The following is a 133,798-nucleotide window of genomic DNA, read 5'->3' on the forward strand; positions in this document are numbered from 1 at the left end:
GCTATAGATATAGCTATATAGGTATAGATACAGATGATATAGATGATGATGATGATACAGACATAAATATAGCCACAAAGATAGCTATAGTTATAGATATAGATACAGATGATATAGATGATGATGATGATGATGATGATATAGACATAAATATAGCCACAAAGATAGCTATAGTTATAGATATAGATACAGATAATATATAGACAAAGATATGGATATAGACAGAGATGATACATAGATAGTGACACAGATACAAATTATATGTAGATGATGATACAGATGTAGCTACAGATATAGATATATCTAGCTATAGCTATAGATATAGATGATATATAGACACAGATACAGATATAGGCAGAGATGATACATATAGATACAGATACAGATGATATGTAGGTGATGATACAGATATAGCTACAGATACAGATATATCTAGATATAGCTATATAGATACAGATGATATATGTAGGCACAGATACAGATATAGACAGAGATGATACATAGATATAGATACAGATACAGATGATATGCAGGTGATGATACAGATATAGCTATAGATATAGCTGCAAATATAGATCTATAGATATAGCTACAGATGATATAGATGATGATGATAATGATATAAATATAGCTATAGATATAGTTATGTAGATACATATATAGATGATGATACAGCTACACAGATAGCTATACATATAGATACAGATGATATATAGACACATATATTGATATAGACAGAGATGATACATAGATATAGACACAGATACAGATGATATGTAGATGATGATACAGATATAGATATATCTAGATACAGATATAGATATAGATACAGATGATATATAGACACAGACACAGATATAGACACAGATGATACATAGATATGGACACAGATACAGATGATATGTAGATGATGATACAGATATAGCTATAGATACAGATATAGATATATCTAGATACAGCTATAGATATAGATACAGATGATATATGACACAGATATGGATATAGACAGAGATGAGACATAGCTATAGATACAGATACAGATGATATGTAGATGATGATACAGATATAGCTATAGATACAGATATAGATATATCTAGATATAGCTATAGATATAGATACAGATGATATATGACACAGATATGGATATAGACAGAGATGAGACATAGCTATAGATACAGATACAGATGATATGTAGATGATGATACAGATATAGCTATAGATACAGATATAGATATATCTAGATATAGCTATAGATATAGATACAGATGATATATGACACAGATATGGATATAGACAGAGATGACACATAGCTATAGATACAGATACAGATGAGCTATAGATACAGATACAGATGATATGTAGATGATGATACAGATATAGATATATCTAGATATAGCTATATAGATACAGATGATATATAGACACAGATATGGATATAGACAGAGATGAAACATAGATATGGACACAGAGATGATATGTAGATGATACAGACATAGATATAGATACAGTTATATGTAGATATAGCTATATAGATACAGATGATATATAGACACAGACACAGATATAGACACAGATGATACATAGATATAGACACAGATGATATGTAGATGATGATAACACAGATATAGCTACAGATATAGATATATATAGGTGTAGCTACAGATGATATAGATATAGATGTGGATACAGATGATATAGATAGCAATGATTATATAAATATAGCTATAGATATAGTTATAGCTTTATAGATGTAGATACAGGTGATACAGATACAGATGATATAGATGATGATGATATAGATCTAGATGTAAATATAGCTAGAGATAGATAGAGACATAGGCGTTGTAGCATTGCTGGGGCAGTACAGTTGGACTCTGGAGGGCTTATAATGTGTCCTGGTGCTGCTGGGACAGAATCCCAGGCCAGCCAGGGACTGCAGGCCACCAGCAGTCCTGAGTCAGCCATCCCAGCAGAGTCCAGCTGGCTACAGGTGCATCCCAGACCGCAAGCATCACTCCCCAGTATGCAGGGGAAGTCTACTGCACAGAGGGGAGCTTCCTGTTTGGGTTCTTACTCCTCCTGCTCCTCTTCCTTCTCCTGAGTGCTGCCCTGCTGGAAGTTGGGATCTAGGACTAGGGCTGTCATTTTGCCCTGTTCTGGCACTGGAGAGGCCTCACCTCGAGCACTGTGTGCAGCTCTGGGCCCTCATTTCAGGAAGGATACTGAGGTGCTGGAGCGGGGCCAGAGGAGAGCAATGAGACTGAGGAAGGGACTGGAGGGAAGGTCTGCTGAGGAGAGGCTGAGCGAGCTGGGGGTGTTCAGCCTGGAGAAGAGGAGGCTCAGGGGGGACCTTATCACACTCTACAGCTACCTGAAGAGAAGTTGCAGTCAAGTGGGGGTCAGGTTTTTCTGCCAGGCATCTTAAGCCAAGACAAGAGGGCATGGCCTGAAGCTGCACCTGGGGAGGTTTAGGTTGGATGTTAGGAAGCACTTCTTCAGGGTGATAGGTGATTAGAAACTGGAGTGGACTGCCCAGGGAGGTGGTAGAGCTGTTTAAGGAAAGCTTGGCTGTGGCACTTAGTGCCATGGTCTGGTCGATGTGGTGGTGCTGGGTCATAGGCTGGACCTGATGATCTCAGCCTCAGTGATTCTGTGACTTGACTGCTGCACCTTGGCTGTGAACTGTACAGCTCTTGCACTGACACTGGCACTAGTGTGGCTACTTCATTAACTCTGCTTTCATTTTGGCCTCTGGGTCTCCTCTCCTTTCCCTGGTTCCTCTTCCCTCATGGAGAGAGGGCAATGGGTCATAAAGCAGCTGTTGGAGTATAGCCCCAGGTGTGGGCTCCATGTAGACAACCTGAATGCAAATCAGTCTCAGCTCCTTGCTGGGCATGGGTTCAAACACATTTAATAGCAGCTGCTCCCTTCCTTTTCACAGGTTTTGTTCCTCTTTGCATAGTTATCTGTCCTGCCTGGCAGACCTGGTGGCCTTTATGAACAGGTCACAAGGTGAATAGATGAGGGGAGAGCAACTGATGGCATTTACCTGGACTTGAGCAAGGTTTGGCACTGTCCCGCACCACATCCTGGTCTCCAAGCTGGTGACACATGGGTCTGATGGGTGGAGCACTGATGGATAAAGAACTGGCTTGATGGCCACACCCAAAGAGTGGCTGTCAATGGCTCCATGGCCAAGTGCAGGCCAGAGAAGAGTGGAGTCCCTCAGGGGTCAGTCCTGGGACCAGTCTTGTTCAACATCTTTGTGGATGCCATGGACAGAGGCACTGAGTGCAGCCTCAGCAAGTTTGCTGCCCACACCAAGCTGTGTGGTGCAGCAGCCAGGCTGGAGGGCAGGATCCATCCAGAGGGACCTGGACAGGCTGCAGAGGTGGGCACAAGCCAAGCTCAGGAGGTTCAACCAGACCAAGTGCAAGGTCCTGCAGCTGGGCCAAGGCAATGCCAAGCACCAATGCAGGCTGGGCAGTGAGTGGCTGGAGAGCAGCCCTGAGGAGAGGGACCTGGGGGTGCTGCTGGAGGAGAAGCTCAACAGGAGCCAGCAGTGTGCACTTGCAGCCCAGAGAGCAAGCAGAGCCTGGGCTGCAGCAGCAGCAGTGTGGCCAGCAGGGCCAGGGAGGGGATTCTGCCCCTCTGCTCTGCTCTGCTGAGACCCCACCTGGAGTCCTGCATCCAGCTCTGGAGCCCCTGGGACAAGAGGGCTGTGGAGATGCTGGAGAGTGTCCAGAGCAGGGCCAGGAGGATGCTCAGAGGGCTGCAGCAGCTCTGCTGTGAGCACAGACTGAAAGAGTTGGGGCTGTGCAGGCTGGAGCAGAGAAGGCTCCCAAGGGACCTTCTTGTGGCCTTCCAGGACCTGAAAGGGGCCTACAGAAAAGCTGGGGAGGGACTTTAGAGGCTGTGAGGGAGTGGCAGGAGTGGGGGGAATGGAGCAAAGGTGGAGGTGGGGAGAGTGAGGCTGGAGGTGAGGAGGAAGTTGTTGAGCAGGAGAGTGGTGAGAGCCTGGAATGGGTTGCCCAGGGAGGTGGTTGAGGCTCCATGGCTGGAGGTGTTTGAGGCCAGGCTGGCTGAGGCTGTGTGCAGCCTGCTCTAGGGTAGGGTGTCCCTGGGCATGGCAGGGGGGGTTGGGAGGATGATCTCCTTGGGTCCCTTCCTACCCCTAATATCCTGTGATCCTGTCAGCCTGTGAAAATTGACCACCTCTTATAACTTCTGAAGGTGATGCCAAGGCTGTCCCAGCCTGGGCACGGGCACTGCCAGTGACCAATTATCCCCCAAGGAGCAGCTCTAGCCAGCAGCACCTCATCACCCACTTGACTGCAGCAGGAGGCTCAGGCTGTTGTGCTGTTCCCTGGCGCTTTGGACCAATTGTTCTCAATCACATCTTAAGTTATTGGCCAAATATTAATGGAGAAATGGCAAGATTAGGACCTCTCCTCCCCGTGCAGATCTCTTTCCTTGGCCCTGCTGTTTGTGCAAGTCACCAGGAGGACCTTGCCACACAGAAATAGATGCTTGGGAAGCACTCAGGAACTTAAGCCCACTTATCCTTAATCTACCTTGGCAGCTGCAGGCTGGAAACCTTTTTCCCCCCAGCCTCCCAAAGTTGCCTTTTGCACAGCTCTCATCTTTCTAACCAAAACTCTTCCCTAAAATTCCAATAGCTCCACAGTATTTAACACTAACAGGGTCCTCCTAAGCCCTGTCTGTGCTCTCTGGTACTCCTAGCTCTAGAAATGTCTGTGTGACCCTTGGTGCTTTGACTGTGAAGCGGAAAGCACCAGAGCAGGGAGCACAGGCTACAGCCCAGCAGGTTTCTTTCCCCTTAGGAAGGATCCAGAGCTGAAGTTTCAAATGTGGTGGACATTTTGGTTATCATTAGTCCTTTCTGCAGTTGATAACCACATTGCACATGCTACATGTGAGGTCCTCTTGCATCCTTCCAGCACACAGCACATGCTGTGGAAAGTGGGCCAGCAGTGTGCCAGCAATGTGCCCGGGTGGGCAGCAGAGCCAATGGCATGCTGGCCTGCATCAGGAGCAGTGTGGGCAGCAGGACAAGGGAGGTTCCTGTGCCCCTGTGCTCAGCACTGCTCAGGCCACACCTTAAGTACTGTGTCCAGTTCTGGGCTCCTCAGTTCAAGAGAGATGTTGAGGTGCTGGAAGGTGTTTGGAGAAGGGCAGCAAGGCTGGGGAGGGGCCTGGAGCAGAGCCCTGTGAGGAGAGGCTGAGGGAGCTGGGGGTGTGCAGCCTGCAGCAGAGGAGGCTCAGGGCAGAGCTCATTGCTGCCTGCAGCTGCCTGCAGGGAGGCTGTAGCCAGGTGGGGTTGGGCTCTGCTGCCAGGCAAGCAGCACCAGAAGAAGGGGACACAGCCTCAAGCTGTGCCAGGGCAGGTCTAGGCTGGATGTGAGGAGGAAGTTGCTGGCAGAGAGAGTGGTTGGCATTGGAATGGGCTGCCCATGGAGGTGGTGGAGTGGCCATGGCTGGAGGTGTTGAAGCCAAGCCTGGCTGGGGCACTTAGTGCCATGGTCTGGTTGGTTGGGCAGGGCTGGGTGCTAGGTTGGACTGGCTGAGCTTGCAGGTCTCTTCCCACCTGGTTGGTTCTATGATTCTGTGATTCTAAGTAAAACAACAACAAAAAGAAACAGTCTTTGATGCAGTTTGTCCCTTAATCCTGCTCCAGCCCAGTTGGACTTGACTAGGGGCTGTGATCAGGTGGTCAGTACCCACTGGAGGGCTGGCAGAGACTTGGGGTGGCACAGAGGCAGTGCAGCGATCATTGCCTGACAGTCTGCATCAGAAATGCCCAGGCTCACAGATTGCTTTTGCCAACTCATTCTCTGGCTCCACTGCTCTCATTGCAGCTCCTATGATGTAATAGCTTAGAGTTAAACCACTTGGTTTCAGCTTCTTTCTGTGCCTGCCACTTGCCTCAGTCTCTACAGACTCTGGGTGACAGGAGGAGCAGGTGCTGAAGCACTTGGCTGTGATAGCACAGCCCTTCTCCATGGGATCACCACCACGGATTATGGTGCTTCCAGACATGGGGCTCAGAGGTAGCAAGCAGGTCCCAAGGCAGTGCTTGGTTATTTCTGTGACCTACAGAGGCTGTTTATGTTCTCTTCTTTCCTCCTTACGTTCATTTCTATTTTCCCAAATCATCTGTCTGCTTTCCTGTCTTTACTCCTGCTCCTTCTAGTGCCAGTGCGTGTGCTTGGCTTCACGCTTGGCACCAGAGAATGTCCCTCCACACGTTTAAGGATGTCTGTAGGTATTTGGAGTTTTTGGAGGTCTTAGCCTCGATTCCTTCAGGGACACTGCCTACATGGCCAGCAGGACAAGGGGGATCATTCTGCCCTTGTGCTCAGCACTGCTCAGGCCACCCCTGCAGTGCTGTGTCCAGTTCTGGGCTCCTGAATTGAAGAGAGATGCTGAGGTGCTGGAAGGTGTCCAGAGAAGGGCAGCAAGGCTGGGGAGGGGCCTGGAGCAGAGCCCTGTGAGGAGAGGCTGAGGGAGCTGGGGGGGTGCAGCCTGCAGCAGAGGAGGCTCAGGGCAGAGCTCATTGCTGCCTGCAGCTGCCTGCAGGGAGGCTGTAGCCAGGTGGGGTTGGGCTCTGCTGCCAGGCAGCCAGGGCCAGAAGAAGGGGACACAGCCTGGAGCTGTGGCAGGGCAGGTCTAGGCTGGATGTGAGGAGGAAGTTGCTGGCAGAGAGAGTGATTGGCATTGGAATGGGCTGCCCAGGGAGGTGGTGGAGTGGCCGTGGCTGGAGGTGTTGAAGCCAAGCCTGGCTGGGGCACTTAGTGCCATGGTCTGGTTGGTTGGGCAGGGCTGGGTGCTAGGTTGGGCTGGCTGAGCTTGGAGCTCTCTTCCAACCTGGTTGATTCTATGATTCTATGAGAAGGCCATTAGCTGCTGTTACCCTTGCCTGAGGAAAGTCTTCCCTCTTTGCTGGTTGCAGATGGTATTTTGGGCTTTGACAGATTCCGCTGAGTGTCTAAACCCCTGCTAACTGTAGACTGCAACAGGAAAGAAAAGATGAGCTTGGTTTGCTTGTTAAAGATGGGCCTGAAAGGTCTGAACACTAAGCCCCACCCTGCTGTTGGAAGTCCCTAGACCCTTGCTGTCTGATAAGCCTGGGGATGCTCCTTGTATTCAGATGCTCTGTCTCCATGTTTGTGCTTTTTGTTATTTGTGTCTAATAGAGCATTTTGTTTGCCCACTGTTGAGGGTCCTGCCTGCAGAATCATAGAATCAACCAGGTTGGAAGAGACCTCCAAGCTCATCCAGTCCAACCTAGCACCCAGCCCTATCCAGTCAACCAGACCATGGCACCAAGTGCCTCATCCAGTCTTTTCTTGAACACCTCCAGGGATGGTGCCCCCATTACCTCCCTGGGCAGCCCATTCCAATGCCAATCACTCTCTCTGCCAACAACTTCCTCCTCACATCCAGCCTAGACCTGCCCTGGCACAACTTGCGACTGTGTCCCCTTGTTCTATTGCTGGTTGCCTGGGAGAAGAGGTATTTCTGGTTTCCCACCTTTCCCATCCCTGCAGACCACAAGATCCCATGCCTACCTGATGCCCAACTGCAGTTTTGCTTCACTGCCCCTCACTCACCCGCACCAAACAGCGCTGGAACTGCTGCTTGGTTCGAGTGCAATCCTGCTGCCTACTACAGAGCAGGATGCACAGAGCTGAGTCCTAAGGATCTGCAACATACTTCGACGGAGAAGGAGTACATTAAACAGTCTGTTTGACATGAGGCATATATTAAACAATCTGCGTGCGACACCCACGGGGAGCAGCCCTTTGAAAAGCTGCTAAGATTTCAGTGGGGGAAGGCAGAGTGAAACCCAACGAGACAGCATGTCCAGAAGGTGGGTCTAGAAATAGCAAGCGTGGTAACTGTTGGGAGGTATCACGTTCCTGGGACCGGGCTGTGTGAAGCCAGAGCACTCCAGGCACGGCCACCTACCCGCTCTGGGGACAAGGGTCCTGCCACTTCCCAGCACAGAGCCAGCTGCTGTTACACCCACACCGCACAGGGATCTCCCGGGATGCATGCTTGCCTGGGAGAGGCTGGGAAAGGGATGAGTGGGGGTGAGGGATTGCTTGTGCCAGATTAACTGTATTTTCTTACGCAGTATTCCTGTTTTGATAGGAAGGCAACCAGAGCCGGAACCAACGGCGGCTGGGATCTCAACAACACCCCAACACTACCAGAAGTGCTGCACAGGGCAAGCGAGGCTGAGGGCACAGAAAAACCTCCCTGAGCTCCTCTTTGCCCCTGGCTCCTCTTTGCCCCCGGCTCCTCTAGGAGGAACAGTCTTTTACGCTGGGGCTGCTGAAAGAGTTTTTGATGGCAAGTCTCAAATTGTGGTCAGAGATCTGGAGCTTAGGGACATGGTTTGCTGTTGAGCCTTCAGTGCTGGGTTGAAGGTTGGGCTGGATGATCTTTGAGGTCTTGTCTTGGGTTCAAATGCAGGTTCCCAGAGACTCTTATAAATTTGGTAGACCCAATGACAATTTATAGAGTTTATAGAGTGCCCTCCCCTCTTCCCCCTCTTTTTCCCCAAAAGACAGGGAGAGAGATAAAGGTAGGGACACCCAAATAAATCAATCTCACTCGATTTGGAAGTTAAAAAGGAAAAGTTTAACAATAACTTAGAAAAAGGGATTGGAGGTAGGGGAGTTTACAAAGGATAAGGAAGGGAAAACAGCAAAATACAAACAGGGATGGATACAACCCGAGCAGTGTGATGGTGTCTCTGCCTCGTGGCTGCCACGTGTTGTGCTGGTATGCAATATGGGTGTGTGGTCATGAGTGAACGCAGGTAAAGGAGAAAAAAGGGAAGAGACAGGGAGGTCCTGTCTCTTTTATACCACAGGAAGTGGGGGGAGTGGGCTAACCATCACCTGGAGTGTGGCCCACCCCTGGGGAGGGGCCAAGACCCTTAGGGTCAGGTTCAGGGTCACTCCCCCAGGAGTGTTAACCCTATACAGGTCTCTTCCAACTGGATGTTTTCTGTGATTCTGTGATTCTGTGATTTTTGCTAAACCAGAAGAGACCACGATGGTTCTTGTGACCATTTGACTCAGGCTATAAAATATCGCCCACGGCCTTCGGAATTAAGCCACAAGTGGTAGCTTGCAGGCAAGACTGATGCCTTTTGCTTTCCTGGTTATTAGGCCTTTCCCATGCCCAGTGACTGATGTAAGACAGGGACATCACAGTATCACAGTATCACAATATCACAGTATCATCAGGGTTGGAAGAAACCTCATAGATCAAGTCCAACCCTTTACCACAGAGCTCAAGGCCAGACCATGGCACCAAGTGCCATGTCCAACCTTGCCTTGAACTGCCCCAGGGACGGCGACTCCACCACCTCCCCGGGCAGCCCATTCCAGTGTCCAACATGTTCAGTGCTGGAAACACACTGGCATAGGCAACTGGCTCGGGCTGAGGCTCCCCAGCCCTGCAGTACCACCATCTTCCCCAGCTGAGAAACACCATGGACTAGACACAGCAAGACTTCTCGCTACGCTTCCCGGCTTCTGGATCTGCCAGTTCCTGCAGGATTTATGCCGAAGACACAGGTCCTGAATCCACGTAGCTGGGTGCAAAACGCAGCTGTCTCTTGCTTGCCACCTCCTCGCCCCTGCAAGTTTGTTTTGTTGACGGAGAAAAGTAGGAAGGCAAAAAAAAAATAGATCTCGGGGTAGAAAGCCCCGCAGGGGCCCGAAACTGAGACGGCATTTGCGGCTGCTCGGCACTGCCCGGGATTTCTAACCCCTCGGTCCCGTTTTTTCCGCGCAGGCAGGCGAAGCGGGGAGGCCGGCGCGGGCAGCGGAGCGATGCGCGGCAGCGGAGCGCTGAACACACGCGGCCGCGGCCAGATTTCCCCGGCAAGGACGCAGCCCCTCCACGGCCCCGCTCTTCTACCGGGCCGCTCCTGGCTCGCTCGGTCCGCGGCGCTGCTCGTGTTTTCCGCTGGGGGGGAGGACGAGAACGGGGTGGAGGAGGAGGAGAGGGGCTAAAGTTGCCTGAATTTGCGAGGGGCGAGAGCCGGCGGCGGCCGCGGCGCGCCGCCTCCTTCCACTGGCTGGGGGAGCTGCCAATCTGTGTTGTAATCCTGCAGGAATTTCTGCGGGGTTTAACTGGGAGCCGCGCCGCCGCCGCCACGCACTCGGGGCGGAGGGCGGGAGGGCGGCGGAGCCGGGCAGCGCGCAGCCTGCAGCCCCCGGGCGCCCGAGCGCCGCGCAGCATCGGGCCCGCCGGGCAACGGCGGAGCGGAGCGCGGAGAGGGGCAGAAGAAGCGCGGAGGGCCGGAGGGAGCCCGCGGGCCTGCCCCGCGCCCCCCTCCCCCCTCCCCTCCCGCCCCCGGGAGCTGCTGAACGCCGCCGACTCCCGGTTTCTCCTCTGTGCCCGGCCATCGGCGGCCGCTGCCGCCGCGCCGGCTCCGCGGGAAGAATGCGGGGCGTGTGGCTAGCGCTCACCGTCAGCTTCGTGGCCTGCGCCTCCGGGCAGCCGGTGAGTGCCGGGGCGGGGTGGGTGGCGCGGCAGCCCCGCGGGGCTCAGGGGGACGGGATGGGGGCGGCCGCTTTGACTCCGTCTAGCCCAGTGCGGGGCGCGCATCCCCGGCCCTGCCCCGCGGCATCGCCGCCCGCCGCGGCAGCGGAGCGATCCGCGGTGGAATCTGTTGATCTCTGAGCGCTCTGCAAGCAGACGACACCGCCCCTCCCCCTAAAAAAACCCACGGGCTCCTTAAAAGAACCCCACGAAGGGCAGCGGGGAGCCCTGCCGCTCTCCAGTGAGCCTCAGCCGAAGTTTGCCGCGGCGACCCAGCCGCCTGCCGGACCGGGAGCACCCTCCGCCCCGGTACCTCTCTGCCGCCCCGTAGAAGGGGCGGGGGGGGCGCTGCTCGGCCGCCGTGGGGCACCCGAGGGGCAGCGGCGGCGTGGGGTTGGGTCCAGGGGGTTTTGTTCCCGGCCCGGCCGAACGCTGGGTGCCAACCGGGCTGTCTCCGAGCGGCGGCCCGAGGAAACCGCCTCCCAGTCCCGGCTCCGCGGACGGGGAGGCAGGAGCATCTGCTTGCAAATGCAACCTTTCCCGTCCGGCCAAACAAAAGCAGTGGCTTTTATTCCTGGCTGCTGTGCTCAAGACACCCCTAAAACCCTCCGGTACGCCGCGCTGCTGCGCCTCTGCCGTGACCGAGTGCGCAGAGCTGCGCGCCTCCCGGCTAACCTCCTGTCCCGGCCGCGGTGCCCAGGCCGGCCCTTCCCATCGGTGCTTATTGCCAGGTGCTCGGGAGAACGGTGCCGTTTACACTTCTCCCGAGCCGCAAGAGCGTTTGCTAACAGGGGATCTGGTGAATGCCGTTACCTCGGGATCGGTACCTCGGGAAGAGCCACTCCGGCAATGCGCGGCCACCTTCCGCGGCAGCGAGCCCCCGGGGGAGGAAGCCGTCCGGAGGGTTTTGGGCTTTGCCATCGGTGGCGCTGAGATTGTTGCGAGGGAAAGGTGCCGCAGCTGACACCGTTGCAGCGTTTGGCCAAATATTAGGAAACAATAAGTGGAAGTTTTGGGTTGACATTAAAAAAAAAACCAACACGGTGACAATTTAATCCAATTAAAATGAACCGCTCCGCTGAGCTGAATAATGTCAAGAGGCTGCCTTAACTTTTGAAGTTGTCTAGCCATTAGCCCAGTCGCACAGCCTTCCTGAGGTCTGGCTCGTCGTTAGGGATTTTCTGAGGCTACACTTGCAGAACGCTCTCCTTAAGCGCTAAGAAGCCTAACAGCGCTGCACAAACACCCCTGGCTAATGAGGGGCAATAGGCTTTAATTTTATAGAGGTGCTCTGCTGGCGAACTTCTCTGATGGTGTAGGAGCTATTACACTGCCGCAGCAATTAGTAAAGTGTTATGGGCTTCTTTCGCCCTGGGATGAACACATTGTGGCAGCGTGTGATGAGTTCTTGGGGCGTAGCAGGGCGGTGAGGAGAGTGAGGAAGGGGGGAGCCTGCCCTGACTCTGGTGCAGCAGCCTCACTGCTGCCAGGAAGTGGTGGAGAGGCTGGAAAAGTAGAAGGAGCTTTCTTTCTTTCTTTCTTTCTTTCTTTCTTTCTTTCTTTCTTTCTTTCTTTCTTTCTTTCTTTCTTTCTTTCTTTCTTTCTTTCTTTCTTTCTCTCTTTCTCTCTTTCTCTCTTTCTCTCTTTCTCTCTTTCTCTCTTTCTCTCTTTCTCTCTTTCTCTCTTTCTCTCTTTCTCTCTTTCTCTCTTTCTCTCTTTCTCTCTTTCTCTCTTTCTCTCTTTCTCTCTTTCTCTCTTTCTCTCTTTCTCTCTTTCTCTCTTTCTCTCTTTCTCTCTTCCTTCCTTCCTCTCTTCCTTCCTTCCTCTCTTCCTTCCTTCCTCTCTTCCTTCCTTCCTCTCTTCCTTCCTTCCTCTCTTCCTTCCTTCCTCTCTTCCTTCCTTCCTCTCTTCCTTCCTTCCTCCCTTCCTTCCTTCCTCCCTTCCTTCCTTCCTCCCTTCCTTCCTTCCTCCCTTCCTTCCTTCCTCCCTTCCTTCCTCCCTTCCTTCCTCCCTTCCTCCCTTCCTTCCTCCCTTCCTTCCTCCCTTCCTTCCTCCCTTCCTTCCTCCCTTCCTTCCTCCCTTCCTTCCTTCCTTCCTTCCTCCCTTCCTTCCTTCCTTCCTTCCTTCCTTCCTTCCTTCCTTCCTTCCTTCCTTCCTTCCTTCCTTCCTTCCTTCCTTCCTTCCTTCCTTCCTTCCTTCCTTCCTTCCTTCCTTCCTTCCTTCCTTCCTTCCTTCCTTCCTTCCTTCCTTCCTTCCTTCCTTCCTTTCTTTCTTTCTTTCTTTCTTTCTTTCTTTCTTTCTTTCTTTCTTTCTTTCTTTCTTTCTTTCTTTCTTTCTTTCTTTCTTTCTTTCTTTCTTTCTTTCTTTCTTTCTTTCTTTCTTTCTTTCTTTCTTTCTTTCTTTCTTTCTTTCTTTCTTTCTTTCTCCCTTTCCTCCCTTTCCTTATTTTTTCTTTCCTTTTTTCTTTTTTTCTTTTCTTTTTTTTCCCCCTTCTCTTTTGCCCCCCTCTCTTTTTCTTTTTCTTCCATCTCTTTTTTCTTCTTCTCTGTCTTCCCCCCCCCCCCCCCCTTTCTTTCTCCTTTTCCCCTTGCTCTCTTTCAGTATGTCTGGCAGCAGCTACATTGTCCCTTACAGTAGGATTTTGTAGACCAGTCTCTGGGAAAAGACAGATGCCAAGTCTGCTGTCTCTCTAGAAGGCTGTCCTGGTTGTAAGAGGAATTTTATGTGGGTGCTTGAAAACCCTCTTAGCTCTCTAGAGCACTCTCGAGTGGTTTTTAGCTCTGAATTTCTTCCCTCTTTATTTTTTTTTTTGGGGGGGGGGGGGAGGTTGATTCTGCTATTTGTTATTCTTCTTGTTTAGACAAAGCTGCAGGGTGAGAAGCACACACACAAAAAAAGAGGTCCGTTATGCAGGAGATTTTGAACTCAGGGGAAGACAGCAGCTCCTAAAGCAAGAATTCCCGATGTTTATTTCATGTAGCCAGCAAACATCTTGCCTGGCGTGGGCCAAGCAGATGTCAGAGCCACGTTAAAAATGCAGTGGGAATGAGACCTGCCACTGAACCTGGGAGCGGTTTGTCTGTGCTGGATGCACACTTCATGTGCCCTGACCTGGGCTGTCGCGCCGCAGATGCGCTCCGCTGCGCTGTGCCAGCTCCCCTGGGGCAGCAGCCGTTTGGGGACGTGGTTGGGACGCAGAGGGTGAGGAGGAGCCTGACCTGTTCGTGCCAGCCTACGTGTGGTGACAAGCGTTGCCCACATCAAAGCTGGTGGATCGCCGCCAGGGCTTGAGGGGTGGTTTGCTGTCATCGGCGTAGCAAACCTGAGATGTCAGATGGGAGCAGGGAAATGCCAGTGGGCATGGGGGATTCACCCAGCCTTAGCTGGATGGCAAAAGCTCTGCTTTTTGGCTGCCTTACGAGTTCCCTGGTTTGATTTTGGGAGGAGGGGAAGAGAGTGGCACGACTCCACTGGAAAGAAAAGGCAAACTCTGTAAGTGGGAGGCTTGAAGTGCCTTTAAAAAGGTTGGGTCCAGGAGTTAGCTTCTTGCTGTCTGCAGTAGCAGCAGAAAGCAGCGCCAAGTATCCAGCTGTACTCATTCGGAAGAGACTGACAAACCTTTGCATTTCATCCTGTTTCTCAGAGGTGGGAGGAGCACAGCCCTACCAGGAGAGGCTGAGGGAGCTGGGATTGGTTAGCCTGGAGAAGAGGAGGCTCAGGGGAGACCTTATTGCTGTCTACAACTACCTGAGGGGAGGTTGTGGCCAGGAGGAGGTTGCTCTCTTCTCTCAGGTGGCCAGCACCAGAACGAGAGGACACAGCCTCAGGCTGTGCCAGGGGAGATTTAGGCTGGAGGTGAGGAGAAAGTTCTTCCCTGAGAGAGTCATTGGCCACTGGAATGGGCTGCCCGGGGAGGTGGTGGAGTCGCCGTCCCTGGAGCTGTTCAAGGCAGGACTGGACGTGGCACTTGGTGCCATGGTCTGGCCTTGAGCTCTGTGGTAAAGGGTTGGACTTGCTGATCTGTGAGGTCTCTTCCAACCTTGATGATACTCTGATACTGTGAGTGGTGAAGGTGCAAGCCCAGGTGCCAGTTGTGAGACTGGCTGGCTAGCAGGCCAGGCTGTGTACCCCCACTGCTGCTCTCCTGGCAGAAGGTCAATCGCAGCTCTCCTTGTGAGGTTTCTGGAGGGTTCGTCTCAGCAATGCAATGTGTGTGGGGCTGGGGTTTAGGCTTCTCAGTAAAGCAGAGCACGGCAGCATCAATGTCAACTGCTGGGTGGTCTTTCTGTTTCTCCTTAAGCATCTGAGCCCTGATTTGTTTGCATAAATGCACTTAGCCAAGGGTGATCCAAGAGCAATATTTGGTGTGTTTCTCAGATGTATTTGGTGTTGTGGAAGCACGACGCTGTAATTTCCCTGCAGTTGGGTGACTTTGCTTTTGGAATTGGGAAAATGAATAGTGTGCTGGAGAGGAGGAATGCTGGGGTTTGTGTTTATTTTGGTTTCATTTTTAAAAGGCAGCTAGGCTTTGGAGAGGGCAATTAGAGGAGAGCAGGAGGGCTGAAGAGATGGGTGGCGTTGCGCGTTTATATGCTGTGCCTGTCTCTCCTGAGCGTGTTAAATCTGCATTGCTGCCAAGTAAGCTCCAAAGAAAGGTTGGGTGCTATATTTTTGGTTAGTCTTAATTTATTTCCACCCTTCCCCAACTCACATGAGCTTTTTTTTCCCTCCTCACTGTGGAATTAATCAATATCTGTCCACTGGCTTGTGTGGTTTGGCAGCGTCTGGGACCAGCCAGCAGCAGACCAGCCAGCAGCGTCTGCTGGGGCTGCTTCCCCTTGCTTTGGCTGAACATCTGGGCTCTCCCATCCAAAAGCTGCTTGCACTGCCATGCACTGGAAATTCAGGGCAGCTCTGGGTTCTGCTGCCAGACTTGGGGATTTACAGTCCTGGTGCTGCAGCAAAGCTGCCCTTTAGGTGGATGCTCTCAGGAGCCACTTTTAGGGAACAGGGTTCCCTCCCAGGTTGGCTTATCTTTGAAAAAATAAAGAGCAGATAATTCTTGACCCGAGATCAAACACACTGAAGAGTTTGGGTTTTGGGTTTGTTTTTTTTTTGTTGTTGTTGTTTTTAATATCATAGCCCTGAGGTCTGCACTGGAATTGACTTAATATTGAGGCCTCCAGTGCAGAGATGTTTTCTCTGCATTTTTTTCCCCTAGATCCTTATCGAGGCAGTAGATGAGAGCCTCCATCTTCAGAGACAAGTCAGGACAAATAGCTCAGGGTTTGAAGTCAGGTACTGGGATTGTGGTTCTTGGGTAGATGATACCTCTGTGGTAGGTTTGAGGCAATTGCTGCAGTTAATGGGATAAAGATGGGGAGCTTTGGAGAGTGAGCTGTGAGCCTTGGGTTTGTTTGAAGTTTTGATGGATCTAAGTCTCTGTGGTCCTAATCTTAAGTGTAAATCTGGGGATGGCCAGATCAAGGCCAGATTCACTCTGTGCTGGATCAAGAACTGGCTGGATGGCAGAGCCCAGAGAGTGGTGGTGAATGGTGCCACATCCAGCTGGCAGCTGTCACCAGTGGTGTTCCCCAGGGATCAGTGCTGGGCCCAGTCCTGTTCAATATCTTTATTGATGACCTGGACGAGGGGATTGAGTCCAGCATCAGTAAGTTTGCAGATGACACCAAGCTAGGAGCAGCTGTGGAGCTGTTGGAAGGGTGGCCTCTTCTCCCAGGCAACCAGCAACAGAACAAGGGGACACAGTCTAAAGCTGTGCCAGGGTAGGTCTAGGCTGGATGTTAGGAGGAAGTTCTTCACAGAGAGAGTGATTGGCATTGGAATGGGCTGCCCAGGGAGGTGGTGGAGGCACGATCCCTGGAGGTGTTCAAGAAAAGCCTGGCTGAGGCACTTAGTGCCATGGTCTGGTTGACTGGATAGGGCTGGGTGCTAGGTTGATCTTGGAGGTCTCTTCCAACCTGCTTGATTCTATGATTCTATGATTCTAAGGCCTGATTTCTTGGCAAGCAGAGGGGCAACTTAGGCAAAGCCCCGTGTCAAAGGTGTAGCCATGATGTGGAGGGTTACCTGCCATCTCCAGTGGGGAACGTGGCAGCATGGCAGGGAGTCCTGAGCTGGGGAAGGAGCTCATTCCTCCCGCGGCGCCCGAGCTCCCCGCAGAGCGGCCGCTGCTTGGCAGAGCCCTGCTCTGCCTGCCCACTTGTCTTGACAGAGCATCAGGCAGAGGCATATGGATGGCATTTAGTAATTACATTATCTCACCAAATTGACTTTTGCCATTGACCAGTTTAAACATTTTCCTTATGGCAGAGAACTACAGGCCTTAGTGAGGCTCAGAGGCCGAACAAAGGGCTCTTGTCTGGAGACAGAAAAGTACTCTTTTGTCTCCTGAATAGATCTGACCCACAATGGTTTTTAACTGAAATGTTGTGTTTGAGGCTGGCAGGCTTATTGGAGGCCCCCTGTAAGACCCTGCTTGAATGTAAGTCATAAAGGTGCCCTCTGTGCTGCAGCGTTTGAAAGAGGATGCACGAGTCACGAGCAAGAGATTTTGGTCCACGCTCAAGCTGCTTTGCTCTCTCCATTGTAGCAGGCATGAGAGAATTACTGCAGGCAGTTCTGCCAGCAGCTCGTTGTTTGGTTACCTTTGGTTCAGGCTTCCAAGACAATAACAAACTGCTATCTGTAGTCTTTTCAGGGCTAGTAATTTATTCCTGGGTTACACAGCAGCGTTCAGCGATCTGGGTGCAAGATTCCCCACGCTCGCATTGAGGTGTAATTTACAACCTCTGTGTGTAAGGACTGCATTAGGGTTTGACCCTGTGGTATCGGGCAGGGCTCTGGATGTATGTTGCTGTCTTGATTAGCTGAGCCCTGGGGGATGCTTTCAAAAGCATGCCAGCTATTACAGTATCACAGTATCAGAGTATCGTCAGGGTTGGAAGAGACCTCACAGAGCATCAAGTCCAACCCTTTAGCACAGAGCTCAAGGCCAGACCATGGCACCAAGTGCCACGTCCAGTCCTGCCTTGAACAGCTCCAGGGACGGCGACTCCACCACCTCCCCGGGCAGCCCATTCCAGTGTCCAATGACTCTCTCAGGGAAGAACTTTCTCCTCACCTCCAGCCTAAATCTCCCCTGGCACAGCCTGAGGCTGTGTCCTCTCGTTCTGGTGCTGGCCACCTGAGAGAAGAGAGCAACCTCCTCCTGGCCACAACCACCCCTCAGGTAGTTGCAGACAGCAATAAGGTCTCCCCTGAGCCTCCTCTTCTCCAGGCTAACCAATCCCAGCTCCCTCAGCCTCTCCTCGTAGGGCTGTGCTCAAGGCCTCTCCCCAGCCTCGTCACCCTTCTCTGGACACGCTCAAGCATCTCAATGTCCCTCCTAAACTGGGGGCCCAGAACTGAACACAGCACTCAAGGTGTGGTCTAACCAGTGCAGAGTCCAGGGGCAGAATGACCTCCCTGCTCCTGCTGACCACACCATTCCTGATGCAGGCCAGGATGCCACTGGCTCTCTTGGCCACCTGGGCACACTGCTGGCTCATGTTCAGGTGGGTATCAATCAGCACCCCCAGATCCCTCTCTGTCTGGCTGCTCTCAGCCACTCCGACCCCAGCCTGTATCTCTGCATGGGGTTGCTGTGGCCAAAGTGCAGCACCCTGCACTTGGAGCTATTGAACACCATCCCCTTGGACTCTGCCCATCTGTCCAGGTGGTCAAGGTCCTGCTGCAGAGCCCTTCTGCCCTCCAACTCAGTCACATCTGCCCACAGCTTGGTGTCATCTGCACACTTGCTGATGACTGACTCCATGCCCTCATCCAGATCATCTATGAAGATGTTAAAGAGGATGAGGCAGAAATGCAGAAGGCACATCATCCTCAAAACTTGCAGGCAGCTGGTTGCGAGAGGAGCGAACGTCGTGTTGAACGAGGCTTGCAACAAGTGCTTCTGTGCTGAGCAAGGGATTTTTGTTGATACCTTAAGTAGGAGATGCTTTTACAGGGAAATTGTGACTAAATAGGGCTGTGATGAACCTGCAGGGCTCGGCCTTGTCTGGAGATAGGCTATTAGTATGTCACCTAGAAGGTGCTTAGCTAAAGCCTGAGCTGGACACTTACAGGATGCCAGGCTCACGGGATGTTACGGGTTGGAAGAGACCCAAGGAGATCATCCAGTCCAACCCAGAGCAGGACAATCCTATCTGACACAGATCACACAGGAACACATCCAGACAGGCCTGGAGAGCCTCCACAGAAGGAGACTCCACAGCCTCTCTGGGCAGCCTGTGCCAGGGCTCTGGGACCCTTCCAGGCAAGAAGTTGCCCGTTGTGCTGAGCTGGAACCTCTTTTGCTGAAACTTACACCCATTGCTGCTTGTCCTATCCCAGGGAGCAGTGAGCAGAGCCTGTCCCCCACTCCTGGCAGCCCTCAGATACTTATAAACATGGATCAAATCCCCTCTCAGTCTTCTCTTCTGCAGACTAAGCAGCCCCAGGGCCCTCAGCCTCTCCTCATCAGCCATACCCTCCAGTCCCCTCATCATCCTCACAGCCCTCTGCTGGACCCTCTGCAGCAGATCCCTGTCCCTCTGCAACTGGGGAGCCCAAAACTGAAGGCAGGATTCAAGATGAGGTCTTAGCAGGGCAGAGCAGAGGGGCAGGAGAACCTCCCTGGATCTGCTGCACACACTCCTGCTAATGCACCCCAGGCTGCCATTGGCCTTCCTGGCCAGCAGGGCACATTGCTGTGCCATGGGCAACTTGTTAGCCACCAGCACCCCCAGGGCCCTCTCCTTGGGGCTGCTCTCCAGCAGTCACCTCCCAGCCTGGACTGCTGCAGTTTGTTATTCCTCCCCAGATGCAGCACTGCACTTGTCCTTGTTGAACCTCATTTGGTTTCTCTGTGCCCAGCTCTCAGTCTGAACCAGTCTGGGTTTAGCTTTTCTGCAGTCCAGCTCCTTCAGAAATCCCTCCTCTAAGCTGAGTTGTTTTGTTCCAAAGGTGAATTGAGTTGGGAAAGTTCAAATAAAAACCTGTTTGGCCGTGTTTGAGTTGTGGGCATGAAGATAAATACATACTTTGTACTCTATTCGTGTTAAGGAGACAAAGGGACTTGCAGAAGGTCAAACAGCCTCTGGGACTGCAGCAAAGCATTCAGAAAGCAGCACTGCGGTGAAGGGTCGGGATGCATTGCCTGTGTTTAGACACTGTGCTGTCAGAATCTGTTTTGCTCCAGCCTGGTTAACCATCATAGAGGCTAATTTTCTCTAGAGGTGCTCCCACACTAATGGAGGTCATTTGTCACCTTTCAGATCATAGAATCATAGAATCATAGAATCACAGAATCAAGCAGGTTGGAAGAGAGCTCCAAGCTCAGACAGTCCAACCTAGCACCCAGCCCTGCCCAACCAACCAGACCATGGCACTAAGTGCCCCAGCCAGGCTTGGCTGCAACAACTCCAGCCACGGCCACTCCACCACCTCCCTGGGCAGCCCATTCCAGTGCCAATCACTCTCTCTGCCAGCAACTTCCTCCTCACATCCAGCCTAGACCTGCCCTGGCACAGCTTCAGGCTGTGTCCCCTTCTTCTGTTGCTGCTTGCCTGGCAGCAGAGCCCAACCTCACCTGGCTACAGCCTCCCTGCAGGCAGCTGCAGGCAGCAATGAGCTCTGCCCTGTGCCTCCTCTGCTGCAGGCTGCACCCTCCCAGCTCCCTCAGCCTCTCCTCATAGGGTTTGTGTTCCAGACCCCTCACCAGCTTTGTTGCCCTTCTCCAAACACCTTCCAGCACCTCAGCATCTCTCTTGAATTGAGAGGCCCAGAACTGGACACAGCACTGCAGGGGTGGCCTGAGCAGTGCTGAGCACAGGGGCAGAATAACCTCCCTTGTCCTGCTGCCCACACTGCTCCTGAGCCAGCCCAGGATGCCATTGGCTCTGCTGCCCACCTGGGCACACTGCTGGCTCATCTTCAGCCTACTATCTATCAGTACCCCCAGTGGCCCATCCTTGTTTTCCGAAGTGCATTGGAGAGTTCTGCCTGTAAGGGTGAGGCAGAGCTGCAGGGAGCAGGACTGCTGGAGGACTGCAGGCTGGCAGGTGAAGCACTCCGCAGCAGTTGGTGCATGACTGGTGCGGCCTCAAGACCAAGGAGGTTTTGAGAGAGGAGAAGTGATCTAACAGACTCCTTACCACGTGGAGGAAGAACCTAACTTGGTCTTCCATCACCTCCCCAGGATCCTTTCTGGTATGCCTGCTCCTGCCTCTGTGTTAGTTACTCAAATAGAAGCAAGCTTTCCTCTTCCAGTGTTGGAAGGGGGCTCCAAAAAAGGCTGGGGAGGGACTTTTGAGGCTGTGAGGGAGTGGCAGGAGTGGGGGGAATGGAGCAAAGCTGGAGGTGAGGAGAGTGAGGCTGGAGGTGAGGAGGAAGTTGTTGAGCAGGAGAGTGGTGAGAGGCTGGAATGGGTTGCCCAGGGAGGTGGTTGAGGCCCCATGGCTGGAGGTGTTTGAGGCCAGGCTGGCTGAGGCTGTGTGCAGCCTGCTCTAGGGTAGGGTGTCCCTGGGCATGGCAGGGGGGTTGGCACTGGCTGCTCCTTGAGGTCCCTTCCAACCCTGACTGATTCTGTGATCCTACGATTCTATGATTCTCTGGGCTGAGCTGCGTTAATTCCAGCTGTGGTGCTTCTGCAGGAACATCTGGCTGGACACAGCAATGGGAGGGCACAGCTGTGGCCAGCCAAGCCCCACGGATTTTATCTCGTTTGGCTCTAAGAGCTGAGCCTTGTTTGCTTTTTGGACTGGGAAGGCTGATAATGGGATTGCACACATGGCACAGCTTACAGGCTGTGGGAGGAAGAGCTGTCCAGAAGACAGATTCTTCCTCTGCTGGGTTGTTTATCCGTGCTGGCTCTTGATGTGCAGATCCTAGAATCAGTGTGTCGCTTAAATTGGTGCCCTAGGGAAAGCCTCCCCAGAGCCTCTCCTTTCGAATCCCTTTCAAGTGTTGTGCACTTCTGGGTTCAAATCTGCAGGTGTGGAGGTGTATTATGTAAAGTGAAAACCTGCAAGGGAAGCAAAGCAGCAAGGTGAAGGTAGGAGACATGCCACCGTGGGGACATCTGAAACCCAGCTCCACTGGAACATGCATTGGTGACAGTTCATAAATACATAGGAATGGATGTGGAGCAGCCCTGTATAAATCTCCATACTGGATAACAGCTGTGCCAAGGAGGAGGGTGAAACAGTGGTGCTGGGAAGCAAGGTTCTGAGCTGTCTGTGGAAGGAAGGTGTCAGAATATCCACAGGATGTTAGAGGTTAGACCTCTAGAGATCATCGAGTCCAACCATCCCCCCCTGCCAGAAGCAGCATAGTCTGCACAGGAGTGCACCCAGGAGGGGTTTGAAAGCCTCCAGAAGAGGAGACTCCACAGCTCTCTGGGCAGCCTCTTCCAGGGCTCTGCCACCCTCACTGTAAAGGGGTTTCTCCTGATGCTGAGGTGGAAAATTCTATGTTCAAGGTTGTATCCTTTGGTCTTTGTCTTATTACTGTGCATCGTTGAAAAGAGCTTGGCCCCCTCCACTGGACACCCACCCCTCAGATAGCTATAGACATTGGTCAGATCTCCTCTCAGCCTTCTCTTCTCCAGACTAAACAGCCTAAGGACTCTCAACCTTTCTTTGTAGGGGAGATGCTCAAGTCCCCAAATCATCTTTGTGGCCCTCTGTTGGACTTTGTGCAGCATGTCCCTGTCTCTCTTGAACTGAGGATGCAGTATTGAGGTCCTGTGCTGGCTGTAGAACTCTGCCTCCTCCCAGTTGGGAGCTGAGGGGCACTCAGCTGTCACCACTGGTGGCAGTGCAAGCACAGGGAGTGGAAGTGTTTGTGCATCAAGAAGGAGCATCCACGAACAGGGGATCTGAACATGGGAAATTTGTCTGTGTTAGAGTCAGAGAATGAGTCAGGGTTGGAAGGGAGCACAAGGAGCAGCCAGTGCCAACCCCCCTGCCATGCCCAGGGACACCCTACCCTAGAGCAGGCTGCACACAGCCTCAGCCAGCCTGGCCTCAAACACCTCCAGCCATGGGGCCTCAACCACCTCCTTGGGCAACCCATTCCAGCCTCTCACCACTCTCCTGCTCAACAACTTCCTCCTCACCTCCAGCCTCACTCTCCTCACCTCCACCTTTGCTCCATTCCCCCCACTCCTGCCATTCCCTCACAGCCTCAAAAGTCCCTCCCCAGCTTTTTTGTAGCCCACTTCAGATGCTGGAAGGCCACAAGAAGGTCCCCTGGGAGCCTCCTCTGCTCCAGCCTGCACAGCCCCAACTCTTTCAGTCTGTGCTCACAGCAGAGCTGCTGCAGCCTCTGAGCATCCTCCTGGTCCTGCTCTGGACACTCTCCAGCATCTCCACATCCCTCTTGTCCCAGGGGCTCCAGAGCTGGATGCAGTACTCCAGGTGGGGTCTCAGCAGAGCAGAGTAGAGGGGCAGAATCACCTCCTTCTCCCTGGCTTGCCTCAGTCTTACTGTAAAAGAGTGAAAAGTTCCCAAGAACAGTTTTAAGAGGTGAATGCTGGATGCTCATCAGTGACTTAAGCACCTGTAGCATGTGGACCATACAAGTCTCTTTCTCTGTGGTGGAGCAAGAAAGGTGTCTGGTCCTGGAGGGAGACAGAAGTCTCCTAAATTCTTGTCTTGGTTGGAGCTGCTTATAATTGCTTAGCCACATGCTCTCTGATGATTTCTTGTCTGTGCAGGCTGATTTCCTTTGACTGTGAGGTCTGAAATGGTGTGAAAGGAAACTTCTTGGACTACATTTGAAATTAAGTGCCCCTAGAGACTTGCCTTGCACTGAGTGTCCAGCACTGAGCTCTCTGCAGCTGTTGCAGTTGCGACTCCGAAGGTCTTTGATACCTTAGGTACCTGTGACTGTTCTGTGTAGGTCTTTACTCTACCTGGGTCTCTGTTTTACATCTTGGTTTACAATTCCCAGGATTAATCAGGTTGGAAAAGATGTCTGAGGTCTTTGAGTCCAACCTATCACCTAGCACCTTCTAATTAACTAACCCATGGCACTAAGTGCCTCATCCAACCTCCTCTTAAACACAGGCTGTCACAAACCCTCTGAGGCTCCCAAGCAAGTGCTTAATCATGTGGAGTAGAATCATTTTGGCTGGAAAAGGCCTTTAAGATCATTGAATCCAACCAAGAACTCAGCATGGCAAATTCCACCACTAAGCCATGTCCTCCAGAACCACATCTACAGGGATCTTCAATTTGCCCAGGGAAATTTACTCTCCTCCATTACTGCCCTGAGCAGCCTGTTCCAGGGCTGGACAATTCTTTTGGCAAAGAATTTTTTTCCCCTCATGTTCAACTTAAACACCCTCTGGCACAACTGCAAATCTTTTCATCCTGTCACTTGTTGATGGGAAAGAAAAAAGATCAATCTGTGCTTCACTCCAACCTCCTTGCAGGGAGTTGTAGAGGTCTCCCCTCAGCCTCATAGAATCAACCAGGTTGAGGTTGGAAGAGAGCTCCAAGCTCAGCCAGCCCAACCTAGCACCCAGCCCTGCCCAACCAACCAGACCATGGCACTAAGTGCCCCAGCCAGGCTTGGCTTCAACACCTCCAGCCACAGCCACTCCACCACCTCCCTGGGCAGCCCATTCCAATGCCAATCACTCTCTCTGCCAACAACTTCCTAACAACATCCAGCCTAGACCTGCCCTGGCACAGCTTCAGGCTGTGTCCCCTTCTTCTGGTGCTGGCTGCCTGGCAGCAGAGCCCAACCCCACCTGGCTACAGCCTCCCTGCAGGCAGCTGCAGGCAGCAATGAGCTCTGCCCTGAGCCTCCTCTGCTGCAGGCTGCACCCCCCCAGCTCCCTCAGCCTCTCCTCACAGGGCTGTGCTCCAGGCCCCTCCCCAGCCTTGCTGCCCTTCTCTGGACACCTTCCAGCACCTCAGCATCTCTCTGCAATGGAGGAGCCCAGAACTGGACACAGCACTGCAGGTGTGGCATAACCAGCTCTCAGTACAGGGGCAGAAGGACTTCTGTGGTCCTGCTTGCGGCACTAACCCTGATCCAGGCCAGGATGCCATTGGCAGTCTAGGCACACTGGTGACTCATGTGCAGCTGCCAACCAGCACCCCCAGGTCTCTCTCTGCCTGGCTGCTCTGCATCCACTCTGTCCCCAGCCTGTAACACTGCATGGGGTTGTTGTGGCCAAAGTGCAGAACCCTGCACTTGGACTTGTTAAAACTCTTGGGTTTATATAGTTCTCTGTGTGTGTCTTTCAGTTTGTCTTTCATCTGATCAGGAGAAGAAATACCCCTCAGAACATGAGATATTCTCCTGCTGTTAACCAGGAGAAGGACTTCTGCTTAAATAAAACGAACAGAATTGCTTTTGGTGTGAATCAGATTCAGAGTGCAGCTTCTCTGACCTCACCAGGGGCTGGAAAAAGCCTCCACAGCAATCCTTACAAAAAGGTTTTTCTTCACTTGTGATTCAACACATCAGCTTCATGTCTTATTTTCCTCCACAACTACAGTTTGATCCTCTGTAGCTCCCACAGGTGTCTTTGCTTCGATCCTCCAGCACAGCCTGGCAAGGGGACAGGCATGCTTGGAAGTGAGATGGAAAAAATACTGTTCCAAATAGGAAAACTGGGAACAGTGCTTAGCATAGGTCTGCACCTAACCTGGCAGGGCTTGGAAACCACACCTGTGGCCTGAAAGGACTCCTAGCAGAGCAGAAATTGCATGGCCATGTTGCAGCTTGAGCCAACTGAATTGTCTCTCCATCCCTTTTGACCAAGATGCTTTGCTGGGCACGTCTGTCTGCTGCATGGAAGTGTGGCAGAGGCCTCCAGAAGACCCCAGAGAGTTTGGCAGGGAGTGGGAGCTGGCAGTGGGAGGTAGGTGAGAAAGCCCTATGGCAAGTCAGGAAATGACTTCTGCTCTTCTGGTAGGAGCTGTGGCACAGCACAGAACATCTGCTGGCATGCAGAGGAATGACAAGAGGGTGGTGAAGAAGTGACAGCTCTGAAAGCTGATGCAAACTATGCTGCTGCCATTAAGCAGCCTTATCTCCAACCTGCTGAATCACATTTGGATACCTCAGTTGCTGTTTGGTGTCCTGACTTGCAGAATCAAGGAAGGTGGGCACCATGCACTGCTGCAGCGCTGTGGTGAGGACAGGCTACAAGAGTTGGGGCTCTGCAGCCTGGAGTGGAGAAGGCTTGGAGGAGACCTCAGAGTGGCCTTCCAGTGTCTGAAGGAGACCTACAGGAAGGCTGGGGAGGGACTATTGACAAGGTCTTGTAATGACAGGACAAGGAGGAATGGGTTTGAACTTGCAGAGGGGAGATACAATCCAGATGTTTGGAAAGTGTTCTTCTGGATGTTAGGAAAGGGTTCTTTGCAGGGAGGGTGGTGAGACACTGGCACAGGCTGAGGGTGCTGAGACACTGGCAACAGGTTGCCCAGGGAGGTTGTGGAGCACAGAGTCACCCAATGTGGTCTTTGATTCTGTGCCTCACAGCTTCCCTGGAGGTGTTCAAGGCCAGATTGGATGAGGCCTTGGGCAGCCTGTTCTAGTGGGAGGTGTCCCTGCCTATGGCAGGAGGTTGGAACTGCCTGAGCTTTGAGACCCCTTCCAACCTACACCATTCTATGGTTCCATAAGCTAGAGGAGACAGGGTGGTGAAGTTGACTGTGGCTGTCTCCAGTTGTGCTGCCTCTTGGAGATGCCCAGGCAGCCATGCCCTATGTTCTGCAAGAGAGGATCGATCTCTCTCTCTCTCTCTTACTGTGTCCAATTCTGGGCTCCTCAATCCAAGAGAGATGTTGAGGTGCTGGCAGGTGTCCAGAGAAGAGCAGCCAGGAGGAAAGGCACCTGGGGGTGCTGATAGATAGTAGCTAAAGATGAGCCAGCAGTGTGCCCAGGTGGGCAGCAGAGCCAATGGCATCCTGGGCTGGCTCAGGAGCAGTGTGGGCAGCAGGACAAGGGAGGTTCCTGTGCCCCTGTGCTCAGCACTGCTCAGGCCACCCCTGGAGTGCTGTGTCCAGTTCTGGGCTCCTCCATTGCAGAGAGATGTTGAGGTGCTGGAAGGTGTTTGGAGAAGGGCAGCAAGGCTGGGGAGGGGCCTGGAGCAGAGCCCTGTGAGGAGAGGCTGAGGGAGCTGGGGGGGTGCAGCCTGCAGCAGAGGAGGCTCAGGGCAGAGCTCATTGCTGCCTGCAGCTGCCTGCAGGGAGGCTGTAGCCAGGTGGGGTTGGGCTCTGCTGCCAGGCACCCAGCACCAGAAGAAGGGGACACAGCCTGGAGCTGTGCCAGGGCAGGTCTAGGCTGGCTGTGAGGAGGAAGTTTCTGGCAGAGAGAGTGATTGGCATTGGAATGGGCTGCCCAGGGAGGTGGTGGAGTGGCCGTGGCTGGAGGTGTTGCAGCCAAGCCTGGCTGGGGCACTTAGTGCCATGGTCTGGTTGGTTGGGCAGGGCTGGGTGCTAGGTTGGGCTGGCTGAGCTTGGAGCTCTCTTCCAGCCTGCCTGGTTATATGATTCTACGATTCTGTGTCCTTGGTGAGGCTCAGAGTCAGTCAGAAACAGCCTTTCTGCTGGGGCAGGGAGGCAGAGGTGTGCCCATGCCATGGTGCTGCGGTTACTGGGTGCAGGCACCGCTGAGTCTCGAATGGTTTGCGGCAGTGCTGCTAATAGCAGTGCTGTGCTGGAAACGCACTTCTCCTCCGCTGTGTAACTGCAGGGCATGGAAGAGGGGAAATGACCTTCCTTTCTGTTCCTATTCTTGCTGTGATTCACGACCTGAAAAGCTTATTCTGCCCATGGCTGCTTGGGGTTTTGTGCTTTCACTAATGCTGCATCTCTACCGCTCGACCAGGAGTTGGTGACTTGGCATCTTGATGTAGGTCTCCCTATTGGGCACCTCTAATTGGTCTTCTGCCTGGTGGCATAAATTGTCCTCTACCAAAAGCCAGGTAATGAAGGGTACCCAGTTTTCTTTTTTCCTCTGTTTTTTGTTTTGTTGTTGTTCTCTTTTTGAGGGCCATGAATCTTGCCTGTGGATGAAAGAAGTCTTCTGGGCTCGTTAATACTTAGCAGTGCTGCCAAAGTCATGTGCCAGGCATTTCAGTTTGTGTTTTCCTGACTACCTCTGCTTGCACTGGAAGAAGGAGGTAGCTTTGGGTTAGGATAGAAAAAGAATGGAGGGGGGGAGGGGGGAAGGGAGGTATGGGGTGGTTGGGTGGAAAAAAAGTGGTGCTTTGATAGGGGTGGGGGAAAATGTGATGCTTTGATAGGGGTGTGGAAAAATGTGGTGCTTTGATACTAGAGAGATCAAAGTCTCTGTGGTACTACATCTCGCTGGGTGCTTTCCTGCTATGGCACACGGATGCCTGAGGAGCTGGTTTAAATGGGTAAAGCTGTTTGGCTTGAGAGCCTGAGCAAGACTGAGGAGAAAACAACTCGTGGCAGGCGCTGTCAGTCTCCCAAGGAAGTAGGCAGGCTCCATGGCCGTGAAGGTAGCATCTGGTTAGACCACACCTTGAGTGCTGTGTTCAGTTCTGGGCCCCCCAGTTTAGGAGGGACATTGAGATGCTTGAGCGTGTCCAGAGAAAGGCAGCAAGGCTGGGGAGGGGCCTGGAGCAGAGCCCTGTGAGGAGAGGCTGAGGGAGCTGGGGGGGTGCAGCCTGCAGCAGAGGAGGCTCAGGGCAGAGCTCATTGCTGCCTGCAGCTGCCTGCAGGGAGGCTGTAGCCAGGTGGGGGTTGGGCTCTGCTGCCAGGCACCCAGCAACAGAAGAAGGGGACAGAGGCTCAAGCTGTGCCAGGGCAGGTCTAGGCTGGATGTGAGGAGGAAGTTGTTGGCAGAGAGAGTGATTGGCATTTAAAATGGGCTGCCCAGGGAGGTGGTGGAGTGGCTGTGGCTGGAGGTGTTGAAGCCAAGCCTGGCTGGGGCACTCAGTGCCATGGTCTGGTTGGTTGGGCAGGGCTGGGTGCTAGGTTGGGCTGGCTGAGCTTGGAGCTCTCTTCCAACCTGCTTGGTTCTATGATTCTATGATTTCATATTTTATATTTTACCTTTAATTCTAATTTCAAAAGGTAAAATTTTACTTTAGTTGTAATTTTAACTGTATTTTTAATTTTTATTTTCTATTTTACCTTTAATTCTGTTTTCAAAATGTAAAATTTTAGTTCAGTTGTATTTTTAGTTGTATCTTTTTTTCATTTTTATGTAATATTTTACTTTTAATTCCGTTTCCAAAAGGCAAAATTTTACTTTAGTTGCATTTTTAGCTGCATTTTTTATTTTATAGTTTATCATATTTTTAATCTTATTGCAATGATGCAAAATTTTAGTTGCATTTTTAGTTGTATTTTTTATTTTACAGTTTATCTCATTTCTATTTTTTAAAAGAAAAAAAGCTCAGCTGTATTTTTAGTTGCATTTTTTACCTTAGACTTTCTATTATTTTAAACTCTATTTTCTGAACTGCAAAATTTTACTTTAGTTGTATTTTTAGTTGTACTTTTTATTTCATAGTTTATGTTATTTTTAATTTTATTGCAATGATGTAAAATTTTAGTTGGATTTTTTGTTATATTTTTCATTTTATAGTTTAGCTTATTTTAAATTCCAATTTCAAAACATAAAATATTAGTTCAGCTGCATTGTTAGTTGTAATTTTTATTTCATAGTTGATATTGTCTTAAATTTTATAGCAATAATGTAAAATTTTAGTTGCATTTTTAGCTGTACTTTTCATTTTGTAGTTTATCTTGGTTTTAATTCTATTTTTAAAATGTCAAAATTTAGTTGGTTTTTTTTAGTTGTATTTTTTATTTAGATTTTATTTTTAATTCTATTTTTTAAATGTCAAATTTTAGTTGAATTTTTAGTTGTATTTTTTATTTTAGATTTTAATTCTATTTTTAAATTGCTAAATTTTAGTTGAATTTTTAGTTGCATTTTTTTAGTTGAATTTTTAGTTGTATTTTTTATTTTAGATTTTTATTTTTAATCCTATCTTTAAAATGTCAAATTTTAGTTGAATTTTTAGTTGCATTTTTTAGTTGAATTTTTAGTTGTATTTTTTATTTTAGATTTTTATTTTTAATCCTATCTTTAAAATGTCAAATTTTAGTTGAATTTTTAGTTGCATTTTTTAGTTGAATTTTTAGTTGTATTTTTTATTTTAGATTTTTATTTTTAATCCTATCTTTAAAATGTCAAATTTTAGTTGAATTTTTAGTTGTGTTTTTATTTTAGATTTTAATTCTATTTTTAAAGTGTCATCTTTTAGTTGAATTTTTAGTTGTATTTTTTATTTTAGATTTTAATTCTATTTTTAAAGTGTCAAATTTTAGTTGAATTTTTAGTTGTGTTTTTATTTTAGATTTTAATTCTATTTTTAAATTGTCAAATTTTAGTTGAATTTTTAGTTGTGTTTTTATTTTAGATTTTAATTCTATTTTTAAATTGTCAAATTTTAGTTGAATTTTTTGTTGTATTTTTATTTTAGATTTTAATTCTATTTTTAAAGTGTCAAATTTTAGTTGAATTTTTAGTTGTATTTTTATTTTAGATTTTAATTCTATTTTAAAATGTCAAATTTTAGTTGAATTTTTAGTTGCATTTTTCATTTTAGATTTTAATTCTGTCTTTAAAATGTCAAATTTTAGCTGAATTTTTAGTTGCATTTTTTATTTTAGATTATTATTTTTAATTCTGTCTTTAAAATGTCAAATTTTAGCTGAATTTTTAGTTGCATTTTTTATTTTAGATTTTTATTTTTAATTCTGTCTTTAAAATGTCAAATTTTAGTTGAATTTTTTAGTTGTATTTTTTATTTTAGATTTTAATTCTGTCTTTAAAATGTCAAATTTTAGCTGAATTTTTAGTTGCATTTTTTGCTTTAAATTTTTATTTTTAATTTTGTCTTTAAAATGTCAAATTTTAGTTGAATTCTTAGTTGCATTTTTTATTTTAGATTTTTATTTTTAATCCTATCTTTAAAATGTCAAACTTTAGTTGATTTTTTAGTTGTGTTTTTTATTTTAGATTTTAATTCTATCTTCAAAATGTCAAATTTTAGTTGCATTTTTAATTGTATTTTTTATTTTAGATTTTAATTCTATTTTTAAAGTGTCAAATTTTAGTTGAATTTTTAGTTGTATTTTTTATTTTAGATTTTTATTTTTAATCCTATCTTTAAAATGTCAAACTTCAGTTGATTTTTTAGTTGTGTTTTTTATTTTAGGTTTTAATTCTATCTTCCAAATGTCAAATTTTAGTTGCATTTTTAATTGTATTTTTTATTTTAGATTTTAATTCTATTTTTAAAGTGTCAAATTTTAGCTGAATTTTTAGTTGCATGTTTTATTTTAGATTTTTCTTTTTAATCTTATCTTTAAAATGTCAAATTTTAGTTGAATTTTTAGTTGTATTTTTATTTTAGATTTTAATTCTATTTTTAAAGTGTCAAATTTTAGTTGAATTTTTAGTTGTACTTTTTAATTCAGATTTTAGTTCTATTTTTAAAATGTCAAATTTCAGTTTAGTTATATTTTCAGTTGTATTTTTTAGTTTAATTTTAAATGTCAAATTTTATTTTAGTTGTATTTTAAGATCTGTTTTTTAATTTTTATTTTATTTTTAATTTTATGTTAACTTTTTAAACTTTTGTTTTAGCTGCATTTTTAGCTGTAATTAAAAAAAAATCTTTTAATTTTATTTAATTTAAAATTTCATTTTAGTTGTATTTTCTGTTGCAATTCATTTACCTTTCCATTCTATATTTTATTTTTACTTTTACAAAGAGTGGCATTTTTAGTTGCATTTTTCATTTTTTATGTGATGCTATTTTGAGTTTTATTTCCAAGTGTTAAAATTGTATATTCAGTTCTTTTATGGTTTCTTTTTCAATTTGCTGTTAATTTATTTTTATCTTTAATGTAGTTGGGTTTTTTTGTTCTACTTTTAGTTGTATTTTCATTTTATATTTTATTTTAATTTTTTATTTTATTTTTGTTATATTTTATTTTTAAAAATGTATAGAATCACAGAATCATAGAACCAGAGAACCAAGCAGGCTGGAAGAGAGCTCCAAGCTCAGCCAGCCCAACCTAGCACCCAGCCCTGCCCAACCAACCACACCATGGCACTAAGTGCCCCAGCCAAGCTTGGCTTCAACACCTCCAGCCACAGCCACTCCACCACCTCCCTGGGCAGCCCATTCCAGTGCCAATCACTCTCTCTGCCAACAACTTCCTCCTCACATCCAGCCTAGACCTGCCCTGCCACAGCTTGAGACTCTGTCCCCTTGTTCTGTTGGTGGTTGCCTGGCAGCAGAGCCCAACCCCACCTGGCTACAGCCTCCGTGCAGGCAGCTGCAGGCAGCAATGAGCTCTGCCCTGAGCCTCCTCTGCTGCAGGCTGCACACCCCCAGCTCCCTCAGCCTCTCCTCACAGGGCTGTGCTCCAGGCCCCTCCCCAGCCTCGCTGCCCTGCTCTGGGCACCTTCCAGCACCTCAACATCTCTGTTGGATTGAGGAGCCCAGAACTGGACACAGCACTCCAGGGGTGGCCTGAGCAGTGCTGAGCACAGGGGCACAAGAACCTCCCTTGTCCTGCTGCCCAGATGTGGCCTCAGCAGGGCAGAGTAAGAGGCAGGAGAACCTCACTCTTGTTCACCACAGGCCTTCTAATCCACCCCAGGATGCCCACAGGGAAAAAGTTTTCCCTCCTGTTCCCGTGGCACCTCCTGTGCTCCAGCTTGCCCCCAGTGCCCCTTGGCCTGCCTTTGGCCAGCCCTGAGCAGAGCCTGGCTCTGTGCTCCCTCAGAGCAGATATAAGGATGTGTCTTACAGGCTTTTGTCTCCAAAAGAAACCGAGAGAGAAATCATAGAACTGTAGAATCAAGCAGGCTGGCAGAGAGCTCCAAGCTCAGCCAGCCCAACCTAGCACCCAGCCCTGCCCAACCAACCACACCATGGCACTAAGTGCCCCAGCCAGGCTTTTCTTCAACACCTCCAGCCACGGCCACTCCACCACCTCCCTGGGCAGCCCATTCCAATGCCAATCACTCTCTCTGCCAGCAACTTCCTCCTCACATCCAGCCTAGACCTGCCCTGGCACAACTTGAGGCTGTGTCCCCTTCTTCTGGTGCTCTGTCCGTGGCCGTGCCGTAGCGCACACTGCTGCGCTGGGTTAGTTTCCCTTGTTATTGTCTGTGTAGGTGTAGACTATTTTTATCAGAAGATAAACCCAACCAAAGCAACCTGAACCAAGGCCTTTCAGCATCTAAGCTGCCAGCTGGAGCCTGTTCTTACGCCGTTATTGCTGCAGTGGTGGTGTAAAGCTCCCAGCTGCCTACCAGCGGTGCTGCTTTCTGCTGTGTGTTCTGTGGCTCAGGCTAATCACAGTATCATCAGGGTTGGAAGAGACCTCACAGATCATCAAGTCCAACCCTTTACCACAGAGCTCAAGGCCAGACCATGGCACCAAGTGCCACGTCCAACCTTGCCTTGAACTGCCCCAATGCTGCTGTCGAGCAGTGCTCTGCAGTACCTGGGATCTGTAGTGCACTTAGCTGTGTTTTGGGTCTTAACTTCTTTTGCTCTCTGTCATCTCTTCAGCTTCCAACCTCGTTAGACTTTCTATTTGTTCCCATTTCCTTTCTCCCTGCTGTTTTCGTGCTGGCAGGCCAAGCCAGGGAACTGTTAGCATTGGCACCGCTCCTCAGGCTCGTGTTGCAAGTACAGGATCCAAGAGCAGAAGAAAAAGGAGATGGAAAACTGGGCCTGCTCTGATCCTTTGCCCACCCTCAGGAATCCTGCTTGGAGCAGCAAGGAAGAGGCGATGGGAAAGGAGATGGTTGGGAGTGACTGAAGTACTGGCAGAGCTGTTGGTGGGGAGGGGATGCTGGGCTGCTGTCACAGCTTGGCCAGACCCCTAGCTCGAGGGAAAACCTGAAGGTGGCTGGTCTCGAGTGAGAAGAGCCACTGTATTAGGGATGTTAGCTTCATCTTTGAGCCAAGTGTTAAAGCAGGCGTGGATGATGTGAGCACCACGTCCCTCAGCCCCTTTGCTTTTGGGAAGGTGAGTGTGAGGAGCCAGATTTGAGCACCATATCCCTCATCCCCTTTGCTTTTGGGAAGGTGAGTGTGAGGAGCCAGATTTGAGCACCACATCTGTCATGCCCTTTGCTTTTGGGAAGAGGTGAGTGTGAGGAGCCAGATTTGAGCACCACATCTCTCATCCCCTTTGCTTTTGGGAAGGTGAGTGTGAGGAGCCAGATTTGAGCACCATATCCCTCATCCCCTTTGCTTTTGGGAAGTGGTGAGTGTGAGGAGCCAGATTTGAGCACCATGTCCCTCATGCCCTTTGCTTTTGGGAAGAGGTGAGTGTGAGGAGCCAGATTTGAGCACCACATCTCTCATCCCCTTTGCTTTTGGGAAGGTGAGTGTGAGGAGCCAGATTTGAGCACCATATCCCTCATCCCCTTTGCTTTTGGGAAGTGGTGAGTGTGAGGAGCCAGATTTGAGCACCATGTCCCTCAGCCCCTTTGCTTTTGGGAAGAGGTGAGTGTGAGGAGCCAGATTTGAGCACCATGTCCCTCATGCCCTTTGCTTTTGGGAAGAGGTGAGTGTGAGGAGCCAGATTTGGGCACCACATCTCTCATCCCCTTTGCTTTTGGGAAGGTGAGTGTGAGGAGCCAGATTTGAGCACCACATCTCTCAGCCCCTTTGCTTTTGGGAAGAGGTGAGTGTGAGGAGCCAGATTTGAGCACCATGTCCCTCAGCCCCTTTGCTTTTGGGAAGAGGTGAGTGTGAGGAGCCAGATTTGAGCACCACATCTCTCATCCCCTTTGCTTTTGGGAAGAGGTGAGTGTGAGGAGCCAGATTTGAGCACAACATCCCTCAGCCCCTTTGCTTTTGGGAAGAGGTGAGTGTGAGGAGCCAGATTTGAGCACAACATCCCTCAGCCCCTTTGCTTTTGGGAAGAGGTGAGTGTGAGGAGCCAGATTTGAGCACCATATCCCTCATCCCCTTTGCTTTTGGGAAGAGGTGAGTGTGAGGAGCCAGATTTGAGCACCACATCCCTCAGCCCCTTTGCTTTTGGGAAGGTGAGTGTGAGGAGCCAGATTTGAGCACCATGTCCCTCATCCCCTTTGCTTTTGGGAAGAGGTGAGTGTGAGGAGCCAGATCTGAGCACCACATCTCTCAGCCCCTTTGCTTTTGGGAAGAGGTGAGTGTGAGGAGCCAGATCTGAGCACCACATCCCTCATCCCCTTTGCTTTTGGGAAGGTGAGTGTGAGGAGCCAGATTTGAGCACCATGTCCCTCATGCCCTTTGCTTTTGGGAAGGTGAGTGTGAGGAGCCAGATTTGAGCACAGCATCCCTCAGCCCCTTTGCTTTTGGGAAGAGGTGAGTGTGAGGAGCCAGATTTGAGCACCATGTCCCTCATCCCCTTTGCTTTTGGGAAAGTGAGTGAGGAGCCAGATCTGAGCACCACATCTCTCAGCCCCTTTGCTTTTGGGAAGAGGTGAGTGTGAGGAGCCAGATTTGAGCACCACATCCCTCATCCCCTTTGCTTTTGGGAAGAGGTGAGTGTGAGGAGCCAGATTTGAGCACCACATCCCTCATCCCCTTTGCTTTTGGGAAGTGGTGAGTGTGAGGAGCCAGATTTGAGCACCACATCCCTCATCCCCTTTGCTTTTGGGAAGAGGTGAGTGTGAGGAGCCAGATTTGAGCACCACATCTCTCAGCCCCTTTGCTTTTGGGAAGAGGTGAGTGTGAGGAGCCAGATTTGAGCACCACATCCCTCATCCCCTTTGCTTTTTGGAAGGTGAGTGTGAGGAGCCAGATTTTGCAGCTTGGATTTCTCTCTCTGCTGTTCAGTTGAAGGCCTTTTTGTTCTTCTCTCAGGCTGGGGAAGGATGAGAATGGTGGGCACAGAATGTTGCTTCTCTGACCTGTGGCATGGCTTCAGGCCTGATTTTTGTGCAGATCACTCTCTGGCTGTTGAAGCCATCAGTAGCTGCGCTGGTGCTGAGCAGGGTAGGAGGGGAAGCAGCCTGAAGCTGGGGCTGGTTGCAGTATCACCTTACTGAGCAGCTATAATCAAGGTGGCAGCTGCTTTCCTTCTGCTCCTCTGAAACAAAATATCTCAAAGTGTTCTCAGAGCCTCCTCAGATACTTTAAGCTGGGTGCTTTGACTCTTTCCACACATGGTTGGAATACTTAGCACTGTTGGCTGATGGAACATTGGAGTGCTGATCTCCTTCTGTGGATACCAGAGGGAGAAAAGGTTGGGTGCTGCCACCAAGCTAGGAGCAGCTGTGGAGCTGTTGGAGGCCAGGAGAGCATTGCAGAGGGACCTGGCCAGGCTGGATGGGTGGGCAGAGGCCAATGGGATGAGCTTGAACAAGGCCAAGGGCAGGGTTCTGCACTTTGGCCACAACAACCCCAAGCAGCACTACAGGCTGGGGCCAGAGTGGCTGAGAGCAGCCAGGCAGAGAGGGAGCTGGGGGTGCTGGGAGAGAGGAGCTGCAGAGGAGGCAGCAGTGCCCAGGTGGGCAGCAGAGCCAATGGCATCCTGGGCTGGCTCAGGAGCAGTGTGGGCAGCAGGACAAGGGAGGTTCTTGTGCCCCTGTGCTCAGCACTGCTCAGGCCACCCCTGGAGTGCTGTGTCCAGTTCTGGGCTCCTCCATTGCAGAGAGATGTTGAGGTGCTGGAAGGTGTTTGGAGAAGGGCAGCAAGGCTGGGGAGGGGCCTGGAGCAGAGCCCTGTGAGGAGAGGCTGAGGGAGCTGGGGGGGTGCAGCCTGCAGAGGAGGCTCAGGGCAGAGCTCATTGCTGCCTGCAGCTGCCTGCAGGGAGGCTGTAGCCAGGTGGGGTTGGGCTCTGCTGCCAGGCAAGCAGCAACAGAAGAAGGGGACAGAGGCTCAAGCTGTGCCAGGGCAGGTCTAGGCTGGATGTGAGGAGGAAGTTGCTGGCAGAGAGAGTGATTGGCATTGGAATGTGCTGCCCAGGGAGGTGGTGGAGTGGCTGTGGCTGGAGGTGTTGAAGCCAAGCCTGGCTGGGGCACTTAGTGCCATGGTCTGGTTGGTTGGGCAGGGCTGGGTGCTAGGTTGGGCTGGCTGAGCTTGGAGCTCTCTGCCAGCCTGGCTGACTGTGTCTGGTCAGCACGGTGCAGGTGCAGGTGTGTGCTAGGGGACGTTGGCAGGTGGTGCAGGCAGGGAAGTGCTTCCTCTCTGGGGTGCTTGCACACCTGCTGTAGGTGCTGAGTGTGACCGAGGGGGAAGAGGCAGGGTGGGCTCCAGGATGCCTGGGGACCTTTCTGTAGCTCAGCAGCTGCTGTCTGCTTGCTTCTCTTGAGCAACCTGTTAACACAGCTCTGTTTCCCTGCCATCCCTTCCGAGGCATTTACACTTGCCCTTTGGCTCCTTGAGCTGAGACACTCTGAGACACTCAGGAGTGAGAAATGGGAGGTGCTGCTCGGAGCAGCCCTGGTGTTCTGCTCAAGGGAAGCCTGCACAGGGCTCTGCTCATACCACCCTCCTAATAATGAACCACTTGATCTGATTTTCTGCAAAAGCTGCTGGAGCTGTCTCAGCCACAGGAGACAAAAAGCCACAAAAAAGGCCTGGCTGGGTTTTGGGTGCAGCTTGTTTCCACTGGCAAAGGACAAGCATGTGTGGGGAAGAGGTTTATGTGAAACAAGAGGATAAATGAAGCCTGTTTTGGTGTCTTTATGTTTGTGGGACTGTGAGTGAAGATGTAGAAGTTGTCCTCTGGTACAAAGCATTCCTTTAACAGGCTGCCCTGCAGCAAAACACTTCTGTGCCTTAGTCTTTGGATCGTAATGATCTGATCCCAGACCCATGGCAGAACTGGGCTTGCAGGTCCCTATCTTTTCTGAAGGCAGACTGCTTTGTTTTGATTGCAGAGCTGCCCAACAGACAAGTGTGAGTCCAAAATGCACCTAATACACGGATGAAAGATGGTCCAGCTGTCCTGAGCTGGGCACAGAGAGCAGAAGCTCCTGAGAGGAACTTACAGAGTCATAGAATCAGTCAGGGTGGGAAGGGAGCACAAGGAGCAGCCAGCTCCAACCCCCCTGCCATGCCCAGGGACACCCTACCCTAGAGCAGGCTGCACACAGCCTCAGCCAGCCTGGCCTCAAACGCCTCCAGCCATGAGGCCTCAACCCCCTCCCTGGGCAACCCATTCCAGCCTCTCACCACTCTCCTGCTCAACAACTTCCTCCTCACCTCCAGCCTCACTCTCCCCACCTCCACCTTTGCTCCATTCCCCCCACTCCTGACACTCCCTGAAAAGTCCCTCCCCAGCTTTTCTGGACCCCCCTTCGGATCCTGGAAGGCCACAAGAAGGTCCCCTGAGAGCCTCCTCTGCTGCAGCCTGCACAGCCCCAACTCTTTCAGTCTGTGCTCACAGCAGAGCTGCTGCAGCCTCTGAGCATCCTCCTGGCCCTGCTCTGGACACACTCCAGCATCTCCACAGCCCTCTTGGAATGGGGGCTCCAGAACTGGATGCAGGACTCCAGGTGGGGTCTCAGCAGAGCAGAGCAGAGCAGAGGGGCAGAATCCCCTCCCTGGCCCTGCTGGCCACACTTCTGCTGCTGCAGCCCAGGCTCTGCTTGCTCTCTGGGCTGCAAGTGCACACTGCTGGCTCCTGTGGAGCTTCTCCTCCAGCAGCACCCCCAAGTCCCTCTCCCCAGGGCTGCTCTCCAGCCACTCACTGCCCAGCCTGCATTGGTACTTGGCATTGCCCTGACCCAGCTGCAGGACCTTGCACTTGGTCTTGTTGAACCTCCTGAGCTTGGCTTGTGCCCACCTCTGCAGCCTGTCCTGGTCCCTCTGGATGGATCCCTGCCCTCCAGCCTGGCTGCTGCACCACTCAATGTCTCTGTCCATGGCACCCACAAAGATGTTGAACAAGACTGCTCCCAGGTCTGATCCCTGAGGGACTCCACCTGTCACTGGCCTGCACTTGGCCATGGAGCCATTGACAGCCACTCCTTGGGTGTTGCTTTGGCTGGTATTTGGGTGTTCTCATTGGTGTTGCCCATTGCATTTTGGTAGGGCCAACTTATGTCTCTCTGGGAAACAAACCCTGACATTCATAAGACAAATCCTATGAAGCCTCAAAAAGTTTCTCTCCTTGAACTCTTTGGAGGAAAGAAAATTCAACCTTTCTCAGCTGCTTTGTTTTTTAAGTTCATATTCCTGAATCCACTGACCTGACCTTGAAAAGATACTAAAACCTGAAAAGCTAACTCCCCAAATAAAGCCACCACCAAAGACTTTTTACCCCTCCCCAGCTATTTTAACTACACTTACTACCTCCTCTGCCACCTCACAAGTTCACTAGCTAAAATTAGTTTTGGTCATGCTAGAGAGTAGCAACAGATTGCCTGTGTGATCTGGTGTAGGTGATCCTGCTCTGGCAGGGGGGATGGACTAGATGATCTTTCCAGGTCCCTTCCAGCTCCTAACATTTTGTGAGTGCCAGATGCTTGCTCCCAGAGTAGCTGGAGGGGCTGTAAATCCTTCAAGGCAGAGGGGTCTTTGCTGCCACAAATGGCATCAGCAAAAGGAAGGTTGACCTGCAAAGCCTGAACTGTAAAGACAACAGAGACTTAAGAATTGGAGGGGAAAGACAGGAGCATGCTGACTGCTGAGCCTCACTGTGTGGGAAGTGTAGCTTTAGCTGTTGCTGACTGTCCTCTGCCCTTCCTGGTTGGGCAAGGCAAGAGCAAGGAATGAAAAGACTCTGGGTTAATCCACCTGGATTAACTTTAACTCACACAGACCTGATAAAATGCACCAGGAGTTTCTCTGGGCATCTTTTAAAGCTGTCTGTAAAAGCCTGAGGCTGGAGGGAAGGTGGCAGGCTCCAGCTTCAGGGTTTGCAGGAGGCTCCTTCCTGGCTGTCAGCTCCCTCCACGAAGCTCTTCTGTCCCACCAGGTTGCCAGCATGACTGGAAAGCTCTCATTTCCTTGGCCACAGAGGCTTCTCCAGCTTACAGAAAGGCATGTCTGCAGCACTTCATTTGTCATCAGTGATGCAAAATGCTTCCACAGATGAGGGTAGGCTCTGAGCAGGGCTGATGCTCTTGCCAAGGCGAAGCGGCACTGAGAGTCAAGGTGTTGGTAGAGCACCAAGTCTGCATCTCAGGCTTGTAGCTGCAAGGCTGTTTCAAAGCACCTCCTTCATCCTTTTCTCCTTTCTCTGTGTCCTTTTGTGCCTCTGCTCTGTGGACACTGTTGGAGGACATGCAGGCATTCTGGAGCAGTGACACTCCTGAGTGAGCAGCTAGGAGGTGGTGGAGTGGTCGTGCCTGGAGGTCTTCAGTCAAAGCCTGGCTGGGGCACTTAGTGCCATGGTCTGGTTGGTTGGGCAGGGCTGGGTGCTAGGTTGGGCTGGCTGAGCTTGGAGCTCTCTTCCAGTCTGCTTCATTCTATGATTCTATGAACTGTGGCCAGTTCTGGGCCCCTCACTTCAAGAAGGACCTCAGGGAACTGCTTGAGGGAGTCCAGCACGGAGCCACAAAGCTGCTGCAGGCAGTGGAGCATCTCCTTGTGAGGACAGGCTGAGGGAGCTGGGGCTGGGAGTTTGGAGAGGAGGACACTGAGAGGTTATAAAGATGTGCAGGTGAGTGGCAGGAGCTGGAGCCAGGCTCTGCTGGGTGATGCCCTGTGCCAGCACAAGGGGCAGTGGTGGAAGCTGAGGCATAGGAAGGTGAATGGAAACAGGAGGAGGAATTTTTCCCCTGTGAGGGTGCCAGAACCCTGGAACAGGCTGCCCAGGGGGGTTGTGGAGTCTCCTTCTCTGGAGGTATTCAAACCCTGCCTGTGTTCCTGTGTGATCTGGTCTAGGGGATCCTGCTCTGCAGGGGGGGTGGACTGGATGTGTTTTCAAGGTCCCTTCCAGCCCCTGACATTTTGTGATTGTGTGAAGCATGAAGAACTGAGTAGGGCCTGGTGAGCACTGCTCGAAGATCTGGAGCACAAAGTGCCTCAGTGAGGACTGTCCCGTGGGCAGAAGAGTCAGTGCTGCTGGCCACCACAGCCATGGTCACATCCAGGCTTTCCCAGGAGGAGAGCTGACCTCAGCCCTCCCAGGAGGGGGGCAGGGGTGTGTGCCCTCCCTGCTTTTGCAGCAGACATCCCATGGGCTTCCTTTTTCAACATTCTTGAGCCTGCTTTGTTTTTTCTCCTTCCAATGCAAGGCTGAAGGTGTAAGGGTCATAGAATCATAGAATCAAGCAGCTTGGAAGAGAGCTCCAAGCTCAGCCAGTCCAACCTAGCACCCAGCCCTGGCCAAGCAACCAGACCATGGCACTAAGTGCCTCATTCAGTCTTTTCTTGAACACCTCCAGGGATGGCAACTCAACCACCTCCCTGGGCAGCCCATTCCAATACCATGGCACTCAGTGCCCCAGCCAGGCTTGGCTTCAACACCTCCAGGCACAGCCACTCCACCAGCTCCCTGGGCAGCCCATTCCAATGCCAATCACTCTCTCACAGTATCCCAGTATCCCAGTATCCCAGTATCACAGTATCACAGTATCACCAAGGTTGGAAGAGACCCCACAGACCATCAAGTCCAACCCTTTACCACAGAGCTCAAGGCCAGACCATGGCACCAAGTGCCACGTCCAGTCCTGCCTTGAACAGCTCCAGGGACGGCGACTCCACCACCTCCCCGGGCAGCCCATTCCAGTGTCCAATGACTCTCTCAGGGAAGAACTTTCTCCTCACCTCCAGCCTAAATCTCCCCTGGCACAGCCTGAGGCTGTGTCCTCTTGTTCTGGTGCTGGCCACCTGAGAGAAGAGAGCAACCTCCTCCTGGCCACAACCTCCCCTCAGGTAGTTGCAGACAGCAATAAGGTCTGCCCTGAGCCTCCTCTTCTCCAGGCTAACCAATCCCAGCTCCCTCAGCCTCTCCTCGTAGGGCTGTGCTCAAGGCCTCTCCCCAGCCTCGTTGCCCTTCTCTGGACACACTCAAGCATCTCAATGTCCCTCCTAAACTGGGGGGCCCAGAACTGAACACAGCACTCAAGGTGTGGTCTAACCAGTGCAGAGTACAGGGGCAGAATGACCTCCCTGCTCCTGCTGACCACACCATTCCTGATGCAGGCCAGGATGCCACTGGCTCTCTTGGCCACCTGGGCACACTGCTGGCTCTGCCAACAACTTCTTCCTCACATCCAGCCTAGACTTCCCCAGCACAACTGAGATGAGCTTACAGCTTCTACCAAGGGAGAAGAAGCAAACACCAAAAAGATTGCAGGCAGAGTTGTTCCCCCAAGAATTTTGTTGAGAGCTGTTTTGTTTTTTCCTTCTCCCATCATTCTTTTTAATCCTTTTCTGCTGGCAGCACCAGAGGGCATCAGAAGAAGGCAGAGCCTGTTCATGAGGTGTGGTGCAGGGCTGCCCAAAATGGGTAGGTATCACTGGCTGGTCACTGAGTACATGCTCTGGAAATAGCTCCTTCGTTTTCTCTTGGGCTTGGGGAGATGAAGGGGAACTCTCTTCTTTCATCCCTCCTCCTTACTGCAAATAATACCCTGACATGCCAAGCACAGCAGGGTTTGTTTTTCTCTAATGCTGGGAGAGGCAGCCCATGATTAAGAAACTTTGGCACTGGTGAGCCTTAGTTTGTTTGCTTGCCTTTCTCCTGCTCGTGTTTGTATGCTGAGGTGCTCACACAGGCATATTTTGGGAGGAAGCTGTGAAAGAGGTGACATTTGCTGACAGTAGAGTGTGTCTCTTTTGGCAGCACTGGGGCCAGACAGGGAAATATGTGTTTTGGTAAAGAGCCTTTGGTAAGGAGTTTGAAAACATCTATGGATCTAGAATCCTAGAATCACAGAATCAGTCAGGGTTGGAAGGGAGCACAAGGAGCAGCCAGTGCCAACCCCCCCTGCCATGCCCAGGGACACCCTACCCTAGAGCAGGCTGCACACAGCCTCAGCCAGCCTGGCCTCAAACACCTCCAGCCATGGGGCCTCAACCACCTCCCTGGGCAACCCCTGCCAGGCTCTCACCACTCTCCTGCTCAACAACTTCCTCCTCACCTCCAGCCTCACTCTCCCCACCTCCACCTTTGCTCCATTCCCCCCACTCCTGCCACTCCCTCAAAAGTCCCTCCCCTGCAGAGGGACTGTTCACAAAGGCCTGCAGGGACAGGATGAGGGACAATGGTTTGAAATGAGAGCAGAGCAGATTTAGATTGGATGTTAAGGACAAGTTCTGCACCATCAGGGTGCTGGAAGACTGCAACAGGTTGCTCAGGGAGATTGCTGGGTCCCTGGAGATATTCAAGATGAAGCTGGCCAAGGCTCTGGGCAGCCTGATCTAGTGGAGGATGTCCCTGCTGAGTGAGTTTAGACTAGGTGACCACTGGAGGTCCTTTCCAACCCAAACCGTTCTATGAGTCTACATTAAGTAAACATTTTCCCACCCTCTGCAGTCAGAACGTCCCATTTCAGTGCTTGTCACCCAGCCTGGATGGAGGTGAAGGTGTCTTACAGTTGGCAGCACAGGGGCCCCATCCTCTTTAACATCTTCATAGATGATCTGGACGAGGGCATGGAGTCAGTCATCAGCAAGTTTGCAGATGACACTAAGCTGGGGGCAGATGTGGCTGGGTTGGAGGGCAGAAGGGCTCTGCAGCAGGACCTTGACCACCTGGACAGATGGGCAGAGTCCAAGGGGATGGCTTCAATAGCTCCAAGTGCAGGGTGCTGCACTTTGGCCACAGCAACCCCATGCAGAGATACAGGCTGGGGTCAGAGTGGCTGAGAGCAGCCAGAGAGGGATCTGGGGGTGCTGATTGATACCCACCTGAACATGAGCCATCAGTGTGCCCAGGTGGCCAAGAGAGCCAGTGGCATCCTGGCCTGCATCAGCAATGGTGTGGCCAGCAGGAGCAGGGAGGTCATTCTGCCCCTGGACTCTGCACTGGTTAGACCACACCTTGAGTGCTGTGTTCAGTTCTGGGCCCCCAGTTTAGGAGGGACATTGAGATGCTTGAGCATGTCCAGAGAAGGGCAACGAGGCTGGGGAGAGGCCTTGAGCACAGCCCTACGAGGAGAGGCTGAGGGAGCTGGGATTGGTTAGCCTGGAGAAGAGGAGGCTCAGGGGAGACCTTATTGCTGTCTGCAACTACCTGAGGGGAGGTTGTGGCCAGGAGGAGGTTGCTCTCTTCTCTCAGGTGGCCAGCACCAGAACGAGAGGACACAGCCTCAGGCTGCACCAGGGGAGATTTAGGCTGGAGGTGAGGAGAAAGTTCTTCCCTGAGAGAGTCATTGGACACTGGAATGGGCTGCCCGGGGAGGTGGTGGAGTCGCCGTCCCTGGAGCTGTTCAAGGCAGGACTGGACGTGGCACTTGGTGCCATGGTCTGGCCTTGAGCTCTGTGCTAAAGGGTTGGACTTGATGGTCTGTGAGGTCTCTTCCAACCTTGGTGATACTGTGACACTGTGTGGTACTGTGAAAGAGGCCAGTTCTGCAGGGCAAATGCTGTTAGAGATGTGAATCTGTTAGCTCTGCAGGCAGGATTGACGTGGATCATCATCTGCTAAAGCCCCACAGTCATTTCTCCGTGGGGACTGAGGTGGACATTATGCATGTCACACAGCTGAGCTTTGTGCACATCCCCCTTTGCAAAGCCTGCTCTTCAGTGTCAGTATTCTCATCTCTGGAGCTGAAGGATCCAGAGCTGATGGGGTTTATTCTAGGACTGGACAAGCCTATAGGCAGTACTGAAATGAAGCATGAGACAACAGGAGATTGCTCTTTCAGCTTTAGACTCAGAGGGTGGCAAGTTTGGGTGTGCTAGGGAGGTCATTTCCCAGGACACTGGGCTGTAGGGATGTGTTCAGAGTTTGGGGTGGAGGAGGCAGGATTTCCTAGATGGCAGGAAAACAACCTATAGAATCATAGAATCAGCCAGGCTGGAAGAGAGCTCCAAGCTCAGCCAGCCCAACCTAGCACCCAGCCCTGCCCAACCAACCAGACCATGGCACTAAGTGCCCCAGCCAGGCTTGGCTTCAACACCTCCAGCCACAGCCACTCCACCACCTCCCTGGGCAGCCCATTCCAATGCCAATCACTCTCTCTGTGAATAACTTCCTCCTCACATCCAGCCTGAACCTGCCCTGGCACAACCTCACAGAAGGGCTCAGGTTGGAAGTGACCTCAGAGATCATCTACTCCAACCTCCCTGCCTTGGGCAAGAGCACATCTCAACCAGACTTGACTGCTGAAGGCCTCATCCAGCCTGGCCTTGAACACTCCCTTGAACTCGAGACTGTGTCCTCTTGTCCTGTTGCCTCTTTTCATTAGTTTCATGAAGACTTGGTGGAAAGTTTGGGCTTGTTGGTTTTTTTCCCACCTTCACAAGAATGGACAAGCAGAGACCCTTTGATGGCAGCCAGAAAATGCCTCTTAGTGTCTCAGCCCCCTCACTCCACTTCTCCCAGGGCTGTGCCTGATCTAGTTCCAGCCTTTCTCCTCTTCCACCCCAGAAAAGCATGGCCCAGAAAAAAAATCTCCATGTATTTTGCTTGATCTATGTGATGAGATGAACATCCTCAACTGAGAGGAAACAGCAATGCACCCAACCTGCACGTTACAGATGTGGTGATGCTGCTGGGATTCCCCTGAACACCCAGCTCCCAGGCTGTATAAAACTGATTTAGGCTTCTTCAGCAGGTGGAGGTGAGGAGGAAGTTGTTGAGCATGAGAGTGGTGAGAGGCTGGAATGAGTTGCCCAGGGAGGTGGTTGAGGCCCCATGGCTGGAGGTGTTTGAGGCCAGGCTGGCTGAGGCTGTGTGCAGCCTGCTCTAGGGTAGGGTGTCCCTGGGCATGGCAGGGGGGTTGGGACTGGCTGCTCCTTGTGCTCCCTTCCCATCCTGACTGATTCTGTGATTCTTTACAGGTTCTAATTCGATGTGGAATTCTTCAAAGGATGTTATGGACAGACTTAGATATGTAGGAGGCCAGGGAATGGAAAAGGCTAAGCTACATCACAGCTCTAACCCACTGTCAGTGAGGCTGAGCAGGGAACCTAAGGGCACAGCAGGCTTTACTCATGGAGGTGAGACGGGAGGTCGGCGGTGATTCCTGGCTGGATTCCTCTGCAGCTCAGCTGCCTCCTGAGCCTGTGAGCAATATCCAACAGTCTGGATCCATGCAGCAGGAGCCCCAGGCAGGTGGCAAAGCTGCCAATCTCAGACGTGCCTCAGGACTTGCCCAGGATCTCCTCTCAGCCTTCTCTTCTCCAGACTAACCAGCCCCAGGGCTCTCAGGCTCTCTTCACAGGGCAGATGCTCAAGTCCCTCAGTCATCCTTGTGGCTCTTTGCTGGTCTCTCCAGCAGGTCTCTGTCTCTCTTGAACTGGGGAGTCCAAAATTGCACTCAGTACTCCAGGTGTGGTCTCAGCAGGGCAGAGTAGAGGAGGAGAAGAACCTCCCAAGCCCTGCTGGCCACACTTCTGCTGCTGCACCCCAGGATGCCATTGGCTCTCTTGGCCACAAGGGCACATTGCTGGCCCATGCAGAACTTGCTGCCCACCAGCACTCCAAGGGCTTTCTCCACGGAGCTGCTTTCCAGCAGGATAATCCCTAACCTGTACTGCAGGACTCTGCAGTTATCCTTATTGAACTTTCTGAGGTTTGCCTTCATTTAACTCTCAGCCTGTCCAGATCTGGCCAGGGGAGGTCTAGGCTGGATGTTAGGAGGAAGTTCTTCTCAGAGAGAGTGATTGGCATTGGAATGGGCTGCCCAGGGAGGTGGTGGAGTCACCATCCCTGCAGGTGTTCTTGCCAAGCCTGGATGAGGCACTTGGTGCCATGGTCTGCTTGACTGGCTAGGGCTGGGTGCTAGGTTGGACTGGCTGATCTTGGAGCTCTCTTCTAACCTGCTTGATTCTATGATCATCAATCAGGATGGCAGCACAGCCTAACAGGATGTTGGCCACCACCCCTTCTTCCCTCAGAAACAAGAGATGAAGTGAAAACCCACCAAGAAAAAAGTTTCACCCTAAAGTCTGGCTGGGTATTACCATGACTGGATAGGGCTGGGTGCTAGGTTGGACTGGATGAGCTTGGAGGTCTCTTCCAACCTGCTTGATTCTATGATTGTATGATCAAGCAGGATAACCTCAAACAACTGTTGGGGATGTGCTGCTGTGTCTTCCAAACAGAAACGATTGGTCAGTGGTGTTTGCTGATGCTGGCTTGCTGCAGGCTCACCTCGAGGAGTCAAACCAAGTCCAGAGACTGAATGAAAGAGTATCTCTTGGCTGGGAGTTCAGAGGCTGCCATGCCTCAGCACCATCAATATGGATTATGGAGCCAGGTTTGCTTACAGGCTTTCATCACTCACAGAAGTCAGCACTTCTGGGCAGTTTTGCACAGGGAACTCCCAGGTTCTGTGTTAATTTCCTTTTCAGTTGCCTGTGACAGTTCACTGAGCCCTTCTCAGTGGCTGCAGCACAGGAAACCTGGAGGATTAAAAGTAGCCTTCCAGGCTGCGATTACAGCGCAGCTCTTCCTGCACTGCACTTCTTCTGTGGGCTGTCAGCATGCAGCTGAGTTTACTCTTTGAAGGAAGCCTCCTGTAGCACCAGAGTTGGTAGTTGAAGCAAACCTACCCCCTTGTAATTTGCTACCCATTACCCTGGTTAGAAGCTCCAGTAACAAAGTGCAAAGGTTCCTGTTCCGCAGCTGGGCTGCTTCCCCACCCGTGGGCTGCTTCCCCACCCATGCCAGCTTTCCCACCCGTGGGCTGCTTCCCCACCCATGCCAGCTTTCCCACCCGTGGGCTGCTTCCCCACCCATGGGCTGCTTCCCCACCCATGCCAGCTTTCCCACCCGTGGGCTGCTTCCCCACCCATGCCAGCTTTCCCACCCGTGGGCTGCTTCCCCACCCGTGGGCTGCTTCCCCACCCATGCCAGCTTTCCCACCCGTGGGCTGCTTCCCCACCCGTGGGCTGCTTCCCCACCCATGCCAGCTTCCCCACCCGTGGGCTGCTTCCCCACCCGTAGGCTGCTTCCCCACCCGTGGGCTGCTTCCCCACCCATGGGCTACTTCCCCACCCATGCCAGCTTCCCCACCCGTGGGCTGCTTCCCCACCCATGCCAGCTTTCCCACCTGTGGGCAGCTTTCCCACCCGTGGGCAGCAGCCTCACCTTGAGTCTCTGACTCTGAAGAACACAAGAGTTACACAGACTCACAGAATTGGCAGGGTTGGAAGGGACCCCAAGGACCATCTAGCTCTAATCCCCCTGCCATGAGCAGGGACACCTCACACCAGATCAGGCTGCTCAGAGTCACATCCAGCCCAGCCTGAGAAACTTCCAGGGATGAGGCTTCCATCACCTCCCTGGGCAACCTGTGCCAGTATCTCACCACTCTCATGCTAAAGATCTTCCTAACATCTAACCTAAATCTCTCCTCCTCTAGCTTGGATCCATTTCCTTCCAGTCCTATCACTACCTGACACCCTAAAAAGTCCCTCCCCAGCTTTCCTGTAGCCCCCTTCAGATCCTGGAAGGCCACAAGAAGGTCTCCTTGGAGCCTTCTCTTCTCCAGCCTGCACAGCCCCAACTCTTTCAGTCTGTGCTCACAGCAGAGCTGCTGCAGCCTCTCAGCATCCTCCCGGCCCTGCTCTGGACACACTCCAGCACCTCCAGATCTCTCCTGTCCCAGGGGCTCCAGAACTGGCTGCAGTGCTGCAGAGGGGCAGAATCCCCTCCCTGGCCCTGCTGGCCACACTTCTGCTGCTGCAGCCCAGGCTCTGCTTGCTCTCTGGGCTGCAAGTGCACACTGCTGGCTCCTGTTGAGCTTCTCCTCCAGCAGCACCCCCAGGTCCCTCTCCTCAGGGCTGCCCTCCGGCCACTCACTGCCCAGCCTGGATTGGTGCTTGGCATTGCCCCCACCCAGCTCAGGGCTGCTCTCCAGCCACTCCCTGCTCAGCCTATATTGGCTCAGTCCTCCAGCTGCATGTGAGAGTCTCAGCTTGAATAAAGAAGCTGCTGTTGTCCCAGAGGCACAGTTCCTCCTGGAAGCAGCAAGCAGCCATGCAGTGCAATGAGTGGCAGCAGCTGCTTTGAGCATGCCACAGGGGAGCACTGATGGACAATGGCCCTTGTTTTGCTGGAGTTCAGGGCAGTCTTGGTCTCAGCTTAGGACCAAAGCAGCTGCTGAAGACACTGTTTAGGTTGTGCAGTGGTGAAGAATGGTTGATCCCTCGCTTCACTTGGCTCTCTTCAGCTCTTGAGCTGTGTGCAGTTCTGGTACTGATTGTGCTGTGACAGGTATGAGCTTGGCTCCAGGCAGGCTTCATCTGTTTGGTGTTGTCTGGAGGAGCTGGGGGTGATGTTCAGTTTAGGTGGATCCCAGGCATTACTCTTTGTAGCTGATTTTCAGGGACCTCTCAGTGGTTAGTAGTGCCAAATAAAATGTTGATGGGGGTTTGAAGTACAGCACTTGCTTCTGTGGGGTCTGCCAGTGTTTCAGGGTTGTAAATGGGTAAACAAAACAACAGATGCAGAGGCTTTGTGACTTCAGAGCAGGCCTTTACAATGTGGCTTGTAAAAGAAAAAGGGGGAAAAGCACATCAGATGCAATCCAGGAGTTAAGAGCAGTGTGCACTTGCAGCCCAGAGAGCAAGCAGAGCCTGGGCTGCAGCAGCAGAAGTGTGGCCAGCAGGGCCAGGGAGGGGATTCTGCCCCTCTGCTCTGCTCTGCTCTGCTCAGACTCCACCTGGAGTACTACATCCAGCTCTGGAGCCCCCAGTACAAGAGGGATGTGGAGATGCTGGAGAGTGTCCAGAGCAGGGCCAAGAGGATGCTGAGAGGGCTGCAGCAGCTCTGCTGTGAGCACAGAGTGAAAGAGTTGGGGCTGTGCAGGCTGGAGCAGAGGAGGCTCCCAGGGGACCTTCTTGTGGCCTTCCAGGACCTGAAGAGGGCCTACAAAAGAGCTGGGGAGGGAGGCTGGAAACTGCCTGACAGAAATGGACCTGGGGGTTGTAATTACCAAGTGGCTGAACATGAGCCAGCATTGTGTCTAGGTGGCCAAGAAAGCCACTGGCATCCTGGCTGTGGCCAGCAGGAGCAGGGAGGTGATTGTTCCCTTCTACTTGGCTCTGGTGAGGCCACACTTTGTGTTTTGTGTTCAGTTTTTGGCTCCTCTATACAAAAGAGATGTGGAGGTGCTGGAGAGAGAGTGCAGAGGAGGTCACAGAAGCTGGGGAAGTGCCTGGAGAGTAAATCTGATGAAGAGAGACTGAAGGAGCTGGGGGTGGTTAGTTTGAAACAGAGGAGGCTGAGGAGAGACCTCATCCCTGTCTGCAGCTACCTGAAAGGAGGTTGTGGAGAGGTTGGTGCTGGTCTCTTCTCCCAGGTAATTAATGACAGAACAAGAAGAAATGCTCTCGAGCTGCTACTGGGCAGGTTTAGACTGGATATTAGGAAAATAAAATTTCCCAGCAAGAGTGGTCAGGCACTGGCATGAGCTGCCCAGGGAGGTGGTGGAGTCCCCAGCCCTGGGTGTGTTTAAAGGTCGTTTGGATGTGGTGCATGGGGGTATGGATTAGGGTGCACCTTGCAGAGTAGGGTTACTGGTGGGGCTTGGTGATCCTGAGGGTCTCTTCCAGCCTGTTTCTGTGTTCCTCACCATAGCACTGAGCTCTCCTTGTCTGAACCTGAGCTGACAGCAGCGTTGCTTGCAGCATGGCCAAGAGCTGGCCTAGAAGGAAGGAGAGTGGATAACAAGTCCCATTTGAGTGCCTGGAAAAAGTTAATCATAGAATCATAGAATCAAGCAGGTTGGAAGAGAGCTCCAAGCTCAGCCAGCCCAACCTAGCACCCAGCCCTGCCCAACCAACCAGACCATGGCACTAAGTGCCCCAGCCAGGCTTGGCTGCAACACCTCCAGCCACGGCCACTCCACCACCTCCCTGGGCAGCCCATTCCAATGCCAATCACTCTCTCTGCCAGCAACTTCCTCCTCACATCCAGCCTAGACCTGCCCTGGCAGCCTGGATCCCTAGGGAGCATCTGTGCCACTCATGGTGGTGGAGCAGGAATTTCAAGACAATCCTTGGCTCCTTTGTGGCAGTGTTGGAGCTGCTTGGCATCTTGATATCTGTGGAGAGGCTTCTAGATCTTCCAAGGCTCTAGCAGGGTGCTGGGAAAGAGGCAGAGGATCTCTGACCTGATCCTGGTTCCTCTTGGCATGGAGGTTTGCAGAGGTGCAGGCAGCATCTCTGGCAGGTGTGCAGTGAGCACCATGGCAGTGGCACTTCTCACCACTGTGAGGCACTTAAATGCCTTCTCCTGGGAAACTCAAGACACTTCAGGTTCCAGGTGGTTCAAGCCCAAAACGTCATGACTAAGCTGCTCTGAAGCATGAGGCAGGGCAGAACACACCGGCCGAGCCGAGAGCAGTGAGGCAGAGCAGAGGCAGAGCAGGCTGTGTGAGCAGAGCAGAGCAGCACACAGTGAGGCAGAGCAGTGAGGCAGAGCAGTGAGGCAGAGCAGGCTGTGTGAGCAGAGCAGAGCAGCACACAGTGAGGCAGAGCAGTGAGGCAGAGCAGGCTGTGTGAGCAGAGCAGAGCAGAGCAGCACACAGTGAGGCAGAGCAGGCTGTGTGAGCAGAGCAGAGCAGCACACAGTGAGGCAGAGCAGGCTGTGTGAGCAGAGCAGAGCAGCACAGCACACAGTGAGGCAGAGCAGGCTGTGTGAGCAGAGCAGAGCAGCACAGCACACAGTGAGGCAGAGCAGGCTGTGTGAGCAGAGCAGAGCAGCACACAGTGAGGCAGAGCAGGCTGTGTGAGCAGAGCAGAGCAGCACAGCACACAGGGAGGCAGAGCAGGCTGTGTGAGCAGAGCAGAGCAGCACACAGTGAGGCAGAGCAGGCTGTGTGAGCAGAGCAGAGCAGCACAGCACACAGGGAGGCAGAGCAGGCTGTGTGAGCAGAGCAGAGCAGCACAGCACACAGTGAGGCAGAAGGAGGCTGTGTGAGCAGAGCAGAGCAGCACACACTGAGGCAGAGCAATGAGGCAGAGGCAGCAGAGCAGAGCAGCACACACTGAGGCAGAAGCAGTAAGGCAGAGGCAGCAGAGCAGAGCAGCACACACTGAGGCAGAGCAATGAGGCAGAGGCAGTACAACTGCTCACAACTTCATTTCTATTCCTTGCCTGATGCAAAGGCTCCTTTGGCCACAGAGATTCACCCATCAGAATGGCATCTGCAAAGCTGACCATGTTAGGTGGCCCCAGGGCTTGCTCACCCTCCTTTGGACAAGACACTGACAAGTGCCTAACCACCTGTGGGTACCTGTTCATCACTTTGGGAGGGGACATAATGGCCCAAGCCTTTGTTTTCCTCCTGCCCTTGCTTCCCTCATCAGCAGAAGGGTGAGGCAAGCCAGGATGTGAGGAGGAAGTTGCTGGCAGAGAGAGTGATTGGCATTGGAATGGGCTGCCCAGGGAGGTGGTGGAGTTGCCACCTCTGGAGGTGTTGAAGCCAGGCCTGGCTGGGGCACTTAGTGCCATGGTCTGGTTGGTTGGGCAGGGCTGGGTGCTAGGCTGGGCTGGCTGAGCTTGGAGCTCTCTTCCAGCTTGCTTGATTCTGTGATTTTCTGTGATTCTGTGACATCTCATAGGCCTGTTGGCCTGCCAGGACAGATGCTAGAGGTCTGTCTTGGGTAAGAAGCACTGAATAGTTCTGGTGTAGGAGAGGCATCTCAGGGTTGAGCTTTTGGCTGAGTGGCTCTGCTGGCTTGGCTTTGCTTGGTGGAGTGAGTTGCAGCAGCTGTTAGGAGAGCCCTTCAGCCTTAATGCCTTCCTGTTAGGAAGTGGCACTGCTAATGGGAAGTTGTACAGATTAGCTGAGATCAGTGCCTGCTTTCTATCAAACAGCTTGGCAGGAGCTGCTGCCTCCCCTGCTTGTCCATTAGCTCCTCTGACGTTCTGTCTCTGCAGACACAGTCTGAGAGGAGATGCTGGAGTGGAGGCTTTCGTGCCATGCCTTTAAATCACAGAGCTTATTGTGCTGCTCTTCACTTGTGCTTCATTTTTAAGCAGAGATTCCCTCCAGCCAGGCACTCAGATTTACTTAAGGCACATAATAAGGCAAGGATCAGATGTGGATGATTGTTTAACAGCCATGGATTTTCACAGGGTAATTAAGGTTAATGTTTTCCTAAACTTATTTGGGCTTGTATCGTTTTCAATTAGTGTCTGATATAAAAGAGAGCTTTGGAGGCTCCTTTTTGTTTCATTTAATTGTTCTAATGTGATTTCATTCATCCCAAGGGGATGAGATTGAACAAGGCCAAGGGCAGGGTTCTCCACTTTGGCCACAACAACCCCAAGCAGCACTACAGGCTGGGGCCAGAGTGGCTGAGAGCAGCCAGGCAGAGAGGGAGCTGGGGGTGCTGGGAGAGAGGAGCTGCAGAGGAGGCAGCAGTGTGCCCAGGTGGGCAGCAGAGCCAATGGCATCCTGGGCTGGCTCAGGAGCAGTGTGGGCAGCAGACAAGGGAGGTTCTTGTGCCCCTGTGCTCAGCACTGCTCAGGCCACCCCTGGAGTGCTGTGTCCAGTTCTGGGCTCCTCCATTGCAGAGAGATGCTGAGGTGCTGGAAGGTGTTTGGAGAAGGGCAGCAAGGCTGGGGAGGGGCCTGGAGCAGAGCCCTGTGAGGAGAGGCTGAGGGAGCTGGGGGTGTGCAGCCTGCAGCAGAGGAGGCTCAGGGCAGAGCTCATTGCTGCCTGCAGCTGCCTGCAGGGAGGCTGTAGCCAGGTGGGGTTGCTCTTGGCAAGCAGCACCATAAGAAGGGAACACAGCCTCAAGTTGTGCTGGGGGAGATCTAGGCTGGATGTTGTTAGGAAGTTGCTGTCAGAGAGAGTGATTGGCATTGGAATGGGCTGCCCAGGGAGGTGGTGGAGTGGCCGTGGCTGGAGGTGTTGCAGCCAAGCCTGGCTGGGGCACTTAGTGCCATGGTCTGGTTGGTTGGGCAGGGCTGGGTGCTAGGTTGGGCTGGCTGAGCTTGGAGCTCTCTGCCAACCTGCCTGATTCTATGATTCTATACTCAGACCTCTGCTAGCTCAGAAGGATGCAATGGTTTGATGACCCTGCAGACTGGGGATGTTTCTTCCCTCAGGCACCATGAGAGCAAAGTGCAATCTCTTGAAGGCTTAAACTGAAGCATCCTACATCTGTCATGGGGTAAGACAGAAACCAGTCAAACCAGCTCAAAATCCACAGTTGGGGTTGTTACTATCGATGTAAAAGGGCACCTCTCAGGAGAAAATCTGACCTCAAGCAAGCCTGTAAATATGCTTAAAGTGTTAAAGAGTGCTTGAGACTTGTGGCAATTATACCCCTCAGTGCAGCCACAGACAGCAAGGGCCAATTCCCTCGGCAGAAGACAGCACTCCCACTCCTGTGCCATCATCTTCCCCTTCAAGCCAGACTCCTGACAAATGCCCACACAGTTAAGAAAACTCCCTGGGGACACCTGCAGATAATGCACTTACAGACAATGGTGTCCTGCTTGGTGAGATGAAATTACCTTGCAGTGGCTTAGAAAACCTTCCTAGAGGGACATATTGTCCTAATGTAATAGGAGGCTGTGGGAACAAACAAGGCAGGGAACAAAACAAGACCATGACACAAAAGCAACTTCCCTGCTAAGGGCTGACAGGCAGTGGCAGGAGATCCCTGTGCTTCCTGGCCCCCAGCTGAAGGAACACTGCTGCTCCTCAGCCAGGGGGGGAAGGGAAAGAGATGAAAAAACAACACACACAAGCGTGGGAAATGGAAAACTCTACTCCCAAAGAGTCCCAGGTGCCCGGAGGGCAGAGCTGAAGGAAGGAGATTCAGCTCCAAAACCAGCCAGGAGGGGCAATGCCATCTGGGGATGCATAGGAAGGGCTGTGGTGAGTAGGTCAAGAGAGGTTCTCCTGCCCCTCTGCTCTGCCCTGCTGAGGCTGCATCTGGAGTACTGTGTCCAGCTCTGGGCCCCCAGTTCAATAGGGACACAGAACTGCTTGAGGGAGTCCAGTGCAGAGCCACAAAGCTGCTGAAGGGAATGGAGCAGCTCTGTTAGGGGCAGAGCCTGAGGGAGCTGGGGCTGTGTGCTGGGAGAGGAGGAGGCTGAGAGGTGACCTCAGCAATGGGTATAAAGATGTGCAGGTGAGTGGCAGGAGGCTGGAGCCAGGCTCTGCTGGGTGATGCCAGTGCCAGCACAAGGGGCAGTGGTGGCAGCTGAGGCAGAGGAAGTTCCATGGAAACATGAAGAGGATTTTTTTTTCCCTGTGAGGGTGCCAGAGCCCTGGCACAGGCTGCCCAGGGGGGCTGTGGAGTCTCCCTCTCTGCAGATACTCAAAACCTGGGGGTGGTGTGGCCAAAGTGTAGAACTCTGCACTTGGCCTTGTTCAGTCTCATCCCATTGGCCTCTGCCCACCCATCCAGCCTGGCCAGGTCCCTCTGCAGGGCTCTGCTCCCCTCCAACAGCTCCACAGCTGCTCCTAGCTTGGTGTCACCTCCAGACTGATGCTGGACTCTGTCTCCTGTTCCAGATCATCCATAAAGATATTGAACAGCAGTGTGCCCAGCACTGGTCCCTGGGGCACACCACTGGTGCCAGCTGCCCACTGGCTGTGGCACCATTCCCCACCACTCTCTGGGCCCAGCCCTGCAGCCAGTTCATTTCTCATATCAGAGTGAATCTCTCCAAGCCATGAGCTGCCACACACCCTCCAGCTGTTGGCTCTGTGTATTGTTTTCTGCTCCTCTGAAGAGGCCACTTGTACTTAAAAGTAATTTAAAGCCCCTGTGGGAATCCCTGTTCTGGAGGAAGCCTTCAAGGATGCAGGAATGTGTCACTTGCACAGAAGTCAATTCCTCCTGGGGGTGACTTGGTCCCAGACCTCCAGCATGTAAGGGGATAAACCCCATGGCACTTGGCCTTCCTGGCTGGTGGATTTTGGTGATTCAGTTTGAATTATTCTTCTTTTGGCTGTGCCTTAGGTATGGAGCTTCATTTTGTATTGCAGTTGTCCTTTTGTCCCCTTTGGGATGCCTGCAGTATGTCTGCTGTCAGCAGCAGGGAGTGCAGGCCAGAGCATGGCTGCAGACTGCTCGTACCAGCAGCATCCTCCATCCCCTGGCAGCAGGCAGCAGGCAGCAGGCTTGAAGCCAAATCCCAGTGCTGGTGATCTGGAGAGCCTGGGGAGGGAGGGAAGTGAAGGGGAGGAAGGAAGGGAAGGGAGGAAATGAAGGGAAGGAAGGAAAGGAAGGAAGGAAGGAAGGAAGGAAGGAAGGAAGGAAGGAAGGAAGGAAGGAAGGAAGGAAGGAAGGAAGGAAGGAAGGAAGGAAGGAAGGAAGGAAGGAAGGAAGGAAGGGAAATGAAGGGAAGGAAGGGAAGGAAGGGAAAGAAGGAAGGAAGGAAATGAAGGGAAGGAAGGAAATGAAGGGAAGGAAGGAAATGAAGGGAAGGAAGGAAGGAAGGAAGGAAGGAAGGAAGGAAGGAAGGAAGGAAGGAAGGAAGGAAGGAAGGAAGGAAATGAAGGGAAGGAAGGAAATGAAGGGAAGGAAAGAGATGAAGGGAAGGAAGGAAGGAAGGAAGGAAGGAAGGAAGGAAGGAAGGGAGGGAAATGAAGGGAAGGAAGGGAAGGAAGGGAAAGAAGGAAGGAAGGAAATGAAGGGAAGGAAGGAAATGAAGGGAAGGAAGGAAATGAAGGGAAGGAAGGAAGGAAGGAAGGAAGGAAGGAAGGAAGGAAGGAAGGAAGGAAGGAAGGAAATGAAGGGAAGGAAGGAAATGAAGGGAAGGAAAGAGATGAAGGGAAGGAAGGAAGGAAGGAAGGAAGGAAGGAAGGAAGGAAGGAAGGAAGGAAGGAAATGAAGGGAAGGAAGGAAATGAAGGGAAGGAAAGAGATGAAGGGAAGGAAGGAAGGAAGGAAGGAAGGAAGGAAGGAAGGAAATGAAGGGAAGGAAGGAAATGAAGGGAAGGAAGGAAATGAAGGGAAGGAAAGAGATGAAGGGAAGGAAGGAAGGAAGGAAGGAAGGAAGGAAGGAAGGAAGGAAGGAAGGGAGGAAGGAAGGAAGGAAGGAAGGAAGGAAGGAAGGAAGGAAGGAAGGAAGGAAGGAAGGAAGGAAGGAAGGAAGGAAGGAAGGAAGGAAGGAAGGAAGGAAGGAAGGAAGGAAGGAAGGAAGAGAAGGGAGGAAACCATGGTCTAGCCTTGAGCTCTGTGGTAAAGGGTTGGACTTGATGATCTGTGAGGTCTCTTCTAACCCTGATGATACTCTGATACTGTGATCTCCCTCTCCATTGGTCTGCAGAAGGACTCTGGGCCCTAAATTCGGCTGCTTTGGATTGAAGTGAGGTGCCTGAAATAGACAGGGTTCTCTCTCAGCATCTCCTTAGTCTCACCTGGGTGCTGCTGCTGCATGGAAGCCCTGAATTCAGTAAGGCAGGGTGAGGCCAGTGGCTTCAAAACAGCAAGTGAAGCCTGCTTGTAGTGCCTGTGCTGGCTGTACAGAGAGAATGAGAGGGGAGGGAATGAGCCCTGACTCTGGGCCCTTGCTTTGTCTCCCTGTGCCGAGCAGCAGGGGCCACAGAAAGTGACAGGGGATGCAGACAGCACTGGGAAAGGGCCTCAGCTTTCATCCAAGGCTGATGCTGTGCTTTAGGCTATGGCACTTCTCATCAGGCCATCTGAAACCCTCAGCCCATGCAGGGTGCACCACCGAGGTTGGGTGGCTGCAGCTGGCAGCAGAGTTGAGCACTGGCACTGTGAGGAGCAGTACCCTTCTGCTGGGGTCCTTGTCCTCGCCAGCCACCCTGCTGGAAACTCAGAATGGACTGAGGAATGGATATAGGGTCATAGACTCAGTCAGGGTGGGAAGGGACCACAAGGATCAGCCAGTTCCAACCCCCCTGCCATGGGCAGGGACACCTCACACCAGATCAGGCTGTGCAGAGCCTCAGCCAGCCTGGTCTTAAACACCTCCAGGCATGAGGCTTCCACCACCTCCCTGGGCAACCCATTCCAGGCTCTCACCACCCTCATGGGGAAGAACTTCTTCCTAATGTCTAACCTGAACCTTCCACCTCCAGCTTTGCTCCATTCCCCCCAGTCCTATCACTCCCTGACAGCCTCAAAAGTCCCTCCCCAGCTTTCTCCTAGCCCCTTTAAGATACTGAAAGGCCACAAGAAGGTCACCTGGGAGCCTTCTCCTCTCCAGACTGCACAGCCCCAACTCCCTCAGTCTCTCCCCATCACAGAGGAGCTTCCATCTGATGACCAGAGGCAAGAGCTGCCTTTTAAATCAGCTGCCAGTCATCAGTCAGTTGTTAGCTGCTAGGTGTGGAACCAGCACCTGCTTCCACTTCTGGCTGTGTCTAAACTGAATGATGCAACTTGTGCATGTGTAGGGCAAGCTGTCCTCCAGCTGCAGGTACAGCAAGGGGCTGCAAGCTGTCCTCCAGCTGCAGGTACAGCAAGGGGCTGCAAGCTGTCCTCCAGCTGCAGGTACAGCAAGGGGCTGCAAGCTGTCCTCCAGCTGCAGGTACAGCAAGGGGCTGAAAGCTGCACTCCAGCTGCAGGAACAGCAAGAGGCTGCAAGCTGCACTCCAGCTGCAGGAACAGCAAGGGCCTGCAAGCTGTCCTCCAGCTGCAGGTACAGCAAGAGGCTGCAAGCTGTCCTCCAGCTGCAGGAACAGCAAGGGGCTGCAAGCTGCACTCCAGCTGCAGGTACAGCAAGGGGCTGCAAGCTGTCCTCCAGCTGCAGGTACAGCAAGGGGCTGCAAGCTGCACTCCAGCTGCAGGTACAGCAAGGGCCTGCAAGCTGCACTCCAGCTGCAGGTACAGCAAGGGGCTGCAAGCTGCACTCCAGCTGCAGGTACAGCAAGGGCCTGCAAGCTGCACTCCAGCTGGAGATACAGCAAGGGGCTGCAATCTGTCCTCCAGCTGCAGGTACAGCAAGAGGCTGCAAGCTGTCCTCCAGCTGCAGGTACAGCAAGAGGCTGCAAGCTGTCCTCCAGCTGCAGGTACAGCAAGAGGCTGCAAGCTGTCCTCCAGCTGCAGGAACAGCAAGGGGCTGCAAGCTGCACTCCAGCTGCAGGTACAGCAAGGGGCTGCAAGCTGTCCTCCAGCTGCAGGTACAGCAAGGGGCTGCAAGCTGCACTCCAGCTGCAGGGACAGCAAGGGGCTGCAAGCTGCACTCCAGCTGCAGGAACAGCAAGGGGCTGCAAGCTGCACTCCAGCTGCAGGGACAGCAAGGGGCTGCAAGCTGCACTCCAGCTGCAGGTACAGCAAGAGGCTGCAAGCTGCACTCCAGCTGCAGGTACAGCAAGGGGCTGCAAGCTGCCCTCCAGCTGCAGGTACAGCAAGGGGCTGCAAGCTGCACTCCAGCTGCAGGTACAGCAAGGGGCTGCAAGCTGTCCTCCAGCTGCAGGTACAGCAAGGGGCTGCAAGCTGTCCTCCAGCTGCAGGTACAGCAAGGGGCTGCAAGCTGTCCTCCAGCTGCAGGAACAGCAAGGGGCTGCAAGCTGCACTCCAGCTGCAGGTACAGCAAGGGGCTGCAAGCTGTCCTCCAGCTGCAGGTACAGCAAGGGGCTGCAAGCTGTCCTCCAGCTGCAGGGACAGCAAGGGGCTGCAAGCTGCACTCCAGCTGCAGGTACAGCAAGGGGCTGCAAGCTGCACTCCAGCTGCAGGTACAGCAAGGGCCTGCAAGCTGCACTCCAGCTGGAGATACAGCAAGGGGCTGCAATCTGTCCTCCAGCTGCAGGTACAGCAAGAGGCTGCAAGCTGCACTCCAGCTGCAGGAACAGCAAGGGGCTGCAAGCTGCACTCCAGTTGCAGGTACAGCAAGGGCCTGCAAGCTGCACTCCAGCTGGAGATACAGCAAGGGGCTGCAATCTGTCCTCCAGCTGCAGGTACAGCAAGAGGCTGCAAGCTGCACTCCAGCTGCAGGTACAGCAAGGGGCTGCAAGCTGTCCTCCAGCTGCAGGTACAGCAAGGGGCTGCAAGCTGCACTCCAGCTGCAGGGACAGCAAGGGGCTGCAAGCTGCACTCCAGCTGCAGGAACAGCAAGGGGCTGCAAGCTGCACTCCAGCTGCAGGGACAGCAAGGGGCTGCAAGCTGCACTCCAGCTGCAGGAACAGCAAGAGGCTGCAAGCTGCACTCCAGCTGCAGGTACAGCAAGGGGCTGCAAGCTGCCCTCCAGCTGCAGGTACAGCAAGGGGCTGCAAGCTGCACTCCAGTTGCAGGTACAGCAAGGGGCTGCAAGCTGTCCTCCAGCTGCAGGTACAGCAAGGGGCTGCAAGCTGTCCTCCAGCTGCAGGTACAGCAAGAGGCTGCAAGCTGTCCTCCAGCTGCAGGAACAGCAAGGGGCTGCAAGCTGTCCTCCAGCTGCAGGTACAGCAAGGGGCTGCAAGCTGTCCTCCAGCTGCAGGTACAGCAAGGGGCTGCAAGCTGTCCTCCAGCTGCAGGTACAGCAAGGGGCTGCAAGCTGCACTCCAGCTGCAGGAACAGCAAGGGGCTGCAAGCTGTCCTCCAGCTGCAGGAACAGCAAGGGGCTCTGCCACATGCACCCCTGGCTTCAGGAAGGGTTGAAAGGACAGGCAGGTGATGGATGTTATCCCTGTGCCTTATATACCCCGTCAGAGCACCATCCTGTGCACGACAGAATGAAGGAACATGAAAAGCTTTAGCATTAATCCACTCTGGAAGCTCTCTCTTGCATAAGAGGGATGGCCTGGACCTGTCAGCATCCCGCTGGGGAAGCAGGGTAATCCGGGTGTGACCCCATCACAGGGTGCTGCAGGCCTCCAGGAGCAGCTGTACCTGTCTTTACCTCTGGCCTCATTCCAACCTGAGTGCAGTGCGTGGGCCAGAGTGCCCACATCTCCTTCTTGCCGTTGCCTTGCTTGAGTGGCAGTGCTCTGCTTTGCTCCAGCAGGGGCATCTTGGCTGGCTGCAGCCCTGGCTGGGTGAGCAGGCAAGGAGAGTGGCTGCGGATGGGCAGCAGGCAGCTGGTGTCTGGTGAGCAGTGGTCTCCCCAGGCATCGATACTGGGCCCAGGTCTGTTCAGGCATCTTTATGGATGCCCTGCAGGAGGGGATGGAGTCTGCCCTCAGTGCATTTGTGGCTGGCACCAAGCTAGGAGGGAGTCGCTCTCCTGGAGGGCAGGCAGGTGCTGCAGAGGGACCTGGCCAGGCTGGGGCAATGGGCTGAGGACAACGGGATGAGACTCAACAGGACCAAGGGCAGGCTCCTGCACTTTGGGCACAACAACCCCGTGCAGGGCTACAGACTGGAGATGAGTGCCTGGGAGCAGCCTGGCAGAGAGGGACCTGGCAGTGCTGGGTGACAGCGGCTGGGCAAGAGGCAGCAGTGTGCCCAGGGGCAGGGAAGGCCAATGGCATCTTGGCCTGTATCAGGAGCAGTGTGGCCAGCAGCACCAGGGCTGTCATTCTGCCCTGTGCTGGCACTGGGCAGGCCTCATCCTGAGCTCTGTGTGCAGCTCTGGGCCCTCACTGCAAGAGACATTGAGGGGCTGGAGGGGGCCAGAGGAGAGCAACGAGACTGGGGAGGGGGTGGAGGGGAAGGCTGATGGGGAGAGGCTGAGGGAGCTGGGTGGAGGGGGAGGCTGATGGGGAGAGGCTGAGGGAGCTGGATGGAGGGGGAGGCTGATGGGGAGAGGCTGAGGGAGCTGGGTGGAGGGGGAGGCTGATGGGGAGAGGCTGAGGGAGCTGGATGGAGGGGAATGCTGATGGGGAGAGGCTGAGGGAGCTGCATGGAGGAGAAGGCTGATGGGGAGAGGCTGAGGGAGCTGGATGGAGGGGAAGGCTGATGGGGAGAGGCTGAGGGAGCTGGATGGAGGGGGAGGCTGATGGGGAGAGGCTGAGGGAGCTGGATGGAGGGGAATGCTGATGGGGAGAGGCTGAGGGAGCTGGATGGAGGGGAAGGCTGATGGGGAGAGGCTGAGGGAGCTGGTTGGAGGGGAAGGCTGATGGGGAGAGGCTGAGGGAGCTGGATGGAGGGGAAGGCTGATGGGGAGAGGCTGAGGGAGCTGGGCTGGGGTAGCCTGGGAGAGAGGAGACTCAGGGGGGACCTTGTCACACTCTGCAACCACTTGAAGGGAAGTCATAGTCATGTAGGGGTCAGGCTCTTCTCCCAAGCAACTTGTGCCAGGACAATGGGGCATGGCCTAAAGCTGCACCAGGGGAGGTTATGGTTGGATATCAGGAAGCACTTCCTTAGGGAAAGGTGATTAGACACTGGAATGGACTGCCCAGGAGGTGATGGAAATCACCATCCCTGGAGGTCTTTAAGGTGAGGTGTGGCACTTGGTGGCATGGGTTAGCTGGTGTCGTGGTGTTAGGCTAGAGGCTGGATTGATGATCTCAGAGGTCTTTTCCAGCCTCAGTGATCTGTGCTCAGCTGCTGGCATGCACTGGTTTGGCTGGTAGGGCCCACATAGCTCTGAGAGTGAGGAACCAAGACCTGCCAGCAGAGCTTCCCTTGGTACAGGAGCAAGCCTCTGCTTCTCAGCATGGCAGCTCTAACCCCACAGTCGTTGCAGCACCAAGCACCAAGGCTGACAATGATGTGGAGCTGAATGTTGGTGCCTGGGGTGGCTTCAAGCTGCAGGAGCCAAGCCCCAGAGTGCTGAGAATTCAAAGAGCAGGGGGATGAAGGCTCTGGAGGAGGACACTCTGCTTGGCTTTGCCAAGTCCTCAGGGCTTTTACTGTGCTGCTGGAGTCAGGAGGGAAGGAGCATGGCAGAGAGCAGCCATAACTGGAGGTTTCAGGGTACCTGTCAGGGGACTGAGGGGCATGACTTGTGAGGAGAGGCTGAGGGACCTGGGCTGTTTAGTCTGGAGAAGAGGAGAGGGGGGACAGGCTCTGCTCACTGCTCCCTGGGACAGGACAAGCAGCAATGGATGGAAGCTGCAGCACAGGAGGTTCCAGCTCAGCACAAGGGGGAACTTCTTGCCTGGAAGGGTCCCAGAGCCCTGGCACAGGCTGCTCAGAGAGGCTGTGGAGTCTCCTTCTGTGGAGCCTCTCCAGCCCTGTCTGGATGTGTTCCTGTGTGCCCTGAGCTAGATTGTGTGGTCCTGCTGTGGCAGGGGGGTTGGACTGGATGATCTCTTTGGGTCTCTTCCAACCCCTGACATCCTGTGAGCCTGGGATCTTCTGTGCTTTGCTTTGAAAGCAGAAGTCTGATGCCAAACAGAAGTCTGATGCCAGGATGACTGAGAATGCAGACTGAGTCTGTGTGTTGAAGTCCTCTGCAGCCCTGGGCTTCAAACAGTGTGTGCTCTGACAGGTTTCTCAGCTGCTTGGAGAGGAAGAGTAATGGAAGCTAAGCCCTGAGATTGGCTACTCACAGATTACAGAGCAGCCATGGCAGTTGGTTTCACTGTTTAACACTGCTTGTGTTAAACCCATCTGATAGCAGAGTGCAAAGGCAGATGTCCACTTAATCTGTTTGGCTCCTGGTGTCACGAATGACAACTTTCTCCAGCTAGTTGGAAACCTTCATTGCATGATCCAGAGCAGCAGGCTTGCAAGTGAGGGAGAAGCTTGCTCCTATTAGGAACTCCTTGGAGTTAGGAGGAAGTTGCTGGCAGAGAAAGTGACTGGCATTGGAATGGGCTGCCCAGGGAGGTGGTGGAGTGGCTGTGGCTGGAGGTGTTGAAGCCAAGCCTGGCTGGGGCACTTAGTGCCATGGTCTGGTTGGTTGGGCAGGGCTGGGTGCTAGGCTGGGCTGGCTGAGCTTGGAGGTAACTCTCTGGGTGCATGTGGGCTTTAACTTTGAGATGACAGAGCTAGTTATAAATTGCCTCTCAAGATCTCCAGAGGTCCCTTCCAACCCCTAACACCCTGTGACAATAGGATGTGATTTTCCCTAGGATACACAGGGTACTGGTTCTGAATCAATAAAGGGGCACTAAGTCAGTTCCTTAAGACAGTAAAAGGTGGAGGGGTGGTGTGGGGGATGCTGAACTGTCTCTTTGCTGGACTCTCTTGTATTGGTTTGAAAAAGACAAGAGAAAGCAGGCAGTGCTTTTGCAGCCTGGCTCTTGGGACACAGCCTATAGTGATGCTTCTGTGCAAGTGAGGGAGAAGCTTGCTCCTCTTAGTAACTCCTTGGAGTTAGGAGGAAGTTGCTGGCAGAGAGAGTGATTGGCATTGGAATGGGCTGCCCAGGCAGGTGGTGGAGTGGCTGTGCCTGGGGGTGTTGAAGACAAGCCTGGCTGGGGCAGCACTTCAGCCTCACCAAATAGGCTTTCAGTGAAACCAAGCCCTGCTGGTTGGGTTTGTGCTGGGAGAGGTGAATGTCCAGCAGCTGTATGACTGGGCACAGCCCACTGGGCTTGTGCAGCCTGCAGAAGAGGAGGCTCAGGGCAGAGCTCATTGCTGCTTGCAGCTGTCTGCAGGAAGGCTGTAGCCAGGTGGGGTTGGGCTCTGCTGCCAGGCAGCCAGCACCAGAATAAGGGGACAGAGCCTGGAGCTGTGCCAGGGCAGGTCTAGGCTGGATGTGAGGAGGAAGTTGCTGTCAGAGAGAGTGATTGGCATTGGAATGGGCTGCCCAGGGAGGTGGTGGAGTGGCCATGGCTGGAGGTGTTGAAGCCAAGCCTGGCTGGGGCACTTAGTGCCATGGTCTGGTTGGTTGGGCAGGGCTGGGTGCTAGGTTGGGCTGGCTGAGCTTGGAGCTCTCTGCCAGCCTGGTTGATGCTGTTACTCACTGAATGTTTTCTCCTCAGCCTTCTGATGCTGGAGTGAGGCTTTTCAGTGTGAATGCAAATGGTGTGCTGGTTCAACCTGGGCCTGCTGGGAAAGTGAGGAAGAAGGCTCTGTGTTGTCTGTAAAGGCAGGTCACAGCTTGCCTGGAGGGCTGCCCTTGGCCCCGGTGCTGTCTGATGCCAGCCTGAAGTTGGTGCTGCCAAAAGCAGCATTCCCAGGCATGGTGGCTGCTGGCTGGCTTGGACAGTCCCTTCCCTCTCCCTCCTGCTGCGTGGTCTGCCATGGACGATGGAGTAAAGCCTCTGACTCAGTGTCCTAGAGCATCCTCCTGGAGAAGCTGGCTGCTTGTGGCTTGGTCCAGGTGTATGTTTCACTGGATTAAAAATGGGCTGTGGGTGGCCCTGGTGAGTGGAGCTGAATGCAGTTGGCAGCTGGTCACGAGTGGTGTTCTCAGTTCTTTCCAACAGCTCTGCCAGTTGTCTGGGGGAGGGAATCAAGTGCACCCTCAGCAAGTTTGCAGATGACACCAAATTGGGCAGGTGTGCTGATCTGCATGTAGGGAGGCTCAAAGGAAGACCTGGCCAGGCTGAGGCCACTTGTGTCACACAACCACAGACTGTCAGGGGCTGGGAGGGACCTCCAAAGCTCAGCTCCCCTGCCACAGCAGCATCACCTAGAGCAGATCACACAGGAACTCATCCAGGCAGGTTTTGAGTATCTGCAGAGAGGGAAACTCCACAGCCCCCCTGGGCAGCCTGTGCCAGGGCTCTGGCACCCTCACAGGGACAAAATTCCTCCTCAAGAAGAAGGCTCAACGAAGCCAGGTGCTGGGTCCCACTTGGATCACAACAACCCAAAGTTGGGGTAGAGTGTCTGGAAAGCTTCCTGGCAGGAAGGGACCTGGGGGTGCTGGGTGACAGCTGGCTAACATGAGCCAGTAGTGTGCTCAGGTGGCCAAGAAGGCCAACAGCATCCTGGCCAGGATCAGCAGTGCTGAACAGCAAGAGCAGGGATGTGCTCCTGCCTCTGTACTCAGCACTGCTGAGGCTCTCCTTTGAGTACTGAGTTTAGTTCTGGGCTTCTCACTCCAAGAACAACAGGGAGGTGCTGGAGTGTGTCCAGAGAAGGGCAACAAAGCTGGGGAAGAGTCTGGAGAAAGGAGCTGGAAGGAGCAGCTGAGGGAACTGGAGGTGTTTAGCCTGTAGAAAAGAGGCTGAGGGGAGACTTCTCTCTCTCTGCATCTCCCTGGAGGAAGGATCAGTCCATTCACCCTACATACAAGCAATAGACCAAGTGGTGCCAGGAGAGGTGCAGGGTATTAGGAGACATTTCTGCACAGAATGGTTGTTAAACACTTGGTGAGGCTCCCCAGATGTGCCACCATTTCCACAGCTGTTGAAAACACACACAGACATGGTCCTTAGGGGTATGGTCAGTGAGCAATGCAGACATGGTCCTTAGGGGTATGGTCAGTGAGCAATGCAGATATGGACCTTAGGGGTATGGTCAGTGAGCAATGCAGACATGGTCCTTAGGGGTATGGTCAGTGAGCAATGCAGACATGGACCTTAGGGGTATGGTCAGTGAGCAATGCAGACATGGTCCTTAGGGGTATGGTCAGTGAGCACCTGCAGCATGGTCCTTGGGGGTATGGTCTGTGAGCAATGCAGACATGGTCCTTAGGGGTATGGTCAGTGAGCAATGCAGACATGGTCCTTAGGGGTATGGTCAGTGAGCAATGCAGGCATGGTCCTTGGGGGTATGGTCTGTGAGCAATGCAGGCATGGTCCTTAGGGGTATGGTCAGTGAGCAATGCAGACATGGTCCTTAGGGGTATGGTCAGTGAGCAATGCAGACATGGTCCTTAGGGGTATGGTCAGTGAGCAATGCAGACATGGACCTTAGGGGTATGGTCAGTGAGCAATGCAGGCATGGTCCTTAGGGGTATGGTCAGTGAGCAATGCAGACATGGTCCTTAGGGGTATGGTCAGTGAGCAATGCAGACATGGTCCTTAGGGGTATGGTCTGTGAGCACCTGCAGGCATGGTCCTTAGGGATATGGTCAGTGAGCAATGCAGACATGGTCCTTAGGGGTATGGTCAGTGAGCAATGCAGACATGGTCCTTAGGGGTATGGTCTGTGAGCACCTGCAGGCATGGTCCTTAGGGGTATGGTCAGTGAGCAATGCAGACATGGTCCTTAGGGGTATGGTCAGTGAGCAATGCAGACATGGTCCTTAGGGGTATGGTCTGTGAGCACCTGCAGACATGGTCCTTAGGGGTATGGTCAGTGAGCAATGCAGGCATGGTCCTTAGGGGTATGGTCAGTGAGCAATGCAGACATGGTCCTTAGGGGTATGGTCAGTGAACACCTGCAGACATGGTCCTTAGGGGTATGGTCAGTGAGCAATGCAGACATGGTCCTTAGGGGTATGGTCAGTGAGCAATGCAGACATGGTCCTTAGGGGTATGGTCAGTGAGCACCTGCAGACATGGTCCTTAGGGGTATGGTCAGTGAGCAATGCAGACATGGTCCTTAGGGGTATGGTCAGTGAGCAATGCAGACATGGTCCTTGGGGGTATGGTCAGTGGTGATAGACTGTGACCATGTGCAGTATGGGTACAAGAGCAAACAGGGAGAGGGGTTAAGCTCTGGTTAAGCAACAGAGTGCAAAGAGTGGTGATCAGTGGTGCCAGGTCCAGCTGGAGAGCTGTAACCAGAGGAGGCCCCTGGGGATCAGTGCTGAGTCCAGCCCTGTTCAACATCTTCATCAATGCCATTGATGAGAGGACAGACAGACAGAGTGTGCTCAGCAAGTTTGCTGACCTGAAGGCTGTGTGGCTGTTCAGTGAGACTTGGACAGACAGAGCTGGGCACAGAGGAAACAGAGGAGGTTCAACAGGGACAAGTGCAGAGTCCTGCACCTGGGGAGGAATAAACACTGCAGCAGTACAGGTTGGGAGGTGATCTGCTGGAGAGCAGCCCCATGGAGAAGGACCTGAGAGTGCTGGGGGAGAACATCCATGGCACAGCAATGTGCCCTGGGGGCCAAGAAACCAATGTGATCCTTGGGTGCATTAAGAAGAGTGTGGCCAGCAGATGCAGGGAGGTTCTTCTCCCACTCTGCTCTGCCCTAGGGAGGCTTCACCTGGAACATTGCATCCAGTTCAGGATGGACAGGGATCTGATGAAGAGAGTCCAAGAGAGGGCTGTGAAGATTATGAAGGGGCTGCAGCACTGCCTGATAAGGAGAGGCTGGGGGGTCCAGGAGCTGTTTGGTCTGGTGAAGAGAAGACTGAGAGGGGATTTAATCAATGTTTCTAAACATCTGAGAGCTGGGGGACAGGCTCTGCTCTCTGCTCCCTGGGATAGGACAAGCAGCAATGGATGGAAGCTGCAGCACAGGAGGTTCCAGCTCAGCACAAGGGGGAACTTCTTTGCTGTAAGGGCCCCAGAGCCCTGGCACAGGCTGCCCAGAGAGGCTGTGGAGTCTCCTTCTGTGGAGCCTTTCCAGCCCTGTCTGGATGTGTTGCTGTGTGCCCTGAGCTAGATTGTGTGGTCCTGTTCTGGGAGGTGAGTTGGACTTGATGATCTCCAGAGGTCCCTTCCAACCCCTAACATCCTGTGAGCCTGTGACCTTGTGACCTGGCAGTGCCAGGTTAAAGGTTGGACTTAAGAGGAGGCTCAGGGCAGAGCTCATTGCTGCCTGCAGCTGCCTGCAGGGAGGATGTAGCCAGGTGGGGTTGGGCTCTGCTGCCAGGCAAGCAGCACCAGAAGAAGGGGACACAGCCTGGAGCTGTGCCAGGGCAGGTCTAGGCTGGATGTGAGGAGGAGGTTGCTGGCAGAGAGAGTGATTGGCATTGGAATGGGCTGCCCAGGGAGGTGGTGGAGTGGTCGTGGCTGGAGGTGTTGAAGCCAAGCCTGGCTGGGGCACTTAGTGCCATGGTCTGGTTGGTTGGGCAGGGCTGGGTGCTAGGTTGGGCTGGCTGAGCTTGGAGCTCTCTTCCAGCCTGCTTGATTCTGTGATGAAAGGCTTCTTCCAACCAAAACAGAACTGTGATTCCATGGCCTCCAAAGCAGCGTGGCCTGCTCTTGCTTCTCAGAGTTGTGAGCAGGTTCCTAAAGGATGTGGTGATTGAGTCCTGGCTTTTGGCAGGCTTCATGGCAGCAGGAGCTGTCAGCACATCCTTCCAGCACTGCCCTTCAGGTGACTCATAGAATCATAGAATCAACAAATCAACCAGGTTGGAAGAGACCTCCAAGTTCAGCCAGTCCAACCTAGCACCCAGCCCTATCCAACCAACCAGACCATGGCACTAAGTGCCTCAGCCAGGCTTTGCTTGAAGACCCCCAGGGACGGTGCCTCCACCACCTCCCTGGGCAGCCCATTCCAATGCCAATCACTCTCTCTGTGAAGAACTTCTTCCTAACATCCAGCCTAGACCTACCCTGGCACAACTTGAGACTGTGCCCCCTTGTTCTATTGCTGGTTACCTGGGAGAAGAGGCCACCCCCCAACTCAACACCTGTCCCTCAGGCTTATCACAGTGTCCCTCAGGCTTATCACACAGTTTTGGTGTTCACAGTTTCCTATTCATCATTTTTTGGTTTGGGTTTGGGTTTAGTTAGGTTTTTTTCCCTTCAAATCAATTCTGAGAACAGGAGCTGGAGGCTTGTGAGGCTTTGGGGTTGCATAACCTGCTGTTGCTGAGCCCTAAGCCCACGTAAGCTGCTCTTGCAGCCCAGCAGAGCCTTCCCCCGCCGCCTGCAGCATGGCCTCTGCGTGTGGACGAGGAATTAGTGGAGAGGAGACAGCCCCTGCCAGGAGCTGGCCCAAGGCCTTTGCTCTCCAGAAGGTTCTGTGCTCTGGCAGGCTGCACAGCGAGCAGCTGGAGCGGGGGGAAGCCTCAGGGTGCCTCTTTAACCCTGCTAAGCCAATTCCCCTGGGAGCAAGGTGCAGGTTTCACTGCTGCCTTCCGTGGGCTATCTGATAGCAACTCATAGAATCATAGAATCAACCAGGCTGGAAGAGACCTCCAAGCTCAGCCAGTCCAACCTAGCACCCAGCCCTATCCAGTCAACCAGACCATGGCACTAAGTGCCTCAGCCAGGCTTTGCTTGAAGACCCCCAGGGACGGTGCCTCCACCACCTCCCTGGGCAGCCCATTCCAATGCCAATCACTCTCTCTGTGAAGAACTTCTTCCTAACATCCAGCCTATACCTACCCTGGCACAACTTGAGACTGTGTCCCCTTGTTCTATTGCTGGTTGCCTGGGAGAAGAGGCCACCCCCCACCTGGCTACAATGCCCCTTCAGGTAGTTGTAGACAGTAATAAGATCACCTCTGAGCCTCCTCTTCTCCAGGCTAAACAGGCCCAGCTCCCTCAGCCTCTCCTCATAGGGTTTGTGTTCCAGGCCCCTCACCAGCTTTGTTGCCCCTCTCTGGACACCTTCCAGCACCTCAACATCTCTCTTGAATTGAGGAGCCCAGAACTGAACACAGCACTCCAGGTGTGGCCTGAGCAGTGCTGAGTACAGGGGCACAAGAACCTCCCTTGTCCTGCTGGCCACACTGCTCCTGATGCAGGCCAGGATGCCATTGGCTCTCTTGGCCACCTGGGCACACTGCTGCCTCATCTTCAGCTTACTATCTATCAGTACCCCCAGGTCCTTTTCCTCTTGGCTGCTCTCAGCCACTCAGTCCCCAGCCTGTAGTGCTGCTTGGGGTTGTTGTGGCCAAAGTGCAGAACCCTGCCCTTGGCCTTGTTCAAGCTCATCCCATTGGCCTCTGCCCACCCATCCAGCCTGGCCAGGTCCCTCTGCAGGGCTCTCCTACCCTGCAACAGCTCCACAGCTGCTCCTAGCTTGGTGTCATCTGCAAACTTACTGATGCTGGACTCAATGCCCTGCTCCAGATCATCAATAAAGCTATTGAACAGGACTGGGCCCAGCACTGATCCTTGGGGAACACCACTGGTGACAGCTGCCAACTGGCTGTGGCACCATTCACCACCTCTTTTGGAAGGAAGGCAACGAGCTGAGGACTCTGCTGCATCAGGCTGCCAGCAGCTGGGGGGGGTTCTGCTGGCTGATAACTTCCTTTGCTGTGTTGTGGTGAAGCTCTGAGAGGCTCTGAGGAGATGTCAGCTACTGACATGAAGTGAGCTAAGCAGCAGTGGTCTCTGCCTCTTCAGTTCTCAAATGCTTCCTGTCTGCCTTCAGTTGCTGGCATATAAAACAGGAGGGACCACCAAGGGGCTCAGAGGGCTGGAGAACCTGCCCCATGGGGCAGGCAGGGAGAGCTGGGGCTGTGCAGCCTGGAGAACAGAAGGCTCCAGGGAGACCATGGAGCAATACCTAAAGGGGGCTAAAAGATTGCAGCCTGGAGAACAGAAGGCTCCAGGGAGACCATGGAGCAATACCTAAAGGGGGCTAAAAGAAAGCCAGGAAGGGACTTCTGACAAGGGTTTGGGCCACCAAGGTGCTCAGAGGGCTGGAGAACCTGCCCCATGGGGTAGGCAGGGAGAGCTGGGGCTGTGCAGCCTGGAGAAGAGAAGGCTCCAGGGAGACCATGGAGCAATACTTAAAGGGGGCTAAAAGAAAGCCAGGAAGGGACTTCTGACAAGGGTTTGGGCCACCAAGGTGCTCAGAGGGCTGGAGAACCTGCCCCATGGAGCAGGCAGGGAGAGCTGGGGCTGTGCAGCCTGGAGAAGAGAAGGCTCCAGGGAGACCTTGGAGCAGCCTTCCAGTGCCTGAAGGAGGCTACAAGAAAGCCAGGAAGGGACCTGTGACAAAGGTTTGTGGTGGTAGGATGAGAGGGAGTGGATTGAAGCTTGAGGAGGGCAGACTGAGACTGGATGTTAGGAGGAAATTCTTTAGAGTGAGGGTGGTGAGAGACTGGCACAGGCTGCCCAGGGAGGCTGTGGCTGCTCCCTCCCTGGAGGCATTCAAGGCCAGGCTGGATGGAGCTTTAATCAACCTGGCATCGTGGAAGATGTCTCTGTGTGTTCTTTGCAGTGCTGTATTTATTGACAGCTTCATGCTCTTCATTTTTTTTCTTCCATTGTTCACCAGAAAATGAGCTTGGAGGTCTCTTCCCACCTGGCTAATGCTATGATTTCATGCCCTGCTTTGGGAAGAGAGGTTTGTTCTTTTTAAGAGTGGTGGTGAATGGTGCCACAGCCAGGGGGCAGCTGGCACTGGTGGTGTCCCCCAAGGATCAGTGCTGGGCCCAGACCTGTTCAGGGTCTTTATTGATGATCTGAAGCAGAGAATTGAGTCCAGCATCAGTAAGTTTGCAGATGACACCAAGCTAGGAGCAGCTGTGGAGCTGTTGCAGGGTAGGAGAGCCCTGCAGAGGGACCTGGCCAGGCTGGATGGGTGGGCAGAGGCCAAGGGGATGAGACTGAACAAGGCCAAGTGCAGGGTTCTACACTTTGGCCACAACAACCCCAAGCAGCACTGCAGGCTGGGGCCAGAGTGGCTGAGAGCAGCCAGGAGGAAAGGGAGCTGGGGGTGCTGGGAGAGAGGAGCTGAAGAGGAGGCAGCAGTGCCCAGGTGGGCAGCAGAGCCAATGGCATCCTGGGCTGGCTCAGGAGCAGTGTGGGCAGCAGGACAAGGGAGGTTCTTGTGCCCCTGTGCTCAGCACTGCTCAGGCCACCCCTGGAGTGCTGTGTCCAGCTCTGGGCTCCTCCATTGCAGAGAGATGTTGAGGTGCTGGAAGGTGTTTGGAGAAGGGCAGCAAGGCTGGGGAGGGGCCTGGAGCAGAGCCCTGTGAGGAGAGGCTGAGGGAGCTGGGGGGGTGCAGCCTGCAGCAGAGGAGGCTCAGGGCAGAGCTCATTGCTGCCTGCAGCTGCCTGCAGGGAGGCTGTAGCCAGGTGGGGTTGGGCTCTGCTGCCAGGCAGCCAGCACCAGAAGAAGGGGACACAGCCTCAAGCTGTGCCAGGGCAGGTCTAGGCTGGATGTGAGGAGGAAGTTGCTGGCAGAGAGAGTGATTGGCATTGGAATGGGCTGCCCAGGGAGGTGGTGGAGTGGCCGTGGCTGGAGGTGTTGCAGCTAAGGCTGGCTGGGGCACTTAGTGCCATGGTGTGGTTGGTTGGGCAGGGCTGGGTGCTAGGTTGGGCTGGCTGAGCTTGGAGCTCTCTTCCAACCTGCTTGGTTCTATGATTCTATGAATCTATGAAAGGTTTGCAAGTGCCACAAGCCCACCTGTGCAGAACACCTTGTAAGAGCACCTAATGCAGCACTGGCATCTCTCTGCTCCTGCTTCACCTGGAGGAATTCAAGGCTGAAGGCTGTTTATCCCCTGTGTCTGCTCTCCTTCACCAACACTTAACCATGTGTTCTAATGACCTGCACCTTAGAATCATAGAATCATAGAATCAACCAGGTTGGAAGAGACCTCCAAGCTCATCCAGTCCAACCTAGCACCCAGCCCTATCCAGTCAACCAGACCATGGCACTAAGTGCCTCAGCCAGGCTTTGCTTGAAGACCCCCAGGCACGGTGCCTCCACCACCTCCCTGGGCAGCCCATTCCAATGCCAATCACTCTCTCTGGGAAGAACTTCTTCCTAATATCCAGCCTATACCTACCCTGGCACAACTTGAGACTGTGTCCCCTTGTTCTATTGCTGGTTGCCTGGCAGAAGAGGCCACCCCCACCTGGCTACAATGTCCCTTCAGGTAGTTGTAGACAGCAATGAGGTCCCCCCTGAGCCTCCTCTTCTCCAGGCTAAACAGGCCCAGCTCCCTCAGCCTCTCCTCATAGGATTTGTGCTCCAGGCCCCTCACCAGCTTTGTTGCCCTTCTCTGGACATGTTCCAGCACAGCTCTGCTTCAGAGCCACACCACATCACCTGCCCTGTGCAAGCCATCAAGCAAATGGGCAGCTTCTCTTTGGCTTTCCTTGCAGAGATGTCCAAAGCAATTGCACTTTAGGAAGCCATCCCCAGATTAATAACAAAAGTTCCTTTCAAACCCCAGGGGTTCTTGTTTCCTCAGTGAGCAACAAAAGAGCTTGGTCTGCTGGCAGCATCAGAGAGCTTCTTGGTTCCCATGGCTGTAAAGGTCACCCAGCACTCAGACATGGAGTAAGCAAAAAGGAGCTTCATCAGGCTGAGTGTTAGGGATGTGGGCTGCTTAACAGGCCTAACCTCAAACAAACCCATTCACCTCCAGGGCTTCCCAGGACAAAGAGAGGAGGTGGAAAGGCTCTGCTTAGGAAGAGCATAAGGCAAGACACTTAGATCTTGCTATGGCAAGGCAACACTGAATAGTTTTGCAGTGTTCCTACTACACTTGAGTATCTCCATCTGAGAAAACAGAGTGGGCAGGGACTGTTGCTGTAAGGAAGAGCAATGCAGCACAAAGCAGCACTTCAGCATCCACACCAGCCCAGCCAGACTGAAGAATGCTCCTGTAATGTGCTTTAAGTACTAAGCAGAGAGGACTACACAATAATGCTGTACCCAAACTCCTCCAGACTGGGTATTTTTAGAATCATAGAACCAAGCAGGCTGGAAGAGAGCTCCAAGCTCAGCCAGTCCAACCTAGCACCCAGCCCTGCCCAACCAACCAGACCATGGCACTCAGTGCCCCAGCCAGGCTTGGCTTCAACACCTCCAGCCACAGCCACTCCACCACCTCCCTGGGCAGCCCATTCCAATGCCAATCACTCTCTCTGCCAGCAACTTCCTCCTCACATCCAGCCTAGACCTGCCCTGGCACAGCTTGAGCCTCTGTCCCCTTGTTCTGTTGGTGGTTGCCTGGCAGCAGAGCCCAACCCCACCTGGCTCCAGCCTCCCTGCAGGCAGCTGCAGGCAGCAATGAGCTCTGCCCTGAGCCTCCTCTGCTGCAGGCTAAGCAACCCATCTCTCACCTAGACTTGGTTGCTCGAGGTTTCATTCAGCTTTGCCTTAAACACCCCCAGGGAGGAGCCATAATGAATGTAATATGCAATTAAATTAATAGCTAATTAAATATATATCTATTCTTTATAGATTTGATTTGATTTGTTTCAGTGCCACCAAGTGTGCCAGTCAAATGTCATGCTCCTGAAATTAGGTGGGCTTGGCCTCTTTTCTCTGCTGCTCATTCACATTGTCCCCTCTCAGGAAGCAGCCCAGTTCCTGGCAGCAGGGTAATGATCTGCTGAACATGAGCCAGCAGTGTGCCCAGGTGGCCAAGAAGGCCAGCAGCATCCTGGCCTGGATCAGCAATGGTGTGGCCAGCAGGAGCAGGGAGGTGCTCATGCCCCTGCACTCAGCACTCCTGAGCCCACAGCTCCAGTACTGTGCCCAGTTTGGGTCACCACAGCACAGGAGGACAATGAGGTGCTGGAGCAGTGCAGAGAAGGGCGAGGCTGGGGAGAGCTCTGGCAAACAGGACCTGTGAGGAGCAGCTGAGGGAGCTGGGAGTGTTTAATCTGGAGAAGAGGAGGCTGAGAGGGGACCTTAGTGCCCTCCACAGCTACCTGAAAGGAGACTGCAGTGAGGCTGGAGCTGGTCTCTGCTCCCCAGTTACTGATGCTAGGACAAGAGGAAAAGGCCTCAAGTTGTGCCAGGGCAGGGTTAGGTTGGCTGCTGGGAGGAAGTTCTTTCCTGAGCAGGTGGTCAGGCACTGGCACAGGCTGCCCAGGGAGGTGGTGGAGTCACCATCCCTGGGGGTGTTTCAGAGGAGAGTGGCTGTGGTGCTGGAGGCTGTGGTCTGGTGATGAAGGCTGCTGGGATGAAGGCTGGGCTGGCTGATGCTGGTGGTCCTTTCCAACCACAGCCACTCACAGTGATGAGATGTGGTGCTGAGGGGTTTGTGTTGGTCAGGGACTTGTCAGTGTGAAACTGATGATTTGGACTCAGTGAGCTTGAAGGGCTCTTCCCATCTAAGGCACTCTATGATGCTGTGACCTGTAGGATGTCAGAATCCCATCAGGAAAGTGAAAGAAAATAAAGGCATAAATGAAAAGGGAACTTGCCAGAGCCCTTTATGGTTCCAGCTTAGTCCCTCCTGGTTTTGAGCTGTGCTGTAAGCAGTGCTGTACAGACAAAGCCTAAACAAAGAGACCTGCTTGCTGGCAGAAAGTTGCTTAAAATAACTTGCTGAGGATAAAGAGGCTGCCCAGGTCAGTAATGCTGTGAAATCCTCAGTGTCTAGCAGCTGCAGGAGGTTTTGTAGGCATATGGATTTTTAAAGGCTTTAGAGAGTTGATAAGGCAGCAAAGATTGTGGTGTGCTGCTCACCCTGTGGTGGTGGTGCTGGGGCTGTGGTGTGCAAAGCTTTGGAGCTGGCTGCAGATAAACTGAAGCCTTTGCTCCCTTTGGCAGAGCTCTGAACTATGGCTGCTGGAAAGGAAGGCTTGCTCTCTCTTAACAGATATTTCATACCTTTAGAAGGCTTTGTTGTGTTTTACTCTTCAGCCAGATCCTCTTTAACATCTTCATAGATGATCTGGATGAGGGCATGGAGTCAGTCATCAGCAAGTGTGCAGGTGACACCAAGCTGGGAGCAGATGTGGCTGGGTTGGAGGGCAGAAGGGCTCTGCAGTGGGACCTTGACCACCTGGACAGATGGGCAGAGTCCAAGGGGATGGCTTCAATAGCTCCAAGTGCAGGGTGCTGCACTTTGGCCACAGCAACCCCATGCAGAGATACAGGCTGGGGTCGGAGTGGCTGAGAGCAGCCAGACAGAGAGGGATCTGGGGGTGCTGATTGATACCCACCTGAACATGAGCCAGCAGTGTGCCCAGGTGGCCAAGAGAGCCAGTGGCATCCTGGCCTGCATCAGGAATGGTGTGGCCAGCAGGAGCAGGGAGCTCATTCTGCCCCTGGACTCTGCACTGGTTACACCACACCTTGAGTGCTGTGTTCAGTTCTGGGCCCCCCAGTTTAGGAGGGACATTGAGATGCTTGAGCATGTCCAGAGAAGGGCAACGAGGCTGGGGAGAGGCCTTGAGCACAGCCCTACGAGGAGAGGCTGAGGGAGCTGGGATTGGTTAGCCTGGAGAAGAGGAGGCTCAGGGGAGACCTTATTGCTGTCTACAACTACCTGAGGGGTGGTTGTGGCCAGGAGGAGGTTGCTCTCTTCTCTCAGGTGGCCAGCACCAGAACAAGAGGACACAGCCTCAGGCTGCACCAGGGGAGATTTAGGCTGGAGGTGAGGAGAAAGTTCTTCCCTGAGAGAGTCATTGGGCACTGGAATGGGCTGCCCGGGGAGGTGGTGGAGTCGCCGTCCCTGGAGCTGTTCAAGGCAGGACTGGACGTGGCACTTGGTGCCATGGTCTGGCCTTGAGCTCTGTGCTAAAGGGTTGGACTGGATGGTCTGTGAGGTCTCTTCCAACCCTGATGATACTGGGATACTCTGATACTGTGTGGTACTGTGATCTATGACTGCTGAAAATGCTGTCAGGCAGCTTCACCTGGGTTGCCTTCCTCTGGAGTCAAGGGAAGCCAATTTATCCAATGCAACATAATTGATCCCTGCTCTCTTCATGGATCTGATGATTTGGCTTCTGTCTAGCATTATGGTTAAGGCAGCAGCTGAAGGTAGTCAATATGAAGTTTATTTCAACCAGTTTTCATTAAAGGTAGTGATAACTCCTGATAACTGGGGGAGACTCTGATATCAGTACACTGAGCCTTCTATTTGAGCAGCAGCTTTCTCGACCACCACTTAACCCCCCCCCCCCCCCAGAATGGCAATGTGCTGTTTGAAGGTGGTCCCTGGTGGAATTCCAGCTGACACTTTGAGAAGTTCCTGTATGTTCATTTTCAGAGCTGTTTGATCCACTGAGTCACAGAACGGCAGGGGCTGGAAGGGACCTCCAAAGCTCAGCCTGCCCAACCCCCTGCCAGAGCAGGATCCCCCAGAGCAGATCACACAGGAACACATCCAGGCAGGTCCTGAATATCTGCAGAGAGGGAGAGTCCACAGCCCCCCCCTGGGCAGCCTGTGCCAGGCTCTGGCACCCTCACAGGGAAAAATCCTCCTCATGTTTCCTTGGAACTTCCTCTGCCTCAGCTGCCACCCTGTGCCCCTTGTGCTGGCACTGGCATCACCCAGCAGAGCCTGGCTCCAGCCTCCTGCCACTCACCTGCACATCTTTATAGCCATTGCTGAGGTCACCTCTCAGCTTCCTCCTCTCCCAGCACACAGCCCCAGCTCCCTCAGGCTCTGCTCCTAACAGAGCTGTTCCATTCCCTTCAGCAGCTCTGTGGCTCTGCACTGGACTCTCTCAAGCAGTTCTGTGTCCCTCTTGAACTGGGGGCCCCAGAGCTGGACACAGCACTCCAGATGCAGCCTCAGCAGGGCAGAGTAGAGGGGGGAAGGAGAACCTATCTTGACCTACTCACCACAGCCCTTCTAATCCACCCCAGATGGCATTGCCCCTCCTGGCCACCAGAGCACATTGCTGGCTCCTGGCACCCTCCCACACACCAGGACCCCTAAATCCTTTTCCCCTTCACTGCCTTCCACCAGGTCAGTCCCCAGCCTCTGCTGCTCCCTGGGGCTGTTCTTTCCCAGGTGCCAGACTCTCCCCTTGCCCTTGTTGAATTCCATTCCATCTCTCCCTGCTGATCTCAGCCTGTCCCAGTCTCACTGAATGCCAGCACAGCTCTGCTGTGGCAGCCACTCCACCCAGTTTGGTGGCATCAGCAAACTTGCTGACAGTGCCCTCTGTGCCCTCCTCCAGGTCATGGATGAATACATTGACCAGAAGTGGTCCCAGCACTGAGCCCTGTGGGACCCCACTAGTCACAGGCCTCCAGCTGGGCTCCATCCCACTGACCACAACCCTCTGGCTTCTTTCCTTCAACAACTTCCCAGTCCACCTCATTACTGATCACCCAGAGCACACTGCCTCAATTTAGCCAGAAGGATGCATGCATTTGCAGAGCTCACAGGGAGGGAGCAGAAGAGAGGAAAAGCCCAGGAGCTGGGCCTGTGAGTGGAACCTCTGCAGAAGATCAGGCTCAAGCCTTTCAGCTTCCCAGGGAGGACCTTTGATTTTAGTGCACTTCATAGCAGGTGCCTTCAGTTTGCTGCTCTCTGGTTCTGTTTGGTGAGCTTTAATTGAAGTCATGTGTTAGATGGTTCTAAGCAGGAACATGATGGCACAGTAATGATTGCAGTGCCTGGATCTGTCTTGCAGCAGGTGTGGAGGCTCACAGCAGACTGCCTGCCTGAGGCTCTGCCTGGCTTTCTCCTGCTGTGCAGTTTGGTAGGGGGTCAGCCAGCTGCAAAACCCTGTTGGGAAAAAGTCCTAACCATGGCATTCTCTTTCAGCAGCTCTGCTGGCTTTATCCACCTAAGTTCTGAATGCAGCCCTGGGCTGTGTTTGTCCTCAGCAAAAATTGTCCTCTGGGTTCCCTTGCCCAGTCAGGTGCTGCACTGCAGCCCTGGGGGGCTGCCAGGAGAGCCAAAGACCCTTCCCTCTTGCCTCTGCTGCACCTGGCTAGGAGACTGGCTGACACTGCAGTGTCTTGCTCACACAGAGAGCCCAGCCTGGCTGTCCTCTTTGGCTAGGGAGCCAGGCAGACTCGCACTGTGCTCCAGCAGTCTCTTCTCCCTGCTGGAAGTCATGCCTGAAGGGCAGCATAGCAGACAGAAGACAGCTCCTGAAGCCATGTAGCATTGAGAGTGAGGTTTTACCCTATCTGAAGGCAACTCATTTCTTATCTTCCTGTGCATCAAAGAGAGCATGGACCCCGAGGCTTTGCAGGAAACATCAGCCAAGTACAACGGGGTCAGAGCGCTGCATCTAGCCAGGGGGAGCCAGGGGGGCAGTAGGAGGAGTGAGGCCAGCAGATCCAGAGAGGTTCTCCTCCCCTTCTACTCTGCCCTGGTGAGACCTGATCTGGAATACTGCATTCAGTTTTGGGCTCCCCAGTTCAGCAGGGACAGGGATCATAGAATTATGCAGGTTGGCAGAGAGCTCCAAGCTCAGCCAGCCCAACCTAGCACCCAGCCCTGCCCAACCAACCAGACCATGGCACTAAGTGCCCCAGCCAGGCTTGGCTGCAACACCTCCAGCCACAGCCACTCCACCACCTCCCTGGGCAGCCCATTCCAATGCCAATCACTCTCTGTGCCAGCAACTTCCTCCTCACATCCAGCCTAGACCTGCCCTGGCACAGCTCCAGGCTGTATCCCCTTCTTCTGGTGCTGCTTGCCTGGCAGCAGAGCCCAACCCCACCTGGCTACAGCCTCCCTTCAGGGAGCTGCAGACAGCAATGAGCTCTGCCCTGAGCATCCTCTTCTGCAGACTGCACATTCCCAGCTCCTTCTCATAGGCCTTGTGTTCCAAGCCTCTCACCAGCTTTGTCACCCTTGCTGGAAGAGACCTCCAAGCTCAGCCAGTCAAACCTAGCACCCAGCCCTATCCAGTCAAGTAGACCATGGCACTAAGTGCCTCATCCAGGCTTTCCATGGAATCATAGAATCAAGCAGGTTGGAACAGAGCTCCAAGCTCAGCCAGCCCAACCTAGCACCCAGCCCTGCCCAACCAACCAGAACATGGCACTAAGTGCCCCAGCCAGGCTTGGCTGCAACACCTCCAGCCACAGCCACTCCACCACCTCCCTGGGCAGCCCATTCCAATGCCAATCACTCTCTCAAATTGCCTCTAATGGCAAAAAGACCTTAATTTGAATGGTTTCAGCTGAGTTTGATCCTGGGTTCCTGACCTGAGGGGTGTTTTTGCTGGAATGCATGGGCTGGGGAGGAATCAATCCGAGGCTTTCGGGAGCAGCGGAGGTTGGCGGCGCTCCCGCGGCCACTGCGTACGGCTGCTTCTGTAGGGCTCTCAGAGAACAGCCTGCATTAGAAACATCAGTCTTGGCTATCAGCCCCACCAGCTCCCAGGAGGTTTCCATGGGGTCCTGCCCTGCGATCTGAGCACTTGAAGGGATTGCAGTAATCACCAGCGGGCCAGGGGCAGCGAGGCAGAGGAGAGTTGAGGAGGTGGGGAGGTGTTGGCATGCATGCCAGAGAGGTTACCCTGGCAGCTGTAATCACTCATCCACAGTCTCAAGAGGATGGAGGAAAACGTAAGTGTGAGTTCTTCTGATTGATTAGGGAGAAAAGCATCAGTGAAACGTGAAAGGAAGAGGGGAGGTGTGTGTGTGGAAGAGCCAGCCTGCAGCTAGGGCAGGTAGATGCAGCTCTGACCTCTTTAAGCCAAAAGCTCTCCCTGCTGCTCCCCTTGCTGTCAGACAGCTGAGGGGGGTCAAAGCCAGGCTCACCTCCTGGTTCAGCCTTGTCAAAGGGCTGCAGTTTAGCTCCTTGGTCAGGGTCAAAGCCAGGCTCACCTCCTCGTTCAGCCTTGTCAAAGGGCTGCAGTTTAGCTCCTTGGTCAGGGTCAAAGCCAGGCTTACCTTCTTGTTCAGCCTTGTTGAAGGGCTGCAGTTTAGCTCCTTGGTCAGGGTCAAAGCCAGGCTTACCTCCTCGTTCAGCCTTGTCAAAGGGCTGCAGTGTAGCTCCTTGGTCAGGGTCAAAGCCAGGCTCACCTCCTGGTTCAGCCTTGTCAAAGGGCTGCAGTTTAGCTCCTTGGTCAGGGTCAAAGCCAGGCTCACCTCCTCGTTCAGCCTTATCAAAGGGCTGCAGTTTAGCTCCTTGGTCAGGGTCAAAGCCAGGCTCACCTCCTCGTTCAGCCTTGTCAAAGGGCTGCAGTGTAGCTCCTTGGTCAGGGTCAAAGCCAGGCTCACCTCCTGGTTCAGCCTTGTCAAAGGGCTGCAGTTTAGCTCCTTGGTCACGGCTGGGCCTGACACTGTAACCTGCCTGCACGTGGGCTGGAGTGTCCTAAAAAGCCACTTTGTGCTGTGACAAGGGTTTGCAGGGTGCCTTTTGGAGCCTGCTGCTGGTGGCCTCGTGGAGAGGCTGCAGAGGATGGCTGCTCTGCAGAGAGAAAGCAATCCGTGCTGCTGGCTGCTGCAGCTGCCCTGCCCACACCTTGCTCCTTAGCCCTGCAGCAGCACTGTGGAAGCTGATTCAGCTGAGCCCTTCTGAAAGAGCTTCCCTGCTGCCCCGTGCCAGCAGCAGTGGAGCAGAGGAAGCTGCCCTGTGCACCAGCAAGAGCAGCACGTTGGCAAGGATCGGTGCTGGCCCTGCCCAGTGTCTCTAGTGATGATCTGGAGCAGGGGATTGAGTCTAGCAGCAGTAAGTGTGCAGATAGCACCAAGCTAGGAGCAGCTGTGGAGCTGCTGGAGGGTAGGAGAGCACTGCAGAGGGATCTGGCCAGGCTGCATGGGTGGGCAGAGGCCAATGGGATGAGACTGAACAAGGCCAAGGGCAGGGTTCTGCACTTTGGCCACAACAACCCCAAGCAGCACTACAGGCTGGGGACAGAGTGGCTGAGAGCAGCCAGGCAGAGAGGGAGCTGAGGGTGCTGGGAGAGAGGAGCTGAAGAGGAGGCAGCAGTGTGCCCAGGTGGGCAGCAGAGCCAATGGCATCCTGGGCTGGCTCAGGAGCAGTGTGGGCAGCAGGACAAGGGAGGTTCTTGTGCCCCTGTGCTCAGCACTGCTCAGGCCACCCCTGGAGTGCTGTGTCCAGTTCTGGGCTCCTCCATTGCAGAGAGATGTTGAGGTGCTGGAAGGTGTTTGGAGAAGGGCAGCAAGGCTGGGGAGGGGCCTGGAGCACAGCCCTGTGAGGAGAGGCTGAGGGAGCTGGGGTGGTGCAGCCTGCAGCAGAGGAGGCTCAAGGCAGAGCTCATTGCTGCCTGCAGCTGCCTGCAGGGAGGCTATAGCCAGGTGGGGTTGGGCTCTGCTGCCAGGCAGCCAGCACCAGAAGAAGGGGACACAGCCTGGAGCTGTGCCAGGGCAGGTCTAGGCTGGATGTGAGGAGGAAGTTGTTGGCAGAGAGAGTGATTGGCATTGGACCTTGCAGGTCTCTTCCAGCCTGGTTGATTCTATGGTCTGGTTGGTTGGGCAGGGCTGGGTGCTAGGTTGGACTGGCTGAGCTTGGAGCTCTCTTCCCACCTGCTTGATTCTCTGGATCCTTTCATTTGGGCATTCCAGGAGAAACTTTGGGATTAAGCTTCTGCTTTTCTGTGGAAAACAAGAACTGCTGTGTGGCCCTGTCTAGGCTGTTTCAGCAGCCTTGAGGTGTCAAAGGCAAAGGAGATGACCAAAAGGCTGTGCTGAGGTCTGGGTTTCACCTACAAGAGCAGAGCTGTTGGTGCAGAGTGAGGGACTGTGATATAGTCCCAGATTAAAGGGGGCACATAAAAAGCACAGCAGTGCTTCTGTCTTGAGCTGGGCTATCAGATTGGCCTTACACCTCTATCATTCCTAAGTAACCTTTCTGATGTTGGAGTAAGTTTATGTGGTGACTGGACCAGGAGGGTCCTTTGGTCCTGCTGTGTAGCCTGTGTGGAGGTGTTCTGACTGTGCAGCTTGCCAGCTGTGGGTCTGGAGAGGGACTAACAGGGCTGGCTCCAGCAGTGCAGGAGCTGCTGGAGAGCCACAGAGGACTTTCATTGCTGGAGAACAAAAATGCACTATCCTGTGAGCCAGGTAGCTGCTTCTTGTTCAGCTGAGATGTTGTGAGCTCAGCAGGAGCCTGCAGGGTGAGTGCAGCCCAGACACAAGCCTGTGCTGGGCTGCAGCCAGAGCAGTGTGGGCACAGGGCAAGGGAGGGGATTGTGCCCCTTGGCTCTGCTCTCCTCACACCCCACCTGCAGCCCTGGGGGCAGGTCTGGAGCCCCCAGCAGAAGCAGCACAGGGAAGTGTTGGAGGCAGTGCAGAGGAGGCCACCAAGGTGCTGCAGCAGCTCTGCCATGAGGACAGGCTACAGAGAAAAGAAAGAAAAGCTGCTGTGCTCTGAAGAAACTTCAGGTTAAACATTGCATTGGGTTTGCTTGACGAGCAGAAGGCTGCAGCTCCTCCACTGTCTCATAGATTTCCTCCTGTAGTAAATATTGTGCTGGCTCCAGAGTAGTGTGAGGAATCATTTCCTCCTCCTGCTGCAGTGTTGCCTCCCACAGTAGCAGATATTAAAGAACTTTTTGCACTGCACCCCTCTGCATCCCCCAAATGAAACACAAAGGAGGCAGAAATTGCTACTGAAAACTACTCAGGCTTTTCTGCCCACTCTGTTCCCTTTTTCAGCTGGTTTGAAGCTGGAGAACAGCTCAGCAGAGCTAGAAATGAAAGCTTTGGGCAGCTGAGATGCTGTAATTGCTTGCAAGGAAGGGGAGAATATGGTGGGGGAAGGCTGGCTGAGCAGGCACTGGCAGCTTGGGCTGGGGGCTGGTAGCTGCTCAGCTGTTGTAACCAAAACTCAACCTTCTGAGCTGTCAGGGATAGTTTTTTCTGTCTTCTGTTTGTGCTGTGAGGCTGGAAAGAAGGAAGAAGACAGAGCTGTTTGGGGGAGAAGCTGTGTTAGGCTTCTCTTCAGGTTTTAAATTCTTAAGTTTGCTTCACCTGGAGAAAAGGAGACCCAGGGGGGACCTTGTCCCACTCCAGAGCTGCCTGAAGGGAAGCTGTGGTAAGAGTCACAGAATTAACCAGGCTGGAAGAGACCTCCAAGATCCTCCAGTCCAACCTGGCACCTAACATCTTCTGATTAACTAACCCATGGCACTAAGTGCCCCAGCCAGGCTTGGCTGCAACACCTCCAGCCACGGCCACTCCACCACCTCCCTGGGCAGCCCATTCCAATGCCAATCACTCTCTCTGCCAGCAACTTCCTCCTCACATCCAGCCTAGACCTGCCCTGGCACAGCTCCAGGCTGTGTCCCCTTCTTCTGTCCCTGGCTGCCTGGCAGCAGAGCCCAACCCCACCTGGCTACAGCCTCCCTGCAGGCAGCTGCAGGCAGCAATGAGCTCTGCCCTGAGCCTCCTCTGCTGCAGGCTGCACACCCCCAGCTCCCTCAGCCTCTCCTCACAGGGCTGTGCTCAGGGCAGGTCTAGGCTGGATGTGAGGAGGAAGTTGCTGGCAGAGAGAGTGATTGGCATTGGAATGGGCTGCCCAGGGAGGTGGTGGAGTGGCCGTGGCTGGAGGTGTTGAAGCCAAGCCTGGCTGGGGCACTTAGTGCCATGGTCTGGTTGGTTGGGCAGGGCTGGGTGCTAGGTTGGGCTGGCTGAGCTTGGAGCTCTCTTCCAATCTGCTTGTATCTATTCTATTCTAAAAGGCAACTTTGAAGCCTCCTGAAGCCACAGCTGACTTTTAGGAGAGAAGTTCACAGACAGGGACTAGAGCATCTTGCCTGAGCAGAATTTTGGAGGTGTGCTTTCTGATCCAGCTTGGAAGTGTCTGAATCCTTAATCACCAGCACTGCCTTGGAAGCATTTTGGTTCTGTACTCTTGACCCTTCATTCTGACTTTCCTGGGTGTCTGTGTCCAGCTGTGGAAACCCCTACACAAGAGAGATCCTGAGTGGGGCCATGAAGATGATCAGAGGGCTGCAGTGCCTTTGTTACTAAGACATTTGGTGGTGTTCAGCCTGGAGAAGCAAAGGCTTCAGGGAGCCCTTAGAGCTACGTTTTGGTATCTGAAGGGGATCTGCAGGCAGGCTGGGGAGGGACTGTTTAGAAGGGCCTGGATGAGGGCAATGGTTTGAAGCTGGAGCAGGGCAGAGTTAGGTTGGACAGCAGGAGGAAGCTGTGCACAGTGAGAGGGGTGAAATCCTGGCACAGACTGCCCAGGGCTGTGGCTGAGGCCCCATGGCTGGAGGCACTGAAGATCAGACTGGATGTGGCCCTATGCAGCCTGCTCTAGCTGGAGGTGTCCCTGCTGAGTGCAGGGGGCTGGGCAAGATGCCCTTTGAGGATCCTTTTCCAGCCATTGCACTGTGTGAACCACTGAGCAGTTGGCTGTCCCCTGCACACAGCCCTGCCTTCAGCAGGCTGGCTGTGGGCTTAACCTCACTGTTCAGGGTGGTGCATGAGAATTCAGCTAGAAGTTAGATCCTGCTCTCAAGCACTGCTGTAGAGTTGGTGCCATCAGCAGAATGGCTCAGCTGGTGCAGGATGTGGCTCTTCAGCTGGACTCACCCCTCTTGTGAGGTGTTGAACAAGACACTTGTCTGACTTAGCATGCCTGTGAGCAAGCCAGAGCAAAGCATCTCCTGCAAGACAGCCTCAGCTACCTGCCCCTGGTCACCACAACCCACAGGATCCATATGTGAGGGCAGGACTCAGCTCTCTTCAGAGGATCTCATTCAAGTGCAGAGCAGGGCTGTGAGGATGATGAGGGGACTGGAGCACTGCCTGCTGAGGAGAGGCTGAGGGCCCTGGGGATGCTTAGGTTGGAGAAGAGAAGACTGAGAGGGGATTTGATCAATGTTTAATCAATCTGAGGGCTGGGGGTGAGGAGGGGGGGACAGGCTCTGCTCACTGCTCCCTGGGACAGCACAAGCAGCAGTGGATGGAAGCTGCAGCACAGGAGGTTCCAGCTCAGCACAAGGGCAACTTCTTGCCTGGAAGGGTCCCAGAGCCCTGGCACAGGCTGCCCAGAGAGGCTGTGGAGTCTCCTTGTGTGGAGCCTTTCCAGCCCTGTCTGGATGTGTTCCTGTGTGCCGTGAGCTAGATTGTGTGGTCCTGCTGTGGCAGGGGGGTTGGACTGGATGATCTCTTTGGGTCCCTTCCCACCCCTGACATCTGTGAGCCTGTGAAGCCTGACTCAGCAAAGTCAAGAGCTGGATGTCTGCCTCTTTCTTCTGAAAAAACCTTCCCCCCAAGGGGTTTTTTATTCCTATTTTAAGAGCCACACAACTGTCTGAAGCAAGGAGTGGGGAGCAGGGCAAAACCCCTTTCTTTTTCTGAAGGGTTCTTGCAGTTCTATCCAAGAGTCAAACAATAGTAAAGCTGATGACAGGATGCCCCTGGCTGATGAGACTCCTCCTTTCCTTTAGATGGCTTCCAAGGGATGTGCAAAAGAGACCTGCAGGTTCTTCATTTTCTGGAGACAGCTTCTGAGCTCTGGTGTTAGCAGAAGCATGAGCTCATGGACAAGAGGCACTGCAGAAAGGCAGGGTTAACTGAGTCACAGAACAGGACAGTCTTAGCCACTTGGATGTAAAAGAGAGTCGATGAGATCTGGGGTTTATCCCATTTTCCTTGTTAGGGATTCTCAGACATTTGTGCCAGGTCCTGCAGCTGGGTCGGGGCAATGCCAAGCACCAATCCAGGCTGGGCAGTGAGTGGCTGGAGAGCAGCCCTGAGGAGAGGGACTTGGGGGTGCTGGTGGAGGAGAAGCTCAACAGGAGCCAGCAGTGTGCACTTGCAGCCCAGAGAGCAAGCAGAGCCTGGGCTGCAGCAGCAGCAGTGTGGCCAGCAGGGCCAGGGAGGGGATTCTGCTGAGACCCCACCTAGAGCACTGTGTCCAGTTCTGGAGCCCCTGGGACAGAAGAGATCTGGAGGCCTTGGAAGGTGTCCAGAGAAGGGCCACGAGGATGATCAGAGGGCTGGAGCTGCTCTGCTGGATGAAAAAGTTGGATCTGAGCAGTGTCTGCCAGTGCCTGAGGGGTGGGTGTCAAGTGGAGGGGGCTGAGCTCTCTTCAGTGGTGCTCAGTGGTTAGCCAAGGAGCAGAGGATACAAACTGGGACAGAAAAGGTTTGGCCTCAACACCAGCAGAGACTTCTTTACAGTGAGGGTGGCAGAGCCCTGGGGCAGGCTGCCCAGAGAGGCTGTGGAGTCTCCTTCTCTGGAGCCTCTCCAGCCCACCTGGCTGTGTTCTGTCTGAGCTGCCCTGGCTGATGCTGCTCTGGACTGGGGGAGCTCTGGAGGCCCCTTCCAGCCCTACCACTCTGTGAGCCAGCATGGGGAGGCTGCACTGCAGCTCTGCTCTCTCTTAACCATTGCCTCTCCTCTGTTTTGCAGAGAACAGATTTGGTCTCTGATAAGGATTTATACCTTGACAACAGCTCTGTTGAAGAAGCCTCAGGCCTCTATCCCATTGATGATGATGATTACTCCTCTGGGTCAGGCTCAGGTGAGACAACCATGCCACAGTTTGCTCTTAAGAAGGGATGTGATAGTCTGGGGCAGTGCCTTTTGAGCCTGAGATGCTCACCTGAGTGCTTGGCTCTCTGTTCTCAGAGCACTGAGCACCCCTGTGGGCTGGGCTGTCAGGGGTCACTTTCTGCTCTTCCCTCTTCATCCTGAGCTGCATCACTTCACTGCATTGCTTCCTCTCTGCTCTCTGTGCAGGCCTGCCCAGAGGTTAGCAGCAAGGACTGCAGAAGGCTTAGTTCTGCCCTGGCAGGATGCTCCTTTAGCAGCTTGTGAGAACCCACAGCAGCAGCAAGCTGCTTTCTCTCACATGCACCCAGGACTTGGTCTCCTGTCCCCTTCTGGTTGCTTCTGCTCTGCCATTTGCAAGTCCAGAGGCTGCCAAAGCCCTGAGCTGTGCCTGAGCTGGCTCCATTCACACAGCAAACAGAGGCCCTGCTGGACACAGCCCAGGGGCTGCTCAGCCCAGCAGAGGCAGATAGGCAGCTCAGCAGCTTGTCACAGCCTCTCACTCCCTGATCAGCTCTCTCAGACAGCCTCTTGGTTGAGTGCCTCCTAGGCTAGCTGGGGGCTGCCAGCCACCAAGGGCCCAGTGCAGGACTTGATGGTGGCTTGGAAGAGAAATTCCTTATGCTGAGTCAGCTGAGCCCTTGTCCAGATCTCATTTCTTTCCCAAGTGTCTTTGGTGTTGCACTTCAGTAATGTCTTCAATGTTTCTGCAGCTCAGGAGGCAAATCCTGTCCTGTGCTGCAGCCAGAGCAGTGTGGGCACAGGGCAAGAGAGGAGATTCTGCCCCTTGACTCTGCTCTGACCTCACCTCCAATCCTGCCTCCAGTTCCCCAGCAGGAGGACACAGAACTGCTGGAGTGAGTCCAGAGGAGGCCACAAGGATGTTCCAAAGGCTGGAGCAGCTCTGCTGTGAGGAGAGGCTGAGGGAGCTGAGGGTGTGCAGCCTGCAGAGGAGGAGGCTCAGGGAGGGACCTTGGAGCTGCCTGCCAGTGCCTGAAGGGATCCTACAAGAAGGCTGCAGAGGAACTGTTTCCAGCATGAGGGCAATGGTTTGAAATGAGAGCAAAGCAGATTTAGATCAGGAACAAGCTCTGCACCATGAGGCTGCTGGAACACTGCAACAGGTTGCCCAGGGAGGTGGTTGAGGCCCTGTCCCTGCTGAGATGCAAGACTGGGCTCAACAGGGCTCTGAGCATCCTGCTCTAGTGAAGGATGTCCCTGCTGAGATGCAAGACTGGGCTTAACAAGGCTCTGAGCATCCTGCTCTAGTGAAGGATGTCCCTGCTGAGATGCAAGACTGGGCTTAACAAGGCTCTGAGCATCCTGCTCTAGTGAAGGATGTCCCTCTTTAGATTCAAGACTGGGTTTAACAAGGCTCTGAGCATCCTGCTCTAGTGAAGGATGTCCCTGCTGAGATGCAAGACTGGGCTTAACAATGCTCTGAGCATCCTGCTCTAGTGAAGGATGTCCCTGCTGAGATGCAAGACTGGGCTTAACAATGCTCTGAGCATCCTGCTCTAGTGAAGGATGTCCCTGCTGAGATGCAAGACTGGGCTTAACAGGGCTCTGAGCATCCTGCTCTAGTGAAGGATGTCCCTGCTGAGATGCAAGACTGGGCTTAACAGGGCTCTGAGCATCCTGCTCTAGTGAAGGATGTCCCTGCTGAGATGCAAGACTGGGCTCAACAAGGCTCTGAGCATCCTGCTCTAGTGAAGGATGTCCCTGCTGAGATGCAAGACTGGGCTTAACAAGGCTCTGAGCATCCTGCTCTAGTGAAGGATGTCCCTGCTGAGTGCAGGGGGGTTGGACTGGCCTTTGGAGGTCCCTTCCAGGCCAACCCATTGTAGGATTCTATGTCTGCTAATGCTGATGGCTGTTAGGATCAGGAAGAAGGTTGACAACAAATAACCATATGGAGATTGGCCTCTTCTGGGGGTGTTTTCATCCCCCTGTGGAGTTTGGCTCTTTCTGACGTAGCTGATTCAAAATGCAGCTCTGCTTTTGAAGTGGAAAGGAATTTAACCCAACTCAGTGGTAAAAGCAGAGGCAGATGGACAGAAGCTGTCTTTAGAAGGGCTCCTGCTGCCTCTAGCAAGCTCTGCTGCTTTCATACAAGAGAAGAAGTCTGGAAGTAGCTGAGTGCCCTTCCAAAGAGCTCACATGACAGTGCCACAGCCTAATACTGTTGGACAAAGGAACAACTCTTAAGTTCAGTCTTCTGAGCAACCTGTGGGCCTAGTTGTAGTCACTTAAGAAAGCAGTCTCAAGAGGGAAGCAAACTGACATCCCCTCCACCCTGCTACCCTGTGCTTCCTGCTACCTCAGCCAGAAGCAGCAAGTGTCCTGTACATGTATCAATGATCAGTACTCTTCATATTGTCTTGACTTGATCCTGACTGAGGTAGTGTTCCCAGCAGGAACTACTCAAGAGTAGCTTTCTTGCTGCTAATTACACTCCAGGCAGGCAGATCCAAGATCATAGAATCAGGCAGGTTGGCAGAGAGCTCCAAGCTCAGCCAGTCCAACCTAGCACCCAGCCCTGCCCAACCAACCAGACCATGGCACTAAGTGCCCCAGCCAGGCTTGGCTTCAACACCTCCAGCCACGGCCACTCCACCACCTCCCTGGGCAGCCCATTCCAATGCCAATCACTCTCTCTGCCAGCAACTTCCTCCTCACATCCAGCCTAGACCTGCCCTGGCATAGCTTGAGACTCTGTCCCCTTCTGTTGCTGGCTGCCTGCACTCTGACTTCTTTGCAGTGAAAATTGCTTAGCTGCCAGCAGGCCTGTGGAGACAAACAGGACATATCAGCAGCACCACTCATACAAACAGCATCCAAGTGTCCCTGGGAGCATGAGACATTCCCACCTGGAAATGGGCTGAGGGCTTTTGGTGAGGAGGAGAAGAAAGGTGATGGTGTTCTGCTTTTGTTCTTCTCGTTCACAGCATCACAGAATCAGTCAGGGCTGGAAGGGAGCACAAGGAGCAGCCAGTGCCAACCCCCTGCCATGCCCAGGGACACCCTACCCTAGAGCAGGCTGCACACAGCCTCAGCCAGCCTGGCCTCAAACACCTCCAGCCATGGGGCCTCAACCACCTCTCTGGGCAAGCCATGCAGGGTCTCTTTCATAGCCTCCTTAGCCCTGGTGGCCATTCAGAACATGTTGCTGCCCAGGTGTTCAGCCTGAACTCTGTTGCAGCTCACCACCTCAGGCTTTTTGTGGTGCAGAGTGATGGCAGAGTCTTGTCTTCCTGCCAGGTGTCCTCAAGCAGGAGCATTTGCATTCTCCTAATCCAGGAGGCAACAAATAAACACATCACCGAGGGCTGAGCTATTTCCAGTCCTACAGCACAGTGCAGAGCTACTTTGAGCCCTTCCAAGATGGCACTTGGGTATCTTGAAGAAGCTGCAGTGCATAAAAACCCAGTGTGTGATGGCCATGAGCTTCAGCTCGGGTGTGAAGAGATGGCTGTGGGTTGGATGAGTGCAGGGTTGCAGTGGTGCCCTCACTAAGAGGCCAGGGTCCACTCCTGGGGGACTCCAGGCAGGAAAGAGACAGCAGCAGCAGCCAAGCTGGCCAGATCCAGAAGTCTTCTGAGGACACAGTGGCATTTCCACCCCAAGCATTTCACCCACCAGTGGGCTCCAACCATTTCACACCACTCCCCTAACAGCCCAGCTGCAAATCACCTTTGTGCCACTCCAGGTTGTCACTTTCCTCCCCTCTTAGGATGAAGGGAGATGGGGGAGTTGTGTACCAAATGAACAGGATACTGTGTGCAGGGGTACTGCTGTCTTCTTGAGAGCTTTAGAAAGGGACTTTTCTTGTTCCTTCAGTCCTCTTTGGAGGTAATTTTGAACATCCTTCTGTCTTTTTAGTGAGGGAGATGCCTGCCTCTTGTTTAGACCTACTCCATGTCAAGCAGAGAGCTGTCTAGATAAAGCTAATCAGAGAGCAGGAACCACTGGGATGTGTCAGAGTGTATAGGGTTAACACTCCTGGGGGAGTGACCCTGAACCTGACCCTAGGGGTCTCGGCCCCTCCTCAGGGGTGGGCCACACTCCAGGTGATGGTTAGCCCACTCCCCCCCACTTCCTGTGGTATAAAAGACAGGAACTTTGCCTCAGTGGTAGAATTCTCACCTGCCATGCAGGAGACTCAGGTTCGAATCCCGACCAGGGGAGCGAAGTGAGAGAGAGAGAGAGAAAAAGACCCAGAAGCAGGAAAGCTCCTGTCTTTTATACCACAGGAAGTGGGGGGGAGTGGGCTAACCATCACCTGGAGTGTGGCCCACCCCTGAGGAGGGGCCGAGACCCCTAGGGTCAGGTTCAGGGTCACTCCCCCAGGAGTGTTAACCCTATACACAGAGCCAGCTGTTGAGTCAGGCCTAAATGATGGTCCAGTTCTGGGCCCCTCCATTGCAGAGAGATGCTGAGGTGCTGGAAGGTGTTTGGAGAAGGGCAGCAAGGCTGGGGAGGGGCCTGGAGCAGAGCCCTGTGAGGAGAGGCTGAGGGAGCTGGGGGTGTGCAGCCTGCAGCAGAGGAGGCTCAGGGCAGAGCTCATTGCTGCCTTCAGCTGCCTGCAGGGAGGTTGTAGCCAGGTGGGGTTGGGCTCTGCTGCCAGGCAGCCAGCAACAGAAGAAGGGGACAGAGGCTCAAGCTGTGCCAGGGCAGGTCTAGGCTGGATGTGAGGAGGAAGTTGCTGGCAGAGAGAGTGATTGGCATTGGAATGGGCTGCCCAGGGAGGTGGTGGAGTGGCTGTGGCTGGAGGTGTTGAAGCCAAGCCTGGCTGGGGCACTTAGTGCCATGGTCTGGTTGGTTGGGCAGGGCTGGGTGCTAGGTTGGGCTGGCTGAGCTTGGAGCTCTCTGCCAACCTGCTTGATCCTGTGATTCAGTGATAGGTGTCCTGGTGGGTTTGGAGCTGTCAGGACTCCCCTGAGGCCATAGAGAAGAGGATTTGTGTTCCTTTGGTGCAAAACTAGCAACTAGTGCAGGAGTTAGAGTAGTCCCCAGGTGTGGAGAGACTGTAGGCAGAGGGCTCCAGACCCACAGTGCCTACCACTCTATGTGCCAGAGACAACTGTGGCCTGAAGCAAAGGTGGCATCGGGTCTGGAGGAGCAGTTGTGCTTAAACGGGACTTAGCCCCTCATAAAAGGGAAATAAAGCTCTGCACTCTCCACGTGTGGCTCATCAGAGCTCTAATCTGATCACCAGTGTTGCATTTCCTTGTCTCTGAGAGCCTTGTTGAAGGTGGGGGAGCTTTTGAAGGTAAAGCAGGCTGAGCTATCCCTTGGACCTTTATTTCTCACAGAAAACTCTGGAGGCAAAGCCAGAACATCCTCACCTCTGTTTTGAAGCAGGCTGCTGGGGTTCTTTTTGATCTGTGGGTACCACTGCAGGCAAATCCCTAATTCTTGCTGGGAGGTCTTTATTCTGGAGGTTGCACTGTAATTTGGCTCCTCTGGAAGCTTTTCCAGCATTACTCTCTGCTTTAATCTACATTTTTCCCCTCCCCATCATTCCAAATCTTCTTTTCCACAGTAAGGAGATGTTTTAATTATTGTCTTCTTATTGCCCTTCCTTTGGATGCTGAATATGTGTAATTCATAGAATCACAGACTCACAGAACCAAGCAGGCTGGAAGAGAGCTCCAAGCTCCCAGAGAGCACCCCAGAGAGGAAGCACTTCCCTGCCTGCGCCGCCTGCCAACGTCCCCCAGCACACACCTGCACCTGCACCGTGCATCAGACACAGTCAGCCAGGCTGGCAGAGAGCTCCAAGCTCACCCAGTCCAACCTGGCACCCAGCCCTGCCCAACCAACCAGACCATGGCACTAAGTGCCCCAGCCAGGCTTGGCTGCAACACCTCCAGCCACAGCCACTCCACCACCTCCTTGGGCAGCCCATTCCAATGCCAATCACTCTCTCTGCCAGCAACTTCCTCCTCACATCCAGCCTAGACCTGCCCTGCCACAGCTCCAGGCTGTGTCCCCTTCTTCTGTCCCTGGCTGCCTGGCAGCAGAGCCCAACCCCACCTGGCTACAGCCTCCCTGCAGGCAGCTGCAGGCAGCAATGAGCTCTGCCCTGAGCCTCCTCTGCTGCAGGCTGCACACCCCCAGCTCCCTCAGCCTCTCCTCACAGGGCTCTGCTCCAGGCCCCTCCCCAGCCTTGCTGCCCTTCTCCAAACACCTTCCAGCACCTCAGCATCTCTCTGCAATGGAGGAGCCCAGAACTGGACACAGCACTCCAGGGGTGGCCTGAGCAGTGCTGAGCACAGGGGCACAAGAACCTCCCTTGTCCTGCTGCCCACACTGCTCCTGAGCCAGCCCAGGATGCCATTGGCTCTGCTGCCCACCTGGGCACTGCTGCCTCCTCTTCAGCTCCTCTCTACCAGCACCCCCAGCTCCCTCTCTGCCTGCTGCTCTCAGCCACTCTGTCCCCAGCCTGTAGTGCTGCTTGGGGTTGTTGTGGCCAAAGTGCAGAACCCTGCACTTGGCATTGTTCAGTCTCATCCCTTTGGCCTCTGCCCACCCATCCAACCTGGCCAGATCCCTCTGCAGTGCTCTCCTACCCTGCAACAGCTCCACAGCTGCTCCTAGCTTGGTGCCATCTGCAAACTTACTGATGCTGGACTCAATCCCCTGCTCCAGGTCATCACTAAAGATACAAAACAGGACTGTGCCCAGCACTGATCCTTGTGGAACACCACTGGTGTCAGCTGCCAGCTGGCTGTGGCACCATTCCTGGCATTCTTGATCCTAAGTTCAGAACTTTGCTCTTGCATTTGTGTTTTCAGCCTCTTCTCATGCCCTGCAAAAATGACATTCATAGAATCACAGAATGGTTTAGGTTGGAAGTGACCTCAAAGTTCAGCCAGTTCCAACCCCACCCCTGCCATAGGCAGGGACACCTTCCTCTAGCCCAGGTTGCTCAAGGCCTCATCCAACCTGGTCCTGAACACCTCCCTGGGCAACCTGTGCCAGTGTCTCACCACCCTCAACGTGTGCCAGTGTCTCACCACCCTCACTGCAAACAACTTCTTTTAAGACTGAAAAGTTTAACTCTTCAAAAAGAGGATTAAATGCTGCTATTAGAAATCAAGACAACTTTCTCCTCTGTCTAATTTCTTCCTCATCTCCAGTCTCAATCTGCCCTCCTCAAGCTTCAAACCATTCCCTCTCCTCTTATCACTACAAGCCCTTGCCCAAAGTCCCATCCCAGGTTTCCTGTAGCCTCTTTGGGCACTTGAAGGCTGCTCTAAGGTCCTGCTCTGTCTGGAGGGGTTTGACTGGATGATCTCTGGAAGGTCCCTTCCAACCCCTAACATCTGTGATTCTGTGGCTGTGAAGTTCATTTACTGAGTTTTGGATAGTGAGTTGGGCAAAACTCAGTAGTCTCCAAGATGATTCACTGGGGTGATGCTGCTGCAGAGGCTGGGACAACAAATGTGCTAACCTGAGCTAGCAGTGGAGTGGTTCCTGCACTGCAGTCCAGGTGTGTATAGAGTCCCTGAGTGGTTTAGGTTGGAAGGGACCTCAAGGATCAGCCAGTTCCAAGCCCCTGCCCTAGGCAGGGACACCTCTCACTAGAACAGGTTGCTCAAGGCTTCATCCAGTCTGGCCTTGAGCACCTCCAGGGAGGTTGTGGAGCACAGAAGCACCCAATGTGATCTTTGATCACATTGGGTGCTTCTGTGCTCCACATCCTCCCTGGGCAACCTGTGCCAGTGTCTCACCACCCTCACTGCAAAGAACCCTTTCCTAACATCCAGTTTCCATCTCCCCTCTGCCAGTTCAAACTCATCCTCCCTTGTCCTGTCCCTAGCCTGATGTCTTGCTGCTGTTGGGTAGAAACTACTTGGTCTGTGGGTTAACAGATCTGCTGTGTAGGAGAAATCTTGTGGTGGAAGCAGTGTGTCAGAGGGAGGAAGCACTCAGTTCATGCAGTTGAAGTCAAATCAGGATCAAAGATGGGTTTTGACTGATTTGTCTACGACAGGTCACTAAGTGGCAGTCACTGAGCTCAGCAGGGTGGATAGACGAGGTAACCACAGTAGCAGCCACTTAAAAAGGGCTACCATGCAACTGCAACCTCCCAACTCCCCTCCTGTCACTGACCCCAACCTTGCCACAGGCACACAGAGCCTTCTGTGCACTCCCCCACCCCCCCAGACTTCGGTCTGTGTGTTTTCAAGCTCCCCTCCTCTGCGTGTGCAGGACCCCCTGCCCACACTCCCCCACCGTGGGAGATTCACAGCTTGCATTGTGTTGAGTGGGACCCTCAAAGGGAGTCTTGGCCAACCCCCCCTGCACTCAGCAGGGACACCTCCAACTGCAGCAGGCTGCACGGGGCCACAGCCAGGCTGATCTTGAATGTCTCCAGCCGTGGGGCCTCAAGCAGATCTCTTGGCAGCCTGTGCCAGTGTTTCACCATTCTCACTGTGAATAACTTCTCCCCAGTGTCCAACTTAAACCTGCCCTGCTGCAGGTTCAAACCACTGCCCTTCATCCCATCCCCACAGTCCCTCCCCAGCCTTCCCTTCAGAGACTGAAATGCAGCTCCCAGATCTCCCCAGAGCCTTCTCCTCTGCAGGATGAACAGCCCCAGCTCTTTCAGCCTGTCCCCATAGCAGAAGTGCTCCAGCCCTCTGCTCACAGTGCTGCCTTGGTTACCAGCTGATGCTCCCCCCTTTTTCATGGGATCACCTGGGGGAGATATGCCCCTGGCAGCTTGGGGCACTCTGCACTTCCATCTTTATCTTAGCAGGCATCTGGGCCAAGCAAGCACCTTGGTGGCACTTCAAGGCAAGGTTGGACGTGGCACTTGGTGCCATGGTCTAGCCTTGAGCTCTGTGGTGAAGGGTTGGACTTGATGATCTGTGAGGTCTCTTCCAGCCCTGATGATACTGGGATACTGTGATCAAAGCTGGAACTGGGCTGCAAGAATTTCCCAGGGCAATGAAGTGTCCCTTTTTTGGTCTTCAGGTGCTGAAGAAGATGAGGATAGCTCAGTGACAACAACATCTAGAACACTTCCAAAGCTACCAACAACGAGTGATGCATCTAGGGCTGAGACAAGCACGGTGAAGATGCAGCCCAAGCTGCCTGCACACACACAGGTGCGTGGCTGGAGAGCAACACCGACTAGGAACGGTTCAGCTGTACCCCACTGATGGCTTGATGGGAGCTTGAGGTGCATTAAGGAGCTCCCAAAAGGTTGTTTAACTCACTGCCACCTGTCAGATGTTTCATTTCCACTAGAAGGGCTGCAGGAGCTGGCTGGGTTTCACACGGAGGAGGACTGAGGTGCCAAAAGAGAATCTCTCACCGTAACACCAGGCAGTTCTCACCACCCCTTTGAGTCTGAGCTGTACCTTCTTCAGAGCAGCTGAAATATCCTCCCTGGAGGGAGCACAGAACCAGTCAGGGTTGGAAGGGAACACAAGGAGCTGCCAGTCCCAACCCCCCTGCCATGCCCAGGGACACCCTACCCTAGAGCAGGCTGCACACAGCCTCAGCCAGCCTGGCCTCAAACACCTCCAGCCATGGGGCCCCAACCACCTCCCTGGGCAACCCATTCCAGCCTCTCACCACTCTCCTGCTCAACAACTTCCTCCTCACCTCCAGCCTCACTCTCCCCACCTCCAGCTTTGCTCCATTCCCCCCACTCCTGACACTCCCTCACAGCCTCAAAAGTCCCTCCCCAGCTTTTCTGGAGCCCCCTTCAGATGCTGGAAGGCCACAAGAAGGTGCCTTGGGAGCCTCCTCTGCTCCAGCCTGCACAGCCCCAACTCTTTCAGTCTGTGCTCACAGCAGAGCTGCTGCAGCCTCTGAGCATCCTCCTGGCCCTGCTCTGGACACACTCCAGGAGGGCAGTTTCATGCAGAACACTGTGTGGCTTGGCTGGGGTTGAACACTTGCCAGCTTCTCTTCACCATTTCTACCCCACACCATTGTCTGTGCTACCCTCAATGGTGCTCTTGAGTAGGACATACCTGCTATATTCACGGCAGAGCTGTCACTTCACTCTGACAAAGAGGGGCACTCTTTGGGGGGATTTTGGAGTGGTAGTTGTCACTCTGACGTGGTGACAGCGAACAGATGCAGTCAGCCACACCTGGAGCAGCTTCCCGCAGCAGCCGAGCTGCTCAGCTGCTCTCTTTGGTGGCGTAGAGCTGTGGGGCCGCAGCGTCCTGGCTGCAGTGTGTGCTGCTTGCTGGTGAGCCCTGGCTGTCAGTGATGCTGCTTTCCTTTCCGTGCTGCAGTCACCTGAAGACATCGATAAAGAGGCCAGAGCGAAGCCAGACGCCAAGGCAAAGAGCGAGGAGCCAGGGGACGGCAGCGACGTGTTCACCGAGAAGCACTCAGAGAACCTCTTCCAGAGAACAGAGGTCCTGGCAGGTGAGGCAGCAACACCACAGCAGGCAGAGGGCATCCCTGCCAGAGAACACAACCTCAGCAGCTCTGCTTCCCTGGGCAGTTCTTGAGCATCTTCCTAGCAGGTAGCCTGTGGTTGATTCACAGGCTCAGAGGATGTTAGGGCTTGGAAGGGACCTCTGGAGATCTTCCAGTCCAACCCTCCTGCCAGAGCAGGAGCAGAGAATCCAGCACAGCCCACACAGGGACACATCCAGACAGGACTTGAGAGTCTCCAGAGAAGGAGACTCCACAACCTCTCACCTTGTGATTGTGTGGTTCTTGGATGAATAATATTGGTAGACTTGTTCTGAGGGCACTTTCTGACTGTGTTTCTTGCATGAAAGATGTAGGTAGCCTTGTTTTCAGGTCACCTTCTGACTGTGTTTCTTGCATGAAAGATGTAGGTAGCCTTGTTTTCAGGTCACCTTCTTTAGTAAAGATGGTGGTAGACTTCTTTTGGGGGCACCTTCTGGCAGTTTTTTTGGATGAAATTTGTTGGTAGCCTTCTTTTGGAGGCACCTTCCTCAGTGAAAGGTGGTGGTAGCAGTATTCTGGGGGCACTTCTTGGGTGAAAGATGTTGGCAGCCTTGTTTTGGAGGCACTTCTTGGGTGAAAGGTGTTGGCAGCCTTGTTTTGGAGGCACTTCTTGGGTGAAAGATGCTGGCAGCCTTCTTTTGGAGGCACTTCTTTAGTGAAAGATGTTGGCAGCCTTGTTTTGGAGGCACTTCATTGGTGAAAGATGCTGGCAGCCTTGTTTTTGGGTCACCTTCTTTAGTGAAAGATGTTGGCAGCCTTGTTTTGGAGGCACTTCTTTGGTGAAAGATATTGGCAGCCTTGTTTTGGAGGCACTTCTTGGGTGAAAGATGCTGGCAGCCTTGTTTTTGGGTCACCTTCTTTAGTGAAAGATGTTGGCAGCCTTGTTTTGGAGGCACTTCATTGGTGAAAGATGCTGGCAGCCTTGTTTTTGGGTCACCTTCTTTAGTGAAAGATGTTGGCAGCCTTGTTTTGGAGGCACTTCTTTGGTGAAAGATATTGGCAGCCTTGTTTTGGAGGCACTTCTTGGGTGAAAGATGCTGGCAGCCTTGTTTTTGGGTCACCTTCTTTAGTGAAAGATGCTGGCAGCCTTGTTTTGGAGGCACTTCTTGGGTGAAAGATGTTGGCAGCCTTGTTTTGGAGGCACTTCTTTGGTGAAAGATGTTGGCAGCCTTGTTTTGGAGGCACTTCTTGGGTGAAAGATGTTGGCTGCCTTGTTTTTGGCTTGCCTTCTTTGGTGAAAGATGCTGGCAGCCTTGTTTTGGAGGCACTTCATTGGTGAAAGATGTTGGCAGCCTTGCTTTGGAGGCACTTCCTCAGTGAAAGATGTTGGTAGCCTTGTTTTGGAGGCACTTCTTGGGTGAAGGGTGTTGGCAGCCTTGTTTTTGGCTTAACTTCAGATTTACTCTGTGCTGAATCAAGAACTGGCTGGATGGCAGAGCCCAGAGAGTGGTGGTGAATGGTGCCACATCCAGTTGGTAGCTGTCACCAGTGGTGTTCCCCAAGGATCAGTGCTGGGCCCAGTCCTGTTCAATATCTTTATTGATGATCTGGACCAGGGCATTGAGTCCAGCATCAGTAAGTTTGCAGATGGCACCAAGCTAGGAGCAGCTGTGGAGCTGTTGGAAGATAGCAGAGCCCTGCAGAGGGACCTGGCCAGGCTGGATGGGTGGGCAGAGGCCAATGGGATGAGATTTAACAAGGCCAAGGGCAGGGTTCTGCACTTTGGCCACAACAACCCCAAGCAGCACTACAAGCTGGGGCCTAAGTGGCTGGAAAGCAGCCAGGAGAAAAGGGACCTGGGGATGCTGGTAGATAGTAGGCTGAAGATGAGGCAGCAGTGTGCCCAGGTGGGCAGCAGAGCCAATGGCATCCTGGGCTGGCTCAGGAGCAGTGTGGGCAGCAGGACAAGGGAGGTTCTTCTGCCCCTGTACTCAGCACTGCTCAGGCCACCCCTTGAGTGCTGACGCAGTTCTGAGCCCCTCAATTCAAGGGAGATGTTGAGGTGCTGGAAGGTGTTTGGAGAAGGGCAGCAAGGCTGGGGAGGGGCCTGGAACACAAACCCTATGAGAAGAGGCTGAGGGAGCTGGGGGTGTGCAGCCTGCAGCAGAGGAGGCTCAAGGCAGAGCTCATTGCTGTCTGCAGCTGCCTGCAGGGAGGTTGTAGCCAGGTGGGGGTTGATCTCTTCTGCCAGGCAACCAGCAATAGAACAAGGGGACACAGCCTCAAGTTGTGCCAGGGCAGGTCTAGGCTGGATGTTAGGAGGAAGTTGCTGGCAGAGAGAGTGATTGGCATTGGAATGGGCTGCCCAGGGAGGTGGTGGAGTGGCCGTGGCTGGAGGTGTTGAAGCCAAACCTGGCTGGGGCACTTAGTGCCATGGTCTGGTTGACTGGCTAGGGCTGGGTGCTAGGTTGGGCTGGCTGAGCTTGGAGCTCTCTTCCAACCTGGCTGATTCTATGATTCTATGATCACAGTTGCTGATAGCCTCGTTTTGGGGTCAACCTATGAGTGTGCGTTTCTGGGCTGAGGGATGGTGGCATCCCTGCTCCGGGGACCCTTTGTGACTCCTGTGTTTCTCTGCTTGCAGCTGTCATTGCTGGTGGAGTCATCGGGTTCCTTTTTGCCATCTTCCTCATCCTGCTGCTGGTGTACCGCATGAGGAAGAAGGACGAAGGCAGTTACGACCTGGGCGAACGCAAACCCTCCTGCGCCGCCTACCAAAAGGCACCCACCAAGGAGTTTTATGCTTAAAACTCCTCCCTTAGTGTCTCTATTTCTGAGATCACTGAACTTTTTTTAAATAAAGCTTTTGCATAGAATAATGAAGATGAATTTTTTTGGGGGGGGGGGGGTGGCAGGTCGGGGGGGGGAGGGTTGTTGTTGGTCATTACAAAGCCGTTCAGGGCAACCTTTGTGATAAAAAAATCTCCTGGTATTTAAAACTTGTCATGTATTCCTTTGTCACTTTAAAAACACAACCCCCCACCCTCCCCCCAGCCTAACATTTGCAGTGTTCTGTGGATAACAGAGGCAAAGCATTGAAGCATTTTTAAACTAGAAAAGAAGAAGGAAGAATTGATGGTTTCATCCTACGGGGCAAGGAAAAGTCGTTTGAGTTGTTCGGATCCAGCTCACCTCTTTGGTTTTCCTTGCGTCGATTTCTCTCTTCCAAACCAACCCAAACCCAACAGAATTGCCTTTCTTTGGGTTTGGGTTGGGTTGGTTTGGTTTTGTAGTGCAATTTTTTGTCCTCACTCAGCTAACTTTGAGTGTAAATGGGAATTGGTTGTTAATCCTTTCTTGTTCTTCAGCTCTCTCAACTTTAACCTTCCGCTCCGTGCAAATTCCAGTGGCAGAAGCCTCCCTTTGCTTTTGTTTCTCAGCCTTTGAACTTGCAGTGAGACTTCTAAGAGCAAATCTTTGTGTGTTAGAAGAATTGGATCATTTACTACAAACTCTCTTCTTACTAAACAAATCTCTGGGGAAGACTTGGAGTAAGCTACTAACAAACCTAAGCAAACCCAAAGACTCTTTAACAGTATTTTCAAGCAGTTGCTGCAGCTTTCTCTGGCCACTGTATTTGTTAACCATCTACCAGCTTGAAGGTACTAGTTAGGGGAGGGGAAGCTGAAATTTAGGGGAGGGGGAGGCTGAAAGTTAGGGGAGGTTGAAGTTTAGGGGACATTGAAATTTAGAGGAGGGGACACTGAAATTTAGGGCAGGTTGAAATTCAGGGGAGGGGAGGTTGAAATTTAGAGGAGAGGAGGTTGAAATTTAGGGGAGGCTGAAATTTAGAGGAGGGGAGGTTAAAATTTAGGGGAGGTTAAAATTTAGAGGAGGGGTGGTTAAAATTTAGGGCAGGTTGAAATTCAGGGGAGGGGAGGTTGAAATTTAGAGGAGAGGAGGTTGAAATTTAGGGGAGGTGGAAATTTAGAGGAGGGGAGGTTAAAATTTAGGGGAGGTTAAAATTTAGAGGAGAGGAGGTTGAAATTTAGGGGAGGCTGAAATTTAGAGGAGGGGAGGTTGAAATTTAGGGGAGGCTGAAATTTAGAGGAGGGGAGGTTAAAATTTAGGGGAGGTTGAAATTTAGAGGAGGGGAGGTTAAAATTTAGGGGAGGTTGAAATTTAGGGAAGGTTAAAATTTAGGGGAGATCAAAATTTAGGACACATTGAAATTTAGGGGAGGTTGAAATTCAGGGGAGAGGAGGTTAAAAATCAGGGGAGGTTGAAATTTAGGGGAGAAGAGGTTGAAATTTAGGGGAGGTGAGGTTGAAATTTGGGGAGGTTGGGATTTAGGGGAGGTTGGAATTTAGGGGAGGGGAGGTTGGGATTTAGGGGAGGTTGGAATTTAGAGGAGGGGAGGTTGGGATTTAGTGGAGGTTGGGATTTAGGGGAGGGGAGGTTGGGATTTAGGGGAGGTTGGAATTTAGAGGAGGGGAGGTTGGGATTTAGGGGAGGTTGGGATTTAGGGGAGGGGAGGCTGGAATTCAGGGGAGGTTGGGGTTTAGGGGAGGAGGTGGGTGGTGTTTGCTTTGTTTCTGCTCCTTCCAAATGCATTTCAGTTACCCACATGTCTCTTAAAGCCTTTGAAGTGCCTCTGATTGTCTGTAACTCGCGGCAGTGTCACTGAGTGTGTAACAGCCAAAAGACACCCCAAGGAGAAGCCTGTTGGTGTTTTGTAAGCACAGACAACTCCAAGTGGTTACCTTTTGTAGTCTTACATGGGTAGACACAGCTGTAATTTGGGAGCATAAGCACTACTGAATAAATCATGTGGCCTAATTCTGAGTATTCCTTCTTGATTTGAGACTTTTTGTATGCATTTTGGTTGGGTTTTTTTTTTATGTTGGAGGTTCTTGCTTTGCTTATGTTGCAATGTCACAGAGAACAGCCAAACTCTAGACCCAGGTCAGAGAGGAAAAGATCAGGGCTTGAGCCTTGGAGTGGGCAGAGAAAAGCACAGGAGTGTGTGAGCAATGCAGCTGATGCCTGAGTTGTTCAACCTTCACCCTATAGCTAAGGGCAGTCTTGCCACAGAGCTGCTGCTCTTCCTCACAAGGTTGTTTTCTGTGCTCCCAGAGGAGCCTCTGGGTTCATTTCTTGTGTACATTTGGGCTTGGGGTGTTCTTTATTTCCTTGAATTCTCCTCTTTGGTTTTTGGGGGGTATCTTTTATTTTTTGATGTGTATTTTTCCCCCCCTCCTCCTGGCTTTATGGAACATTTTGGGTGGTTCTGCTCAGATTCCAGCAGAAGAGTTGAGCCAAGTGGGAATATCTTCATAGGAGAAGAACGAACTGTCTACAACTAGCTGAAGGGAGGCTGTAGCCAGGTGGGGGTTGGTCTCTTCTCCCAGGCACCCAGCAATAGAACAAGGGGACACAGCCTGAAGCAGTGCCAGGGCAGGTTCAGGCTGGATGTCAGGAGGAAGTTGTTGGCAGAGAGAATGATTGGCATTGGAATGGGCTGCCCAGGGAGGTGGTGGAGTAACCATCCCTGGAGGTGTTCAAGAAAAGACTGGATGAGGCACTTAGTGCCATGGTCTAGTTGATTGGATAGGGCTGGGTGCTAGGTTGGACTGGATGATCTTGGAGGTCTCTTCCAGCCTGGTTGATTCTATGATTCTATGATTCTATGGTCTGGTTGACTGGATAGGGGTTGGACTGGATGATCCTGGAGGTCTCTTCCAACCTGCTTGATTCTATGATTCTATGATCCCAGCTAGAAGAGAAAAGGCTCTTAGAACTGCAGGTAGCTGCTGGGTAGAGGGGCGGGTGGAGAAGACGACAGTCTGCCTCCTTCTCTTCTGCTTTGTAACAGACAAATGGCTTCATCTCTTGCTCTGTTAACCTCTCCTCAGTCCTCCCTTCTCGAGCAAGCCAACCTGCTTCTCAGAGGTGGCAATCCCACCTCAGGAAGCACTGGGAGCAATTCAAGTTGAGAGCCGCACGACTCATATTGGTCGCTCTCCCGAGCTCAGTGCTCACTTAGGAACAGAAGGAGCTTTGGTCCTGTGCTAAAACATATCACTTAATATATTACTTTTTAAATCACTTGATCTGGCAAGTTGTTTGTTTGGGTTTTTTTTGGGGGGGAGGGGTTGTTTTATCTTTTGTTGGTGGGTTTTTTTTTTGCCAAAGCCATACCAAGTTGGATGAGTAAAAGAACAACCAAGCAGGGTAAGGATTTTAGCAGGTTTCTCTTCTTGTGCAATATTTAGTGAGACTCAGTTAGTAAAATAACTGCTTGAAATAACTGTGCCAAGAAAAGAACTTTGGTGGGGTTTTTTTCTGGCAAATGCTGTGCCACTGCTGTAAAATAAAGCAACTGTTCAAGTGCCAAAATAAAGTCTACCATGCCTAAACTCATGCTTGGTTTGTATAGTCTGACATCCAGTTGGGGCTTATGGGTTTGGGTTGGTTTGGTTTGGGGTTGGGTCTTCTTTTTTTTTCCTTCCTCAAGGCCACTGTTAGAGCTGAGCTTTCACAGTATCACAGTATCCACAGTATCATCAGGGTTGGAAGAGACCTCACAGATCATCAAGTCCAACCCTTTAGCACAGAGCTCAAGGCCAGACCATGGCACCAAGTGCCACGTCCAGTCCTGCCTTGAACAGCTCCAGGGACGGCGACTCCACCACCTCCCCGGGCAGCCCATTCCAGTGTCCAATGACTCTCTCAGGGAAGAACTTTCTCCTCACCTCCAGCCTAAATCTCCCCTGGCACAGCTTGAGGCTGTGTCCTCTCGTTCTGGTGCTGGCCACCTGAGAGAAGAGAGCAACCTCCTCCTGGCCACAACCTCCCCTCAGGTAGTTGCAGACAGCAATAAGGTCTCCCCTGAGCCTCCTCTTCTCCAGGCTAACCAATCCCAGCTCCCTCAGCCTCTCCTCATAGGGCTGTGCTCAAGGCCTCTCCCCAGCCTCGTTGCCCTTCTCTGGACACACTCAAGCATCTCAATGTCCCTCCTAAACTGGGGGGCCCAGAACTGAATACAGCACTCAAGGTGTGGTCTAAGCAGTGCAGAGTACAGGGGCAGAATGACCTCCCTGCTCCTGCTGACCACACCATTCCTGATGCAGGCCAGGATGCCACTGGCTCTCTTGGCCACCTGGGCACACTGCTGGCTCATGTTCAGGTGGGTATCAATCAGCACCCCCAGATCCCTCTCTGTCTGGCTGCTCTCAGCCACTCTGACCCCAGCCTGTATCTCTGCATGGGGTTGCTGTGGCCAAAGTGCAGCACCCTGCACTTGGAGCTATTGAACACCATCCCCTTGGACTCTGCCCATCTGTGCAGGTGGTCAAGGTCCTGCTGCAGAGCCGATGAATGTCACTGGTGATATCAAACACCACTGGGATTGGAGGGTAGGAAGGTCCTGAAGAGAGCTGTGGTCAGTGGGGTTAAAGCCTGTTGGCAACCACTCACAAGTGGAGTCCCTCAGGGCTCAGTTTGGGGCCAGTCCTGTTCACACAGAATCACACTGAGAGAGTCATTGGACACTGGAATGGGCTGCCCGGGGAGGTGGTGGAGTCGCCGTCCCTGGAGCTGTTCAAGGCAGGACTGGACGTGGCACTTGGTGCCATGGTCTGGCCTTGAGCTCTGTGGTAAAGGGTTGGACTTGATGATCTGTGAGGTCTCTTCCAACCTTGGTGATACTGTGATACTGTGATACTGTGACCTAGGGCTAGCTGCACAGCAATGCAGCTAGGGAGGTTTTGAAAGTCTCCAGAGAAGGAGGCTCCACAACCTCTGGGCAGCCTGTGCCAGCGCTCCATCACCCTCACTGTAAAGAAAATGTCTCCTTGCTATGAGGTGGAACCTCCTGTGTTCTAGTTTGTACTTGCTGTTCCTTGTCCTGCCACTGGGCAGCACGGGAAAGAGACTACCACATTCACAGAATGATAGAGTGGTCTAGGTTGGAAGGGACCTGTTTAATCTCTTCATCAATGACCTGGATCAAATGCTCCCTCAGCAAGTTTGCAGATGACACCAAATGAAGCAGCAGTGTCAATCTGCTGGAGGGTAGGAAGGCCCTACAGAGGGATTTGGCCAGGCTTGAGCCATGGGCTGAGGCCAATGGCAGGAGGTTTAACAAGGCCAAGTGCCAGGTCATGCACTTTGCCCACAACAACCCTCAGCAGCCCTACAGGATGGGGGAGGAGTGGCTGGAGAGCAGCCTGGCGGAAAGGGACTTGGGGGTGTTGGTGGCCAGCAGCTGAACATGAGCCAGCAGTGTGCCCAGGTGGCCAAGGAGGCCAGCAGTATACCAGCCTGGATCAGTAATGGTGTGACCAGCACCAGGAGCAGGGAGGTGCTCATGCCCCTGCACTCAGCAGTCCTGAGCCCACAGCTCCAGTACTGTGCCCAGTTTGGGTCACCACAGCACAGGAGGACACTGAGGTGCTGGAGCGTTGCAGAAAAGGGTGATGAGGCTGGGGAGAGCTCTGGCAAACAGGGCCTGTGAGGAGCAGCTGAGGGAGCTGGGGGTGTTCAGTCTGGAGAAGAGGAGGCTGAGAGAGGACCTTATTGCCCTCTACAGCTACCTAAAAGGAGGTTGCAGTGAGGCTGGAGCTGGTCTCTGCTCCCCAGTTACTGATGCTAGGACAAGAGGAAATGGCCTCAAGTTGTGTCAGGGCAGGGTTAGGTTGGCTGCTGGGAGGAAGCTCTTTCCTGAGCAGGTGGTCAGGCACTGGCACAGGCTGCCCAGGGAGGTGGTGGAGTCACCATCCCTGGGGGTGTTTCAGAGGAGAGTGGCTGTGGTGCTGGAGGCTGTGGTCTGGTGATGAAGGCTGCTGGGATGAAGGCTGGGCTGGCTGATGCTGGTGGTCCTTTCCAACCACAGCCACTCACAGTGATGAGATGTGGTGCTGAGGGGTTTGTGTTGGTCAGGGACTTGTCAGTGTGAAAGTGATGATTGGACTCAGTGAGCTTGAAGGGCTCTTCCCATCTAAGGCACTCTGTGATGCTGTGAATTCTCTCCTCTTGCTTCTAATATTAAGGAGCTGGACTCTGCCTCTATACCTGATGTACAGAACCCTCTAGCCAACAGACAACCACTGCAACCATGCAGGCTACCAAACGCCTGTCTGGCTCTGCCTGCAGCTGCTTGCAAGCAGAAGCAATGTGAAGCTTCAGCTCTGTTTCACCACTCGCCCTTTTTTCCCCTCCACATCTCAATATGCAGGTCAGCTCCGACCACAGACTTAACTGCACCCTCCATGACAACCACCTGAAGCTTCTTCAGCATGCAGTAGGCATTGCAGCAGCATTTAGCACCTTGCAATCTCTTTGCCTTTCTGCCTGCAGTGCCAAGCCATGGCCCTAAGGAAAGATCCTAACAGAGCTATCATCTTGGTTGTAAAATCGGGTTTCAGCTGGCTGCTGCAGACCCCCTGGCTTCCAGCAGCTCTGTTCAGAGGAAATCAGCAGCTGAATGTGCATCTCCCACACAGAGGCTTCCTAGCACAAGTTGGTCTTTGCTTTTGCTTCCCTTTTGTTTTCTGTCCTTCCTGGATGTGCTTCTAGCAATGCTCTGGCTGCTCCTGGAGGTTGCCGGGCAGCTGGGACTGCCAGTGCCAAGCTGCCATGAGGTGCTGCCTGCCTGCAGCTAGCAGCAGTGGCAGTAGCTCGGGGGTGGCTACTCCTAGAGATCTGTGGCTCTGCTCTGGAGCAGCTCTGAAACTCCTCAGCAACCTGATGGGGCATCCCCATGTGATTGATAGGCTCCAATGTTTATCAAAATGCCATCTGGTTTTGTTTCCAGAGGGTTGCTTCCTCCTAGGTGCTTTGCAAATGAAGCCCAAGTAGTGTAAAGCTGATGTGGAAAGCAGCTTCTTGCCTTTGCTTCACTCATGGAAAAATGACTTCAGGAGTCGAGGTCCTGCTTCCTCTGCTTGCCAGCTTTACAGACTGAACTGTGGCTTGTGTTTGCAGACTTCAGAGCAGGCTGCTCCTTCGCTTCCAGCACTGCAACTTCAGTGAAACAGGGTAAATTGGGACCAAAGAGGTTCTCCTTTGTCCCCAAGAAGAGAACAGCAGCAGGCTTGCAGCTTTGGCTGTTGCTGCTGCCTGCTTTTTGTTTGTTTTCCCTCGGAGCTGTGCACTGAAATGGTGGTGGAGTGCAGCCTGAAACAGCAGATGCTATTTCTGAGCAACATATGGAACACAGGAAACTTTGGGAACGAAGGAAGCACCCAGACAGACATCAAACAAAAGACTCTGGTTGTGAGGGAGATCACAGAATCAGCCAGGCTGGAAAAGAGCTCCAAGCTCAGCCAGCCCAACCTAGCACCCAGCCCTGCCCAACCAACCAGACCATGGCACTAAGTGCCCCAGCCAGGCTTGGCTTCAACACCTCCAGCCATGGCCACTCCACCACCTCCCTGGGCAGCCCATTCCAATGCCAATCACTCTCTCTGCCAGCAACTTCCTCCTCACATCCAGCCTAGACCTGCCCTGCCACAGCTTGAGGCTGTGTCCCCTTCTTCTGTTGCTGGGTGCCTGGCAGCAGAGCCCAACCCCACCTGGCTACAGCCTCCCTTCAGGCAGCTGCAGACAGCAATGAGCTCTGCCCTGAGCCTCCTCTGCTGCAGGCTGCACACCCCCAACTCCCTCAGCCTCTCCTCACAAGGCTGTGCTCCAGGACCCTCCCCAGCTTTGTTGCCCTTCTCTGGACACCTCCCAGCACCTCAACAGCTCTCTGGAAGTCAGTAGCCCAGAACTGGACACAGATGATGGCAGCGTGCTGAGTGTTGTGTTCTTTGCTCAAGTAAGCAAAGGAGGAGAAGGGAAAAGGAATCAGAGGAAAGGCTTTTGCAGGGAGCAAGAGTACAGCAAATCCTTTACAGCTTGCCTTGCAGTGGGTTACTTTTGTCACCCAGTGCTTGCTAGCCCAGGCTGGCATCATTTCCTTTGAGCACTCTGCAGTCTTCTTGTCCATGTTAATGAGTCTGAGTCGCAGCCTTGTTGCACTGAAGCTCTTTCCTGTGCCTCAGAGCTCTGAACCTTGGCGTGAAAAACTCAGTGCTGTGAAGGTTCAGAGCCTTGCCTCGCCAAAACGTGGATCCCCAGGCTGAGGGAGCAGGGCCTTGCTGCAGGGTTTGCCTGAGAACCAGGCAGCCTGTGCCCCCCTCCCTGGCCCTGGGCTGCTCTGTGGCTGGAGCAGAGGAGGGGGCTTGCTGGGGAGCAGGAGCAGGGGGTGCTGGCCATGTGCATCTCATTTCCTCTCTGCTCTTAGGCTGCCCAGGCGCTGGGCTCAGCTGCGTGGGTGGGAGCAGGGAGCTGGAACCCAACCCTGCCAGTGGAAAAGATTCTTTGCTGAGGTTTCTGCCCCTCTGGAGGAAGTTGCCTGTTCTAGTTTCTTTCTTTTTTTTGCTTTGAAAACAAACAAAGGCTAAAACTTCAGCTGGGGGGAGCTAGGAATGGAAGTGGGGGCTCCTGCCCTGACCCCCGGGGATCCAATTTCACTTGGTTATGGGATGTGGAGTGGGTGGAAATCTGGAAAGCACTCGGTGTGCTCTCACCCTGAGCCCAGGCTAGCAGGGATGGGGTGAAGGGAAGAGCCAGGGCCTGTGTAGGACTAAGGGCATTGATCTGGGGTCATGGAAAGAAGGCAGGAAGAGAAACTCTCCTGGCAGCCTGCAGTCTCCTCTGGAAGTTAGAAGGCATTTTGTTTTCTGGAGTGGGGTTGTTTAGCCTAGAGAAGAGAAGGCTCAGGGGTGACCTCATTGCTGTCTACAACTACCTGAAGGGAGGTCTGTGGCCAGGTGGGGGGTGGCCTCTTCTGCCAGACAACCAGCAATAGAACAAGGGGACACAGCCTCAAGTTGTGCTGGGGAAAGTCTAGGCTGGATGTTAGGAGGAAGTTGCTGTCAGAGAGAGTGATTGGCATTGGAATGGGCTGCCCAGGGAGGTGGTGGAGGCACCGTCCCTGGAGGTGTTCAAGAAAAGACTGGATGAGGCACTTAGTGCCATGGTCTGGTTGACTGGATAGGGCTGGGGATAGGTTGGACTGGATGAGCTTGGAGGTCTCTTCCAACCTGATTGATGCTATGATTCTTTCACCACCCCTAGCTCCTTCAAGGTGTGGTTATACTGCAGCCTGCAGAGCTCTTGAGGTTTCTTACATTCAACACTGCAGCTCTAAAAGCTCTGCCGGGGCTGACCACTCTCTCAGAGCTGAAGGTCAGGCCTAAAGCACTCCTCCTGCTCGGCAGCTGAGCCCCAGCCCGGAACGAAAGGAAGGAGGAATGCTTGTGAAGAAAAACTTCCCTGGAAGTATTGCAGCCCCTGCCAGAGTCTGTCAGAATAAACAGAGCCCAAGTTGTGCCTCTGCAGGGGGTGGCTTTAACTAATGGAGAGTTCTTCTGGGGCGTTATGCAATGTTTTTTTTCCCATGGATCTTTTGTTGTTAGCTTGAATGCAGAGGAAGCTTCTGATGTCTTCCCTATTTTTAACCCAAGTGCTGACGTATAAGGAGCAACAATTTCACCCAGACAAGCCACTCAAAGCTTATCTAGTGGTGGGAAACTACAGCTGAGTGAAAGGCAACAGCTCCCTGTCCAAGCTACCCACCCACCTTCTATGGCCAGATGGAGCCCCAGAGTCTAAACCAAGTGTGGTGCCCATGTGCCTCAGCTTCAGCCTCCTCGAACACTGCAGCTCCCCAGAGGCTGCCAAAGAGAACTGGGAACAGGCTTCCTGAACACCAATGTCCATCCCCTTCCTAAGTACAGGGGGAAGTCAACATCACAGCAAATAAGGATGCAAACCAGCCCAACGCTCAGCTGCCATCCTTCAGCCCTGTAATTTTCATCACCACAGAGCTAACAGAAGAGGCTCTCAGGAAGGGAAGCGAAGCAGAGCATCTGCCGCCTTCTGCACCAGCCCGAGGGCCAGCAGAGCTTCTGCTGACCTCAGGACAAACCTCTTTTTGGAGAGAAGCTCCCAGGGACAGGACTCGGATGGCTGAGGGCACAGCTTAACTCCTGCTCAGATTGAAAGGCTTGAAGGAAGGACACTGCCCTGACCTGAAGGGAGCCTACAGGAAGGCTGCAGAGGGAGTTTTCCTAAGGGTGACTAGAGACAGGACCAGGGGCACTGGGTGCCAGCTGAAGCAGAGGAGGTGACACAGCAACATCAGGAAGAACTTTTTCCCTGTGAAGGTGGCAGAGCCCTGGAGCAGGCTGCCCAGAGAGGTTGTGGGGTCTCCTCCTCTGGAGCCTTTCCAACCCCACCTGAGTGTGTTCTTGTGTGAGCTGCCCTGGGTGATGCTCCTGTGGCAGAGAGGTCGGACAGGATGATCTCTGGAGGTCCCTTCCAGCCCCTGTCACTGTGAGATACTGTGAGAGCAGCAGGAAGGCTGGCAGAACTCTGCAGAACGATGCATGCTGCTTTTCTTTCACCATGTCCCTACCTTGCTCCTTCATTTTATCTGCTACCAGGATGTCTAAAGAGAAAAACACAAGTCAGGGTCAAGCTTGAAGACCTGGAGAAGAGGAGACTGAGAGGAGATCTGATCCATGTGTACAATTATCTGACGAGTGGGTGTCAAGTGGATGGAACCAATCTCTTTGTGCTGCTCAGCAGCAGCAAGACAAGGAGCAATGGATACAAACTGGAACAGAGAAGGTTTCACCTCAACATGAAGAGAAAGTGCTTCACAGTGAGGGTGGCAGAGCCTTGGCACAGGCTGCCCAGAGAGGCTGTGGAGTCTCCTTCTCTGGAGCCTTTCCAACCCCACCTGCATGCATTCCTGTGCAAACTATCCTGGGTGATCCTGCTTGGCAAGGGGTTGGATTTGATGAGCTCTAGAGGTCCCTTCCACCCTCTAAAGTTCTGTGACCCTGTGACTCCTTCCCATCTGCAACCCAGTGCTTCTGGGAAGCGAAGGAATATTTCTTTTCAGCTACTTGAACAGAAGCACAGAATCACAGGAACATTCAGGTTGGAAAAGGCCCTTGGGATCACCAAGCCCATCCATTAACCCTGCTCCACAAGGCTCACCCTTAAACCATATCCCCAAGTACCACATCCAAACGGCTTTTAAACACATCCAGGGTTGGTGACTTCACCACCTCCCTGGGCAGCTCATTCTTTCCACTTTCCTACTGTTCAGTCCAAACCTCCCCAGTCACAGCCTGAGGCCATTCCCTCTTGTTACCACCCGTGAGAAGAGACCAGCACCAACCTCTCCACAACCTGCCTTCAGGCAGCTGTGACAGTGATGAGGTCTCCCCTCAGCCTCTTCTGGTCCAGACTAAGCAGCCCCAGCTCCTTCAGGCTGCTGAATGCAAAGCTGAAGCTCACATCCATCAGCAGGCTGTGGATACCTGCTCGCAGTGCAAGGCAAAGCTTGAAAGGAAGCAATCACCTTCTAAGGGCACTGACATCCAGTGTGGGCCTCTCCAGAAGGCTTTTGGGAGCCCGAGTCACAAAATAGGAACTGCTCTGGTCTGTAGATACAGGTCACTAAAATGAGAATTGAGGGAATGCCTCTACACAGAGGAGCTGGTGTGCAGGCAATGCCTGCAGGCTGGTGCTGTGTGCTCCCATAACAAACACCTTTTGTGTTTGGATCTGCCCTGGCAGCTTCTCAAAGGCATCTCTGCCTTTCTTCCCTCCCCCTTCCCACTTTGCATGATAGTTACTATGGGAATATGCTGCTGATTTCTCATCATCATCTTAATACAGTCACATCTGAGAGACTTCGGGAGTGTTAGGAGCTCCACCAAGCAGTCCTTGATACTGAGGCAGCTGGGGGTGTTCAGCCTGGAGAAGAGAAGGCTCCAGGGGGACCTTAGAGCTGCCTGCCAGTAGCTGAAGGGATCCTGCAGGGAGGCTGCAGAGGGACTTTTCCTAAGGGTGCCTAGAGACAGGACAAGGGGAAAGGATTTGAAGCTGAGGCAGAGCAGGGTTAGACTGGAGCTGAAGAAGAAGTTCTTCAGTGTGAGGGTGGTGAGAGTCTGGAACAGGCTGCCCAGGGAGGCTGTGGCTGCCTCCTGCCTGGGGGTGTTCAAGGCCAGGTCAGATGAGACCTTGAGCAGCTGAGTCTAGTTGAGAGGTGTCCTTGCCCATGGCAGGGAGGTTGGAGGAGACGATCTCTGAGGTACCTTCCAACCTGAGACATTCTGTGATCCTTTGATGAAGACCCATATAGCCTAAATGGCCTGGAAAGACACAGCACAGGGATAACATCACCTATCACAGGAACGTGTCCAGAGAAGGGCAGCAAAGCTGGGGAGGAGCCTGGAGCACAGCCCTGTGAGGAGAGGCTGAGGGAGCTGGGGGTGTGCAGCCTGCAGCAGAGGAGGCTCAGGGCAGAGCTCATTGCTGCCTGCAGCTGCCTGCAGGGAGGCTATAGCCAGGTGGGGTTGGGCTCTGCTGCCAGGCAGCCAGCACCAGAAGAAGGGGACACAGCCTGGAGCTGTGGCAGGGCAGGTCTAGGCTGGATGTGAGGAGGAAGTTGCTGGCAGAGAGAGTGATTGGCATTGGAATGGGCTGCCCAGGGAGGTGGTGGAGTGGCTGTGGCTGGAGGTGTTGAAGCCAAGCCTGGCTGGGGCACTTAGTGCCATGGTCTGGTTGCTTGGTCAGGGCTGAGTGCTAGGTTGGGACTGGCTGAGCTTGGAGGTCTCCTCCAACCTGGTTGATCCTATGATTCCATCACCCCCATTCTGTGCAGGGAGAGGTGTGGTACAGAGAACTGTCCTACCAGGAAGGATTCAGGATGTGTTCAGGCACTGTCTTCTGCCTTACTGCACAGCCACTATTTGCTTTACACATTGTGTAAGTGGAGGTAGAAAAAGTCCCGGAGTCAGAAGCCTCATCTGTCCTCACACTCCATTTCATTCTCCTTCCCAGGAGTTATATCTTGGTTTAGTCCCTGCAGCACCAAGCTATAATCAGGGAATTGTGGCTGATTTTCAACATGAAGTTCTTGAATGTTAAGTTCTGGACTCTGACACTGCTCCTACCACTGTAATTCATAGATTCACAGAATGGGTTATGTTGGAAGGCACCTTAAAGTTTTCATCCAGTTCCAAACACCCTGCCATGGGCAGGGACACTTTCCACTAGCACAGGCCCCATCTAACCTGGCCTTGAACACCTCCTGGCCTTGAACACCTCCACAACCTCCCTGGACGTGTTCAAAGCCAGGTTGGATGAGACCTTGAGCAACCTGTTCTAGTGGGAGGTGTCACTGCCTACGGCAGGGGTTGGAACTGGCTGATCCTTGAGGTCCCTTCCAACCTAAACCATTCTGTGATTCCATGTTGGTGGCTGCCACAGCCAACCTTTGATGGAGTATTTTCTTGCATGCCTTACAGTGACACTTTGACAATTACTGAATGACTGTGTGAATCCCCTCCTGGCTGCAGGTGGACACTCAGGGCACTACATGTGAGGAACAGGAAGGATGCACATGAGGAAGACAGGTGGACAGGCAGACCAGCAACAGCCACTTAACTTCTGTGATGTTGACTTATTTTGCTACCCACCATGGAACAGAGTCCCAAGGAGTGTGACAGTCTGAGAGAAATGCATTGCTGCATACCACCAGCATGCTCCCCTGATCTGAACAAGAGAGGACACAGCCCCAGCTGCTAAAACCACAGAGTCATTGAATGGTTTGGCTTGGAAGGGACCCCCCAGTTGCAGAGGGACAGGGATCTGCTGGAGAGGGTCCAGAGGAGGGCTAGGAGGATGATGAGGGGACTGGAGGGCATGGCTGATGAGGACAGGCTGAGGGACCTGGAGCTGCTTAGGCTGGAGAAGAGAAGGCTGAGAGGGGATTTAATCAATGTATCTGAATCTTTGAGGGCTGGGGGTCAGGAGGGGGGACAGGCTCTGGTCACTGCTCCTTGGGATAGGACAAGCAGCAATGGATGAAAGCTGCAGCACAGGAGGTTCCAGCTCAGCACAAGGGGGAACTTCTTGCCTGGAAGGGTCCCAGAGCCCTGGCACAGGCTGCCCAGAGAGGCTGTGGAGTCTCCTCCTCTGGAGCCTCTCCAGGCCTGCCTGGATGTGTTCCTGTGTGATCTGTGTCAGATAGGATTGTCCTGCTCTGGCAGGGGAGTTGGACTGGATGATCTCCTTGGGTGCCTTCCAACTCCTAACATCCTGTGAGCCTGGGATCCAAAGCTCATCTAGTCCAATCCTCTTGCACTCAGCAGGGACATCCTCCACTAGAGTAGGTTGCTCAGAGCCTTGTTGAGCCTCACCCTCAATATCTTCAAGGGGCCTAAACTACCTCTCTGGGCAACCAGTTCCAGCATCCCCATGGTGCAGAACTTGTTCCTCACATCCAATCTCAATCTGCTCTGCTCTAGTTTGAAGCCATTGCCCTCATCCTGTCCCTGCAGGCCTTTGCAAACAGTCCCTCTGCAGCCTTCTTGTAGCCCCCTTCAGGTACTGGCAGGCTGCTATTAGGTCTGCCTGCAGCCTTCTCTCCTCCAGGCTGAACACCCCTAGCTCCCTCAGCCTGTCTTTGTAGCAGAGCTGCTCCAGACCCTTGATCATTGTTGTGGCCTCCTCTGGACCTGCTCCATCAGGTCCATGTCCTTCCCGTGTTGAGGGCTCCTGAGCTGGACACAGCACTCCAGGTGAGGACTTAGCAGAGCAAAGTGGCAGAGAAGTACCATCTAGAGCATGCACTGACAAAGGCAAGTGAAAAGACACAGACGAGTCCCCTCAAACAAAGAGGTGGAGGAGTCAGGCAGGCAGGGACAGCCATGATCCTCCACCAACACGTGTCTCAAACCCTTCTCAAGATACACACCCACGAAGCTCATTAGGTTTAGTCTTTTTACTGAGGCAGAGAGTTCATGAATAACATGAGGGAAATTCTTCACTGTCTCCCTGCTACAGCAGTTTTTTGGCAATGCACTGAGGGCTTTGATCCTTAAATGCCATCCAGTAACCACCTGGGTAGTCCTATTGACTTAAACAGTACCAATCCAGAGCTTCAGTTCATGTGCCTGCAGATTGAGACTCCTGTTTGTATCTTCAGATCCTATCTACAGAAGAAATTGCACTCATTTGCCTAAGTGTTTGCAGAAACACAGCTTCACTGAGAGGTGTGCAGTGCTACCCGTGCAGGAGGCTGCCAGCCATGCAGGCTGCAGGGGCTCTGCCTTGGTGCCCAGCAGTGTGATGGCAGCAGCGGCTCCCAGCATGCTGGAGACCATCAGCAAACAACGAGGAAAAGGGAGCAAACAAGTGCTGGCACCAGTGCTGTGGAACATCTCTGTCAGTGCCATGGGCAGAGCAATCAGTGCAGCCTCAGCAGGTGTGCAGCTGGCACCAAGCTGTGTGGCACAGGCGACTTGCTAGAGGGCAGGGACCCATCCAGAGGGAGCTGCACAGGCTGCAGAGCTGTGCCCAGGCCAACCTCAGGACACTCAGCAAGGCCAAGTGCAAGGTCCTGCACCTGGGTCAGAGCAATGCCAAGCACAGCTGCAGGCTGGGTGGGGAATGGCTGAGAGCAGCCCTGAGGAACAGCCCCTGGGGGTCTGGGCTGATGCAAAGCTCCACAGGAGGCTGCAGGGTGAGTGCAGCCCAGACACAAGCCTGTGCTGGGCTGCAGCCAGAGCAGTGTGGGCACAGGGCAAGGGAGGGGATTGTGCCCCTTGGCTCTGCTCTCCTCACACCCCACCTGCAGCCCTGGGGGCAGGTCTGGAGCCCCCAGCAGAAGCAGCACAGGGAAGTGTTGGAGGCAGTGCAGAGGAGGCCACCAAGATGCTGAGAGGGCTGCAGCAGCTCTGCTGTGAGGCCAGGCTGAGAGAGTTGGGGCTGTGCAGGCTGGAGAGGAGAAGGCTTGGAGGAGCCTTTGGAGTGGCCTTGCAGGATCTGCAGGGGGCTGCAGGAGGGCTGGGGAGGGACTATGGACAAGGTCTGGGAATGGCAGGAGGAGGAGGAATGGGTTTGAAGTGTCAAAGGGGAGATTGAAACTGGATGATAGGAAGGAGCTGTTTGCAGTGAGGGTGGTGAGAGACTGGCACAGGTTGCCCAGGGAGGTTGTGGAGCACAGAAGCACCCAATGAGATCTTTGATCTTTGATCCCATTGGGTGCTTCTGTGCTGCACAACCTCCCTGGAGGTGTCCAAGGCCAGGTTGGATGAGGCCCTGAGCAACCTGTTCTAGTGGGAGGTGTCCCTGACTGTAGCAGGAGGTTGGGCCTGGCTGATCCTTGAGGTCCCTTCCAACCTAACCCATTCCATGATTGTGTAAGATGGAAAAAAGGGAACAGCTTTTTCCCTGTGAGGATGGCAGAACCCTGGAGCAGGCTGCCCAGACAGGTTTAGCAGTCTCCTGCTGTGGAGACGCTCAAAGCGCAGCTGTGTTTGTGTGAGCTGCCCTGGGTGACCTCCGGCAGGGAGGCAGCCGCGGACGATCCCTCCCGGTCGCTCCTGGCGTTCCGTGCGGCTGTGGCGGTACTGCGGCGCCCTGCAGCTGGCCGGGAGAGAGCCTTTGCCCGCACGGAGCAGATGGAAACCTGCTCCCTCCCAAGCCCTCGCAGCGCTGCAGCAACGCACTCCTGTTCTCCCTGCCAAGGCGATGCTGCATGGATGGGGCTTGCTACGCCTCCTCCTCGGGAGACCAAAGCCAGGCGGGAGGGCCCGGCCCGGGCCTGCCTCGCCTCTGCTCAGGGAGGCCTGCGAAGCTCCGCGGCCTGACCGTCCCCGCGGCGCAAAGCCGCCAGGCGCGGCCGGGGCCCGGGCGCAGCTGCAGGCAGCCTCGGTGCAGGGCGCAGCAAGCAGGCCTAGGGACACCCGCCCCTCTGCCGCCGACTCCTTCCCCGCAGCTGCAGGCAGCCTCGGTGCAGGGCGCAGCAAGCAGGCCTAGGGACACCCGCCCCTCTGCCGCCCCTCTGCCGCCCCTCTGCCGCTCCTCTGCCGTCGCTCTGCCGCCCCTCTGCCGCCCCTCTGCCTCCGCTCTGCCGCTCCTCTGCCGCTCCTCTGCCGCCCCTCTGCCTCCGCTCTGCCGCCCCTCTGCCGCCCCTCTGCCGCCCCTCTGCCGCTCCTCTGCCGCCCCTCTGCCTCCGCTCTGCCGCCCCTCTGCCGCCCCTCTGCCGTCGCTCTGCCGCCCCTCTGCCGCCCCTCGCCGCCCCTCTGCCGCCCCTCGCCGCCCCTCTGCCGCCCCTCTGCCGCCGGCTCCTCCTTCCCCGCGGCCGCAGCCGGCCGGGCGGAGGCGGCGTTCTGCTGGTGCGGGTGCGGCCGGATCTGCTCGGGCAAGGTGCGTGTTTGTTGAGCTGCCCTCAGCCTTCTCCCTACAGGGAACGGGGAAGGGCTGGCCGCGGCCGGAGCGGGGCTGGCTGCGCTAGCCTTGGGTCGCACTTCCCGCGGGGTGTCGGCCCCGGCTGCGGCTCCGCCGCCCGGGCAAGGGGGAGCACGCAGGCTGCCACCGCCGGCGCCTCGGCGGGGCTCGGTGCCGCCTCCGCTTGCGCTCCCGCAGCGGGGCCCTGCTGGGCCGCAGCCTGCGGTGGGGCCCCGACAGCCCTGCCCTGCCCTGCCCTGCCTGTGGGGCTGGAGCCTGCTCGCCCGGCACTGGAACATGGAGTGTTCCTTAGAATCATAGAATCAGCCAGGTTGGAAGAGACCTCCAAGCTCATCCAGCCCAACCTAGCACCCAGCCCTATCCAGTCAGCCAGACCATGGCACTAAGTGCCCCAGCCAGGCTTTGCTTCAACACCTCCAGGGACGGTGCCTCCACCACCTCCCTGGGCAGCCCATTCCAATGCCAATCACTCTCTCTGCCAACAATTTCTTCCTAACATCCAGTCTATACTTTCCTCAGCACAACTTGAGACTGTGTCCCCTTGTTCTGTTGCTGGTTGCCTGGGAGAGGAGGCCACCCCCCACCTGGCTACAGCCTCCCTTCAGGTAGTTGTAGACAGCAATGAGCTCTGCCCTGAGCCTCCTCTGCTGCAGGCTGCACCCCCCCAGCTCCCTCAGCCTCTCCTCACAGGGCTGTGCTCCAGGCCTCTCCCCAGCCTTGCTGCCCTTCTCCAAACACCTTCCAGCACCTCAACATCTCTCTTGAATTGAGGAGCCCAGAACTGGACACAGCACTCCAGGGGTGTCCTGAGCAGTGCTGAGCACAGGGGCACAAGAACCTCCCTTGTCCTGCTGCCCACACTGCTCCTGAGCCAGCCCAGGATGCCATTGGCTCTGCTGCCCAGCTGGGCACACTGCTGCCTCCTCTTCAGCTGATACCTTCTCGCCCTTGTCAGCAGCAGGACAGGCACCAGCTCGGTCACCCTTCAGGAGTATGGACATACCATGGTGTGGCCAGGAATGCCTGCGTAAGGCCTCTCAGTTTAAAGCCAGGTTGACCCTCCCTCTGTTGTATCTGTCTGTCATGCACAGCCTTTGGGGACACAGAGTCAGCACCAGGTGAGGCTGCCCTGATTCAGAGAATGGTTTGGGTTGGAAGTGACCTTGAAGATCATCTAGTTCCAACCCCTATGACATGGGCAGGGACTCCTCCCACTAGCCCATGCTGCTCCAAGGCCTCATCCAGAGGCCTGCAGCAGAGGAGGCTCAGGGCAGAGCTCATTGCTGCCTGCAGCTGCCTGCAGGGAGGCTATAGCCAGGTGGGGTTGGGCTCTGCTGCCAGGCAGCCAGCAACAGAAGAAGGGGACACAGCCTGGAGCTGTGGCAGGGCAGGTCTAGGCTGGATGTGAGGAGGAAGTTGCTGGCAGAGAGAGTGATTGGCATTGGAATGGGCTGCCCAGGGAGGTGGTGGAGTGGCTGTGGCTGGAGGTGCTGCAGCCAAGCCTGGCTGGGGCACTTAGTGCCATGGTCTGGTTGGTTGGGCAGGGCTGGCTGCTAGGTTGGGCTGGCTGAGCTTGGAGCTCTCTGCCAACGTGGTCGATTCTGTGATGTTCTCCCTCAGCTCCAGTCTAACCCTGCTCTCCCTCAGCTCCAAACCATTCCCCCTTGTCCTGTCTCTAGGCACCCTTAGGAAAAGCCTCTGCAGCCTTCCTGCAGGATCCCTTCAGGTATTGGCAGGCAGCTCTCAGGTCCCCCTGGAGTATTCTCCAGGCTGAACATCCTCAGCTCGCTCACAGCAGAGGTGCCCCAGCCCTTGGATCACCTTTTTTCATAGCAGCTCTCAGTTGTGCCTTGCAGTCTATTTTACTTCACTCAAACTTCAATCTTTCAGATGAAGTCTGTGCAGATAAACTTGGATCAGAGCCACCACAGCTTCAGAGATTCATCCAGAGCCATTGTCTTAGCCTTGTTTCTTGGTGTTTCAAATCTATTTACTTCTTTTGAGCAACAGAACAGTGAGATAATAAATCAGATAGGAACAGTGTGAGTCTGAGCTGGGGAAGGGCCACCTGGCATTGCTCATTGTTGGAAGGCATCTGCCAAGGAAAGCTCATGTAAATTCTTACTGGTTTATGAGAGGCTTTTACAAATGCCTGTGTCTTTAATATCAAAGGTAGGAAAGGAGACAGCTTCCATGGTCTCCTCTTGCTGATATAATTGCACCAACTCATAACACATGTGGGACTTTTTTCATCTATTAATCATAGAATGGCTTAGGGTGGAAGTGATCTCAGAGGTCATCTCTGCCGTGGGCAGGGACACCTCTCAACTGGAATTGGTTGCACAAAGCCTTATCCAACCTAACCTTGAATAGCCTCAGGGACTGGGCAGCCACTTAGACCTCAGAGTACTGCTCCAACGTCCCCACCATGGGCAGAGACACCTCTCAGCTAGACTCAGCTGCTCAAGGCCTCATCCAACCTGGCCTGGAACACCCCCAGGGAGGAGGCAGCCACAGCCTCCCTGAGCAGCCTGTTCCAGAGTCTCACCACCCTCACACTGAAGAACCTCTTCTTAGCTCCAGTCTGACCCTGCTCTGCCTCAGCTTCAAGTCATTTCCTCTTGTCCTGTCTCTGGACACCCTCATACAAAGTCCCACTGCAGCCTTCTGTGTTTTTGTGCTCCTGAAAACCCTCCAGAGACTCCTTACCCAAGGATTACTTCAAAGTAACCAAACTGAACGAGTAATTACAACCAAGCTGACTTTGTTATCCTTCTCAGGTATTTCACAGTGCATCACAAAGGCAGAAATTGTCTGCCCTGTGTATTTTGAGGCAGGACTGGATACACCCTCAGGAAAAGTCCCTCTGCAGCCTTTCTGCAGGATCCCTAGCCTGTTCCAGAGTCTCACCATCCTCACACTGAAGAGCTTCTTCCTCAGCTCCAGTCTAACCCTGCTCTGCCTCAGCTCCAAACCTTGGCTTGGCGCTGGAGACCCTCAGGAAAAGTCCCTCTTCAGCCTTCTTGCAGGATGCCTTCAGGTAGTGGCAGGCAGCTCTAAGGTCACCCCAGAGTCTTGTGCAGGCTGCACACCCTCAGCTCCCTCAGCCTGTCCTCACATCAGAGCTGCTCCAGCCCTTGGATCATCTTTGTGGCCTCCTCTGGCCTCAAACTCCAGCAGCTCTGCATCCCTCTTATGCTGGGGACAGCAGAACTGGAGGCAGCACTTGAGGCAGGCTCTGTTCCTGCTGAGATGTGGAGAACTTTAGTGTTTTAAGATTGAGAACTTTGTCTTCTCTTTCCTGCCTTCCATGGCAGCTGTGGGAGGAAGCAGCCAAAGGCTGACAGTACATCTAGGAAGGAGCAGCTGCAGGGGTGAAATGTTTTGCTTTAAAAAGTACTTTGTGTGTAGAAATGTATGAAATGATTACAATCTTGAAGCTCCACAGCTCTTTCTGTTCTGTCACAAGTGGCATCGCAGGAAGCTTTCACGTTTGGTTACCAAGTGGTCTGCAGCAAGCTCAGAGCAGAGAAATGAATGTGAGGTCTTTCTTCAGCTGACCCTCCAGACACTCACATTGTCACTGCCGTGGCAGCAGTGAGGTTTTAGTTCTGATTTCTCATCTCCTAAATGCCACTTACTGGAGTCACTTTTCTGACAGGACCTGTGAGAATGCTCTTTTTTTCTTGGTTCAGTTTCACAACAGAAGAAACAAAATCATGTCAGCTGGAGGCAAATGTTAACCTTGTGAGACTGTAACTTTAAAAATCAGCCATTTTATAGAGTCATTGAGTAGCTGAGGCTGGAAGTGACCTCGGAGATCATCTAGCTTCTTCCTAAGCCTCCCTGGGCAGCCTGTTCCACGGTCTCACCACCTTCACACTGAAGAGCTTCTTCCTCAGCTCCAGTCTAGCCCTGCTCTGCCTCAGCTTCAAACCATTCCCCCTTGGCCTGGCGCTGGACACCCTTAGGAAAAGTCTCTCTGCAGCCTTCCTGCAGGATCCCTTCAGGTAGTGGCAGGCAGCTCTAAGGTCTCTAAGCCTTCTCTTCTGCAGCCTTTCTGTAGGATCCCTTCAAGTAGCTCTGGCATCCTCCTTGAGCCTTTCCTTCTCCATGCTGCACACCCTCAGCTCCCTCAGCCTGTCCTCACAGCAGAGCTGTTCCAGCCCTTGGATCATCTTTGTGGCCTCCTCTGAACTCACTCCAGCACTCCTGTGCTGGGGACACAAGGACTGGAATCAGTATTGGAGGTGAGGTCTGAGCAGAGTCAAGGGGCAGAATGCCATCTCTTGACCTGCTGACTTGATCTTGCAAGAGCCCTGGTGTCTAGTTTTGGAGATAGGGAGGATGAACCCATGGTGGGGGAGGTGGTTTTCTTGTTTCTAATGGCAAGCATTCAGACAGCACTGTGGGATTCCTGTTTTGTTTTGTCTTGAGGTTAATAATAGTAATATTTTGTTGGAGGCTAAGAGAAGGCTCCAGGCAGACCTTGGAGCTGCATTCCAATAGCTGAAGGGGACCTACAGGAAGGCTGAGACTGTTCAGAAGGGCCTGTGGGGACAAGACAGGGGCAATGGTTTGAAGCTGGAGCAGAGCAAAGTTAGGTTGGACATCAGGAGGAAGTTCTGCACAGTGAGAGTGGTGAAATCCTGGCACAGGCTGCCCAGGGCTGTGGCTGAGGCCCCATGGCTGGAGGCATTCAGGCTGAGGCTGGCTGTGGCCCTGTGCAGGCTGCCGTGGTTGGAGGTGTCCCTGCTGAGCGCAGGGGGTTGCCCAGGATGCCCTTTGAGGGTCATTGCCAAACTGCTGCAACCCACGAAGCTGTGACTCTGTAATTAACAGAGATCTGTGTGATGACTTTGCTCCACAGTGGGTGAGAGCAAAACCATGGAAATCCCTTTGGTGCTGTTGCTGCCAGAAGGGATTTGTTAGAAGTATCTAATGCACAGCCGCAGGGATTACAGCTCTAAGAAGTTATTTATATATTTGGGCAGATTTTCTCCCCTCTGCTACCCTTTGCAATGGGAGGTTATGGTGGAAAAGAGCTGTGATCCTGAAAGCTGGCTTCAAAAGATGCTAACCTTGTTTTAGGAAAGAACAATTGCAGTCAAATTTATCTCAGTTCCCTTAGATGCATTTTAAATCAATGCTCTTCGTGTTGTAGTGAGAGGAGGTTAATCTCAGGTCATCAGGAGAGGCAAACCATAAAGGTTTTTTTCCAGACTTGCCTGAGTGATCAACCTGCATTCTGTTATGATATTGACAGCTTCCACCAGCTCAGGTTTTGCCCAGACAGGATGAGTGACCCCACAGAAGTAACATCTTGTGCAGCTGAGAATTGTTTTTACCCTTGTGAAGCCTCTTTGCGGTAGTAATAGAAGAAAACAGTTCTGGTTTTCAGTCTCTGAGTTGTTTTCTTTTTCTTTTCTCTTTTTTTTTTGTCCTGCAAGCTGCTGCTTATAGAATCAAGCAGGTTGGAGGAGACCTCCAAGCAATCCAGTCCAACCTAGCACCCAGCCCTGGCCAAGCAACCAGACCATGGCACTAAGTGCCCCAGCCAGCCTTGGCTTCAACACCTCCAGCCACGGCCACTCCACCACCTCCCTGGGCAGCCCATTCCAATGCCAATCACTCTCTCTGACAACAACTTCCTCCTAACATCCAGCCTAGACCTGCCCTGGCACAATTTGAGGCTGTGTCCCCTTCTTCTGTTGCTGCTTGCCTGGCAGCAGAGCCCAACCCTACCTGGCTCCAGCCTCCCTTCAGGGAGCTGCAGACAGCACACAGTTATGCTGCATGATCTCCTTAAATGCATTGCTGGAACAGTGCATGAAAGGGGATGAGATCTCCTCTGCTCTCCCTCAATTTGTCCAGCTTTCATCTCTCCTCTGTATATTGATGTCTGTGCCTTTAACTTTAGTGGGCTCTTTTCTTTCAGAGGAGGCACTTGCCTGTGAATTTAGGTGAGACAAGGGAATCAGAAGGAGTTTTGAGGTTTAACTAGCCCTCACAAAAGGGCCTTTGCTAATCTTACCTGTGTGCCAGCAGACATTTGAGAAAGAAATGTGCCTTTTTCTGAGGCCTTAGAATGAGATCTGAGCCAACAGACCCTAGGGAAAGCACTCACTTTTTGTTTTGTTATCTCTAACTTTCAAAGCCCAAAGAATAAATTTGATTTATCTATAATGGTTTTTCCCTCTGGCTCTGCACAGATTTTGAGATTAGTGCCTCTGATCTTGTTGCTTTTTACTGCTCTGAATCCCAGGGCTCACCTCCTGGTGCTCCCTGGTCATGTTCTCCCATACAAAGCACGAGTGCTCTTCTGGGGCAGACTGTGAAAACACTTCATGCAGTTGGAGTTTAATGGAATTCTTGATGGCTTTGGAAGCAGAAAGAATTGTGAGCTGCTAATTTCTTGAAGATTGAGCATAGACTGCAGAGGGCTGTTAATATTTTATCTTCTGACAATGAGATAGGTCAGAAAAGTACATTACTAATCTTGGATGTGGCATTCAGTGGTGCCCCAAAATACACAGAGCAGACAATTTCTGCCTTTGTGATGCTCTGTGAAATAACCTGAGAAGGAAAACAAAGTCAGATTGATTGTAATTACTTGTTCAGTTTGGTTGTCCTGAAGTAGTTGTTGGGTAAGGAGTCTCTATAGGGTTTTCAGGAGCACAAACCTCAGAAGTAAGGGATCTGGCAGGAAGGCTGCAGTGGGACTTTGTATGAGGGTGTCCAGAGACAGGGCAAGGGGGAGAAGAGGAGGCTCAGAGGAGACCTTATTGCTGTCTACAACTACCTGAGGGGTGGTTGTGGCCAGGAGGAGGTTGCTCTCTTCTCTCAGGTGGCCAGCACCAGAACAAGAGGACACAGCCTCAGGCTGTGCCAGGGGAGATTTAGGCTGGAGGTGAGGAGAAAGTTCTTCCCTGAGAGAGTCATTGGACACTGGAATGGGCTGCCCGGGGAGGTGGTGGAGTCGCCGTCCCTGGAGCTGTTCAAGGCAGGACTGGACGTGGCACTTGGTGCCATGGTCTGGCCTTGAGCTCTGTGCTAAAGGGTTGGACTTGATGATCTGTGAGGTCTCTTCCAACCTTGGTGATACTGTGATACTGTGATACTGTGAAATGACTTGAAGCTGAGGCAGAGCAGGGTTAGACTGGAGCTTAGAAGAAGTTCTTCAGTGTGAGGGTGGTGAGACTCTGGAATAGGCTGCCCAGAGAGGTTGTGGCTATTTCCTCCCTGGGGGTATTCAAGGCCAGGCTGGATGAGGCCCTGAGCAGCTGAGTCTAACTGAGAGGTGTCCCTGCCCGTGGTGCAGAGGTTGGAGCAGTACTGAGGCCCCTTCCAACCTGAGCCATTCTATGATTTTAAAGGATGGGTTTCTTTTTTTTTTGCTTTCTGATACCCTGACTCAAGCAGTAGCAATCCTGAGGGAAGGGAGTTTCATAATTCATTCAGCCAATTTCCTTCTCACAGATCTTTTTGTGCCTGCTTGGAAAGCTCCCCAGTGTAGCTCCTGAACGTGTTGTGTCCGTGGGACTCTTTTCCTGGATTCTGAAGCTGCTGCTGGTGTTTGTGCATGTTTGTTCTATGGGCTCTCTGCAAGTGCAGCTGTGCAAGACTAAGACATCTATTTCTGTTTTGGATATCACTGTCTAAAATCTGTTCTATTCTACTACTTTTCTAAAGACTTTCCCTCGTGAAAAACTGTCTGGAAACTGTTGATTTGAAAACTCTTGAGAGATGCTGATCAAGACCAGTGGCTAACCTCCTGAGCCTGAAAACTCCCTTGTAGGCATATCCTACCCTTAGATGTATAGGTCACAGGATTCCTTAGATGGGAAGAGCCTTTCAAGCTCACTGAGTCCAGTCAGTCATCAGTTTCACACTGACAAGTCCCTGACTGAAACAAACCCCTCAGCACCACATCTCATCACTGTGAGTGGCTGTGGTTGGAAAGGACCACCAGCATCAGCCAGCCCAGCCTTCATCCCAGCAGCCTTCATCACCAGACCACAGCCTCCAGCACCACAGCCACTCTCCTTTGAAACACCCCCAGGGATGGTGACTCCACCACCTCCCTGGGCAGCCTGTGCCAGTGCCTGACCACCTGCTCAGGAAAGAGCTTCCTCCCAGCAGCCAACCTAACCCTGCCCTGGCACAACTTGAGGCCATTTCCTCTTGTCCTAGCATCAGTAACTGAGGAGCAGAGACCAGCTCCAGCCTCACTGCAACCTCCTTTTAGTGAGTTGCAGAGGGCACTAAGGTCCCCTCTCAGCCTCCTCTTCCCCAGACATACAACTGGGTAATTCACTGGGTAAGCATCTTAACTCATGATGCTTTTCCTTGTGTTCATTCTTTGTACTGAAAAACCAACACAAGCCTCTCAAAGGTGTTTTAGACTTGATTCTGCTTTAAACATCCAGTGGGCTTTGTGCTGTCACCTCTTGGCTACTGCAGAGAGAGAGGTTTCTTCTGTTCAGGCTTCTGCTTGGAATGGTACTTCAGAGATTCCTAGAATGGTGTAGCTTGGAAGGGAACTTGAAGATCATCTCATTTCAACCCCCCTGCCATGGCTACAGACACCTGCCTCTAGATCAGGTTGCTTAAGGCCTCATCCAGCCTGGCCTTGAATGCTTCCAGGGAGGGAGCAGCCACAGCTTCCTGGGCAACCTGTGCCAGTCTCTCACCACTCTCACAGGAAAGAATTTCCTCCTAATCTCTAGTCTAAGTCTGCCCTCCTCAAGCTTCAATCCATTCCTCTCCTCCTATCACTACAAGCCCTTGTCAAAAGTCCCTTCCCAGCTTTCTTGTGGCCCCCTTCAGGCACTGAAAGGCTGCTCTAAGGTCTCCCTGGAGCCTTCTGTTCTCCAGGCCCAACTCTTCCAGCCTGTCCCCACAGGGGATGTTCTCCAGCCCTCTGAGCAACTTGGTGGCCTCCTCTGAACCAACTCCAGCATCTCCACATCTGTCTTAGGCTGAGGGCACCAGAACTGGATGCAGTGCTGCAGGTGTGGTCTCAGCAGAGCAGAAGCACATTCCCTATCCTGCTGCTCTCATGCAGCCCAGCACACAGCTGCCTCTGGGCCACACAAGGTGGAAATCTGCCACTGAGAGCATCAATTACCTGTGAACTTTGGGTTTGATAGATGGCAAGCTGAGAGTGCAGTGTCTGTGGGCACATTTGGACTTCCTCAGCTTGAATTCTTAGTTCTCTTTAATCATTCCACTTGCTGTTCTGCCCATGTAAATCAGCAGCACTGCTCTGCCCTTACACTTATGTGGCCATACCCTGCTAGGTCACATTTAGCTGCCCAAGGATTTAGAGTTGCCAAATGGTCTGGCTTGGAAGTGGCCTCTGAAGGTCATCCAGTCCAACTCCTTCTGTAGTCAGCAGGGACAGCCTCAACCACATCAGGTTGCCCAGAGCCCTGTCCAGCATCACCTTGAATATCTGTTCTGCACTTTGGCCACAACAACCCCAAGCAGCGCTATAGGCTGGGGACTGAGTGGCTGGAGAGCAGCCAGGAGGAAAGGGACCTGGGAGTACTGATAGGTAGTAAGCTGAAGATGAGCCAGCAGTGTGCCCAGGTGGCCAAGAGAGCCAATGGCATCCTGGCCTGCATCAGGAACAGTGTGGCCAGCAGGACAAGGGAGGTTATTCTGCACCTGTACTCAGCACTGCTCAGACCACACCTTGAGTGCTGTGTCCAGTTCTGGGCCCCTCAATTCAAGAAAGATGTTGAGGTGCTGGAAGGTGTCCAGAGAGGGGCAACAAAGCTGGTGAGGGGCCTGGAGCACAAATCCTATGAGGAGAGGCTGAGGGAGCTGGGCCTGTTTAGCCTGGAGAAGAGGAGGCTCGGGGTGATCTTATTGTTGTCTACAACTACCTGAAGGGGCATTGTAGCCAGGTGGGGGGTGGCCTCTTCTGCCAGGCAACCAGCAATAGAACAAGGGGACACAGTCTCAAGTTGTGCCAGGGTAGGTACAGGATGGATGTTAGGAGGAAGTTCTTCACAGAGAGAGTGATTGGCATTGGAATGGGCTGCCCAGGGAGGTGGTGAAGGCACCGTCCCTGGAGGTCTTCAAGAAAAGCCTGGATGAGGCACTTGGTGCCATGGTCTGGTTGATTGGTTGGAGCTGGGTGCTAGGTTGGACTGGATGATCTTGGAGGTCTCTTCCAACCTGGTTGATTCTATGATTCTATGATCTCCAGAGTGGGGCCCTAACTGCCTCCCTGAGCAACCTGTTGCAGCATTCCACTGCCCTCATGGTGCAGAACTTGTTCCTGACATCCAGTCTAAATCTGCTCTGCTCTTGTGTGACATATTTGCAGCTGTAGCAAATGAAGGTAGTTCTTCTGAAGTTGATACAACAGCATCTCAGGTGTTTCTTAGGAGTTTTAGACTTTTTGGTCCAAGAAATCTGATTTAGTTTGCATTCAAAGTCTTGTGTCCCTATCATGTCCTCACCTTGGCTGCAGAGCCAGAAAGGCTCCTTTTAAGCACTTCATTGTGTCAGTGAGAGAGGTTTTGGAGTCTTCTTCTCTCGAGACTTTCAGAACCCTCTCCTGGACGTGTTCCTGTGTGACCTGCTCTGGTAGGGAGGTTGGACTCAACCTCCAGAGATCCTTTCTAACCCCTACCATTCCGTGATCCTCTGACTGTTCCCAAAGCCAAGATTTTCCAAGGGATTAAAACATTCTCCCACGTGAGGCATCTTGACAACTGTGGAAAAGCAGGCTTTGAGGGATGTCTGCTTCACTCTACAAGATCATAAAGCTTTCCCCCCTGCCCTCTTTCTAAGAGATGGAAGAACTCCATGCCTTTATTTTTAGGCAGTGCAAGTCCACCTAGCCTTGCAGCCATCCTACTCCACAGCTGTCACAACAAACTTGCTTTCAGATGCTATTAAGTGTATCAGACATCACTCTGCAGCCCACTCTGAGTTTGCTGCCCTGGGGTTTTTCAGTCTATTCTCATGTTATCAGACCCACCATGTGATTTCAAGGATTTCTGCCTTCCTTGGAGGGACATCAAATGCTACATGGGTAGGAAATGGGCAGACACTCTGCAGATTTAGCAGCTCTCGAGCAATGAAGTGGTTAATATCCTGAGTTTGTTGTTTGCTTTCCTCATTTCCCATAACCAGCACTCTTGTGAACTCTCTGTATCCTTTAGTCTGTGTTTTCAGCTGGGATTTGGGGGAGCTTTGCCACGCTGGAGAAGCAGCATTGCCTTAGCTTTGTTTATGCTGTTTCTGTTCCCTCGGCTCCTCTGTCGGTGATCCCATTGCTGCTGACGCTGTTCTTGCCAGAGAGCTTTGGGGTTTCTTTAATCCTCTTTCTCCCACACTTTTGCATCTCTTGCATTTAAGTCATTTGTATTGTAATGATTCTAATGGTGGCAACATCAGTTTGCCTGGCTACAGACTGGGTGTGCTAAAGCTCTTTTGGATAAGAGCATGATGATATCTTTATTGATGATCTGGACAAGGGCGTTGGGTCCAGCATCAGTAAGTTTGCAGATGACACCAAGCTAGGAGCAGGTGTTGATCTGTTGGAAGGTAGGAGAGCCCTGCAGAGGGACCTGGCCAGGCTGGATGGGTGGGCAGAGGCCAATGGGATGAGATTTAACGAGGCCAAGTGCAGGGTTCTGCACTTTGGCCACAGCAATCCCAAGCAGCACTATAGGCTGGGGACTGAGTGGCTGAGAGCAGCCAGGAGGAAAGGGACCTGGGGGTACTGATAGAGAGTAAGCTGAAGATGAGCCAGCAGTGTGCCCAGGTGGTCAAGAGAGCCAATGGCATCCTGGCCTGCATCAGGAACAGTGTGGCCAGTAGGACAAGGGAGGTTATTCTGCAAATAACCTGACCTGTACTCAGCACTGGTCAGGCCACACCTTGAGTACTGTGTCCAGTTCTGGGCCCCTCAATTCAAGAGAGATGTTGAGGTGCTGGAAGGTGTCCAGAGAAGGGCAACAAAGCTGGTGAGGGGCCTGGAGCACAAATCCTATGAGGAGAGGTTGAGGGAGCTGGGCCTGTTTAGCCTGGAGAAGAGGAGGCTCAGGGCTGATCTTATTGCTGTCTACAACTACCTGAAGGGGCATTGTAGCCAGGTAGGGGGTGGCCTCTTCTGCCAGGCAACCAGCAATAGAACAAGGGGACACAGTCTCAAGTTGTGCCAGGGTAGGTCTAGGCTGGATGTTAGGAAGAAGTTCTTCACAGAGAGAGTGATTGGCATTGGAATGGGCTGCCCAGGGAGGTGGTGGAGGCACCGTGCCTGGGGGTCTTCAAGAAAAGCCTGGATGAGGCACTTAGTGCCATGGTCTGGTTGATTGGATAGGGCTGGGTGCTAGGTTGGACTGGATGATCTTGGAGGTCTCTTCCAACCTGGTTGATTCTATGATTCTAAAGCAGCAGCTCCCCTGTCTGCTGTCTGCTATATGAAGATGGGAGGCCTGGTTGAGACCTCTGAAGGCTGAGTGGTCGTTCAGTGAGACTTGGACAGACAGAGGTGGGCAGAGAGGAACCAAAGGAGGGTCAACAAGGACAAATGCAGAGGCCTGCACCTGGGGAGGCATAAACACTGCAGCAGTACAGGTTGGGAGGTGATCTGCTGGAGAGCAGCCCCATGGAGAAGGACCTGGGAGTGCTGGGGGATAACAAGTTCTGCATGGGGCAGCAATGTGCCCTTGTGGCCCAGAAGGCCAATGGTAAGGATTAAGAAGAGTGTCCAGCAGATCCAGGGAGGTTCTCCTCCCTCTCTTCTCTGCCTTAGGAGGCCACATCTGAAATATTGCATCCAATTCTGGGCTCCCCAGTGCAAGAGGGACAGGGATCTGCTGGAGAGAGTCCAACAGAGGGCTGCAAGGATGCTGAGGGGCCTGGAGCACTGCCTGAGGAGGAGAGGCTGAGAGCCCTGGGGCTGCTTGGTCTGCAAAGGAGAAGGCTGAGAGGGGATCTGGGCAATGTCTGTCATAGCTGAGGATGATTAAGATGATAGAGCCCTCATAGCTGAGGGCTGGGGGTCAGGGAGGAAGGGACAGGGACAGCCTCTGCTCACTTGTGCCCTGGGACAGGACAAGCAGCAATGGATGGAAGCTGCAGCACAGGAGGTTCCAGCTCAGCACAAGGGGGAACTTGCCTGGAAGGGTCCCAGAGCCCTGGCACAGGCTGCCCAGAGAGGCTGTGGAGTCTCCTTCTCTGGAGCCTTTCCAGGCCTGTCTGGATGTGTTGCTGTGTGCCCTGAGCTAGATTGTGTGGTCCTGCTCTGGCAAGGGGGTTGGATTTGATGATCTCTTTGGGTCCCTTCCCACCCTTGACATCCTGTGAGCCTGGGATCGTAGTTTAGAAGATGTTTTGTACTAAAGAGCCATGGAATGAGGTGCACCACTAGGGCTGGGAGAATCATAGAGCTGTAGAACTGTTCCAGTTGAAAGAGCTCTCTAAGATCATCAAATCCAATCAGTGACCCAGCACCACCATGGCCACTAAACCATGTCCCAGAGTGCCACGGCCATGCATTGCTGAAACACCTCCAGGGAGAGTGACTCCACCACCTTGACCAGGCAGCCTGCTCCAATCCCTGACCACTCTTGCAGCAAAGAAGTTTTTCTTTAACCTAAGTCTCCTCTGGCACAATTTCAAGCCATTTCCTCTTGTTCTGCCAGCTGATACTCCAGAGAAGAGCCCAGCCCCACCTCACTGCACCTCCTTTCAGGGAGTTGTCGAGAGCAGTGAGGTCTCCCCTCAGCCTCCTCTTCTACAGACTAAACAACTCCAGGTCCCTCAGCTGCTGCTCACCAGCCTTGTTCTCCATCAGATTTGTTGGCCTTCTCTGGACCCCTTCCAGCCCCTCAACGTTCTTGGAGTGAGGGCCCCAAAACCAGCCTCAGGATTTGCTGTGTGGCTTCTGCAGCGCCTGTTTGGGAGAAAGGAGTGTGCTGCCTGGAAGGGTGTTTGCAGTGAGTAACCAGACCCACCCAATCCCTGCCACTGTCCTCTTGTGCTAGCTTTGTCTTTTAGTTTAGTTTTCCTCTGGGGATGTGGGACACCTCCCTGCTGAGCACGGGCTGAGGGAGCTGGGGCTGGGAGCAGAGGAGCCTGAGGGCTGCCCTCAGTGCTGTGCTCAAGCTGTGCAGGGCAGTGTCAGGAGCACAGAGCCAGGCTCTGCTCAGGGCTAGCCAAGGGCAGCACAAGGGGCACTGAGTGCCAGATGGAGCAGAGGAGGTGCCCTAGGAACAGGAGGGAAAACTTTTGCCTGTGAGGAATCCACAGCCCTGGAGCAGGCTGCCCAGAGAGGCTGTGGATTCTCCTTCCCTGGAGACATCAGCCCCACCTGGCTGTGTTCCTGTGTGAGCTGCCCTGGGTGGTCCTGCTCTTTCAGGAGGGGTTTGACTGGATGACCTCTGGAAGGTCCCTTCCAACCCCTAACATCTGTGGTTCTGTGGCTGTGAAGTTCATTTACTGAGTTCATTTACATTTATCTAGAGAGTTGGGCAAAACTCAGTAGTCTCCAAGATGATTCCACTGGGGTGATGCTGCTGCAGAGACTGGGACAACAAATGTGCTAACCTGAGCTAGCAGTGGAGTGGTTCCTGCACTGCAGTCCAGGTGTGTATGAGCATAGGATCACAGAATGAGTTAGGTTGGAAGGGACCTCGAGGATCAGCCACTTCCACCCCCCTGCCATAGGCAGGGACATCTCCCACCAGAACAGGTTGCTCAAGGCCTCATCCAGCCTGGTCTTGAGCACCTCCAGGGAGGTTGTGGAGCACAGAATCACTTAATGTGATTGAAGATCCAACCTGAAATGTTTCTGTGATTCTGTCATCTTGGGGCAATTCCTGGAAACAGTGCAGCTTCCCTGGTTATGAAGATAGGGGTTAAGAAGCCCTTTTATTCCTGAATGGTTCAAGAAATGGTTTTGTGGACATGTTTTTGTGTCAAGACATTTGATTTGGCATTTGTGGCAAGTCTTGCTCCTGGCTGAAAAGCTCCTCTTGGATGGTAACAGGCCTGGGTTTTCATAGTGTCATAGAATCAGTCAGGGTTGGAAGGGAACACAAAGAGCAGCCAGCTCCAACCCCCCTGCCATGCCCAGGGACACCCTACCCTAGAGCAGGCTGCACACAGCCTCAGCCAGCCTGGCCTCAAACACCTCCAGCCATGGGGCCTCAACCCCCTCCCTGGGCAACCCAGTCCAGCCTCTCACCACTCTCCTGCTCAACAACTTCCTCCTCACCTTCAGCCTCACTCTCCCCACCTCCACCTTTGCTCCATTCCCCCCACTCCTGACACTCCCTCATAGCCTCAAAAGTCCCTCCCCAGCTTTTTGTAGCCCCCTTCAGATGCTGGAAGGCCACAAGAAGGTCCCCTTGGAGCCTCCTCTGCTGCAGCCTGCACAGCCCCAACTCTTTCAGTCTGTGCTCACAGCAGAGCTGCTGCAGCCTCTCAGCATCCTCCTGACCCTGCTCTGGACACTCTCCAGCATCTCCACAGCCCTCTTGTCATCGGGGCTCCAGAGCTGGATGCAGTACTCCAGGTGGGTCTCAGCAGAGCAGAGCAGAGCAGAGCAGAGGGGCAGAATCCCCTCCCTGGCCCTGCTGGCCACATTTCTGCTGCTGCAGCCCAGGCTCTGCTTGCTCTCTGGGCTGCAAGTGCACACTGCTGGCTCCTGTTTTGCT

At 53.2% G+C, this 133,798-nt stretch overlaps 1 protein-coding gene across 1 annotated transcript; it reads left to right on the forward strand.

The window, feature by feature from the left end:
- The first annotated feature begins 10,202 nt into the window (after positions 1 to 10,202).
- On the forward strand, positions 10,203 to 100,660 carry SDC2 (syndecan 2). Its single transcript, XM_064154741.1, has 5 exons — positions 10,203 to 10,551; positions 87,243 to 87,354; positions 96,372 to 96,505; positions 97,652 to 97,787; positions 100,426 to 100,660. The coding sequence occupies exons 1-5, from the start codon at positions 10,492 to 10,494 to the stop codon at positions 100,587 to 100,589; spliced, it is 606 nt and encodes a 201-aa protein (XP_064010811.1). The 5' UTR covers positions 10,203 to 10,491; the 3' UTR covers positions 100,590 to 100,660.
- Positions 100,661 to 133,798: the final 33,138 nt, after the last annotated feature.

The sequence above is a fragment of the Pogoniulus pusillus genome, chromosome 14 (assembly GCF_015220805.1).
Source record: "Pogoniulus pusillus isolate bPogPus1 chromosome 14, bPogPus1.pri, whole genome shotgun sequence".
Lineage (NCBI taxonomy): Eukaryota > Metazoa > Chordata > Aves > Piciformes > Lybiidae > Pogoniulus > Pogoniulus pusillus.

Excerpts from the sequence above, each read along its gene's own strand:
- SDC2 (XM_064154741.1), top strand. The coding sequence starts at position 10,492 with ATGCGGGGCGTGTGGCTAGCGCTCACCGTCAGCTTCGTGGCCTGCGCC. Across the intron at positions 87,355-96,371 it reads CTCCTCTGGGTCAGGCTCAG|GTGCTGAAGAAGATGAGGAT; the intron begins GTGAGACAACCA and ends TTTGGTCTTCAG. Across the intron at positions 97,788-100,425 it reads GAGAACAGAGGTCCTGGCAG|CTGTCATTGCTGGTGGAGTC; the intron begins GTGAGGCAGCAA and ends CTCTGCTTGCAG.